At 40.2% G+C, this 144,179-nt stretch overlaps 3 protein-coding genes across 4 annotated transcripts; 2 read left to right on the top strand and 1 right to left on the bottom strand.

Moving 5' to 3' along the window:
• Positions 1-8,020: 8,020 nt before the first annotated feature.
• Positions 8,021-9,293, bottom strand: rprma (reprimo, TP53 dependent G2 arrest mediator candidate a). Its single transcript, XM_054787482.1, has one exon. It carries the CDS (start codon positions 9,104-9,106, stop codon positions 8,798-8,800), a length of 309 nt encoding a protein of 102 aa, XP_054643457.1. The 5' UTR covers positions 9,107-9,293; the 3' UTR covers positions 8,021-8,797.
• Positions 9,294-17,219: 7,926 nt separating this feature from the next.
• Positions 17,220-57,801, top strand: galnt13 (UDP-N-acetyl-alpha-D-galactosamine:polypeptide N-acetylgalactosaminyltransferase 13). Of its 2 annotated transcripts, XM_054787733.1 has the most exons (14): positions 17,220-17,310; positions 17,396-17,576; positions 19,383-19,687; positions 24,739-24,907; positions 29,076-29,242; positions 30,476-30,683; positions 30,946-31,116; positions 33,317-33,434; positions 34,159-34,339; positions 37,315-37,454; positions 38,343-38,441; positions 38,619-38,753; positions 45,077-45,297; positions 53,082-53,218. In XM_054787733.1, the coding sequence occupies exons 3-13, from the start codon at positions 19,546-19,548 to the stop codon at positions 45,260-45,262; spliced, it is 1,716 nt and encodes a 571-aa protein (XP_054643708.1). In that variant the 5' UTR covers positions 17,220-17,310; positions 17,396-17,576; positions 19,383-19,545; the 3' UTR covers positions 45,263-45,297; positions 53,082-53,218. The 2 variants fall into 2 exon arrangements, with proteins under 2 accessions (XP_054643708.1, XP_054643709.1); XM_054787734.1 differs by lacking the exon at positions 45,077-45,297 and having other exon boundaries at positions 17,226-17,576; positions 53,082-57,801.
• Positions 57,802-69,823: 12,022 nt separating this feature from the next.
• Positions 69,824-123,757, top strand: kcnj3a (potassium inwardly rectifying channel subfamily J member 3a). Its single transcript, XM_054786900.1, has 3 exons — positions 69,824-71,166; positions 73,102-73,318; positions 115,335-123,757. Exons 1-3 carry the CDS (start codon positions 70,486-70,488, stop codon positions 115,925-115,927), a joined length of 1,491 nt encoding a protein of 496 aa, XP_054642875.1. The 5' UTR covers positions 69,824-70,485; the 3' UTR covers positions 115,928-123,757.
• Positions 123,758-144,179: the final 20,422 nt, after the last annotated feature.

The raw sequence follows: 144,179 nt of genomic DNA, 5'->3' as shown, positions 1-144,179 counted from the left end.
GGAAATATGTAGCACTTTCCAGACCTAAAGATGTTACCATGATGACTCCCATTGGCAGGTTAGCAGATTTCCCCAGCATACACTGCAGCTGGAGGTCATAGCACGAGATAAAGCAAGTGTTGGGAGCGTGTAGCACCTGCAGACACAACCAGGCGTTAATGGAACCAGGCCTGAGGGAGAACAGGCTTCCAGCACGGTGAGAAGCAATTTGAGAAAGCTCAATAAGTCATGACCCTACAGAGGTTTTATCATACAGCGGCCCGGGGCTTACGTTCATGAGCTGTGACAGAACCAGGAGGTGCACCATTAGGCTTGAATTCTCAAGGTACACACTATCAGATCTGAAATTCAGAACACTTTGCTCAGCTGGCAAATCAGATTGGAGCTAATGCAGGCAGGATGCTGAGTGCAATCTGAGCTCCTGTGCTCCCTAGAGAGTACCGCCACACCCCTCTCAAACCTCCTAGTGTTGAGTACACAGGATCAAATATTATGATTCATACTTACTGATGAAAGAAAGGCATGCGATTAGGTGTGGTGATAAAGGATGGCTTGGCAAAAGCGCTTCATTACTGGCTCAGTAAGTGAGTGTATCTGACAGCTGGGGCAAGGCAGTGCGCCACAGAGGCAGGCAGGAAACTGCTACTTGGCAGGCAGGTCCAAAGTGTCACCACTGATTTCTACAGTCAAATCCTACTTCCTAGCAATGTATCCTTGCTCAGCCAAGACTGCTGCAGAGGAATTTAATGCTATTGCAAATCAATTCATTCAGGGTTTCACTGAGAAAGGTGATGAGAAAAATGCAGTCATTCCAAAATTCCGCCTAAGTGATGAAACATCTGAATGAGGTATCAAAACCCTATTATCAAGTCATGTTACAATAGATTTCAACTTTGCAAAGAACATTAAACATTGACTTTTTCTGGTCCCTGGTTTGTGCAGCTCCTTGTGGCCAGGCAGGTGGTTCTAGTGCTCTGTCATTATTACCTCATTAACCAAGGAGAAAGGCAAAGAGCACGAAAAGGATTATGTGCTTTATTACGTCACATGTTCATTTATATTACACATTATTTTGTAACTGGATCACTATTCTGTAATAAGTATAAAACTAGAGTAACATGAAGTGGAATATACATCATTTTTTCGGGAACATTTCTGTTTTAGAGTGCAGATGTTGCCAAAGTTAAACTGTTCACAACCAATGTCAAAAAAACATCCCGGCACTACCACATTGCAGCCGCTTCTGCAATCAGCAGCATGTATGCTGACAAGATTGAGGCAGTCGATGGCAAAGCAATGCATTTTTTATTGTGAACACAAAAGTGAGGCAGTACTAAAAACAAATTGTTAGCTTTTCGGGCAAAATAAAACAAGCAAGCCAAACACTACGACACATATAACCTGTGGTATGCATAGAGGATGATGAAAGTGTATCATTAGGGATGTCTGATAAGATTGGACGGCCAATGTTGTATCACATGGAACAGATTGCAACAAAAAGTAATCACAGTAATCCCTAATTTCTTGCGGTTAATTGGTTGCAGACCCAATCGTGAAAACTGGTCGTATTCTGAGCACAGAAAACCTGTTTATGACCTTCTAAATACATTTATTAACATATCAGAGCTCTCTAAACATGAAATTACACCCCTATAGCCACCTTTACACTCGTATTACCCAATCACAATCAGAGAAAATAAGCGTTTGAAGACATAAATGCTACGTGTGTCGCAATAAATGTGTTCCAGATATGTTGAGGACAGGAAGTGACTTTGGGAGTTCAGAGTTGGGTTTTAACTTGAAGTCACCGGCAGGGCTTTGGGGGGGCTGGGGGGGTGTGTAACCTAATGTTTTTGTTGTTATATTTCATGTCCTTTTGATTAACTTCAAAATGACATAGTCGCTGTCCCGTGGTGCCAAAGCTTGGAAGCCCCGCTGTTGCGGGCATGTGTAAATCAAATGATGTTGTCATGAGCTTTATTATTTGGATTTAAAGGGCCTGATTTGTTCCGCTAGTGCTTGGAGTGGATTACAGCCGTAACAGTAGGCCTTGTTATTATTATGATGATAATTATTATTATTCTGCTGTTTCTATTGTGCCCGTTGTGAGATAACTCAAACCCACAATAAATTGTGCCTGTCGTTCCGGTGTCAAATCTGGTGATTGCGTGCATCACCAAACAAAAAGTAAGGTAACATTAATTTAAATATGCATATTTTGTCTAATAATATTCAAACATGAAACAGCATGATTTATTAATTAATATATTTTTGCAAAACGGTGATAGAGTGAAGCCGCAAAATTTGAACTGCAATGTGGTGCGGGACAACTGTAAAAAACATCTCAATTAGACACATTTGATCCTGTCTGATTGCGTGTATTATTTGTATATGTTCAACTATTTACAGTGGAACAACACAACATTAACGCAACAAGATTACACAACCAAATAGAAATGAAAATGTGCAAAAAAAACCCAACAACAATAAAAAAAGACTAAGAAAAAAACTACGGCTTGTTCGGCTCCCGTCGTTTACTTCAAAGAGCCAGCAAACGATCCATCATTAAACTCAAGAAACACACTAAAACCACACTCCTCATACAGTAACGCAGGGGTCACCAACCCGTCCACCGCAAGCTACTTTGTCGGTCAATTGCGAGAATATTAGAATAAAAAATGTATTATTACATCAGTGCCCTCCACTCCCGGAGAGCAACCAACAGGCACGCATTTTGACCACTGAACACGGCCGTATGCCTCGCCGCCCTACAGGCACACAACCCACAAGCTCCAGCCGGGAGCTCAGTCCCCAAAACCCGATCGGAGGTATCAGCGCATGTACAGCGGATTGCCTCACAGCAAGGTTAAGCGAGGGAGAGAGAGTGAGTTACAGAGCTTGAGGGCCATCCGCGGCCCATGGCTCATTTGTCATAGCATCAATGCAGAAACAAAATAAAATGTAAAAAAACTGCATATATGATATATGTATATACAGTACCAGGGAGATCTTGGTCTCAAAAAGGTTGGTGACCACCGGAGTAAAGAAAACCAATTGAAGCACTTTGGCGACCGAGTCAAGGAAAACCTCCTCTGGGGAAGCAACCTTGAACAGAACTGATGAGGGCGTTGTAGTACAGCAATCCCTCGTTTGGTTAATTGGTTCCAGGCCTGATCGTGATAAGTGAATTTCCTTATTCATAAGTTAGAGTACAGAAAACCTGTTTATGACTTTCTAAATACGGGTTTTAACATGATTAGAGCCATCTAGACATGAAATAGCACCCCTATAGTCACCTTTATACTCATATTACCCAATATACAAGTAGTAGCCATAATAACAGAAAATAAGTCATTTAGATTCAAGAGTTTTATTGTCATTATTATTATTATTATTAGTAGTAGTAGTAGTAATAGTAGTAGTATTATTATTATTATTATTATTATTATTATTATTATTATTAAGACATAAATAAGCCATAACATTGACTCACACGTTAGCATTGGGAGAGTTCAATTTTGTTTTTTCTGTACAGGTTTGTCTCATCAATGTAACATTACACCGAGTGACCAGTGTAGAATATTACATATCACGTTTTTGAATGAGTCTTCTGAATGCCTTGTATTTGCATTTTCATCCATTTAGCCATTTTTATGCTTGAAAATGTTTCATTTAGACCAAGAATATGTAAAAAGTGCTGAAATATGCATTATTTTTATTTTTATTTTATTTTTTTATTTTTACGAAGAATAGGTGTAGTTAACCACGAAACAGTGATAATTTATTGTAGAGTGCAGCCGTGAAATTTGTGTTGCAAAAGACGACTGTAACACTTGGGGAGTATTGGATCAGCTTATCTTTGTCGTATCAGTCCTAATAACATGACCCCAATAGGCAGGAATAAAGTATAAATAGCAGGCAGGGTGAGGTGATGAGTGCTCTGATAAGCAGTCATGTAAATGATGCACATTTAATTCATAAGTGTAGTCAGCAATATGTTTCTGATGGTTAGTCAAAGTGGATTTATGATTTATGAAGTGAGCGCTAATGGCATCTTTTCTCAGGGGGGCTTAAACTGAAGGCTTCTGACCAGAGAGTGCTCTACATGAAAGGTAGTGTGGGCCAACCCTAAGCTGTGTAATATATGTATGCAGGCTGGCTTCTTCAGCCACGTATTTTACTGAGATAATAAATACCCAGCTAGTGTGCTGACTCTATTGGGACAAAGTGTGCAGACCCTATCTAACATTATTTATACCACCAATAATTTCTCGCAGTCTTCAGCGGGGAGCTAAATAGCCCTTGACCAAACTTTAGACAAGTGTCTTGAAGAGGCCATAACCTGGCTGCTAATGGTGGATGACGAAATCTTCCAGTAAATTCAAGCTTTAGTTTAATTTTGAGGAGGATGTTATCTCCATTGCTGCCAAAGAGCTGCCTGATTAGGGGGTCAATAAAATCAGACACATGCTCACCCAAAGACTGAAATAGATTTTGGGGGTCAATATCACATCATCACAGCCATTATTTTTAAAGGCTTCAACTGTTACAGAGTAACAGTGTGGGTGTCGCGTGATACCCGACTCAGGAGACGAGACGACGCACGGGATTGGGTCCAACAGAACGAGACGAGACGAAATTTGAGCATTAATTTTAACAAAAGTACAATGAAAAAAATATGACTGGACAAACAAACCTTTTTTGTTTGACCGAGTTGCAAAACAATGCAGGTGCGTTTTCAAATGTTTATTGTCCCACAAATTGACACTAAACCTTATTATTGTCTGCATTTTTTTAAAGCAAATAAACCACTATTGTTAGATAATAGATAATCATAATAATAATGTATAATAATATATCATAAGAATGCAATATTTTCCTTTAATATGTCATCTTTCACTCTGTAAAATTGTGAAATTGTCATTTGTGATGACTTTTCAAGTGTATTAAAGAAGCTGCCTTAGCGCAGACGCCAAATAGCTCAACTTCCCACAGTTGATGTCACGTTTTTTTAGACATCATATGAGACTGAATCAACATCACCTCCGATGCTTGCAGCCGAGTAGAGCACTCCATTTTGTCTCGACTGCTTCAAGAACCAATTAATCAACAACTGACGAAATTCTTCATATTATTATGTCCATCCTTTGTCCCAAGTCTTTTTTTGTCTTCATGAGCAGCAAGCAGCATATCATGCACTGTCATGACTAAAGAAGCTTACTTCCTTAACACTGACATCTACTCACACCAATCTACACATGTGATTATTTCATTCATTTATTCACTCATTTTGTTCCACTTATCCTGTTCAGGGTAATGGGTGGGCTGGAGCCTATCACAGTACTTTTGTACCAGTACACATGGCATGCATGCAAAAGTGCAAATTCAGTTTTGCATTAAATACGTTTCCACAAAGATAAATCCATAGTGGTAAGTTCAATGAAAACTAGGCAAGTCATAAATAATATACTGTATAAAAACGGTTCACCTGTTGCAAACTTGCAGATGGGAAAAAACCCCAGAAGAGGGAAACAATGAGAAAAAGGAGACGATGATTGTGTCTACTTTCCTGCTATTTGGAGCTTTTAGTCGCTATCCGGTTCATCGACTGCACCTCTGTGAGCCAGCCAATCAAATGCAGACCTGAAGCCTGTTTTAGCCCACAATCAACACCCTGCAGTTGCTGTGGCCGTGGAGCACAGCAGTGACTGGCATTCTGAGCTATAGAGAATACACCGAATCAGTTTATACTGGCATGTAACACTCGAAATGTGTGCATCCAGACGTTTGTGTGTGTGTGTGTGTGCCGGTTTGTACACATTCCTAACTATTCGCGGAGGGATCACATATCATATCGGTGTGTTGTGCAGGGGTGATGCTCCTGACTGCTGCCACTATCTCCTACTTGTATATCTCCCTGAGCCTTCGTGTGTCCGCTGTGTGAGGTTGGTGGTAGCAGAAAACCGCTGGGAAACGAGGAAAAGCGTCCACAAAAACATCCTAATCTTCACATTTTCCCCCATGACTCCAGAGAGAATAAAAGGATACACGGCACTTGTGATGGCGTTACAATTATTCCAATACAGAGAGATAATACTACTTTAAACAAATACAAATAAGTAAAGAGTAAAATAATGCATCATAAGTAAAAATAAAAATATTGCAAAAAAGATAGGCATTGGATAAAATGTCTTTATTCAACCGTGGGAAAATTAAAAATATTTTAAAGGGATGGGAGACTCTCTCTGAATGTTCTTAGCTCCTGCTTCCATGTGTTATCTTGAGCTACCCGGAGGCGTTGTACAAGAGCGGAGGTCCGTGCGAATGTACAGTAGCTCAGTGTTCCATAGCCGATGTTATGTTTTGATCTGTTTTGACAGAAAACTAGTTGAGCATGAATCAACAGCACCTCTACAGGTTGCAGCCAAGTACTGCGCTCCATTTTGCCTCATTTGGTTCAAGGCAATACTAGTCGTAAAAATATTCATTGTTTGTAAAACATATACGATAAATGAGATCCTCGGCAGCTGTTATTTACATCTATGCTGGCAATGTTACATTTTTGGACAGTTTTGTACTTAATTCTTGTAAAATGACAACTGTTGTTTCATCTTGTAAAATTGTGCCTTGATTTTTTTTTTTTGTGAAGATTTGTTCTTCTTGTAGTCAGACCCCAATAATGCTAACAATGTCACACTGAAAAGAACTCTTTTTTTACATCGTGAATGTGATAATACGATAAAGAAATACAAGATATTTTAGTATCAATTCAGTCACCTGGAGTTACTGTTTTCTTCAACTAAATCAAAAATATACCTTTGTTTGTGAATATTTGCTCGTCTTTCGACCAAAGTAAATGAGGGCGCTGCAGTCTGAAGTGGACAGATCTGATGCCACATGGAGATGCTATTTTTTTTTTATTTATTAGCGGCATACTTGTAACAGTATAAACGGTATAACAGTATAACAATATAAAGCCAAAATCATCATTAAGTGGACTCGCACAGCGGCGTTGTGATAGCTTCAGGTGATATCAGAGAGGATGACTCCGAGGTGAGAACGTGGGAACCCCCTGAATGTGATACGTAGAATATGCGAGGCATCAGATGGTAACATATTGCCCTGCGGCTGACAGGACGAGCCATCAAAGCCATCTCTGAGTCTGTTGCTATTCACCCCGGGAAGCTGGCTGCCAGGTGAGCTGGAGCATCACGAGCATCAATCATTTGAATATTATAACTATTTGCATTCTGTACACAAGTCAAATCTTATTCATCCTGAAGTACCATTAAAGCACCACTATGAAACTACACGTTAATGGGACATTTGCTTGTGATAAGTACAATAGCATGGCTGGTGTTGCCATGGCGACCTTAGATTCCTACTACCGTACGAGTGGACAGTACGACTGGTGTGTTGTGCTTTTTCTTCTTTGGCTTCTTTTTGCCACTTAATAAATGTCCATTACAGTTATTACATATTACATTCATCTAAAATGGGAGCCCCGGAGAAAAAAAACATTTTATTTATTTTTAAAAATTTCAACATAAAAATAATAATTAACTTTAAAAAAATAACTTTTAAAAAAATCAAATAAACACTTGGGAAATATATTATACTAATATATTATTATTAGAAATAACATGATAATAATTAAAAATGTTGAAAAACCTACTGGAATGCAAGATACTACTGGGGTTAAATTGTTGTATTACAATGATTATAATGCAACACATCTTGCATTAAAATTATATTATTTTACTTAAGTAAATTAATCAAAATTGAACAACACATTTTAATTATTGTGTTAATTGTACTTTATAAATTATTATTATTATTATTTGGGGCACTTCAGACAAGGTGAAATATTAATCTTGCTCAAAGCATACTCATCCTTGCCTACGTTGATGCACCTTTGGGACTATTGTTCCTTACGGTCCTTTAAAGCTAGCCCCTTCATCATTAAACTTAGCGGTTGTGTCCAATAAAAACCATGTATCTCCAAATTTTGTCCGTTATTTTATTCTTTAAATCCAACATACAAAGAAAATTACATTTTTGTTCTGTAAAAAAAGAAATAGAAATCAACAAATAAACAAATGAATACAAAAAAATAACCTCACACATTTCAGAGATACATGCTTTTCATTAGACCCTTGTCATTCGGAACGTGTATGATATTTGTAGCTATATTTCTGCAAAATACTCTTATTTCTGTTAAACCTAATGAAATGAAAACAAAGGAAGATAATATGAAGTATCGTACACGGAAGAATGTATTTTCATCGACAACTTTTAAGTGACAAAAAACCCCCACCTTTCTGAATGCAGAGTAAACCGATCCTATAATGTCCTGCACAAAATGAACTATGCAAGCAGATATACCAAATAAAAATGGCTTTAAGGGGGGAACTTTCTTTTCCTAAAAGCTGAATGAGCAGGCATGCTGATTCGATGTACAAAATTACACAATAAGAGGGGAATCTTTAATTACATGATTTATTCCAATTGTGCAAACCGTGTTGGCCTTCTACTGCCCAACATAGATGTGTGTACATTGTATGCAAAAACACATACAGTACATATTTATACGCCGTAACAGCTTTGCCACCGGCGTACCAAATGATGACCACAAGAACAAGTGACATTACAGCTGTGAATCAATACTGTGGAAACAAACAGGCCTCTTTAGGGAGTCTGTTGGCATTTTGAAAAAGAAAAAAGTCCTAGGAGTGAACCTGTTGTCTCCATCCTGGGTTAATCTCATTGACATCCAGTGATCCTGTAGTGTGTCAGCTCAGTAGGCGCCAACAATCACCGCCTCTGCCTCTTTGGACGGTCTCCTGTCGGTCACCAAGAAGTTGATCATGCCCTCAGACTTGATGAGGAGATTGCATCCCAAGAAGAAGATGCCGAACACCACGGTGAGGGACAGCACGCACATGACGGCGATCTGGACCACCCTCATGATGAAGAGGCTCCTCTCATCCGGAGATGCAGCCACGAAGCCTTCATCGGTCACCACCGACGACAAGTTGCAGCACAACATCCCCTCCGTCCTGTTGAACAAGGTCCCGTCCGTGTGGTTGAGCCCGGTGGTGTTCATGTCCACTTTTTTTTCTTTAATTTTTAATTTGAACGTCCCAAGCGCGCAGATTCATCAAGTGAGGATGAGGAGGATGAGGCAAAGAGTTGAAGAAGTTCACCCAGAAGGTCTTCTGCTCCGGCTTCGCATCTCGTTCTGTTCTCCTCGCAGTTTGGGAGCACAGTGGAGCACGGAGGGAGAAACCTACGTCCTACAGAAGCTGCCTGCCTTTAAATAAGCACTATAGTGTGTGCGCGTGTGCGTGTGTGTGTGTGTGTGTGGGGGGGACAACACTGCAACAGCGCTCCCATGTGGTCTGACGACAGCATGAACTCACATGTTGCCTTTTTGTCGACACTTTTAAATATAGCACCATGAATTATTTATTATAATAAACTAAATGCATCAACTGCTAAACTACATCTTGCTTTTATAGCTACAGAACACCTTTTAGTAGTCAAATACTGGAAACATCAGACGGAGACGTGTGTGTCTGCGTGGTAACTGTGGAAGTGGCAATAAAGCTTCTTGACTCTTGATGAGACAATGACAACACCCTGAAAACAGCACTGAAAAAACGGTACTTTTCAATCAAATCTTATATTTTTGACCTGAACAATCTTCGGCTTCTCATCTTAGGTGGCTGCCCCCTCGACCCGACCTCGGACAAGCGGAAGAAGATGGATGGATGGAAGATTTGTTGTGCATAGTCAAAGGCAAACACTATAATTCCACCTGGACTCACCAGATGGTTATACAGTATCTCACAAAAATGAGTGCACCATCCACATTTCAGCAATTTATCATGGTTGATTGGTTCCAGACAGAAGTGGACTGGGACACAAATTTGGACTTTTTGGTCCAGACTGGCCCGCTACAATCTGTGTGCATACACTGTGTGCCCACTCGCCCCGTTATAACTCCTTAATAACTCCTACTGAACAAAATCCCTTTAAATTCTGGCCCCTCGAGTGAATAAATGAGAGTGTAATGATTCATGGGTGGGCTCACTGGGCTGCTGCGGACTCCGGTGAGATCATGACCACAGGTAGAGGTTGCATTCTGGGCCTGGCGCCCATCAAAAATCTGGACATGAAAAGTAGAAGAATAGTGTGGAATAGGTTTGAACAAGATCAGTAAATCACAACTCTGACTAGTTAGCGAAAGTCTGACAAACAATAATATAACAATCAGAAAAATGGACAAACACAATTTGATTTTTGAACAGACAGTACAGCTCAATGTAATGTATGGATGGTAACAGTATTATTGTAACTAGCGTTTTACTCATTAAAATTGGAGATGTGCAATGTGGCATCCTTTGATGAAAGTAACGCTTATGTGCTTCATAAAAGCAGCTCATCAATGAATCCGTATAGTATGCTTATTGTTTTCCAATACGTTGAATAACTAGATGTAGTTGCAACGCACTACACCATGTTTGCTATTCACTATGCTCATAGACGGAATTTTGATTTCAGAGGTGGAGGGGACACAACTAGCTTGAGTTCCGGTGGGTTGGGGGACCAAACACAAGTACACACATACACACGCACGCATGCGCACACAGGAACAGATTTAAATGTTATTTAAATGAAACCTCCAATCCTGAAATCCATCTAATTTAACCTACTACTACTACTACTTAACCTACTCCAACTTACAGTTGCAGTTGAGCACGGACTCCGGCCAATTAATAAAACACTGGTGTGTAAGTCCAACCACTCATAGAGCGACAGCAGATCACACGTTAGAAAGATTCGGCAGAGCCAATTAATGAGCTTGTGGGCGGCCTAAAGGGAAACAGGCTTCAACTTGAGCGGCCATTTTCCACTTGGCCCTAGAGCTTAGCTTGTCTCAATTTCCATTTAATGTAGCGTATCATTGTAAGGGGCAAAAATAAATAAACTGTCGTCCATCGGCCCAATTTTGGTCACACCACCTGGAAGACTCCCAGGTACTACCGATGGCTAATCCGCCCCAGTTCCAGACCCGACCATGCTAAGTGAATTTCTGCGAAGTAGTAGGATTACTTATTTATGAATGGAATATTTTGGTAGTTAAAGCATAGAAAACCCGTTTTCGACCTTCTAAACACAGGTATTTAACATTATTAGAGCACTCGAGACATGAAATTACAACCCTTACAGTAGAGTCACCTTTACACTCGTAATATAACAAACACAATAAAAGAAAATAAGACATAAATAAGACTTGTGCGTGTGTGTGTTGCTATGAATTTGTTCTGGTGTTAGGGGAGGTGAGATGGGTGCGGGCAGGAAGTGACATGGGGGTTCAGAGTTGAGTTTTATCATGACTTGGGTTATGGCCGAAACTGTAACTCATGCTAGGGATTATCGTGCCTGTTGTGAGATAATTCAAACCTGCAATAAAAGCCTGTTCTCCCGGCCATCAAGTCTGGTGCTTGTGTGTCTCACTGAACGTTACAGTAACGTTACTGACACCTAGAGACCAGTGTAGAATACTACATAGCTTTACAACATCTTTGAGAGTGTCTTCTGAATGGTTATATTTGTATTTTAGTTCATTAAGCCATTTTTATGCTTAAAAAAGTGTTTGATTTAGGCGAAAATATGTAAAATTTGCTACATATGCAAATATATACAGTATATATATTTTTACTAATAATAGGTCGTATTCAACCACAAAAAATATCATGATTTATTCATTAATTAGCTTTCTGATGAAGCTGAAGGTGATGGAATTGTAGCGCTGGTGAATTTCACGCCCAAGAGGATTAAGGCAGTGTTAGATAACAGTGATGCTCACACTAAATATGGACAGAAAATTTGGACATGTCCACTATGAGGCATACTCACTTACAATATGTTGCCAGCTAGACAGTAACTACTGTGTGCTGAGTAATTACTTTCAGTGAATAGTAACTCTATTATACTCTACAGTATTGTCCCTTGAGAAAATATAATACAGCAGGAGTGTGTTCACTTGTGTGAGATACTGTGTACAATGGCTAAAAGGATGGATTAACACTGGATAAAACTGTCTACTGTATGACATTACAGACTCTGTATGCATATAGGACATTTTGGTTAAAATCATAGAGGTATAATTATTAAGGCATGCTGTAATAAAATTAATGAAAGCGTATGAAGGGCCAGAAGCTATAATGTCAAACAAATTACCAATTAATTTACCAAGCAAAAATATACTTTAATGTGGTGAGATGATGTCAAGGGTTGTAAAATAGGCCCATCGACAATCAAGACTCTCCTCTTGCATTCTAAAAAAAACTCTGAATGAGACTCATTTAAGTTATTGCGCTCCAGAATTTATTTTATCTTAACATTTGTGGCGTCAGTTTGTATAGCTGATGTATTTAAATAAAAGAAAACAGACCTTCAAATCATGTTAAAATATGTAGTGATATAGTCATGTAGATATGTGGTGAAACATATACAGTATGAATGTATTCAATTACTGTAGGTCAATGATTAGACTGCAGGCTAAACTGTTGTATGTTCCCCTACTGTATCAAGAAGGGTACAATAGGCAGTACTGTTTCTTTCTGCAACTTCAGGACATGGAGTGACTGATTGTTCTTATTCTATTTTCTTATTTGTCTTTTCTTATCTTGCCTGCCTTGCCTTGATTGATTATTATGACGATGACTATGATTGTTTATATTCGAGAGCTGCTCGAAACGTGAGTTTCTCTTGGAGATGAATAAAGTATCTATCATCATCCATAGATGGCAGCATTGTTCAACAAGAGCAATTAAACAAAGGCCAACTGTGGAGTTACATTTTGAACAAGAGCCATATCCGCAGCATCTTCTATTAATATGTTGATTTCATTTATTAAAGAAAATAATATGAGAAAACAAACATATTAGGAAGTTTTCAGTATGATGCCCAGCGTGCAGTTCTGCTCCACCGTTAACTACAACTGATAATACACAAACTGTCAAACTAATACCTTTGACAGTGACTGGAGCATTTGACACAGTGTCCCACTAGATCTCTTGTATCATTTATTATACAGTGGAACCTTGATTAGTGTACGCACAGACCCTGGTTAGTGTGTTTTTGTGTCAAATTGTATGTCTTGTTGTGTTATTAATACACCACGTGAGTCCAACTGAGCTCTTAATGTATTTTTATGATAAAATGTTCTTGTTGGCGGCCTATTAGCTTGCTAATACTGTAGATGGAAAGAGGAACTTGAAGACAGCTCCATCGCCTGTTTGTAATGTCATCAGTGGCTGACTCTGTAGTAACTAACACAGTTTTGCCACAAGTCTAAAAAATGTCAACACAATACATGATTTTATAGTTTTACAATCCGCAAACAATTCCAAATGCATATAACTGACAAATGAAAGAGAAAAATCAACATTTAAAGTGACTTTTTTCACCTTTTGCCATAGTCACCTTTACACTCGTATTACCCAATATACTGTAGTAGACATAAAAGACAGAAAATAAGCCATTTAAGACTTAAATAAGACATAATATAGACACACACATGTTAGTGTAGCATTAGGGGAATCACACCAAGTTCTTCCTGGAGAGGCTATTGTCTCATCAATGTAACATTAAAGACACCTATTAGAATGCTACATATCACAAACATGTATTTTGAAAGCGTCTTCTCAATTCCTTATATTTGTAATTATATTTTAGCAAATTTATCCGTTTTTATGCTTGAAAATGCTTGATAGACCTTTGTATTCCATTTTCTTCCGCTTATTGTGGACCGGGTCCGGGTCGCAGGAGCAGCAGTCTCAGTAGGGTAATCCAGGGAGGACACCAAGGCCAGCTGTGAGACATAATCCCTCCAGCGTGTCCAAGGTCTGCCCCGGGGCAGTCTCCCGGTTGGGCATGTCTGGAACACCTCACCAGAGAGGTGTCCTGGAGGCATCCGGACTAGATGCCCAAGTCACCTCAACTGGCTCGTCTCGATGCGAAGGAGCAGCGGCTCCACTCTGAGCCCCTCCTGGATGACCGAGCTCACCCTATCTCTTAGGATGAGGAGCTCGGTCGGTGAGATATTTTTATCAATATTTTATTAGTCCTATTATTCAAAACTATACATGTGTACTCTTTTTGTTTGTGTCCCATAAAAAATGTGGTCCTGGTAGTAAAAGTAAGAATCACTACTGTGTAGGCCTGAAAGCATACAGAGGCCTGGTGTGGGCTCCCACTTGAAGCAGGGCTCCAGTTCATTATGGCCATAATGGACGACAGGGATGACAGAAGGAAATGGCACGGAAAACCTGCCAAGTTCCTTCCTATCAATGTGAAGCAGAATTCACCAAGCGTTGGATTGTTCACCCACTAATAGGGAACGTGAGCTGGGATTAGACTCGTGAGACAGTTTAGTTTTACCCTACTGATGATGTGTTGCTGTGATAATAATCTTGCTGCCAATTTCTAAATTCAAGGACTTTGTTCTACCACTCAATTCTGTAGCCTCAGTATTCATCCATTCATCCATCCATTTTCTTCCGCTTATTTGGTCTTTGCAGTCCAGACTTCCTGCTTTCCGGCCACCTCTTACAGTTCCACTGCGGGGGACACAGAGGCATTCACAGGCCAGCTGTGAGACATAATCCCTCCAGCGTGTCCCAGGTCCGCCCCAGGGCCTCCTCCCGGCTGGGCGTGCCCAGAACACCTCACCAGGGAGGTGTCCAGGAGTCATTCGGACGAGATGCCCAAGCCACCTCAAATGAAAGAGCAGCGGCTCTATTCTGAGCTCCCCACAAGCTCCTCACCCTATGACTAGGGGTGTCACAAAAAACAACATATACATAGAGTACATTATACATACATATACATTGAAAGTCAAATCTTTGTGTTTTTATTGCTTATTAGTTATTATCAGCATTTTAGCTTTTTCTAGTTACATTATACCTTTTTGCTCTATTTTCCTCTTTTACTGGGTTTTTGTTGATTTTTTTCTGCAACGAGCCACAAATGGCCCCCGTGCCACACTTTGGACACCAATGCATATTTTGCCAGGAAGGCGTGGTGCAGCAAGGGGCGACGGAGGATTGTCATTGTGTCCAAGCTCTACCTTCTTGACTCTGTTGGTCAGGAGCTGAGTTGCATTTGTGTTTTTTTTTGTTTTTTTTTTACAGCTTTCAGACATGCATTGCACGGCATTATGACAATGGAGCTCACTCCCGCTCGCCTGGCCGGCGGATTCTTCACCTGTGTTGATAACTTTTATATGGTCTCTTGCATTTAATTACCGAATGCATGATGCAAAAAACACTTACATGCGGACCCTTACTCTCTAAATATGTGACAATGTGGCTAAAATGTCAACATGGATCTTTTCTACTGTGTGTATGAGTTGTGATATGAAACGTAATCGGTGGTCGCCGGTACTTGAAAGTTGACACCGAGCCAAATGCAATGAGCGTCAGTACAACTGCTCTGTGATTAATGGTGCAGACAAATTCGAACATCTACGTGGTTTGATCTGACAAATCTTTAAGTAAAGTTGATCAAATGTAGAATTACAACAGCTTCTGCTTGGACGTCAACCAGTAACAAGCAGGTACTTTAACTCCGATGGAAAAAACAGCCACACATCACTCACTGACATGCTAAGGTAGGTTGGATTGCCAGGGGTTCCTAAAGCACTTGATGTGCGCTTCCAGTAATGCCTTGCACACTGCCACGTCCATATTACTGTATTATCATTCATAGTAGTGAGGCCATAGTTCACAGTTTAGATTGGCTTCTGGCTGCCCTGTTTTCGCGATACAGCTTTTGTCCAAACGAGAAATCTCGTCACGTTTTGATCTTGTGAGATCTCGTTACACAAGCCACACACCCCTAGTCATGACCCAAAGCTCATGACCATAGGTGAAGGAGGGAAATTGAGAGCTTTGCCTTCGGCTGAGCACTTTTTTATTTTATGTGTCTATTATAGACTGGAAAAACAAGCAATTTTTGTGGGGACCATAACAACTTAGAATGAAAAGGCAACGTTATTGAAGAACCAAAGACGTGATTCTCTGAAGTCGCTGATATTATTTTTATCAGGGGTGCAAAATAACCCTCAGTGGAGTCAAATAAAGTTGCAAGTACCAGCATTTGGAAGCAGGTAGCCCCCCATGACCCTCATTTTCAGTTAATAATGTGAAATACACTGGAAAGAAATGTGTACTGAAATTCAAAATACAGACGGACAGTGCAAACATTCTGGTAAAACAGGCATATTCAGTTTGTTTGGGTTGAAATAAGCTATGAAATTACATGTTACAAAAATTTGTTACTTTCTGCCATTTAAATTTTTTAAAAGTAGCTCTCACAAAAAATAAAAAGGTTGGAGATCCCTGCTCTAAATTGTCCATATGCGTGAATATGGGTGTGAACGGTAGTCTGCTGCTGCTCTCCTCAAAGTCAGCTGGGATAAGCTCCAGCTCACCTGTGACCCAAATAAACATAATGCTCTTTCAAAAACAATGTATCATAGTTATAATGGTTTATAGTTGTTATATTGGAAATATTTACAATATATATAGTAATAATAATATAAAATTATATGTATAATATTGTCTGCATAACCAATCAGCAGTTTGTCTTGTGATCCGGGCACACCGATCGAGCCCAGAGGGGAATTGACCATCGGGAGTACAGGTGTGCATCCAAACACCTGTTGTTTTACCCGTGGGCCCACCAAAAATGGGCTGATTTTTATTTATTATTATTTGTTAATTGCTGTGCCTTTCAGTGTTATGCTACAGTCATGGAAAAAAATGATTAGACCACCTTTGTTTCTTCAGTTTCTTGTTCGTTATAATGCCTGGTACAACTAAAGGTACATTTGTTTGTTCAAATATAATGATGACAACAAAATAGCTCATAAGAGTTTAATTTATTGGCAGGATAATGCCATGATGTAAGAACTAATTGGTTATTATCACGAAAACCATGAAATGGGTAGATATCAGTTAATAAATTAAACTCTTATTACCTATTTTTTTATTATTAAAGACTTCCGTGTTTTGTGTACATCAATTGGTAAGGTACTAATTTTTGTCCCAGTCCAACCTTGGATCTCGCCACGAAACCAAGCCCCGCCTTTCCAAGATGATTTCTTGACTGACGTAGGTTTCGGCCAATCATAGACGGAGATAGGAGACTGTTAGCAGCAAAGCGAGTCGATGTGAGCTGTTGTTAGATTGCGCCGAATCTCCTTCGTCTTCTTGTCGCTTCCCCTGCTCACAGGTATCCTCCCCGATACGTCAAGTTGTGTTTATTTATAGTGTTTTTTGGAGGAAATATACGCATGAATAATACGCATGTTTATCAGTTTCCTGCGGCAACCACAGGGCGAGATTATTTTAAGGAGTCCACACAGGTACCATGAGCGACTACATCACACCGGTTTGTTTACTATCGTCTTCTGAGATGGACTCCAACTTGCCTTCGTCTTGAGGATTCATTCATTCATATTTGCTCACAGAGGGAAGACGTCTCCTTTGACAATTTGGGTAAATACCATCTCATTTTTGGTCACATGTACACCTTCATAGAGGAATTGCATGCTTCCACGTTGCAGCACGATTTAGTAAAATGTAGTACAGTGCATAGATTTATATTCATGTTGACATAATTACACTATGTTATCCATCAAATGTGTTTTTTGAGGGGTGTATGTACAGCAGAAGTCTATTTGCCTAATGGACTTAATGGGATCTACTCGGTAATCCCCTCCTCTTCCTGGCAGAGCTGGGAACACTTTGCTATTTTTTTTTATATTACTGCCAATATAATAATGCATTGCTTGGTAGAAGAAGTATGAGGAAATTAAATGTGCTTCCTCTACACGAGGAGTGTCCAAACCTTTTCCACCGAGGGCAAAATGAAAGGATGCGGGGCCATTTTAATATTTTTAATTTTATAAACGGGTCAACATAGCTATGCCTATACATTGGTGACAACGTGTATTTTCAACCTTTTCAATATTTCAACCTTTTGTCGTTACTTTCCACCTATTTGCTCTCCCACCACTGCAATTTTTGCTGTTAAAAAACAAAGTTTTATACTTTAAATTGTATTTTGTAATGTGCTGCGGGCCACTAAAAACGAGCTTTGGGACGCAAATGGCCCCCAGGCCTTACTTAGGGCACCCGTGCTCTGTAATACATGTGAAATGTCTCACTGCTGCTCTTTAAAGACAAGCAGACCGGGTCCAATTAGGATTCAGCCCAAGACAAGGGATCAGACGAAGGGGAAGGGCTAAGGGGTAGAATTGAGATTCAGCCTAAAGCTAGTTAACTTTCACTTATGGAGTTCAAAAAAATGTTTCTTTCCCTGATATTTTGACTTTTGGACTTTTTTGTATTTTTTGTAAATTTTTTTAGTATTAGGGCTACATTGAAAAGAAAAAAATGTACTGTAAAATAAATATTTATTTGTTATGTTAATAAAGTTGTAATTTTTCAAGCAGGAAAATCCCAATGTTACACAAATAAATTCAAAATAATACAATTAATGATGGGCCTAATAACTGATGAATCTGTTGTGAAGGAGTGAGTAAATTTTGTGTATTTCCTTGGATGAACTGTATCTTGTAGTGGTAAAGGCAAAATTGAGTGCACTATTTGGCTGCAACCTGCTCAATACTGCTCAATACACTGCATGCAAACAGGACTCTAGAGCCTCCCAATGAAAAATTATCAATGACCATATTGCCTATACAATATAATTCTCTATAAAAAAAATTTAAATAGACAGGTCGACTATTCGGGGTTAAGAGATGTATACATGCAAATCAACAATGAATTCTTTCTGTCACTCATGCACACACAACATTGACCTGGAAAGATATAGGTGCAACACAGCAAACTGATTAGAAAAAAAGTCTCTAAGATTGTTAACAAGTTAGCAAACACCAGAGGAGGAGTTATGATGCTATGTTATGATGTGACCTATGAAGCAAGTCATTGAACAACTGTGGAGAAATATAATATCCTTTTTTTTTTTTTTTTTTTTTACAATTGAAAACATGATTTGAAAAATATTTGTATTTTGTGTTTGATTTAATCTTAAAAAATACATTTCCAAAGCTATATTCAGCTCAACACAGTACTTTTTGATATTTGTAGCTCCTACGATGTTCTTTTTCCAAGAACACTGTTGAAACAGAAATGTTTTGTCGCACCACATAATAAACATATATGGATGCATTGACAAAACAGTCTTAAATAGTGAGTCCTTTTGAACTTGATAGAGAAAACCTGAAATATCCTAACATTCTGTCTTCTATCTTCTTTTATGTCTTGTTTTTACTCCAGCATGATACGTCCTGCTCAAACCGGCCTCGTCCCCTTCAGCCTTCCTCGCGCCACCTTCAGATCACAAACTTCTCAACAACGGACCGAGCTGTCTTGAGTGCTTGGGGTTTGACAAGCACTCCCCTCCCCTCACGCACCCGTTTGCTGGCATACTGGGAATTTGATGCGGCGGTTTGCCTACTGTAAGGTGGTCTTGTCCACCTCTTTAGTCTGGGTGCTGGTGGACGTCTTCTTGCTGCTCTACTTCAGCGAGTGCAACAAATGTGACGACAGGAAGGAACGCTCGCTGCTTCCTGCACTACGCGGTGAGTCGACACAGACTTGCAGAGAGCTTGATGGGGATTAAATAGGCAGTGAACTCTGTCATTTGTGCGCGACTTGGCCTTTACCATGGCTCCTTAAGGTTTGACATTAACTGGGCTGCATTTCACACTGTTAAATGAGCCCTTAATAGCTAATAGGTTTATAATGTTTGCATTTCAAGTCTTTACTACTCTATTGACTTGAATACAAGGAGACCCTGAATATAACACCCCTAGTCGCAACCCATGATGCGTTTAAGCACTCTTGATGTTGCTCTTAGTCATTCTGAATAGTATTTTCTACCAGTTTATCTGTACAAGGAAAACGTGCATGCATTCTTTTCCTTAACCATTTCAGCTGAAAGACAGGCAGAAGTTTTTCTGAGAAGATGTGCACCGGAAACTTAGCAGTAGACGTGAGAGGCGAGCAATGGAAAGTTCGCGTCAAGTCATTATCAGGTTTGATCATGTGAAACCTGCAGAGCACTGCTATTTTTCCACATATATTATTTTGTAAATTTCATGTCTAAAGCAACCTCAGTTCTGAAAAATAAGCCGGGGATGACCAGCCCCAGAGCAAAAAACAATGGATCACTGTAAAGTTGAGTTCGGAGCCGCTGGTAGTGTAGTGGTTCATCTAGCTGACTTTTATATAGCTGATGTTGGTTCAGTTGCCTTTTGATCTGCTTTCACAAAACTATAATATGATAATTCCATATGACTATGCAGTTTTCCCTAGCTGTACGGTGGTGGAAAAGCTTTTAAATTGAACTTGAAAGTGCTTTAAAATTGCTTGAATTTAACCTTAGAAAACGTGTCAATCCTGCTCGTGTGAGATTTATACCCACTTCTTGAGCATTGATGCTCATAACGCATATTCTCTCACATGCATTAGGATCGTATGGCGAGGCCAAAGTGAGCGGGTTTCAGTGGCTTGGTTATTTGGGCCTGTTAAATAGTTCATTTCCTCACATGCCCTCCTGTAAGCAGGATTCTAAGCAGCTTTCTAAGCTGCTTTTAAGGTTAGAATAAGGCGGAGCTGCCAGCTACTGACACTAATTATGATCCAAATGTCTAGAGACTACCATTAAGTTGTATTGCTTCTAAAATAGACCCATTAATTCTTATAATATGGAGCTATCGCCATGTTCAAGTTATGTCCTGAGTCATAATGGTTTCCCAGAACAGAGTAATTTTGATAAAAGCCGAGGCGCTTTCTATTCTAGCCAGGGACTGCAGCTAAAAAGGCAATCAGTGCATGTATGTAAAGGTTAATCACTATATTGTATCCCAATGAAAATTAGATTATGTTACAAATTAAGTAATTAAATTATTATTACAGTTTGGTAGAGATAACAGAAATATGCCTGATATATGAATTAGCCCTGTTTTCTATTATAGTGCATTACTTTCTATACAAACTTTTAATATTGTTTTAGGCTGCAGGCTACGTTTCTGTTCAGGTAAAAATGCTTAAAATTAAATAGTAATAATAATCCTGTTTTGTAATGAATGAAAACACATTAAAATCATATGTTTGTGGTACCTACAGACTAAGTCACAGACTTTAAGATATATACTGTAGTACGAACCTACTGTTGTATTTCATACTTGTATGAAATGCTCTTGGTCCTTGTCAACTGTCATTTAGCATTGAAAAAGACCTCGATAAATGATGTCATTTAATAGGGAGAAAGCATACAAAAGTAGAAAAAGCCTTAGTGATGCACAACAATGAAGAGCTTATTTTTCTTCGATTTAGAGAATTTCTAGAGGGTGTTCAGAGAACAATGTTTATGCAGTTGACAACCTGAATTTAACCTTGGCTGCTGCAGTTTTGATCAAAAAGGGCAGCTCAGCAAACAGAAGGCATTTAAAAAATTAAATTGTACAAAGATTATATGCAGAATTTCTTCACAGAACCTATCAGTGCACATTGCTGCAAATATCCCACCATGAGAGGCCAGATAAAGGGCAGACTGACACTGAACACATTCAGATGATTCCAATTTAGAGGTTCTAAGCCTATCCTGTTCATGTTCAAACCAAATCAAATTAAATACGGTGGTACCTCTTTTCGTTATGAATCCGTTCTAAAAGTCATTCACAAACAGAATAGTACGAAAATCAAATCGATTTTTTCACATGAGAAATGATGTAAATCCATTTAATCCCTTCCAGACACCTAGGCTTGTCACGATAACAAATTTTGCTGGACGATAATTGTCCTACAAATTATTGCTGATAAATGACATTATTGTCAAATGATATTGTTCTATTTTGAGACTATTTTTTCATTATTGTAATGATGAAATATGGCATAATAATTTGAGTAAACCGTATCAAAAGCAATAAACTTGAATTTAACATTGTAATTGGAATGGCAAGAGCTTTTAAATGAAATTAAACAAACAAACAAACAACATAATAAATTAAACAAACAAAAAAAGACAAAAAAAACCCAATAAAAAATAAAATGGACTGTCACTTTTCTGCAAAAATAGCACTTAACAGCACAATCATAACCAAAAACAGTAAAAAATAGACCCTATCTCTGTTAAGAAAAGACACAACAATAAAAACGATAAACAAAAGTAAATAAAAAGTATCAAGTCACTGTAAGCAAAATTGCACCTCAATGCAATTGAAGTGTTCTTCAATACGTTGTTAGTTAGCAAGAGTAACCCACCTCACCTTCCGCAGAAACATGATGTAAAACAAAAGTTCCCCAAAGTGTATTGATTGGAAAAAATAGATCAGTAGAAAACTGAAATGTGACGCCTATCATGGACACTACACCATATTTCCATTTTTGAATCAGTGTCACTTTTGTTATTGTCTGAATATTGAAAAATAAACCCATAGAAATAACCCATAAATACTCTGAAGTTCACATTGTTTGTCAATACAGACGTCGGCTCATTTGCATATACCAGGGGTCACCAACGTGGTGCCCGCGGGCACCAGGTAGCCCCCCATGACCACATGAGGTGCCCGCAAGCCTGCTTTTCATTCAGGTTTTCAGTTAATAATGAAAGAACAGTAGAAAGAAATGCATTCTGAAATACAAAATGTGAGTTGTGGACGCCAGCATTTTGTTAATGTTCTGGTAAAACAAGCATATTCGCTTTGTTTGGGTTTAAAATAAGCTCTGAAAATAAATGTTACAAAAATGAGTAGCTCTTGGCCATTTTCATTTTGTAAAAGTAGCTCTCACAAGGAAAAACGTTGGTGACCCCTGGCATATACGCTTCCTTGATTCACTAATTAGCAACATTGTGTGTGGAATAAGCTGTTTACGTTTAATGAGGTGTAATGAGTTTGGTCAAAGTACATGTGTTGAATGGAGCAGAATGCGTTTGGTGCACAATGAGGTGTTTATTGTTCGGAAATCTTGGGGACTGAAACGAAAATTTCACCGTTTTGTATTATTTATTGAATTTTCTTTGTCACAAAAATGACGACGCGCAAATGGGCTGAAATTGACATCAGATTGTGTTTTATCTGGTACCCCTTTCAGGAGAATCACCCATTTGTGTTTACTTGTTAGTTTGTTACTCTTCACGAGGCTCACGTGCACTCTGTGTGCACTCGCTAGCGCCCCCCCACTTGGACAAAGCGGCTGACTGACTGACAGGAGGGTTCACTCACTCAGTTCATTCCGCTACAGAACCAAAGTACCCAGGTGATGAGACAGATAGATGCACAGAGTGAATCCTCTTTTCATCCAGCCTGTTTGGTAGAGAGAGAGGAGGAAAACAAACATGCATGCCCATGTCAATATATAGAAGCCGGCAAAATGATCCAGTTAGTTTTTATTTATTATGCGATTAATTGATTTGTTGATTATCGTGACAAGCCTGTAGACACACAAATATATTATCAGTATTATCAAATATATTATCAAATATACAATCAGTTTAGATCAACAAGGTCTATTCAATTGGAAATTGTGCTAAATGTACGCCAACAATTGTGCGAACTGTACGCTACCTGTACTCAATCATTTGCAAAGATGGACTTAGACATTGAGACATGTACTAACACATTTGCAGTTTGATGAAATGAATGACAAATTCAGTTCTGATGTGAACAGGTTTGTCGATGTTACTTTTAGAAGGGCCTATCTGTTATTTTGTGACAGGCCTATCTAGATCAGATTATTAATTTAACAAATTATTGTCATTGCCTATGGGAGGAATAGTTTTCCAGTCCGAACAAATCAGAGGTCATCCAGCGTCGCAAAAACAACTGTGTTCTGCCTTTGGAGTTCCAATGTATTTCATGTACTTTATTTCAAAAGTTGCAATAAATAAAGTGGCCAGAGATTTTATATTTTGGTCATTCCAGATCTGTCAGCTCTCAATTTATGTCCATCAGTTTGAAGCTTGTGCACACATAAAGAAATTCACTTGAGGTTAACAATCAGTTGACACCCGCACATTTCATTAGTCGGAGGTTGAAGGGGATCCTCTTAACCTGCGGCCATGAAGCTAATGTGAGCTGCCTGTCCCCCTTTCATTGCAAACATTGCCTCTGCTTTAACAGATTATTAGAGAGAGAAGGAGTGAGGGCATCATCATAAATCCAAAGGATTTATTTATATTGGGCTAACGGTGCTAGCTCTAATGCTTTGTTGCCATTTGACCAAGAGTAACAGTAGGCAACAAAGAAGGCCTATGAGGGACTGTGAGTTGGTTTTTGATCTCAAGCCTTGTCCATTTGTATATTTGCACAAGTGTCTGTAGATTGAAGTGAAATTAAAACCAGAGAAGGCTACAGCTAACCTGGCAGGTATGCCCAATGAGATCCTATACAAGAAGAGTATACAAATTCTGTCTTGTGGTTACTTTATTTAACTACATGATAGGGGTAACTTTAAACATCAGCAGTATGTTAATCTCCGGAAGTGTCAATGGCTGAGCAAGATTGTCTTTGTAAGGCAGACTTTATGATACACTTCTTGTATTGGATCCTATTGGACTGCACGGGTGAATCTACTGTTATCAAAAGTCAGTTTGTGACGTTTGTGACACATTTATGCTGTGTTTCAGCTGTGATATCTCGTAACCGCAAGGGTCCTGGTGAGATGGGCAAGGCTGTGAACATACCCAAGGAGGACCATGAGAAGATGAAGGAGCTCTTTAAGATAAACCAGTTCAACCTAATGGCCAGCGATATGATTGCGCTCAACAGGAGTTTACCGGATGTCAGGTTGGATGGGTGCGTGACATGTTCATTGCTTCTTCATCTATTAGTAATACACATGAAGTAATGTGTTTGTATATAATCCATCTCAAGTAAACACTTTACATCGTCACATTAGGTTGTATTATACTTACTGTATAAATCGCTCTATCGGATCGCTGTCATTTGTGTCTAGATGCAAAGCCAGTGTGTTGAATTAGACAGTGTATAGTCCCCATCAAGTAATAAATCAAAACGTTGACACATACTGAAGAACAGCAATATGATCTTTCACCGAGGCTAACTGTCTTTGATTATGCATCTTTACTCATCCGAATCACAGGGAAAGCTTCAGAGCACACTTCTCTGTCTTCGGCCACCTCCTCTTTAGTAGTTCCAGTGTTGGTAAGCTAACTTCAGTTGCATGCCAGTTGCAGAGAGAGCAAACAGAGTCTACTTGAGAAGAAAACTCAACACAATATGCTGCAGAAAATCTGTTTTTTTTTACAGCCATGTTATGTTCTCAGAGGAGAGGTTCATTGTTCCACATTTTTTAAAACTCCTTCTTTAGTGTGTTCCTAAGGTCTCCTCCTGTTTGGACAAACCTGGAACAGACGTCCAGGAGCCCTATGAAATAGATACTCAAATCAACTGGCTTCTTTAATTCATCTGGGAAAGCAGAGGTTCCTCATCTTAAGGGTGAGCCCAGACACTCGGCAAAAAACCTCCTCCATCTGCGATCTTTTCCGCAACTGCCAAAACCGGTTCATTTACCAATGCAGCGGCTGTCACTGTGGAGGCCACAGAGATCCATTTGTTGATCTCACAACAAATTCTTTCCTATCTTGTCAACCATAGCTCTAGATAACTCGTCCCCCTGAGGCAGTAGTCCCAGTCTGGTGCATACATTCTACCCTTTTCTGACTGAGAACCATGGCCCCCGATGTTCTAATTCTCATTTCAGCAGTTTCAAACTGGTTAAGTCACCACAGCAGTTGGATACAGTGATTGCGGATGTTGCATCGATCTATCTATTGGGCTCACGATCCATCCTTTCCTCACTTATCAACCAGACGCCGAGACACTGCAAGTCCTTCATGTGCATTCCCAGTCTGGAGGGCACAATCTACCTTTCTCTGACTGAGAACCATGGCCATAGCAGCTGAAGAACGAAAGAAATTCTTTGTCACATGTACAATGTACAACAAAATGTTTCTTCTGCATTTAACACAGTGGAGCAGTGGACCAGTACAGTTTTTGGAGACTAGATTCGGGTCGTAGTTCAGCATCCATGTGGGTGGGTGAACTGTCGTGCCCAAGGACACAACAGCAGTGACAGGGACGTCGAGCCACCACCCTTCCGGTTACTGGACAACCTGCTGTACCTCCTGAGCCACTGCCGGCCCCACATCTTGATCATCTGCATATAGAAGAGACCCTCAAGCCTCAAACTGGACAGCCTCCACATCTTGGCTGCACCAAAATTTTGTCCATGAAAATGAATAGAAAGAGTGACAAATGGCAGCCTTGGTAGAACATGATGTGTTCTTCAACGAAAACAAGTTCAACTTACTGCTGGCAATGGGAACTAAGCTCTTGCTCTGACTTTGAAGTGGTATCAGGGCACATATTGACAAAAAAACATTCACACTCACATTCGCACCTATAGAAAATTGAGAGTCTTCAAAAAATCGGTGTCTTTTTTAGGATTCTTAAATGTCTGCTGTTGTCAGACATTTCAGCAAAACAACTGTCTTCCTTTTGTGAAGAATCTAATTCTTCATGACAATCAAAGGAGCGATTTGAGTGATTTGAATGTAAGCTCATCTCTTGCTGCTGAGATATTCCTTGTTTGGTGACATAATCATTGTGCAGTTCATGTTGAAATATTCCAACTGAACTTCCCCAGAGCAGCACTTTCATACACTTTTATCCGACATTGTATTGCTCTTAGGGCCTGTACCGATGAATTGCCGGCCCTGTAATTTTAAAATATAATAGAAATCACTTTGCGGACAGAGTGCAAAATGCGTTTACCGTTCCCGCGGTATAAATATTGCAGCAGCTTGTCATTTTTTTTCAGCAGCTGTGTGCTGAACATTTTCTGCAGCTCTGCAGGATTTCTGAATCGCTGACGCTGAATGGCAATAACGTTTTTATGCTGGAGGGCAACCTCCTGGCCTAGTTGTGTCAGTCAGTCTTGTCACTCTGAATAGATGGGACTAAAGCAGCAATGCTGTCTGTTCCGCTGGCCTATTTCACCCTCTGATTCCTCCCACTCCCACTCCTGGGTGCCTGTCCAGAGTCATTCTCTATTCAGCATCATTCACTAAGGTTCTGTTGTGTGTCAGTTGTCACCGCTGATGGACGTCCAATCAACCAATCAAGGACATGTTAGTACTGATGTTTTTATCTTCCTCTCTTTCTTAAAGAAACATCTTCATCCAGATATCTCAAGTGATGCTCCTTAAAGGTTAATTCAGAGAGTGCCCATCATTCTAAACAGAATTGTCCCATTGAGTTCAGTTATGTACAGGCAATATTTTAAGTAACTTTTCAACTTTCCTTACAGGCATAAAACCACCCTTAGTTTAAAAAGCTTGAAGTAATAAAACAGAAAGTCTTAATTGCATGAAGGAATGATAACGGATAATTTCCTTTGGCACACTTGATGGTCTCTCACAGCACACTAATGGGCCTCGGAAACGTGGTTGGGAATCACTGTGCTACTCCCCGAAAAGCTGATTTTATTGAGCATATTCTGTGGAGTTTTCTGCTCACCCAAGACTCTCACTATAGGAGCTAAAAAAACTAACCATTAATAACTGAAGTTGGCATCGCAGGCATAGCAGGCTGAAAGGGGTAGTTCCGATTTTCTCACATGCAGTTGTATGACATCCCCATCAGCATCATCGCCGAGTTCTGGTCGGATTTTGGTGATGAGGAACGTAGTTCCAGTTAGTTGGTGGAGCCACTTTAGTATAGTTTGGCTTCGCAAAACAATATGCATCCAAAAGAGTAATACATTTGCATCCCAAAAATGTGCCTTGAAAAAAATCTGACCTCACAATCGCTCGGCATTACTTTCTCTCACTGCAGGCTCTCCCTGTCCGTTGTTGTGTATTTGTTCCACAGTGTTTACATGCGCAAATGTAAACACGAGTCCCAGCGGTCTTCATTGTATTGCAGCTGTCTTCATCCACTGTGGATAAAGCATAGAGAACCTGTTTACAACCTTCTAAATATGGGTAACAATACGGGTTTTAACATTATTAGAGCCCTCTAGACATGAAATAACACCCCTATAATCACCTTTACAATCATATTACCCAATATAGTAGACATAATAACAGAAAATAAGCCATTTAAGACTTAAATAACACTTATGCTCTTGTGTGTTGCTATGAATGTGTTCCTTAGGGGAGCGGAGTGAAGGGCGGACAGCAAGTGACATCAGGGGTTGGTTACGGCCGCAACAGTAACCCATGTTTTTATTTAGGGTATTTATTAGGGATTATTGTGTCTGTTGTGAGAGAATTCGACCCTGCAATAAAAGCCTGTTGTTCCGACGATCAAGTCTGGTGGTTGCGTATCTCACCAAACATTACAGTAACATTACTGACGTTCAAATATGTTGATATGTAGTATTGTACCTAGTGACCAGTGTAGAATACTACATATCAATATCTTCAAATGCGTCTTTTGAATGATTTATATTTGTATTTTAGTTCATTCAGCTATTTTTATGTTTAAAAATGCTTAATGTAGGCAAAACGACGTAACACGTGCTAAAATGTGCTTGTGTTTTGACAATGATAGGCCGTACTCAACAATGAAACTGAATGCTTTATTAATATATTTATTATGACAGTGATAGATTGAAGCCGCAAAATTTTAAGCGTGAAGTGGCGAGGGACGACTCTCTCTATATTTTGTTGATTGGTCTGTTAAACACCTTTTATGGAACATGTAAACAGCTTGGGGATGTCTGGTGAGATACATTGTGGTCATCTCCAACAATGCCTTTCTGTTTCGTTTTTGACAACCAATCACAATTTCAAAGGACGAAACAAATCACAGACTGTTGCTGGAAACAAAATCACGATTGAAGATCATTTTAACAATATCCAAGTATTCTTATGTGCTGTTTGAGCATTTGATACTCATGTACCATTTTTTGGCTTATGTCTTTGTGTCTGAGTAGCTGTAAGACCAAGGTATACCCTGACAACTTGCCCAACACAAGCATAGTCATCGTGTTCCACAACGAGGCATGGAGCACGCTACTGCGGACAGTCCACAGTGTCATCACGCACTCTTCTAGGCACTTACTTGTGGAAATTGTCCTAGTGGATGACTTCAGCGACAGAGGTTGGTGAATTACCCTGTACTCAACCAGGTTCAAAGAGTGACAAAGCCCAGCTAACAAGACAAACTCAATCACTCTAAGGGTTTTACTTTAGTAGTAGTAGTAGTAGTAGTAGTAGTACTTTATTAAGGTAGCTTAATACCCCTAAAGCTGGGTAGCTTTAGGGGTATTATTCTCTCCAGGGAAGCAGTATTTACTCTTGTGCACATACTGTAGCTGCATAGTTAAAGGTCCCATATTGTGCAAAATTTACTTTTTAATGATGTTATAACAGTAATGTGTGTCTGTTTACCTAACTTGAGAAAAATTTATCATCTCCCTCAATTGTTGGCTCCACTTTTGAGAGGTGCTTAAACAGTCGTTTTTGAAATTTTGAGCTTTCATTACATCATGAAGGAAAAACAGCATACTTCCTCCTGATACCTCGAGAGGACAGCTTTGTAAAAAACTTTTAAAAAAGCAGGCTTCATTTTAAGATATGGAGTGACACCTGCTTTGCCAACTACCTGTCAGTCAGCTACAATTGTCGGAGCTGTAAGGTTGATTGTTTTGTTTGCTACCTCAATATACTTGACAGTTTAAAATAAATACAATACTTTGATGTTTTGTATGCTTTATGCTATGACCGATATACTACTTTTTAAACTTTACCAGGCACATTAGGTGTATTTACACAGAGTATTGGTATCGAATCAGTGTCGCCAATGCCAGCCAGAATTTTACTCAGTGGTATCGCTACTCGTTAGTGTTATGCTGTTGTATCTAATATATGGCATCTATTAAGTTAGACAAGTGAAGCGTTACGGTGTGTATGTAAAAGGGTGGATAAAGTGCACAACAGCGATTTGTAGACAAACACAGTTCATGAGCATTAGACCCAATATACTAGATGCTCTGAGACTTATTTAAAAATAGTAGGTTAATTGGCGACTCTAAATTGTCCATAGGTTTGAATGTGAGTGTGAATGGTTGTTTGTCTATATGTGCCCTGCCATTGGCTGGCGACCAGTCCAGGGTTTACCCGCCTGTCGCCCAAAGTCAGCTGGGATAGGCACCAGCATGCCCCCGCTGCCCTAAAGAGGAGAAGCGGTACAGAAAATGGATGGATGGATGGATTTATAATATGGGATCTTTAAGATGCGCAATACAATATGAAAGACATTCAAGGATTAGGCCATTATAGTTGGTTAGGGGATTCATTTGTTCATTTCTTAGTCCTGCTTGTTGTAATTCAGACTATTTAGGTAAAAAGTTGGAGGACTATGTGCAGAATCTGGAGGTGCCAGTAAAGATCCTGAGGATGGAGCAGCGTTCAGGTCTTATCCGAGCCAGATTGAGGGGGGCAGCTGCCACGAGAGGTCAGGTCATTACATTCTTGGACGCCCACTGTGAGTGTACTGTCGGGTGGTTGGAACCCCTGCTGGCCCGCGTCAAAGAGGACAGGTGGGAGCCATATTGACTTAAAAAAAAATGTTGATTCTATTGTCATTCTATTGATGTAAGCTTGACTTGTTATGATCAGTGAACTGCCTCTTTATCTCACACATTTGATTGTTTACACAAAGAACATATTTGACTTCAGTGACTGGCTGTTTGGGTTGAAGTTCTTTCTGAATGTTATATACTGTGTACATAAATGCACACTGTGATTATGTCTTATAGTTTTCTGACTCTCTCACTCTTACTGATGTTTGTTTTGTTTCAGGACAGCAGTAGTGTGTCCCATCATTGATGTCATCAGTGACGAGACCTTTGAATACATGGCCGGCTCAGATATGACCTATGGGGGATTTAACTGGAAGCTGAATTTTCGCTGGTACCCTGTTCCCCAGCGGGAGATGGATCGACGCAAGGGTGACAGAACACTTCCTGTCAGGTACGCGCAAGATTTCTCTTTCATCTGAAGCTTGGGAAAGTGTGATGGACTTCTCTTTTGGGAGAAATGGATTAACGAGAGACGGAGAGGAAATGAGATGACACAAAAAGAGTTTTGCCACAGTTTATTTCACCACGGTAACAGTCAGACGGATGAAAATAGATCACTAACTGTCACTAATGATGCAAGTCGAAATGACACTGTCATTTGTGCACTGTTATAATATGAGCACATCTATTTTAGCTCTATGTTAATTTACATAAGGTTTCATCTAACCAGTACCAGCATCAAACATAAATCCTAATTAGGCAGAATCATACCCATCAAAATTATAAAAGCAACACTTGGTGCGGCGTGTTAGTGTGACCACTATTTGCTTCACGTCAAGTCTCATAATTAGCATTTGCATAATTCGCATAACTGGCATTCGAATAGAGTTGATCAGGTTGGGTCTGTGGAATGCTCTGTGGAATGCTGGTCCACCCCTTCAATTACTGTTACCCCTTTCCCACTGCAGTGATTTTTGGTGCTGGTTAAAATTTAGTTCAGAGCTGGAGTTGAACCAGTGTTGTCTATGAACACACTAGATTCATTTTCAATTGTCCTGGGGAGCCGTGTCTTTACATCACAGGGGTTACGCCTCCGCAGCGTGTGTGTATGTTTTTCTCCACTTTCTCTACCAAACAGGCTGGGGGGAGGCGGGGCGCTAGTGTGTGCACACATAGAGTGCCGCAAGCGACCGCTGTGAAGAGTAACAAGCAAGTGAACGCAAATGGGTGATTCTCCTGAAAGTGGTACCAGCAACAGTGCATTTACTTTGAGGGTAATGACGCACAGATTACAGTGATATGAAGCCATAGCAATGTGAAAATAAACAGGGGAAACTGTGTTGAATAATTTCTTCATGCTTGTTGTGTATAAAACACGATCTGATGTCGATTTCATCCCATTTGCGCATCGTCATTTTGTGACATGAAAACATAAACTTAAATACATAATACAAAATGGTGGAACTTTCGTTTCAGCTGCCGTGATTCCCTAAGTATAACACCTCATTGTGTACCAAACGCATTTTGCTGCATCAAAAACATGTACATTAATTTGACCAAACTCCTACAAAACGTTACACCTCATTAAACGTAAACAGTGTATTCCACACCTAATGTTGCTAAAAATTAATTTACAATAATCATGTCTAATCAGCATCTTGCGAGGCCACACCTGTGATGTGGATTGATTATTTTGGCAAAGGAGAAATGATCACTAACACAGATTTAGACAAATTTGTCAACAATATTTGATAGAAATAGGCCTTTTGTGTACAGTAATTTCCGTTGTACGAGCTGCTACTCTGTTCTAACGCTTTGAACCCTGTGGCTAATACAGTGATGCAGCTAATTTATGGTCACTTTCTAATCTCGCAACATCTCGTATACTTCAGAACAGCTATTTTGCGCTTCATGCACACACCCTCAACATGGAAAACACACAAAGAAATGTGTGTGATGCAGCTTTCATGTTAAAGACGATCGATTTAGCAACTTCTGCTGAAGTCTCCCAGTGGTAAAAAAATGTAAAAACCACTATCAAAACCACTATCACCAACGGGTTTCGAAAGGCAGTGGAGGACAGCAGGACTGCCTCGAGACAAAAATGACACAGAGCGACAATGAAAGACAGAGAGAGATTGACAAACTGACAAAGGAATCATGAGGCTGTTAAGTTTTGACACTGAAGAAGACGAGGAAAATCAACACAACAGCGATGAATGACTTTTATGGTAGGCTACCATTTAACCAGCCGTGTTTTCCTGTTTGGAAAAAAACATTTATTTGATAAAAAAATTCAAAAAATCTTGCTTTGTAACATTGTTCTCTGCACTAAATATACTACGTTTGCAATGTGGACACCTGCGGCTCATAGACAGATGCGGCCTATATACTGTATGTACAAATCTTTAGTGGGTACGGCTTGTATTCCGGTGTGTGCAATAGTCCGAAATTTATGGTACATTGAAAAAGTTTTAGACCTTAGAGCTCAGCTCCTGAAAGATGGGAGCAAACACAAAAATGTTGCATTTATATTTTTGTTGTGTGTAATTACTTCTGTATCTAAGCCTTTTCCCCATCTTTGTTATTAAAATAAATTAGTAGATATATTGCTTGTTCTATTCTATTGTATATTCTGTTCTATTCTCCAGGACCCCCACCATGGCAGGAGGGCTGTTCTCTATAGACAAAACATACTTTGAAGAAATGGGAAGCTACGATCCAGGGATGGATATCTGGGGTGGGGAGAACCTGGAGATGTCTTTCAGAGTGAGTGACAACACGTTTTACCACACGTATCACTTAATACACACTTCATTTGACTCCAAATGCTAGTCAGTGCCAAGCCCAGGAGGCAGTGTTCAAAGACAGTGTTCTTGTTGTATTTTTTCTGCCGCAGTTGGGCCATTTCTTTAACCTGCTGACACTGAATGTAAATGAAAGCCCATCTTCTGCCTATTAAGCAGACTTTATCAAAATGCCATTTGTGCTTTGTCTTGCCTTTTTGTTACCGCAGTGTATTTCCGATCGATTTTAATAAACGGGTGAGGGGGTGAGGGGTGGTGGCGTGGACTTGGCAGAGCCTTCTTTGAATTTATGGGAAGTCGCCCATTACTGCTATGCTGATGATACACTGTTCTTGGATGTCTCTAATGAGAACCTCAATCACAAGGAGAAGGAGTTCCTCTCTTAGTGGCAGATTGGACTCTCAGAGACCTCTTCATCTCCATGGCAACTGTTGATCCGTGTTGTGGTGCTTCATGATAGATGAACTGTTCTTTTATTGACGAAATATTTTATGATAAGTTCCTTTTGGCAGGGATATGTCTGGCTACTTGTTGTATGTATGTGATAATAGGCAAACTAATTTTAACTCTTCTGTCAATGGTTTGATGCAAATACTACCATTTGTATAAATAATAAATATAGCATCGATTTTGGTGCATAATAGAAGCTTTTTTATTTAATCTACACTGTTTCTATGTCTGTGCAGATCTGGCAGTGTGGCGGCTCCTTGGAGATTGTCACATGTTCCCACGTTGGCCATGTTTTCCGGAAGGCTACTCCTTACAGTTTCCCTGGTGGAACCGGCCAAGTTATAAACAAGAACAACAGGCGGCTAGCAGAAGTTTGGATGGATGACTTCAAAGATTTTTTTTATGTCATATCACCAGGTGCAGACCGCTTAGCACTTCTTACTTTTCTGTCTTGATTGACACTGTCAGAGACTACTATAGTGGTTGTAGTTTGCAGTGGTGCACTACATAATACTAGGAGCTGTTTCTCCTATTTAGTTTAGCTTATTTAGCTGAGCCAAATGGAAATATCATAATTAAATGGCTTCTAATATGATGTAGTGCCGTTCTACAACACAAACTTCAGCAATAATAAAAATAATGTTAATTTATACCTCTTGGATGTTGCCAATAAAAACTGGGTTTTTTATTCATAAAGGCATACTATTTGATATATAGCTCTTGATTGGATCTCATTAGCTTGTGCAGGTGGTCGGCTTGCTTACATATCCTTTTGCATGTATTGCAGATTATTGTCACGTCACAAACAGGTAACATGAGGTCAGACGATTGGTGTAAAGTAAACAACCATATCTGGTAACAATGCCCGGGCACAGCAAAGCTCAGCCACTTGCAGACACACAAGACCAATTTTACCGTGCTGACTGTGAGAGGGGCACTGTCCACTTGGTAATGTGGTTAGGCTCCAGCTAGGCTCCACTGGAAATCTGTGGTTAAATATTTTAGATACCTGCCAACCTTCAAGGGATTATCTGTAATCTGTTGATTTTTACGGAACAAATTGTGACCTTCTGCTTCACCCTAGCAGGATGCTCCATGGGCAGGTTTAGATGGAGGTGCTGTGATGGATGAGCTTTTCTGTACAGCTTGGCCCACCTCAATCGCTAGCCTGTTATTGTGAGGCTTTAGGGAGAATAATATGGGAATACTGTGTGTGAGTTTGGGAGAGGCATCTGGTGATACTATTAAAGGTACATCTCCTTCCTTTCCCCTGCGCTGCGCTGGTGATTTCAAGATCAAAGAGGCTATTCATCATGTGCAACATGTGATGCTCAGAACAAACGCAGATAGAGGGAATGGGATTGGGGAGCCAAGAGGGAAAATGTGGCTTTTGTTGCTTTTATCTGACTTGAAAATTAATTTTCCCTGATTAAAGTGTCTGCCTCATAGACAGGTGTCTAGGTTTGAATGTCAGTTTTGCCAGAGTTTGCATTATTTCTGTTCTTGTGTAACTGTACATTGGCTACTCCGTTTTCCTCCTATCGTGCAAAAACATGGATTGTATGTTAGGTTAATCGGAGACTAAACTGTCCATAGGTGTACACTAATATCTTGTTTATTGCGGTTAATTGGTTCCAAACTCAGCTGCAGTAAGTGAATTTCTGCAAAGTAGGATTCCTTCTTTGTAAATGGAATATTTTCGTAATTATGGCATAGAAAACCTGTTTACAATCTTCTAAATACATTTTATGAACATTATTAGAGCCCTCTAGACATGAAGTGACGCCCATATAGCCACCTTTACATTCATATTACCCAATATGGTAGATATAATCAGAGAAATGAAGCCATTTAAGACAGTTTACCTTGTCGGGGAGCTGAATCGATGGCGGACAGGAAATGAGGTCGGGTGTTCGGTTGCGGTGGGCTATGGCCGCAACATTAACCCTTAACGACATTAGCCCCACATTAAAGGTATGTTGTTATTATGATTATGGTTATGATTATGTTATTATTGTGCCTGTTGTGGGCTAATTTAAACCTGCAATAAAAGCCGGTTGGTTAGGTCTGGTGCTTGGTGGTGGTCCCACCAAACAATTACTGACACCTAGTGACCAATGTACAATACTACATTCATAAGTTGTGGTCTTATGTCTTACATCAGGGGTCACCAACACAGTGCCCGCGGGCACCAGGTAACCCCCCCACGACCACATGAGGTGCCCAAAAGCCTGCTTTTCATTCAGTTTTTCAGTTAATAATGTGAGAACACTAGAGAGAAATGTATTCTGAAACATAAAATGCGAGTTGTGGATACCAGCATTTTGTGAATGTTTTGGTAAAACAAGCATATTTGATTTGTTTGGGTTGAAATAAGGTATGAAAATCATTTCTACAAAAATGAGTAGTTCGTGGCCATTTTCATTTTCTAAAAGTAGCCCTCGCAAGAAAAACGTTGGTGACCCCTGCCTTACATTGTATTTGTATTTTAGTTAATTTAGCAATTCAGCGTGAAAAAATATGTACAATTTGCTTAGATATGCATATTCTTGACTAATAAGGCTGTAGTCAACCACGAAACAGTGATCATTTGTTAATTCATTAATGTTTGAAAAAACGCGATAGAGTGAGTGAGCGACCACGATGTAACGAGGGGCGGCTGTAAATGTTTGTATGTTGTTTGTCTATATGTGTCCTGTTATTGACTGGCGACCACTATAGGATGTACCCCACCTTGCACCCAAAGTCAGCCGGGATAGGCTCCAGCTCACCTTTAACCATGGCATGGACAAAATATACTGAAATTTACATTTCATATACAGATTCATTTTGTTAATTTTGCTTAAAGACATTCTAGTCTATTCTATTTTATTTTTCAACCATGCTCTTTCGGGGTAATTACCCTCTTTGAATTAATCTACACTTGCTCATGAAGCTGAGAAACATTCAGCTTAATGTGTTTTTGAGTGTGTGTGTGTGTGTGTGTGTGCGTGTGTGGGTGTGCGCGTGCGAACTGCCTGAGGATCACGCCGGCTGATGCATCATGGGGTTTCCATTTGGCTAAAAGTGCACACATTTTCAACAATTGTTGCATTGTTAGAGAAATGAAGAAGATCATTCCTCATATGTCATGTAATAAAAATCAAACACTCGCAACCTCTAGACAAGCCAGCGCATGATATGAGAGCAGTATCAAAATTCTACCTTCAAAGATGCTTGACATTGATTGACATTGTCAGAGAGATATTTATTTATTATTGTGTGTTGAACTGACGTGATATATTTTGTTTTAGCGATGCATACTTTATATTTTACAAATAAAGCAAAAAGTCAATTTCAGTACCGTGTTTAGGCAATTACTGACTAATTATGTGTATGAACTGGGCCTGCAGGAGTGATGCGAGTGAACTATGGCGACGTCTCTTCCCGAAAAGCCCTCCGTGAAGCCTTGAAGTGCAAACCATTCTCCTGGTATCTGGAGAACATCTACCCAGACTCGCAGATCCCGAGAAGATATTACTCGCTCGGTGAAGTATGAGCTTTTTTGTACTTTGATCTCCCATGTGCCAGCAGATACAACCGCTTGCTTTAAATCACACATCTTTTTGCTTCAGGGTTGTGTAGTCTGAAGACTTTATTGCTTGGGGAAAAAAATGGCATTAGGAGGCGCTTAAAGAACTTGATGAGTTTCAACATCCCCTTGTGTTTGGATTGTACGTGTATGATAAACAAACAGTGGAGTGTTGGTGCAGCAGGTATTGCTCCAAGCACACGCTTACACAGAGCTGCTGTACATGGCAGGTTGGGTATATAAGGCTTGAGCAAAGACAGTACTCAGTCTTTACTCTAATGCTAAGAGGAAATGCACAAATACAGCAAATGACAAACTTAGTTATATATTTACACATCCGCCTTGAGTGTAACTCCTTATGAAATGACAGTCACATGGTACCAAGTATGCCATAAAATATCATTGATCTGAAAGGCTTCACAGTATTGATTGTTGTGGCAATGATGAAAATATGTTGAAGCTATGAGTTAAAGTGTCAATGTAATGATTTTGACATGACTATGTTTCCAAAGGCTGACTGCAGGATGGAACTAATTGTAAAACTAAATGTCAGCATCAGAAATTTGCCTTTTAATCGTCCGGGATTCCTATTGGTGTCATTACTTTTTTCCTACATTCTATTGAGCGTTGTTCTTAACGTCTCTGAACAGTGACAAGGGCGGTTATAAAAATGGCATACTTAAAATTAAATAAAATAACACATTTATCTGATACCGGTACATAATTATTTTGCTTGAGCGTTACTCGAGTAAAAATAATGCCTTCTTCTGTACTATCGATATTTAAATCTCATGTTTTAGTGAGTGCGGTGTAGTTGGTTAAACTTGTAATTGTGTTCCATATTGGTAGATCAGGAACGTTGAGACCAACCAGTGTTTAGACAACATGGGACGAAAGGAGAATGACAAAGTCGGCTTTTTCAACTGCCACGGCATAGGTGGAAACCAGGTGAGAAGAAGAATGCATGCATACATTAAATATCATTTCATGCTGGATTGTTAAACTCAGCCAATTCAAAAGTCTGCAGAAAGCTAGAATAACAGCAAGAATAAACTTGCATCTGGTAATGTAAATAATTGAGTTTAAAATAATGGACACGTTGACATTCCTTATGCTTGATTTCAGGTGTTCTCATACACGGCGGACAAAGAAATCCGGACAGATGACCTCTGTTTAGACGTTTCCCACCTCAATGGGCCTGTCCTCATGCTCAAGTGTCACCACATGAAGGGCAATCAGATGTTTGAGTACGACGCTGAGGTAAGACGGTGGATCATTTTCCTTTATTGTTAACTGGAGGGTAAAAATGTGTCTAAGGGTAGGTCCATTGCGAAGAGCAGTACCACTAGATGGGGCTGTTTGTCAGTTTTTAAAGCAGCCACTTGGGTTGCACAGTTCACTTGAGCAGCTGTGTTCTCTTGTTTCACCCAGTATGTTGGCAAATGGGAATATGATTTAGAAGTAAGCAGTAGGAGCCATTACTGCAGTTGCATTTCCTGTGTGTCCAAGTTTGGGCCTCGTACATAGTGAGATATTTATCCTTATACATTGTGTTTGGTCATTAGATTAAATCATTGAAATTGTGGTGTCTAATGTTGTAGTGCAATAGTGTCATTAAATAAATAAGACTTTAAAACCAAAACCGAAGTTAACATCAAAACATTGTGCAATTTCAATCTAAACTCTTAAGTAGGTAAGGAATTAAAATGAGAAATATGGTTGCTTATAGAACAAAAGACAAGATGACAGTAATCCCTTGTTTATTGTGGTTAAGTGGTGAACGTGAATGTTCGCATAGTAGGATTCCTTATTTATGAATACAGTGTTTTCATAGAGAATAAAAAACCTACTTATGACCTTCTAAATATGTTTTTAAAAGTATAAGAGCCCTCTAGCAACACAGTGGACCTAGTAAGAGTAAATAAGCCATTGAAGAGATAAAAAAAAAGTTATTGACATTAATAAATTTGTGTTTAAACATATTGTGTGTGTTTAAACATACTTGTAATTATATACAGTGGTGTGAAAAGGTGTTTGTATGTTTGTCACACTTAAGTGTTTTAGATCATCAAACAAGTTTAAATATGAGTCAATGACAACACAACTGAACACTAAACGCAGTTTTTAAATGAAACTGTTTATTATTAAGGGAGAAAAAAATCTAAACCTACATGGCCCTGTGTGAAAAAGTGATTGCCCCCTAAACCTAATAACTGGTTGGACCACCCTTAGCAGCAACAACTGCAATCAAGCGTTTGCGATAACTTGCAATGAGTCTCTTACAGCGCTGTGGAGGAATTTTGGCCCACTCATCTTTGCAGAATTGTTGTAATTCAGCCACATTGGAGGGTTTTTGAGCATTAACCACCTTTTTAAGGTCATGTCACAGCATCTAAAAAAAATCAGGTCAGGACTTTGACTAGGCCACTCCAAAGTCTTCATTTTGTTTTTCTTCAGCCATTCAGAGGTGGACTTGCTGGTGTGTTTTGGATCATTGTCCTGCTAAAGAACCCAGGTTGGTTTCAACTTGAGGTCATGAACAGATGGCCGGACATTCTCGTTCAGAATTTTTTGGTAGACAGCAGAATTCATGGTTCCATTTATCACAGCAAGTTTTTCAGGTCCTGAAGCAGCAAAACAGCCCCAGACCATCACACTACTACCACTATATTTTATTGTTGGTATGATGTTCTTTTTCTGAAATGCGGAGTTACTTTTACGTCAGATATAATGGGACACACACCTTCCTAAAAGTTCAACTTTTGTCTCATCAGACCACAGAGTATTTTTTCCAAAGATCTTGGGGATCATCAAGATGTTTCCTGGCAAAATTGAGACAAGCCTTAATGTTCTTTTTGTTCAGCAGTGTTTTTGCCGTTTTTGCCCAGTGTCTTTCTTATGGTGGAGTCATGAACACCGACCTTTACTGAGCCAAGTGAGGCCTGCAGTTCTTTGGATGTTGTTGTGAGGACTTTTGTGACCTCTTAGATGAGTCGTCGCTGCGCTCTTGGGGTAATTTTGGTTGGTCGGCCACTCCTGGGAAGGTTCACCACTGTTCCATGTTTTCGCCACTTCTGGATAATGGCTCTCACTGTGGTTCGCTGGAGTCCCAAAGCTTTGAATGGCCAAATGGCTTAAGAACAAATGCACATTTAAGCAAATGTTACACATTCCTGGCCTAAATAATGAGCTAAAACACAAATACAGGCAATATAAGACATTAATGAAATGTAGTCTACACTGGCCACTAGGGGTCACTAGTAACACACACCAGACTTGATTGCCAAATACAGGCTTGTATCATTTTGTAATTTATCTCACAACAGGCACAATAATAACATAATAATAATAATAGCCATCATCATCGTTATCACCATCATCATCATCATAATAAAACAGGCTACTATAGTGACTGTACTCCAGCTAAAACTGTACTTGGAATCCCCAATGTCACTTCCCAACCACACATCCAGCAGGCATTTGTTGAAACATTGATCATGAGTCTTATATACAGGTATGTCTTAAGTGGCTTATTTTCTCTGGTTATATCTGTCATATGGTGGTTAACATGAGTGTAAAGGTGACTAGAGGGGTGTTATTTCATGTCTACAGGGCTCTAATAATGGTTAAAAAAGTATTTAGAAAGTCATAAACAGGTTTTTTTATGTTCTAACTATGAAACCTTCCTTTTATTAATATTGAATCCTACTTTGCGGTCGGGTCGGGAACCAATGAACTGCGATAAATGAGGGATTACTGTACATCATTTGTTTACGGTACACACGCACAGTTCAACATGTCTGAAAAGGAGTAGGAAGAAGTAGAGCAGAGACTTCAGCGAAGGTCATAAACAAGTTGAGTCATCAGAGTGTCTGAAATATGATGCAGACATACAATAGAAATAAAACTAATGATATTTCGTACAGCGAAAATGACGCTGACTACATTGTGGTTGCTGAGTAATTGAGATGTATTTGCTGACATGAAGATACAATACTGGAAGGAATGGAGATCTTTCCGTCCAGTATTGAACAAGCCCTTGGAGAAATCAATTCATTACCCATTGTTCTCTGGGTGCATCCTTAATATAAAAACGAGAATAATTCATAAATGGAGAGGGCTGGTCTCTGTTGCATACAGCCACAGGGTTTCACCACAGTCAGTGACTACGTTTATTTTTAGCCCGCTTGTGAAAGACACTGGCTGAAGTCCTGAGCGGCTACATTAACCATTTACATTTCATTGGCTCATCACTTCGCGCAGCATCACCGGACTTTTCTGTATTGTCATTCATTATGTCTTTGCACCTGAAGTTTAAAATCATTTGGAATTTACCAGTCAGGTGCTTTATATTGTAGCAGGGAAGTTTACAGGGGGAGAAAAAAAATATTCCCACAAGAACTTTGATATTTTCCACACCACATGACCAGGGAAATATAATTCCCTGAAGGACTTTGATTGATCAGACCAGACATTCTTAGAGGAGCTTCAGCCCCGAAATGGCACAAGGTGGTAGTAAATGTTCCTTGGAGCATTGAATGCTGGTGTGCAGACTATTTTCAGAAGCATAATCCACAAGAGAACGTTGATATTTGTTGTGCAACTGGGAACGTCATTCCCATAAGAATGCTAATATTCCTTAAGCCTCGTTAACACTTTCACGCATTTTGTCCAAGCAGTGGGACGCAATTTTGCATACAAATGAGTAAATTGGTTGTAAAAAGGTGTGAAGTATGCGTAAACTGTGCACAGCTGCATGTCATTGCGCAAAGAAAAATTTGAAAGGTAAAAAATTAGGTAAAAAATTTGTGGCACAAACCACGAACACACCACAACCTGTGCCTAAACAAATGCTGATGATGCGTATCAAAGTGTGTCTCAGCGTGTCTCATGCATACCCATGTGGGTTTTCAACCTTTTCAGGCGTGCCATCTAAATGACAAGCATTGCCACGGGAAATTGCAGTACAATGCTGCGGCAAAATGCGTAAATGTGTAAATAGCAAATCTGCATAGGGGAGAAAGCATGGTTCCCATGAGAAGTTGGGTTGATCCAACCAGACAGCTCAAGAACTTCTTGACATGTGTGACTGAATGGGAGAATGTCTGTTTTGAACTCAGGTTTTGAGCAGAATAATGCTGCTTATTGAGGTTCCTCTGTTGATTGCAGCCAAGTACTGCACTCCATTTGTGTTAGTCCATGATGTTATTGATTATTATAGCCATCCCTGTTTTGTCGAGTGCATTGGTAAAACCTCTTCTTTGGTTTAATATCCTCAATACTGTGGGGATGGAGGGAAATAGAAAAAACATTTTGCTCTAGCTTTCCTCACACTAAGGAGTGAAGTTCCCATGAGCACGTTGACATTTCTCAGTGTGGTTCCTTCAAGAATGCTTAATCAACAAGATTACACGTCTGAAGAACACTTACATTTAAATTAGCACAAGAAGGTTCTTCATGTTAGAAAATGTTTAGCTTTTTACTGGTCTCTATATTTTATGTTTTAACCATTACAACGAATCTACTATCTGCATTATATCTCTATTCTGGACTGTGAAAGTGGGATGAAAGGTAGAGCCTCTGCAAGGAGAAAAGATAATGAGGAGGACCCTGATTGTGAGAATGCCCGAAAGCGTTCAGCCTCCTGCTGTCACTCAATCACCAGCAGACATATTACCTTCCAAATCTGGAATATCATGATGGTTCCGCTCCCCACCACTTGAATAACTTGGTAGACTAAGTGCTGCTAATGTCATCCAAACGGTTCCAGGCTCCAGCAGAAACGCTTTCAGCCATATCCAGGACTTAAAGCATTTGAGCTCTTGGTAATTGACAAACTTGGAGTGGATGTCTGCGTTAGGGCAGATGGAAAGGCTTGGATGTGACCCACTTGCAAGGGCAGATCAGACCGAGCTCCTTTTTGCAAGGGTTTACGAGTCAAGACATATGGATTTTAAATGTCATAATGCCTTGAATGCTCTCATTACCTAATGATTGGTTAATATCCCGGAGAATCTCCTATAAAGGGTCATAGTGTGCACCTATACAGTATCTCACATAGGTGAGCACACCCCTCACATTTTAGTAACCATTTTATTATTTCTTTTCTATATGATTGAAATGAAACTTGGATATACTTTAGAATAGTCAGTGTCAAGCTTGTACAGCAGTATATATTTACTATTCACTGAAAATAAGTCAACACATTGTTGGCAACACAGACAGCACAGTGAAACATATCCAAATTGTGTCCTTGGTGTCAATATTTAGTGTCAGCATCACTGCCTTAATCCTCTTGAGCATTATATTTACCAGAGCTGCACTTGTTGCTACTGGAATCCTCTTCCACTCCTCCATGATGACATCATTGGTGGAGCTGGTGGATGTTAGACACCTTGTGTTGCTCCACCTTTTCTCCACTTGAGGATACCACACAGTTACAGTTACTAATTGGGTTGAGGTCTGGAGACATATTTAGCCAATCCATCACCTTCACCTTCAGCTTCCTCAGCAAGGTCATCTTGGAGGTGTGCTTGGGCTCCTTATCATGTTGCCAACGGCCATGCGGCCCAGTTTCCCTTGGGAGGGTATCATGCTCTGCTTCACAATGTCACAGTACATGTTGGGATGTTTCTCTCGATAAACTGCAGCTTCATGCTTGACTGTGTGCAAGACACAATTATCTTGGTACTCACTTGTATTACGATCCATTTAGACATTAATGGTTGTGTGTTAAAATTATTTACAGTGTATCATAAATCTATACTACTGTACAAGTTGTACACTGACTACTTTGAAAGTATCCAAATTTCACATCTATTGTATTGTCCCCATATACTGTAATAAACATGGTTGCTGAAATGTAAGGGGTACAGTCACTTCTGTGAGATACTGTACTAGTTCTACTGTAGGAATGAATAAAACAAGTACAGAGAAGAAACGGGTAAAGGAGGGATGGTATTTTTGATAGTATATTAGTGCTCGAGCACATGAGCAGTCGTTGACACGGACGAGCTAAATGCCACAAAACAGCTTCCTGCCCCTCTGTCTCTTTCTTTACCATCAATGATGTCTAAGAATATAACCCAAGTAAGAAGGCATCAAGTGATTTCCCCCGGAGCCGCTCGTTTATATGAAGGTGGCATTGCCTCATTCCTTGAGGTCAGTGGTTTCTAAAGAGCATCCACAGCTAATGCAAGAATTTCATCTACCAGTTCAGTGCATACAATAATTTCCAAATATCATTGCAGGTGACACACCAATCTTTTCAATTAACCCCCTAAAGAGTGTAGCGCGCCATAACATTAACATCCGAGTGTGACATTTGTGTTCTTTACCTAGAAAGCTATTAAAACACTGAATTTTTGGTTGATTAGTGAGGTTTTATGGTGATTTGCATGTCTATATAAGAAAGTAGGGTGTTTTTAACAAAACTAATTACCAATTGAAAAAATACCCATTTTCTGTTTAAATTGCTGAGATAGGAATAACCCCAAGGCTCATTGCTGAAAAATATTAATGTATTATTTAGTGTGAAATTTTCCCAACCATAACACTCTTCCCTTCCCTATTACTCGCCGCAGAAGCACACCTTTATCCACATTATCACCCAGTCATGTCTGACCATCAGCCGTCTCGAGGACGGCACCTTCGGCCCCACTTTGGAGAACTGCAACAACAGTCCCGTTCAGGCCTGGATCCTCCACAACTACACAAGGGTGGAGGTTGCTAGGCGCCTCTACTACAGCCCCACTGACTATTTCCTTTAAGAAGCAGTCTGGTCTGGAGGCCTCTTGAGCCTGAGGTGAGCAGTGTTGTAGAAATCAGACATAGTAGAGTAGAAGCAGTAGTGTTTTGTCTTTAGACTGTTTAGTAATTAGAGTAGAAGTTTGGGTTACGTACTAGTACCAACCTACAGTGGACACTTCGAAGTGCAACACAGTGGTTTTGAAATTAATCCGTGTGAATGAGGACAAGCGGTATAGAAATGGACGTTTGTGGGGGACACTTTGACCAATAAAGCTACTAAAACCAATCCAATGGAGGTCAGTATATTCTACTGTATTTTAAGCTATGTAAACTTAATGTTCTAGGTGGCAAAGGAAATTGCTGTAATATCTAATAATATGTATCATTAATCATGAATTTTATTTTTTAGAATACGCTGAATGACAATAAATAACAGCTGTGGCCCCAACCCTAACCCTAACCCTACAGCATTTCATAGTAGGAAAGTGCAACGGTGCAGACAAGTGCAACAGTAACAGTTTGAACGGGATTGTGGAGGTGCATTTCACTGCAAATGTATAATGTGTGCCTTGCGGGAAATTGGTAGACCGCTGTCCCGAGCCAAAGGTTCCGTACCGAAAGAAACGATTACCAATACATGTACTACACCGCGAGTTATAATGGTTTAGTTATTTATTTAATTGACGTTTTATATTCACAATGAGCTCTGCCGTCTCATCTTGGTGAACATACACCAAATTCCAAAGTAAGGAAGCCCAAATTCAAGAGTGACTTTTTCCGAGTGCAAGGTTGAAAATGTCCAACATCCTGTTTTTCTCTAACACAGCATTAAACATGTACAGTTACTTTTGTTAATCATAAAACATGTAGCAATCCTTATGGGCCGTGTTGAGTTCTTCTCTCTGTGTTTCTTTTGCATTGCTCTTGTTGTGACTACTTCTTAGGTCCAATGATATGCTTGTGAAAGGGTAAACTTCCACTTTGTCTCGTCTCCATTTTTTATTAGTGTCCTGGACCATGTTTACCTCGGTGCCATGTCCAAATCGGAATTGTTCAACCAATTTGAATCTCCAGGCTCCATTGCAGTTAGTTGTGTTTTTTGTGCTCACTTTAGTTTTTTGTTTATCGTGAAAAGAGAGGCCTTTACTATGAAGCAGGATTGATTCTTATCCAGGATAAGTTTGAGGATTAAGTCTGGATATGCTGTACTACAAAGCGGTTCACTTCTTAGCTGGATACAACGCCACGGTTACTTATGCGGTGGAACTAACCTGGTCGGGAGCAGGTTATGTCCGTGTATGCAAGATCAGAGCCAATAATAGTACCGCCCACTGACCAATAGGAGATCAGAGCCTGTAACGGCGCTGCCCACTGACCAATCAATCTCTGAAAGTGACGTCACAGTTCACTGAATATGTAGATCTTCAGTGTTCCCTCCTACGATTACCAGGTGTTTCCTTTAGGAAGTACAATATCCTCATATTCTTTGTACTGACTATAACTGGTTTTCCGAAGTGAAGTAAGTTGCTGTGCTGCTGGTATATTCTTTATGTTTGGAGTTGGCAGTGATCAGGGGAGGGACGGAGGCTCATCATGAAAAATAAAAAAAAAATGAACATAGCATAAAATAAATATTAATATTTGTCAATTGAACTGTATTATAAATGTATTGTCTGTATGATTTCAAATCTTTTTAACACACAACTTAAGTAAAAATCACATTTCCTTATCACATATAGGGCAGAAACGTTGGATGAGGCACCCACAGGCATTTCTTCTCGGCTTAGTGAGTGCACTGAGTTGCATCATGATGTGTGCCAGTTTCTGTGTGTCAGCATACCACCAATGATATGTTGCAGAAATGTTTGTTATCCACCATGAATTTCTACAGCCTGTGTGATGTCTTTAATGTAAGTGTGAAATATTTATTCTTGCTAATCAGACAATAAAATACAGAAAATGTCATACTCTGCGTATGAGAGGACCTGCAGTACTCCTCATCTTGTACGGGCATGATCTGGAAGTTTCTGCTGTCCTTCCATAGAGAGGAAAAGTGTTTTTTTGTGGTTGTTTTTTGCTTGTTTTTTGGAGAGCAGCAAGTCAAGTGCATTAAAGATGTTTTTATGCACTGCTGAACGAATGAATGAATTTGTCTGTCTAGATGGAGGCTTAAATATCGAAGCTCACAAGAAGGTGATAAGAGTTTTACAACAAAGTATCACAGTGTCACTGGTGGTTGGTCATCTGTTGCTCACCCCGCCCCTTTTATGTGAACGTGCTGAGGACAAGATTAGAAAATCCTGACTTGACTAATCAAGTTGTCACCCAGTTTTGTAGTACCACATACAGTATCTTCAATGGTAAACAAACAAGATATCCTGGATAATTTAAACCTGCGTGATAGTGCAGACCTCAGATGAATGCAGAGCCGGTTGTGTTGCTGTTGATCTTGGTGAACTGGTCAGAATGAATGGTTTTAGGAAGCCTTAAGTAGCCTTTACTGATGACCTTTCAGGAGGAAGGTATTAAAACAGGGACAGGGGCCAATCAAGCTATGACAGATGTCCCATTGAGATGGTTCAGCTTGTACAACGCTATATATAAAACCTTTTGTTGGTCTTCATGCTAAATTAGATCTCATTTGACATTTGTTTTCCATCATAAATATTTAACGTTGAAAATTCACTTGCTGTCCCCTGGACTGCCTGGGAGTGATGCCTGCAATGGAGGAGGACGTGTTTATTTTTAGCTCATTATTGTGTGTGTGTGTGTGTGTGTGTGTGTGTGTGTGCAGGGCTGATTGAAACGAGCTTGCCATTGTTTACAAGTTCTTTTGAAGTGATCCTTCATTTTGAACCATGCCTTTTGTGGACCTGGCCCTCCAGGACACTCCTCTATTAGCCTACAGCAGCTGTGTACACTGTACGCCATGCACATGTTATAAAACCGATGAATCCCAATTATCAGCACCATTCCGACTGCTCATTTACATGCAGCGTTTGCCTGCTTTTTTTGTGTGTTTCCAGCCAGGTGTCTATCCAGTTCTGTTTACCCACTACTGTTTTGCAGGGAGTGTGAATCATGTTTTGTTGTGCTGTTTAAAAAAAAAATGATGATGGAAAGAGCAATTTTGCTTCCTGGGTTTTGTGTCCAGGCTGGGTAAATTGGGTAAGAAGCTCCCATGGCTGCTAGTGTGTGTCAGAGTTGCAGTTGTGAAGTGACCTGCTGTTAGATGGCCTGAATTGCTTTTCACTCCGAGTTCCTTGTAGCATAGCCAGCACAAGCGGGAGAGCTTGTACACGGGATCAGGGAACCATTAGAACAAATGAGGCTGTTGGTCGACGCCGCCAAGAGACAAAGAAGCTACTGGTCGTTTTTGTATCCCCCTCAAAGCAGTGCGGCTCTTTCTAAAGTCGACACAAGCACAACGTTACACAGGAAGCCTTTTCAGCAAGTCCTGTTAGCTGCCGGGTGACGGAGGATATTGTTTTGTCAGCCGGGGCTTACGGTCAGAACCCGTCCTCATTTAATTAGAGGGTCTCAGCTGTGCACACGCTTGGCGGCTTGCTCCAAAGACACTGTTTGGTTTCATGGGAAGGCTGAGATGAGAGTTTTATCTTCCCAAGAGAAGACATAAAATAATTATGAGCAAAGGATAGGACCTCCATATTTCTCATATTTCGATTTTCTTTTTCTACGAAACCCAGAATCTTTTTTTCAATCCCCTGCTGCTAGATTCCTTTACAGTCTCCACCCATAGGATACTCGCGATTATTACACAAAACCGTGCAGATCAGGGGTGTCCAAAGTGTGGCTGGGGGGCTATTTTGCAGCCTCAAGCTCATTTTTTATTAGCCCACTCCACAGTTAAATAGTATTTAAAAGTTTTAATGTTACTAATAAAATGTTGAAAAAGCTGAAGATACTTGCTTTGCTTGTTTTGCTTTGCCAACTATGACACAAAGCTCGATGTAGGCATTCTTTTCATTCAATATATTTACCTTCTTTGCATATTCTGACCAAATTGGACACATGTTGAAACCCAAGTATGTTGAAAACAGCAGAAAATCATTGCATCTACTGCCTCGGTCTTGTCAGAGCACATGCTTCTGATTGCAGAAACTAATTACCTCAACGTGTTAACACTTCAACCTTGATGGAGGTCTTTTGCACTACTGAGCACTTGCCTTCTTTTTATTTTTTATTTTTTGGGAGGGGGGGGGTTATAAGTCAGATGTGTGATGTTGTACAGCACCTGCTCTCTTTGTTGTTCCTCTGTTTGAACATAGATGTTTTGTAGAGAGCGCTGTAATGTCAATTTCACGATGAAGGGTGTGTCTGGTTGTGTGCATATGTGTGTATACACATTCGTCTTTGTACCCCGGCAGAGAATGTTAGGCTTTCTTGTTTTATAACCTACTGTAAGCGCAAACACAGCTAAAGCACAAGTTTGTACATTTTTGTGCCACATCTTTGCATGCAGGACCGAATGAATCGACCCTGTGTGGTAAACACAAGGGATGTGTTGCCAGCTGTTCTAGTCACTCAAATGTTCCAGTGCTATTTACACCAATCTACAGATTCAAAATACCAAATCAGGAAGAAAAAAATGCACAAGGTGCAGTCATGCAAGTATACCAAAGCAACCGTGATGTGCAAATAGCATGCTTAGTTGCAGTTTCATGTTGAGCTGTTATTTATTTTTTGCTTTTTTGGGCCGAGGCACTGCCTGTGATTCCTTCAAGTAAATCTACACCAGTGAGGACTGAAATTGTGGAGGCATATTGGGCGAACTCGCTTAAATACTCCCCTCTGCTTGTTTGTGGCCCCTGAGCTCAGGCGACGTGATGGACATTCTCATGCTGCGCTTAACTCATCACGAGTTCAACTCATCACATCGCATCAGGTCTGTGTTTTTCGTCTGGACATCTTAAAAGGATTTGTTCTCTCCTCCTGTTGATGCGAGCGAAGTGAGAGCAGAAAAAGAGAGAGGACGGGTAAGGACAATGTATGGAGGAGGGGGCACTTGAATTTGTCAATTTGTCAATTTGCCGTGAGGATAGATGGATAGATACTTTATTAATCTCGACGAGAAATTCACATTTCCAGCAGCTCTGCAAAAATGTCATGATAAACTTAATCACTTCATCACAAAAGAAAACAACCAAGGCAAGAATGGAGCGATAAGAAAAGAAAGAATAAGAATAAATAAATAGAAGACATGAGAGATACTTGTAGATAGATATGACACTCGGGTTGGAAAAGTACAAGTTCTCCGATTATATTTCATTTATTTTATAGTTATTTACACTTCTTTCTTTTTTCTTTTCCTATCATATCAAATTAAAACATATTTTTTACATTGTTCAATCACCGCCACATAAGAAATATGTAAAAAGATAACTACAATGTTAAATTTATTTAAAAATAGTGGCAAATAAAACCGCGCACCCACTGAAATACAGTCCCTCGCCACTTTGCGGGTCGAAGTTTGTGGCTTCACTCTATCATGGTTTTTAAAAAATATATTAATTAATAAAGCATGCTGTATTTGGGATAAATACGATGTAATATTGAGAGGAGCCAGATGAGGTGGCTTGGGTATCTGGTCAGGATGCCTCCCGGACGCCTCCCTGGGGAGGTGTTCAGGGCAGGTCCGACCGGTAGAAGGCCTCGGGGAAGACCCAGGACACGTTGGAGAGACTATGTTTCCCAACTGGCCTGAGAACGCCTCGGGATCCGCTGGGAGGAGCTGGACGAAGTGGCCGGGGAGAGGAAAATCTGGGCCTCCTTGCTTAGGCTGTCGCCCCCGTGACCCGATCTCGGATAAGTGGTAGAAGATGGATGGATGGATGGACAACGTAATATTACAAAAAAAAATTGCTTATTGAAGCAAATTTTACATATTAAGCATTTTCAACAATAAAAGTGGCAAAATGAACGACATGAAATACAAATATAAGGCATTCAAAGATGCATTCAGACACTGTGAGACACACAAATGCCAGACTTGACCGCCGGAACAACAAGCTTTTATTATATTATTTTAAATATCTCACAGCAGGCACAAGAATCCCTAATGGAAATCCCAAATAAAAACACGGTCTACTGTCGCTGCAGTAACCCACACCAAGCTAAAACTCAACTCTGAACCCCTGAAGTCACTTCCTGTCCGCCCACCATTTGGCTCCCTTAGGGAACACATTTATAGCAACATGATCATGAGTCTTCAATGGCATATGTACTCTTATTATGTCTACTATATTGGGTAATACAATTGTAAAGTAAATAAAAGTAAAATAGAAATAAAAGTATTAGTCCATGTCTAGAGGGCTTTAATAATGTTAAAAAAAACATATTTAGAATGTCGTAAACAGGTTTTCTATACTCTTAACTACAAAAATATTAAAATTATAAATAAGGAATGGTACTTCGTGGAAATTCACTTATCACGGTCGGGCTTGAACCAGTTAACCACGATAAATGAGGGATTGCTGTATGTCATTGATAACAGTGGTGATGATTTGGACACCACAGAAGTCGATTGAGGCGCTTCCTATGCTAATTACATACAAGGCAACAATTGTTACTGGATTTCCTAAGTTCTTGTACTCTGTGAATATTATCTGCAGAGAAGAAATTGTGCACGTATTTTGCAAACAGCACATCAACAAAGGCTTCCACTGCAAATTATTTTACAGGATGGAATTATAGTTAATATCAGATACATTCAATAAAACCATGATATTCCTTTCAGGTTTTTGTGCCCCTTTTTTTCCCAATATCCAGAATTAAATAATCAATCAAGAAAAGACCAAACGTTATCCAAGATTCATTTTATCGTCGCAATACCTGAATAATTCGCAATTACAACCATGGAATTTCCATTTTACGCACGACTAATCATGTCAAAATATTCAAATTTTAATGAATATATCCTTGTACGGATCTGTGGGAATGTGTCATATACAGTATTCTAAAATGAATACATGTCAAGACAAATGTGCAAGTTAACCCTTTAGGTATTTTTCTCCTATATTTTGGGCTGTTTCCAAATTGTATAACTGTTGGGAGCTTTGAATGTTGAGGTCCACCATAACTAATTGCTTAAACAATTGAGCTGAGCTTCTTTTGTGCCATTTCTGTCTATCATGATAACTTAAAATCATGTTTGTGCTTTAGTGATACACTTCGGGTGCATTTCAAAGGAAGGGTGTCAAAAAAGGAAAGCGAGTGAATCAGTTTTAACAAAGGAAAGACTGTGTATGGATCTGAACTCAACTGGCCTGGTCTGCATTCAACAGAAAACGAATTAAGCGTAACAATAACCACATCTCTGCCAGTGAGGTCTTCATTTGTGGGAGCGCTCGCACATGCTGTATTTTTTTGCCGTTTCTTCGACCAGACCATCCTGCTCCCCTGTTGTTGTTGTTGTTTTTTTTTTTTTTATTCGCTCCAGCTACTGAGCAATAACAAGCTCGGGCCAGACACTGACTTGAATGTATGTAGTGTGTTGGGAAATGTGGGAAATCAATAATTTGAAGTTAGCAGTCTTATGGATTCAGCTGTACAGAGCAGAGTTTAGGTGCAGTTGATAAGGCAGGCTAAGGAAAAGTAGCAATGTGTTACGAATATACGAATGAAGACTCTTAAATTGTACATAGATGTGAACGTGAGTGTGAATGCTTGTTTGTGTCCTGTGATTCCCTGGCGACCAGTCCAGGGTGTACCCGGCCTCTTGCCCACAGTCAGCTGGGATAGGCTCCAGCTCCCCATGACCCTGAAGAGGTAGAAAACGACTGGCTGGATAGATGACTGGCTGTTTTTCTGTTTCTCCAGAGGCTTACTTTGCTGCACGTGAACACCAACCAGTGTTTGGACATGGCTTTGGAAGAGGACAAGATGGTCCCCACCAAGAGGGGCTGCAACGGGAGCCGCTCCCAGCAGTGGCTGCTGCGCAACATGACCCTAAGTGTCTGATCCCCTGATCCTGGTTCTTCATCAGGTGGCTCCAATCACCACATCACCTACACCATCATACAAAGGGAACCTTGTAGCACCTGGATATTGTTCACTTTTACACTTGGAAGCGTGTCCCTTTACAGCTCATTTCAGGTTCAAGAGAAGATGCCCTTCAGGCTACATAATGAGCTGCAGCACTGGCAATTAAATCTTGTTCCTCACACTGTGCTGGCCAGCTGCGAGCTGTACAACACCGTGCTACAAAGACCACCCTCTTTAGCTGCCGGACAAGCGACAAAGCAAAGGTGCATCTATGAGGCAATAAGTCTACTGGTGTTCTGGTACCATCCTCCCTTTCATATACTGGAAGTGATTTACAGTTACAGTAAGTGATACTGTTAATAGTACAGGGATCTTATTGATATTGAAGGCAGATGCCAATGTCAATATTTGACTAAGAAATCTGCTAATGAGATATCAGCTGAAAAATGTTTATTTAATAATTTTTTTTTCATATAAAGATACAGTGAATCCCTGCATATTTGCGAGTCAGCATTTGCGACCGGGCAAATTCGCAGATTCTTCGAATGCGATCAACATCAACAGTCCTGGAACTTTCCTGTCGCATCTCATATATAGGGCTAAAACCTGAATTGTGCTTCTATGCATTTAGCTTGTCAGCTTGCCTCGTAGCAAGCGAACAATCGCAATTGAAGAAAGACGAGGAGGGTTCTGATGCCAAATCTAATCTAATAATCATAACCGTCACTTTTATTGCAAATGTTGATCCGAAATTGGAGGAGAACATCAACGTCAAACTAGCAGGAGGGTTCTGGATGGGGGAGAGCAAGCTGACATGCAGCAGCATCATCCAGGCTTTATTAGTGTCAAAAATAGACATTTTTATGGGCATCTCAATGACTTGATTATTTGCTATTTGCGGATGGTCTTTGAATGTATCCCCCGTGAATAGCGGGGATCTACTGTAAACTGTACACATATTTTAGGCTTTGGTTTTAAAGTCTGCCCTGTGAATTGGCTGGCGACCAGTCCAGAGTGTACCCTGCCCCAAGGTCAGCTGGGATAGGCTCCAGCATACTACCTTGACCCTAGTGAGGACAAACGGCATAGAAAATGGATGGATGGTTTTAAAGTCACTGGGTGAGGATTTCCTTTTGCAACCGATGACTGACATTTAAAGCTAGTTGTTGCTAGGAGATTCACTGTAAACCCTTTTGGAACATATCGTGGAGCTGAGTCTTACAAGCTCCCCCGAAGACCAGACTTTAATTAAAAAGTCAACATTCTGTCAGCTACCCACAACCTTGAACATTTGCAACAGCAAAGTAGCTGCCTGCCAATGGACTACCTGTCTGCTTTTAATTATTTTGAGGGCCCCCCGCCCACACAAATGTAATAATTACACCTACAGCTTCAATCATGGAGATGAAAAAAATCTTGAAAAGCATGTCAGCCTGATAACTGACATGAATACGGATGCATACTTCTGGTGTGGTGTACAGGATAATCAATCTTTTTGCATACAATATACATTGGCGACGTGCTGAGAAAGAGAAACAGGCACGCCCCACACAACCCAGTTTGTGAAGCACAACTCGCTGCTGCCTCACCTCTAGTTTCTGCCCGGTATTTGACTGCAAATGCGACAATTCTGCGATTTATACTTAAGAAAATGTTAGAAATTACTTGAACCATACAGGAAACATAGTTATAACGCATATCAGTGGGCAAATAATATTCATTTTATGTTATCCTTAGTTATTTGTTTTTTTCCCTAACCGCACGTCACTGATACTATAGAGATGGTCCTTGGACGTGCGAGTTTTGTACGTAACGCTTAAGACCAAAAGTGCGGCCGTTATAAGTGGGTGTTTATCCTGTCTCGGGAGCTTTTTATGATGTTCATTTCCACTTTCATGGTGATGGCTTTTCTTTTCCTTGACGCACTTCCAACAGAAGAGCCTGCCTTACGTTCAGGAGACATAATAAAGTGCAAGAAGTTAAGCAGCATGCGATATTATCCACTCCGTATAGCTTCGACTGAGGCACACAATGTGTTGATCTGCAGTGCGTGAGATGAGGCATACAGCGCATCCTTGCAGCGTGCAGCTGGTAGTCATCTGCAGCACGTGCTATAACTACTTCTCGAGTGAGTTTAGTCTGTACTGACCAAAATGAAGTTTAATTAATTTCATAACCACGAACCGGATCCCCGTAACTCGAGGACCACCTGTATAAAATGTAACGTTCAGCCCGATTTTAAGACAATTGACCATATTTCCTCAGATAGTGGCTTCATCTCATACAAATGCTGTATATCAATTAATTGCCGGCATTAGAAGCATGTGGAAACTCATGACTTCAGTTCACAGGCTATTGTTCACACATGGACATAAGCAAGTTGACTGCTGAGCCGATGTAAACTCTTTTGCTGACCAAAACAGCAGCTCTGATGAGGGAGAAGTCTTGTTGTTTTCTGCAAAGTTTTAAGATGGAGAGAAAGCGCTTTTCCAGTTGTCTGCATGCATTTTTATGTTTTGAGGAGCTATGCACCTTCAGCTTAGTTGAGCCCATTCAGCCTCTGCCTAGGTTCTCCTCATGCAGCTGTCCCTCGCTACATCGCAGCTTTTCAAAAATTAATCCATAAATGATGGCTGTTTCGTGGTTAACTCCGGCCTATTATTAATCATATATTTAGACATTTGTAGTATTGTGGTCACTAGGCATCAGTAATGTTACATTGAAGAGACATTACCTTAGATTACATTACCTTAACACTGCATGGATTTAGCCTTTGGCATGTCTGACATGACAGAGTGAAAAAAAGTTATCCTCCCATTCCGTGTGGAAGTAGTTTTTAGCTTCTTACGTTGTCCTTCTTCCCCACTTGGTTTGAAACATTTTCTTAAGATTACAACAAATAAATTGGAGGGTAACGAGTTAGCTCGGTATATATACATATATACAGTATATATGTGCTATGAGCGGCGGCCGTCTCTTATGTCTCTGCAGTGATCCCTTAGCCTGTGCATTATTGTTGCACAATGTGGTGCAAACAAGGAATAATAGCAGTGTAAAGGTGACTATAGGGGTGTTATTTCATGTCTACAGGGCTCTAATAATGGTAAAACTCATAAACAGGTTTTCTATGCTCTAACTACGGAAATATTCAGTTTACTAATACCGAATCCTACTTCATGGAAATTCACATATCACAATCTGGTCTGGAGGGACGACTGTATATCATGATTGTCTTTACAATAGTTCTTCTGTTTGTATTAAACTACAGTTTTACTTACAAATATTGTGATACATATTTTATGTATCATTTATTTGTGAAAGAAAATTTAAAGAAATATATTTAATGAGATTCTAAAAACGTGTTTGCACAAATAAAGGCCTTACCTCTAATGAATGCCTGGTTCCCCTGGCCACTATATGTGGAAATATGGTTGGTCTGTGTTGGTCACAAGCGTTGAGATGACAATACCCGACTGTAACGACTCGCCATCACCTCTTGTGGACAAAAGGTCACATTACAGCAGAAAATTTCAGTGTTTACTCATCCGGGTGAAAAATCACCCGTTATAAATGACACACTTTAATGAAACAAAGTACAGCTCTAATAGAAATATGTGATTATTATCATTTAATGATTTTCTACATAACTTGTAATTGTTTTAGCTAAGACTTTCACACATTTTGGGAAATCAGGCCCTGAATAGTAGCTGTGAATAGCTGTGCCTTCTATCATATTTTGTTTTTAGATAAGTTTGTTGTTGAAAAAGTAACGATAAGAGAATCCATATCACAAAATAGTGAGCTATTATCAATGCTGCTTAAAGATGGAGTCCCTGCAAAGTGCCTGCTTGGCATTCAGACCATTTCAGTCACTGTTTGTTGTCAAACCACTCACCATTTTATTGTTTGTTTTTTTATGCGCTTATAAGCATGGTGTAATAATTGGAATGTAACGTTTGAGTGTTCTGGTCTCAATGCGATGCTGCCTGTTTGTACAGTCTGCCTTTTTAGAGAAAAATAAAGCTTTCTTTAAGAACAAAGTGACAAATATTTGTGAAGATTGTCGCTGGTTACGTAATATTTAATATATAACCATTTTTTATTTGTTTTTTTTTTTACATTCAAAGACGCAAAGTTTGACCTTTCACCAGTCTCTTTGTTAAAATCTTAAAGTGTCAAATATGAGGGCAGAAGGTCAAAACAAACAGTGGCGATGACAGGTAACAACCTCTTCAACTTTTTGCTTCACAGACACAAAAGGGAAAATATATTTACCCTATATCAAACTTATTTCGGTGTTGAATATTTACAGGTTTTAAAAATGTGGGGTCATTTTCATATCCAGGCCAATATAGTAGTTGTTGGATACGACATTACTTTCGACACAACAGTGGTGTGAAAATTAAGGAAGAGGAGTTTTTCATGACTTAAAATACGACAGCGTAAAGCATGCTGCTGCAAAGTAGCAATGCTGTGGAGGTATTAATAGATGTTGCAGAGCTGACAGCATATCATCAGTGCCTCACCGCACTCTCTGCAGGATCTCTGCTGGGACTCGGTGTGGTTTCAAACGGCATCACACCTGTAGCAAAGCAAAACCCAGGCTGTTTAACTAGGCCTGTGAGGATAAGATATAGCAGGTCTGTGGCTGGACCATGGGAGTCCATTAAGGGTGCGATGCTCTGAAATAATAGCCCTAATGGAGGCCTTATCTGTGACTTTCTGTGGCTCACTGGGGCTCTCAAAGGTGGAGCATGATCACAGGGTCTCACTATGGTAACTGTAAGGTTCTCGGTTATATAAAGCGTGAGCTCATATTCATAGGAATGGTGTACTGTATACCTTTGGTCTTAAAATTCTCTTTCTATTATGCCGTCTTAAAGAGTCTTTTGAACCAAGTGACCATGCGTGTAAGTGGCGCACGACGCAAGAAATCCAAGTAAAGCTCAATTTGAACATCACCGTCAATGTAAATGTTAAATTAAACAATGATAGTGTGATACAGTGGTAGTGATAGTAGATCACCACTTCATTTCAAGATGAAAAAATTCTCTAATTTTAACAGCCAGGGTTGGCGCATTAACAGCTATTGATCGGCCACCGTCATTGATGGATGCCACCTTATTGCAGCTCGGTCGATTTCAGTCAACAAAGCCAATATCAGCCAATAATACTGTCGTTGATTAACAGGGTTATCAAAACAAAGCCGCTGTGCACAGTGCTTGTGCTGTCTGGTTTAGTCGTACAAGAACAAAGTAAACAGGACTGTGCAGACGTCTTACGCCAAGCCACCGCTTGGCTTTATGGCTTTAATTGGCTTTTTCACAGCATTTTGTCATGGGAACCCAGTGAATAGTAATACAGATCCAGGTGATAGCAATGGCCATTCTGTTTAGGCTTAATGGACTGCAAGGGGAGACAAGGAGAGGTTACACAAAATACCATATATGCTCCAATTAACTGCTTATCGAGTCAATTAAGAGTCTCCTATAGTTACCTGGTGCCTTGTTACTTGTTAACAGTGGCTGCTCTGGCTTGAATGATGCCCGGGGCGGACCTCCCCCACCCAAATTCACACACCGATTTGTTTACAATGACATTTTTTTAAAATTAAAGACTATGTTACATTAAACATTGCCACAAAAAATAAAAATATAATAGTAAATAAACAAAATAAACAACATTTTTTATTAAATTTCAAGTTAAAATCATATTTTTTTGGCTGTGAACAAGTCCTTCAACTCTTAATTAGCTAGCCCTGACGTTAGCTGTCTCGTTAGACTCAAGCGGCGCCAGTGTGACAAGACGTGGGCCCTCAGAGTTTTGCGTCCCGTAGCGAGTGGATTTAGAGTGTATTTTACATGGCTTTGCAGCTGTCGAGCTAATGTGTAAGCAACTAACTCTGTGCGGTGTTAGCTTCAGCTTAGCTAGTTTTCATCCGTACCTTCCTCGCCTTTGCTTACATTGTCGACGCCGCTGGCTGGGTGGTGTGTGTAGAATACAAAATACAAAATATCCAAAAGCACTTGTCGATTGTAAGATGCTAAACCAGACCCAATGAGAGCAATATAAAACAAACAAAAACTGCAAATCTGGAAAAGATGCTGGGCTTCGCTGTGTGTAAGCGCCGCCATCTTGTGTAAGCACACGTCGTCCGTTAAAAACGCAGGTCAGTTTAAATATTGGTTAATACAAATGAGGCTGAATTTGTATCAAAATAGGCTATTTATAACAAAAACACAGACATTCTATGTCAAAATGTAAGCTCAGCAGCAGCCGTGAACCCCAGTGTAGTCACAATGGTACAATCATTCGACGATGAGATTGACAGTCGAATCAGACTCCTCCGAATCGAATTGTCGAATAGTCGACTATTGTAAGACACCCCAACATTTAAAACATGTTAAATTATATATATATTTTTTATTTATTAGTCACACAAACTATGAAAAACGTAACTGAGAGTCAGGAAAATATGTCAATGTTTTGTAATGTCCAACAACTGCCGTAACATCTACACATGGAATGCGGCCATTGGGGAAGCACAGTGGTGCCTGCGGTTGTTGGTTTGAATCTGGCTTGGACCTTTTTGTGTGGAATTTGCAACTTCTTCGCATGCTCGCGTGGATTTTTTCCAGATACCTCCCACAGTCCGCAAACATGCGTGTTAAGTCAATTGGAGTATTAACTTGAGAATCAGTGTGATTGTGATATGTGATGTGTGTTACAAGCCAATAAAATCACTTTTGTATTGAGACGCAAACAGTCCAGCACCTGAAAACAGAGCTGCGCAATTTTTATTCCCACCTTTAATTGTGATAGAGACTGATAACGTTTTTTCCGATGCTCCTAACCAGGGCAACGTTGAAGGCACAGCAGCATCAATTGAAGCTCTCCCTCTCTCATACTGCAGTCGTCTCTCTAAACTGTTTCCATTAGACTATTGTGACGACCGGCTTTAAATACTTTTCGTGCCTGGACTTCAAAACCCCTTGTGGAACATTTTGTGTCCAATCTTAGCCAAGTGTATGTGATGTGCTTGATTGTATGCCGTTCAGCCTGTGCCTCCCTGTTCAATAGAAGGGGTTCCATCAACTAAGTGAATCCAATCATGGCTAGAGGCAGATGGGGAGGGGGAGGATAATCAAACACTCTGTGCCTTTTTCTTCTCGCTCCAGCGCAGACATCTTGTTGCTAATTGTGTTGGAGATCCAAAGGAGCTGCATTAAAAATAAGCTGAAACACTGCGAAGTGCCTGCTTGGCATTCGCACCAAAATTTGCTGAAATGCCTCACACTCACTTTAGGTTTTTCCCAACTTTAAATGCGTTGTTTTCTAATCACCGCAAAAGGGCACCAGTGACATCAAAGAGGAAAAGTGTGATGATGACCACAGGACCGGAAATGGCACGTATTGTCACGTTGCCTTTATTTATTTTATAGTAGTTGACTTATTGTTGCACTTCTATGACTGTTATGCATGTTAAAACTTTCAAGCATTGCCGGTACAGTTAATAAATGTTATATGATGGTGACTGATAATACGGACGTGGATGTCGACTGGCACTCCTGTATTAACTCTAAACTCCTTGGTTGACATGCCCACTCATGCTGCTACAGAGAGCTTCCATTATCAACAGAACAAACTTGACCGGAACCGACCAAAGAGATCATGGAAAACTTACCTACCGCTTGCAGTTCACGCAAGACACGGTTTTACTGACAGATCCTCCACACGCAAAGTTGTGTGCTGCAGTGAAATGCGTCACCCCGAAGCCCCGCTACTGTCTGGAACAGATGAATTTTGTTCCCATTGTTTCCTATTGGGAGCAGTGCTTCAACCAGTCAACCGTGGTCATTGAATGAATTGTGTTCAACGATGTCATTACTTAAAGGCATTAACCGTAGCATTTCTTTGGTAAAACCTTGTGTATCTCGTTTCTGTACCTTCACTATGTTCTTTGTTTAAACATTGAAACTAGGGAAAGTAGACTATTTTTCCAAATCTGAGATGCCAAACAAAGGGGGACAGAAGGTCAGAAGCGACTATGAACAACCTCTTAAAGGTGTCGTCTGTCATGGTTACATACTGCAGTGGAGGCGCTAGTGTTCAAACGCCCTCTTCTGTTCAGCCACGTCTGCTCATTGTCAATTGCTTCTCTGAGACTGCGTGTATGTGTCTGCACGCACAGTACGGGCATGTGCCTGTGCACAAGCCGCGAATAAGTGATTCATGCCACTCCCCTTTTTTGGGCCGAACGACAAATCTCATTCAGTTTATCTTGTAATTGTGAAACATATACTGTAGACAGACAATCTGTTCTCTGAAACCACTAATGGTAAAAAATGCTAGCTGGTGGTGATGTAATTTGGAGCCAAGGAGGGATAGCATCTTCAATTTTTGCTTTCTGGACACTCGAGTGTTATAATTAACACACACACACACACACACACACACAATGCACACAGGGTCTTCCTTGTGTCCAACAACAGCATGTTTGGTATGTGACTGACTATTGATTTGAAGGCTGGAAGTGGCCCTTACAAGCATCTTCAATGTGATAATGTCCATTTAGAGACAAAAGCAGTGATTCGGGGGAGGGGCCTTGCTGCTTTCAGCAGTAATTGTCTTATAATCAATCATCGCTCCCCTGGAGCTTTGCCGCAAAAAAACAAAACAAAAAAAAACTCCTGTGTGAATGTTGTTTTTTTGACATCTAATAGGATTTCACTTCAGCTGAGGACGGATAACTGCTATGCTGGCATAATATTTATTTATTACACGTGTCCCCATTTATGGCTGCATCTGGAATATTTGATCAGTGTGACTACAAGACATTATTACGCTCCACTTTTTGACTACACCAAGGGATCAAATCGTGGTCGGACACCCCCTGTGAAAACTTCCAAACATCCTTTGATGAAACTCATGTTCAAGGCTCCTCCAAGGCTATGTTTTTGCGTACCCCACATGGGTTCACATTACAAGCCGATAATAGCGGAGAGCATACCAGTTAGTGGTTCCGTATCCTACGAATCATGTTAAAACTTCATCTTTGCAGGGAGCCGTTCAGGACACGAGGGGAAGATGGCTCGTTTCAAAATCAATAGCAAAACCAAATAAGGCAGACGTTAAGTGGAAATTCACAAACGGCTGTTGTGTGTCTGATGGTGAAAGATTAATATCGGAAGATGGAAAAATGAGAGAAGATTGTCTGAAACGATTGGCTGGGAATGACCTCCAGCGATGGCTGATTGTGAGACGAGGACAAGTGCATCTCATGTCCTACATTGCTCTGATTGGATTAATAAATCAATCCCATCCGCCCATCAGGGGCTCACTTGGGCTATTTTTATGAAATGGGTTACAGAAGACCAGCAAAGTATTTGTCAGTATTGACTGAAAAATACTTTGACTTTGGGCTGATGGGGCTGCTTCAAGAGCACACGTAACTCCAGTGTAGAACTGTAGACAGTGACAGCGAAAACAAGAACCTGGGGTATCAAAAGTACCACATGACAACATTACCAAGGAGTTTAAAATAAGGATAAAACTTTACGTGGTGTGTAAAAGTTGAAATGTTGAATGTTTTTTTCCTCGTAATTATGACTTAGTCAATAGTTCATATTTTGACTTTGTTCTCATAACATAACTTTTCTCCAACCTAATTTTCCCAAAATTGCAACTTCATTTTGTTTTGTGTTTTTCTCTTAATATTACTACTTTGAAAAATTACATATTTTTCCTTTAATATGTAAAGTCTTTGCTATCGAAATGACATCATTTTCCCCCATATTATGAGTTAGTTTTTTCTTGTTAAAAGTTAGAATATGACTTTTTTTCATAATATTTTCACTTTATCCTCGCAAAATTACAGCTGATTTTTCTTTTTCTGCTGTCGTTAGGTTATGTTTTTGGCGGCGTTTGTTTGTTTGCGTTCAAAATAACTTGAAAAGTTCTAAATGGATTTGGATGAACTTTTCGGGAATTGTCGGAAATGGGATATGGAAGAACTGATTAAATTTTGGGGGCGATACAGATCACCTTCTGGATTCAGGGATTTTTTTTAGAAAGGATTCTGTAACATTGCGAGATAGGACCATTTTTGGCATTTGTGCATATAACTCCACAAAAAATGGTCAGCGCACTTGGGAAAAAATACAGTTTCCAACAGGTTCTCCAAAATATCAAAAACTGATCCAGAAATTGTGTGAATCACAATATCGGGGGCACTACGGCAATGGCGGAAGTCTGCGCTCTCCAGGTGCTTTCTAGTTTTTTTTTAATTTTCCAACTATTTCAACTTTCGTCTTGTAAATTTGCTTCTCCTCATATTATGACTTTATAATATATAATATTTTTACTTTATTCTTGTAACATTATAATTTTTTCCCCAACCAAATTTTCCAAAAATTGCAACTTTATTTGTTGTTTTATTTGTTTTTTCACAATTTTATGACTTTAAAAACCCCCAACATTTTTCTGTAATATTTCAACTTTATGCGATTAACCCACAAACTGTTCCAATTCCTCCCCTCCAGCAGGCGATACAGAGCACTGTTCTCCAAAACAGCCAGACACAAAAACAGTTTCTTGCCCTTAGCTGTCAAACTACTGAATTCTTAACGTAAGTATGTATGCGCTACCTTATTATGTATGCACATTTACAGTATATTACCAACCACTGCTATTTTGCACCCACAAGCATTTGCACTACCTACTGTCGTGAAGTGTAAACTGTCGTAACATTGTAAATACCAAAATTATAATTATTCTATAATATTCAGTGTAAATATGTATAGCAGTATTCTCCTTCCTCTCCTTATATGTGAACTTACTTAGTGTTCTTGTACCTTGGAACAGAGCAATGGTGTGTAATTCCTAGTGTGGTAACACACACGACCAATCAAGCTGATGCTGATTCTGACAAGGCACACCTGTGAAGTGAAAACCATTTCAGGTGACTCCCTCGTGAAGCTCATTGAGAGAACATTGAGAGACTGTATCCTCACATTTTGCTCACCACAATGTAATAATAATAAAAATGAATCATCTCTTGTTACGAGCAGCTCCACAAAGTTATGGTATGTAGCAGCTGATATTGTGTGCTGGCTAATGACATCGTACCATTTGCATTCCAGTGCCGATAAAATCAATTCCTCAATCCACATTTGCACCAAAATGTAAGGGCGTCTTGTTACGCACGTGTAGATTTGGCATTACAATGCTAACTACACTGAAATACCTGAAATCAAAGTCCAAAATATTTTTTTTGCCAAACACTCTTTTAGATCAATTTGCATAATTTAAGGAAACTGAGCACCGAAAATTTGAGAATTTCTACCAAAGGCATACCAAGAACATTTGACGTGACTTTGACAAGGATTTTGTCCCATTTTCTTCTTCTGTTGACACGTCTTTTAACTTGACAAGGCCGAGTCCTATTTACTGCTCATGATAGCACAATTGCTTGCAGTTGCTAGTTTCTCTTTGGCAGCGTAAAATAATAATTAGTTTGCCAGACCTCATTCGATCGACCAATATTGCCGTATTTTCCGGGGTATAAGTCGCACCATCCAAAAAGGCACAATAAAGAACAAAAAAAACATAAGTTGCACTGGACTATACAGTTATTTTATAAAATCAGAGACCAAGAGCAGACATTTTATCTTGAAAAGCAAGTTATAATAATAACAATAAAATGGAGAACTACAGGCTAAATAGGCATCTGTTAGCGTAATGTGAATAGGTGGCATGTTAACAAAACATATTAACAGTTATTCAAATAACTATAGCTATAACTATATGATTTTCTTTTTGGGGCATTTGTTTTCCGTCTTTCTCTTTATAAGATGGTTTACAGTGGTACAGGAGTGATAGGAGTAGCAGGTACTGGCACACAAGCCTAGAGCGCCCTCTTGTGGCTGTCAGTGTGAAAAAAAAACATATATAAGTCGCTCTGGAGTATAAGTCACAGGACCAGCCAAACCATGAAAAAAGCGTGACTTATAGTCCGGAAAATACGGTAGTCTCGTCTTGTTTAATTTGTGTAATACAGTATATCTCAGATGTAATGAATGATTAGTGAAGACAATAAAAGTGGTCTCACAGTGTACAACTAACATCTTGTTTATGAATGATAAACATTATTACCTTAAAAAAGATTATTATTAACCAACAACTGGGTGAAAAGAATAGCTCTCACCATGACGGAGGTAATAATAGAGGATGGTGTTTTCGTAATTGCCTTCATTTATAAAAATGTACCTCCAACAACTAATCTGCATGGAGTCCATTTTAGGGCACCATGTTTCACATCAGCTGCCTCCTGGTGTGTGACAAGAACAAGCCCCGACATGAACCTCCTTCTTGTATTCAGCTGTAACAGACACGGCCTGTGTGAGTTGAATAAAAGCTGGGTTCAAAAGGCTTTACTCATTAGAACTACAAGAAAAGCAAGGCTGTTTTATACTGTAGTTTTCAATCTATACATTACATTTATTATACACAAAATTTGACACATTTAATCCATCAAAGTGAACAAACACACAGAATCCATTCCACACTGTATTTTGCTGTTTCTACATTGACATTATATATAAATTAATATGTATATGTGTACAAATATATATACTGTATATACTGTACATACACTGTATATCATATTATGCATTTGCATTGTATTGAGCGCTAATATTTATACAGTATACACAGTATATATCTGTGAATATTCAGGTCATGTACCTTCAGGGCATTCAGTGGATTGTACCTGGACTGTTCAGGTTCTCTGGGGAAAGCAATAATCAGTTCATGCTCAATACTCATGCTCAGCACGAGAGCACTCCAGTTGCAATATATCCAATGCCCTGAGGGTACAATATATACTTGTGTATATATATATGTGTGTGTGTGTGTGTGTGTGTGTTGGGCGTTTGGGTGTTTTTTGAGGGACATGTTCTGTGCTGCTCTGTGATTGGTCCATGTTTTAGGGAAAGGTTCATTCTTTTGCAAAGGTTAATTCTGGATAAGGTCCAAGTGGGGTAGTGAGCTGTGGGATCCACAGATGCTGCTGCGGTGGAAGAGAAGCCTCTGCATTGTCTTTACTTTCACATTTTCCTGTGTGGATCCTTACCTTTTCAAATGTGTCCAAGTGATAGTGATTTTATGTTCATTGGGAACGGATATGATGACAGATGCTGATGCAAGTACATGTCTGCATACACATGTACTCATCTCGGCATGAATGTCACTTCATGATTGATATGAACCTCCTGATACTTTCGTCAGGATGCAATGATGGTAGCGAGAGCTCCTGTAATTAAGACAATTTGTGTCCTGTTCAAGACATTTTTAATGAGTAGATCATTGGAGTGGAGTCTTGCTGAAAGTGCAGGCTGCCTGTTTGTTGGCCAGTCCAAACTAATAGGCTGTGGTGCACTCTGCAAATATGTGAATAGCCTTATCCTCCTAACGAGGGCCACAATGCTTTTGCTGGATGACCCTCTTCCGCTATCCCACACTCATTAAAAAAGTTGTGCACAGCTGCAATGTTCACCTAGCAATTAAGATGACCCGGTGTTCTCAAGGAGAAGAATGAAACTCTTTGGAGACAGCACATCAATGTTTCTCCTGCCGCGCCATCATTCATTTGGATGCCACGTTCAACAAACTATGAGTCACACTTTTTCATAGTTTGGCTAGTCCTGTGACTTATAGTCACGTGCGACTTACCGAATAGATCAAAAAGCGGCGTTTAACCTTGCACACGTTTTGCCTCCGCATTGTCCCGCGATTTGCCCCGCGAATACGTGTCATTTATTTATTTATTTATGGCACGCCTGAAAAGCACGGAGACTAGTTTGAGCGCTATTTGCCTTCTGTTTAAGCATCAATTACGCGCTTGGCACGCAATTCTTGAGCGAAAACGGTGTGCATTGGCACGAAGTGACCACGCTCCCGCACAACTTATTTACGCCTTGTCAAGTGCTGTTTGCATCGAGTGCAACACAATAGTACACGCAACAAACATTGTTCCCGTATGGGTATGCGTTGTCGCCACCACTTCCGGCATCCGTGAAGCAGTCGTGGGATTATTTGGTTTTCGTCCAGCAGCAGCAGCAACAGCAGGCATCAGCCCATAGCGCCTCAGGTGGTAGAGTCCTGGACTCAGCCTGAACACTGACAATGTGTCGTGGATTGTGCATCCAGCAGGACAATGACCCAGAAAGATACCGCCAAAGCAACGAAGGAGTGCTCAAAAACAAGCACTCATGGAGTGGCCTTCATTGAAAATCTGTGAAACCTTCAGGATTTGGAGACCGGCTCATTGATCGCAAGACAACTGATCCACAAAGTGCTTAAAAATAGCAAGAACCCACTGAGGTTGACATTTAACAAAATGGGTGATTGATGAGTGTGTATTGTATTATTTGTCCATGTTTGAGTAAATGAATGGATGTTTTATAGTTTGCTGATTTATTAATCTAATGAAGTTGAAACTGCTGCTTCATTACTCATGTTTTTCCATCAATCATCAAGAGCAATACCGCCACGGCGCCCTGCCTGCTTCAAGGAAAGACACAACATCATGGTCATGTGGAGCTGTTGATCTCGACAGTGACTAGGTCGGGTAACTATGGTGTCATATGGCGTTTTCCTTTGTGGCCAGTGCATTCAGCACTTTGTCTCCTGAGATCTCATCCAGTTTTGTTGTGTGAGTGTCAGCGGCCTTCCGCCACATCGCTCTGCTCTGCCGGGACCTTTCTGTGAAGACTTAATGGAATAATGCAGGTGCACGCTCTCATGGGATGCAGTAAGAGTGGGTCATTGGAGGTGATTTTGTACACGAGACCTAAAAGTGGCTGTAAACACGCTACATATGGAACCACAAATGGCAAGATGGCTTCAATGCAGAAACAAACAATAATCTAGTAAAAACAAGAATGTTTTTCTGTACGTTCTTGAAAAGCTTCAAGTAGAAACGACAGTGTTGTAAAAATAGTGCTGTTTTCACACAGACATGCACAAAACAACTGAAAATGCTGTAATATGCATGCCAGGCCAGCAGTTGGCGTTGTCACATTGTAAAGAAACGCTGTGGAAAACGATGAAAAGGATCACTCTCCTGTATATTGCAAATGATGTGCAGAATGGATGATTTGGAGCAGTCAACGCACATGAACAATGTGATTGTGACTGGGCTTCACATAACACGCGAGACAACGAAGGAGGACGAGAGGATTTTGCTTCAACAGAGCAACAGGTGGCCAACTATCTGCAATCAAAGGGGGTGGGTGTGGATGTCAGCAACATCAGTACATGTATTCCAATGTATGGTAGGAATAACAATACTACACCATTACGTCATTATCATAAAGTACACCAACATAAAAAACAAGGTGTCATTGCCGAGGCAGGCGTCTAAATCAATGAGCATCATCAAAACGCAACGCAGACATCTCCAAGAAGTATTGTAAATAGTCACAGACGGCAGCAGAGCTGTATTAATAATTCATCTGAAGCTCCAAAAAAGTTCTAACCACATGTATTAAAGCAAGATTTCAGCAATCATGATACATCGTGTACAGTAATTCCTCGTTTATCTTAGTTAATTGGTTCCAGACCTGACCGTGATTAGTGAATTTCCGCAAAGTAGGATTCCCTCTTTATAAGTTGAATATTTTTGTAGTTATGGCAAAGAAAACCAGCTTGCGATCTTCTAAATATGTTTTTGACATTATTAGAGCCCTCTAGATATGAAATAACACCCCTATAGTCACCTTTACATTCAATGTAGTAGGCTTAATCAGAAAAAATAAGCCATTTAAGACATAAATCAAACTCCTGCTTGCGTGTGTCGCAGTTAATGTGTTCCGTGTGGAGGACAAGAAGTGTCGTCGGGGGTTCAGAATTCCGTTCACTTATCGCGATCGGGTCTAGAACCAATTCACTGTGCTAAACGAGGGACGACTGTATTTGTATTTTAGTTCATGTATTAGTAAAATATGCTTCAATATGCATATTTTTGACTGACATTCCTTTTCAACCACAAAATCGCATGATTTATTAATTAATATATTTTTGAAAACCGTGATCAAGTGAAGCCCTGACATTTTGTGGTTGTCTGCCATGCACTTATAATTTACCTACGCAGGTGCATCTCAACAAATGAGAATATTGAGCAAAAGTAACTTGCTTTCAGAAGTTGAAGAGAACAAATAAAGGCTCAGGAAGATTTTGCAGTTCATTTTTTGATTAAAGCGTGAACCAAAAATGTACAATATTTGCAATATCCATGCAATTTTTAAACATTTTTTCACATTTTATGAGATACTGAATTGGGTGTTTTTAATATAATCATCCAACTTTTAAAAAAAATAAGAAATACATACATGAATATATGCAAAATGAGAGTGTGTCAATAAAAAGTGGGCATTGTCAATGTTTTCTATTGGATGTACGATACACTCTTTTAATAATAGTTTCATTCCTTTAGCCTATGATCACATTGTGTGAGTGTGATTTTAAACCGTTCCTCCCACCGCTTAGCGGTGTGTCACATTGTAGCGCCAACAGAAGACAGTGAACGCATCATTGGAAACGAGGAGTGCGCAGGAGCGAGCGAGCAGCTGAGAAGTCAGATGGAAAGAAGGAGGCAGCAACCACGGATATCATGACAGTACAGTCGACGTTTGCCTAAAAGAAGAAGGCGAAAGCAAACACCTTCCAGTGGAACATTGAATGTTTCTTTTCGGCTGCGTGGATGCATGTCTACACCACTCCAAGGCGGGACTACAAAGAGAAGCTCCTCCAAGCCTGCAACGAGTGCGCACAGTGGTTCTTCATGCAGGAAAGCCACCTCATTACGCGGAGATATTTCCTATGATATGGGCTGCATTGATGGAATTTGAACGTGTACGCTTCAACTTCCTTGTGATGAGGAACCCAGGAGAAGTGGCCGTCATAGCTGCTTAGTGCGTAATCGTTCTTCTCGTATGGCTTCTCTCCCCGGGCTTTTTAAACTACACGCACACTGGTGACTGTTTCATGGCTGTGGGGTGCAGCCGGAAGAGTCGTGCGTGGAGAAAGAGGACGGTGTAAGCAGAAGCCAGCGCACTTTTGGTCGCCTTCTTTTGCGCACGGAGGAGGTGGTGGATGCAACTCTCCTCAGAATCAGACTTTTCTTCTCCTCCTCCTCCTCATTATTATTTTCCTCACTGCATCTTGTTTCTTTCGTAGTATGTCTGCACTCCGAAAGAAATTCGGGGACGATTATCAGGTAGTGACCACCTCATCCAGCGGCTCTGGCTTCAACAACCAGGCGCCCCCGGAGAAGAAGCGCAAGAGGCAGCGCTTCGTGGACAAGAACGGCCGCTGCAACGTCCAGCATGGCAACCTGGGGGGCGAGACGAGCAGATACCTCTCCGACTTGTTCACCACGCTGGTGGACCTGAAATGGCGCTGGAACCTGTTCATCTTCATCCTCACCTACACGGTGGCGTGGCTCTTCATGGCGTCCATGTGGTGGTTCATCGCCTACATCCGCGGGGACCTCAACAAAGCCCACAACGAGAAGTACACGCCGTGTGTGGCCAACGTCTACAACTTTCCCTCCGCTTTCCTCTTCTTCATCGAGACGGAGGCCACCATAGGCTACGGCTATAGGTACATTACGGACAAATGCCCCGAGGGGATCATCCTCTTCCTCTTCCAGTCCATCCTGGGCTCCATCGTCGATGCCTTCCTCATCGGCTGCATGTTCATCAAGATGTCTCAGCCCAAGAAGAGGGCCGAGACGCTCATGTTCAGCGAGCATGCTGCCATCTCCATGCGAGACGGAAAACTCACGCTCATGTTCCGAGTGGGCAACCTGCGCAACAGCCATATGGTTTCTGCGCAGATCCGCTGCAAATTGCTCAAAGTAAGTTGGGAGGAAGGACTCATGCATGCATCGCTCTCACGCTCTCGTACTGTAGGTCTCACTCCTAATTGGGCATGTGCAATTAAACCCCCCCAATACTTAACCCACTTGATCTGTGTAACATCATAGAAATTACAATATATCATTTTAAAAACAACCAAGCAAATTTGAAGATTGCATAACAAAAGTTGGAAAAATACGATTTAATAAATATTTTATAATACAAATAATAATTAAAAATAATAAACAATAATAAAATCCTATAGTAATGTACATAATAATATATAATAAAATAATAATAGTATTTAGTGCTATTTAGTGCTAGTGCAAGTAAATTTCCCCGCTGTGGGATCAATAAAGTACATACAATAGTGCTATTTACATCCAAATAATAATAATTGAAGAATAATACAAGAATAATAATTGTCAGTTAAAAATGTTTGTAGGATTAAAAAAAAAAATTTTGCTCCACTTCTCCAGTTTTTAAAAGCATCAACTCAATCTGAACACACCCTAAAAAATATTTATTATTTTATGACTTGCATCACCAACCTGAAAACAATCAACCACATTGGAACCTTACCTAAACGTTTTAAAATGTTTATTATTATTATTATTAATATGAATCATTTCTAAAAAAAAATAAAATAAAAAGCTAAAAGTGACCAATGAAGGAACCTTTTTTAAATAACATATAATTTTACTGCGTTTCACTTCCGTTTTTGAAGAGTTTATAAAAGGACAGATGCCTTCAAAATGCACTTAGTAAGATCTACTTGCTCCATCTAATGAGATGCAATGCAAGAACTGCACAAAATTTTGGCTTTCCAATTATTCAAGATGACCATAAATAGGTGTTTATTTTCCAAAATATGTTTTTTGTTGTTGTCAAAGTAACATTTGGCTAAATAAGGTAAACAAAATATTAGAACCAGCTCTGAGTGTTATGCAGTGCCGTACTGTTTAGTGCACACCACTGCAAGCTACAACCACAATAATCTTTCAATTGATTGTTATTGTCTTTGAATACGAGTCTTGTATTGGATTAGATTGTGCAGGTGTACCTAATGTAGTGTCTGTTGAGTGTTTATACTGAAGGAGTGAGGGTACTGTTGTGCTGAAAGTACAGTACTTCTACCTACACGGATGGCTAGAACTATTTAGGTAGTAGTTCTGATTCTGCATTAGAAAAGATTTGAAATAAAACAGTTAATATTCCATTTAAGTGTGGAGTTTATGCTTTGGTTTAAGAGCTTTATGCTTTAGTTTAAATGCCATTTACCATTTCTAAAAGTGTGACCGTTTTATGCAGAATACCTTCATTTTCATGATGCTCATTTATGTAACCATCATTTGTCATTGGTGTCCCCGCACGGCTGGGCCGCACGGTGGCCAAGTGTTGTTGGCCACACAGTCAGGAGACTGTGGGTTCCAATCTCCATTGGGCATGTCTGTGTGGCGTTTGCATGTTCTCCCCGTGCGTGGGTTTCCTCCCACATTCCAAAAATATGCATGTTAGGTTAAATGGAGACACTAAAATAGTCCATAGGTATGAATGTGAGTAAATGTGCCCTGTGATTGGCTGGCGACCAGTCAAGGTGTCTGCTGGGATAGGCTCCAGCATACCCTCGCGACCCTAGTGAGGATAGAAAATGGATGGATGGGTGACTGCGTGGCTGCCTGTCTATGTGAAAAGCATCTTGGCGTGTGTTTAGGCCGCTGTCTCGGGCAATCAAGATGTTTCCGTTTTTTTGTCTTCAAAAAGTGTGGCGTTGCTTTCACCGTGTGTTGTCCATGTATTATCCATCAGTTTAGCAGCTTTATGCTGAATGAGCAAAGAGTACATTCCATGGGCATGATGCCGTAACCTTCTCCATGTTCGACACGTGATGTGGTATGCTTCTGTCTAATGTGTCTGTCCGTACGCTCCCTCAGTCTCGGCAGACCCCCGAGGGCGAGTTCCTTCCGCTGGACCAGTTGGAGCTGGATGTAGGTTTCAGCACGGGAGCGGATCAGCTCTTCCTGGTGTCGCCGCTCACCATCTGCCACGTGATCGACACCAAAAGCCCCTTCTACGACCTCTCACAGAGGTCCATGCAAACGGAGCAGTTTGAAATAGTGGTGATACTGGAGGGCATCGTGGAGACCACAGGTGAGGAACCTCTAAGTCGTACACCACAGCATGTGCTGAGTGCGCCGAAGTGAAACCCGACTGCGATCACCGGGATGCCGTGGCATCTATTTCAGGCTGTTATGAATAGTATTGATCTTTTTCATCTGTTAACAGCTGACAGCCAAATGGGCTCGTTATTGAACCCTTGATTGCGTTTCATCGATCGGCGCGTCTGCGGCAAACATAGCTTGTAATAGTAGCAGTTAGCATTTATACATCACGGCTGATTGATTTTGGTGTGGAGTGACATCATTTGCAAGCCGTGCATTTCAACACCAGTGTGTGATGAAATGGAGTTGAGTGTCAGTGTACACTTGGGGAAACGCAGCTACGTATAACGCAGCGTCATATTGTTACCAGAATGAAGCAGTGCTGATGTAAAACCATGTTGTTTTTCTCACGACTGTGCAACTTCATTCATGTAAAATTGATTTCTGACAGCGTTTTACTCGGTCACGACTTACTTACGTCTACGGTAATCCCTCCGTGGCTTCACTCTATCACGGTTTTTCCAAAATATGTTAATTAAAGAATCATGCTGTTTTGTGGTTGAATACAGCCTATTAGTAAAACAAATGTGCATATTTAGGCACATTTTACTTTTTTATTTTTTTATTTTCAAGCATAAAACTTTCTAAATGATCTAAAATGGTGCATTCAGGAGATGCACTGAAAGACGTTTTGACTTGTAGTGATCTACGTTGGTCACTAGGTGTCAGTAATGTTACTGTAATGTTCAGTGAGACACACAAGCACCAGACTTGATTGCTGGAACAACAGGCTTTTATTGCAGGTTTGAATTCTCTCACAACAACAACAATCATCCCTAATAAAAACACAGGCTGTCGTGTTTACCCGTTCGGGTAAACACAGAGTATTTTCCCAAATGTCGTGGGGATCAACAAGATGTTTTCTGGCAAAATTGAGACGAGCTTTAATGCTCTTCTTGTTCAGCAGTGGTTTTTGCCTTGGAACTCTGCCATGCAGGCCGTTTTTGCCCAGTGTCTTTCTTATGGTGGAGTCATGAACACTGACCTTAACTGAGGCAAGTGAGGCCTGCAGTTCTTTGGATGTTGTTGTGGGGTCTTTTGTGACCTCTTGGATGAGTCGTCGCTGCGCTCTTGAGGTCATTTTGGTTGGCCGCCCACTGTTCCATGTTTTCACCATTTGTGGAAAATGGCTGTCACTGTTGTTCGCTGGAGTCCCAAAGCTTTACAAATGACTTTATAACCTTTTCCAATTCATTAGTTTTCAAATAATCTCAGTTAAGTTAGATTTTAACAGGGGGGGCAATCACTTTTTCACACAGGGCCATGTTAGTCTTTTTTCTCCTTGAATAATAAAACGTTTCATTTAAAAAAATCATTAAAAAATATTCTATTTATAAATCGGGAATCCTATAATTTGCGGAAATTCGCTTATCACGGTCAGGTGTTGAACTAATTAACTGTGATAATTGAGGGATTACTGTACTTGGACATTGCCTACTTTGAGAAAAATCGTTTTTGGCTAACAATCTTAATTCCGTCCATTTATGTTGGTAAGTTGCATCGTTAACACCCGTGGTTCATTATCGACATACCAACAGCCATATAAAGTTGTACAAATACAAGAAACACTAAATTGGACACTTGTCTTACTTGTTTTATACAATTTTAAAGAGTTTTTTTTCTTGTACCATTGGTCCTTTATTTTATGATAAGTTTTTCTCTCTGTAAATTATGACGTTGTTCCAGTAATATTAAGATGTTTTTATTTTTCACTGTTGTCCTACTGAAAAATAAGTGTGGTCTCTTGTATACTTTTTCCATAGCCCACTTGGAGAAGACAAATCATCTTATAAATGAATTTGCTTTTTTTCTCCTCTCCTGTAAAGCCAAATCTTCCACGATAGTATATACTGTATGACTCGATACTAAATATATGGTGGTAAATCCAAGTATTCACGCCTTTTAAAACGAATTGTAATTGGACAAATTCACATATTTCATTAATTTCATTTCATTTATTTGCTTAATTTGCAAGGTCTTACTCTAAACCTGCCGTAGACCTGCCGCTCCTGCCCTGTTGTGTTGAAAGTAATTGCTGTTGTCTGAAAAGACTATTAATCGAAATTATAAGACAAGCTTGAAGATAAGAAGAACCTTCTTTTTCAAGACATGTTTTCGAGCGAGTCGCTATCGTGACTGCATAGCTGCAGGTCACTGGATGTGTGTGACAGGAAGAAAAACTCTTGACATGCCTGGGGAGACATTTTTTGGCGTCACCTGTTGGTATGCATGTATAAATATCTTGATCCGTATTTTTTCGAAAGAAAAAAAATACTGTCTTATATTTGGTCATTAGAGTGCATCCTCGCAAATTTGCCATTCAGCTTTCATGGATGGATGGATTTTTTTCTGAAAATGACAATTTTCTCCGCAGAAAACACATCTCATTCACCATGAGTTGGTAATCATTTGCAAATACGCGACCATACGGGTAAAATGTGGATTTTTTCGCACTTAGTTTGGGTTTAGTTTGTCCTTGAACGCACCGTAGATGTGTGCTGTGAGGGCTAGCACCAGCTCCGACAGTCATTCCAGCCTCAAAACTTGCAGCGAGGTGAACACAAATGAATCACCGATCATAAGTCGTCACTGGAATGCCAGCACTCAAGCAGTGCTTGCATGTATTCCATCTATTCACTGATCATCTTACATTACCTTTCATTAGTGATTCACAGTGATGAGAGAAGGGGAGCATTCTAATAATGACATCAGTCACTTTTATCGCAAATGTTGTTATGAATTTGGGGGAGAACATAGCAAGCAGGAGGGTTGGGGGTGAGCCGTGTGAGAAAGAAACACAATACACACAGGGATCTGCTGTGCTGTCAGTCCGCATTGTCAGGGAGAGTGATTGGAAAAATACACATATCAGGATATATAGGACGGTTATCGGTCACAGTGGAGTGTAAACATGTGATCACTGCTTTCAACGGGTTGCCTGTTTTCAGCTTTTTATGCTCACTTGAAACACATCGACCAGGTTGGATACCTCATAGTGGCTATCCTTACTGGGGGATAATAATTGACTTTCTAAGGTCCCTTTGGAATAGGGGGTTTCCATTTCTACGAGATGAGTAATGCCTGAAGTGAATTTCTCTGCTATGGTTCCGTGAAATTCACCGTGTGCTGCTAGAGTGTAAGGGAACACTCTTAATGCAATAGGGTGATGATGAGGAGATGGGACAAGAAGGCTTTCTGGCAGACTTTTTAAATGGAAATTAGCCATTCAATTCCTAATGGAATGTTTTCATAGTAAGTTAATGCACTTTCATTAGCACCCGAGGCAGCTTACGTTACGTTTTATTTGCACCTTTTACGCCACTATACGTGTGTGTGCGCGTGCGTGTGCGCGTGTGTGTGTGTGTGAGAGAGATTGTGAAATAGGTGGTCCTCGAGACACCCCCGGTAATGAGAACCGTGACACGGGGATGTAATATGTCTGGCTGTGGACAGACTTGCAGTCCACGTGCTGGTTCGAAACTGTAACTAAAATAATGATATACTGCACACTTCCAGGACACTTCGCAATCTAAACATTGTGTGACCTTATTGTGGTTGTCGAAAAGGGACGACACCTGCTGGACACTTGTTCTCGCAGGTGGCTTAACTGTAATACAACCTAATTCCAAATCAACAGATTATAAAAGGTGATTATACGACTACGCCGACTTTCAAATGAACTTTTGTACTTCTGTTTGACTCAACCAAAAGTGACAGTTGTTGCGAAAACAATTGGCCACAGAGTGAAATGAACGGCATATTCCACTTTCAGACCGCTAGCTCGTTTGGCTATCAAAAATAATGCATTAGCAACGGTAACTAATTTATACTAACTCATTTATGTCATTGATTACGTTGAAATTATGTTGCATAATGAACACACGCGTGACGTGAACGTGAACATATAAACAGCAGTGCAATTCCAACACCCTATACATGTATGTATCTCCAACTCACAAACACGCCTCCAGTCCGCTCGTCTTCGGAACGACGCTTCCTCTTTGTCACTAGACACCCGCGAGCTGCATTCACGGACACTCCCAATATCACAACAACATTATTATGCGTGTATGTGTTCCGTTTAAAGACAGAAAGACAAAAACCCCTCAAAATCAACTCTTAATTTGTTGTACGTAAGTGTGCTCGGAAATCCCAGAATTCAAATTCATTCAATTCATTCAAAATGGGAATTCAACTTCAATTTTAAATGCAACCCCTCATTGCTCATAATAGCACAAAAGTGTGATTCAAATGTTGTGCCACTATTAAAGAGACTACTGTTAGGCAAATGGATCTTCAGACATGTGTGCTATCTTTTATTGTTTTATCTTCAGTTTATTTGGAGCTGTTGATATATACAAATATATATAATACACACAAATACATGTAATCATGTCTTGTCATTTATCTTTCTGTACATAAAATACAGTAAAAATTGGCATTTTTCAGACATAGTTCCAAATGGTGATTAATCTTGATGAATTAATTTGAAAACTGATTAATCTGATTGAAATGATTGATAATTTGACAGCCCTATTTATTAAGAGAATAAAATAATTTTACAGGCAAAAAAATGTCTTGAAATTTCTCACAAATAATGTCATCATATTAGTAGTGGTTGGAAGTCATAATATGAGCAGAATATTTCCCCTAAAACAGTTATATAAATATTATATGAATAGTCTTGATATCATGAAAAAAAATGTTACTGTTACAAGAAAAAAGTTACAATATGAAAGGAAAAATAAAATTTTTAAACAATACAACAATAATACATTAATACATAAAAAAATTCACACATAAAACAGAATGAAATAGAAATGTAGCATTCATAAAATCATATTACTAATACAATAAACTCATAATTGTTAACTTGATTCTTGTAAAAAAAATTACAATTTTTTTCCTTCCCTATAAAATTCTAACTGAAAAGGTTTTGTTGTAAAACTAAAAAAAAGTTAGAATATGAACAGAATAAAGTACTTTTTAAACAAAATATAAAATTAATTAATAAATGACAGAACATGAAATAGAAATGTAGCATGAATAAAATCACATTGCTAATACAGTAAACTCATAATATTTTAACTTTATTCTAATAAAAACGTTGTACTTTTAATTCCCCATAAAATTCAGACTGAACATGTTTTATTGTAAAACTATGTCTTCATAATACTCTACTGTCCTAATACTCCATCATCTATACTTTGCCATAGCCTACTTCCCACTTCCTACTTTTTGCTTCAATGTTTACTGAAGGATTGCTTTTTGTTCTGCATCAATGATTGACATCCACACACACATCAAGTAACATCACAACCAATCAAGTGTGCTCTTTTTGATTGACATGCAGACTGCCCAGTGACTGCCTAAACACTGGCTGACAGTGTTACCAATGGCAGTACAGAGACGTTGCAGGGACAAAACGAGTACAGTAATGAAATTCGGATGTTGAAGTCCTGTCAGGGCCCAGTGGTAAAATGCCAGTGTGTAAGTGTGCGGACAGATAGTCACTGTGATGGTGTCATTACAGGGCAAGGAGCCGACATTAAACTTTACAGGCACAATCAATATCAAGACTCAGCTAAAGGACGGGTCAAAGTGTGCAAATGAACATTTACACCGGTGGGTCCATCATAACATAGCCTCTTACACCGTAGCCGCATACAGTAGCTTCTTCCTTCATATACATTTCAGTTATGCACTGAATGGTTTGATGATCATGGAACTGCTGGTACTAACGTGCTAGAGCATTTTTTAAATACTGTATGTCTATTTTTGTGTCATTTGATGTTGAAGTGTTGCCACTGTTGTCGTCCATAAGTGAAAATAGCGCTAAATAGAAATGTTTGGATAGATTTTCTTTTGGACACACTTTGTCATACAAGGTAGTGTGTCTAAACGTTTGGCTGGTAGTGTATATATATAAAACATATTTGCTTATGTGCACGCCTGATCAAGATTTTAAGGAGCTTCTAAGTAGAGCTTCAGAATGCAAAAAGAAGAAATGTGAGAAAAGTGAGACAACACATTTTTCGAGTAAGTCATTTATTGCAAACAAGCATTAAACTGAATTTGGCTGTTCATCAAGACCATAGCTCAAAAAACCTCTAACCCCCCTTAAAATAGAAATAACATTTTCAAAAAAGGACTGACTAATAAGTACTGCAGCTGTGCCATTCTTGTTAATCAGCTGAAAAACCGGTCTGGGCATGCTTGGTGCCAGTGTTTCCAGGAGGCTGGTGGGAATGTTGCTCCAGGTGGTGAAGATGGCTTCACGGAGGGCATCTACCCCGTCTGGAGCTGGTGTCCATTTGTGTAAACTTTCCTTGCCATCCAACCTTAAATGTTCTCAATTGGATTTAGATCAGGGGAACACTCAGGATGGTCCAAAAAAGTAAGGTTATCCCTCTGGAAGAAGTCCTTCGTTAGGCAAGCATTGTGAACTGCAGCGTTGTCCTGTTCAAAAAAACAGTCATTACCACACAGACGAGGGCCTTCAGTCATGGTGGATGCCCCCTGCAACATCTCCACATAGCTATCTGCCGTTTGACACCCCTGCACAACCTAAAGCTCCATTGTTCCATTGAAGGAAAACGCACCCCAGATCATTGTGTGCCCCCTCCACTGTGCCGTGTGGAAAACCTCTCAGGAGGGATCTCCTTGTCATGCCACTCACGTTGGAAGCCATCAGGACCGTCAAGCTTACATTTTTTCTCATCAGAGAATAAAACTTTCTTCCACCTTTCAATGTCCCATTTTTTGGTGCTCGTGCAAATTCAAAACGTGCAATTTGGTGGCGTTGAAGGAGGGCTTTGAAGATGTTTTTTGTTCTTAAAACTACACCGGTCATTAGGTGTCAGTAATGTTACATTGATGAGACAATAGTCACCGCAGGAAGCACGCAGTCCAGACATAAAACAACAAAGAACTCTGCCTATGCTAACGTGTGAGTCTGTTATGTCTTATTTATGTCTAATGTGTCTTTTTTACGTTGTTATTATTAGGGCTGTCAAAAATCATGTGTTAAAACAAATTCATTTAATTGATTATGTAAGTATTTTTTGTGTAATTAACGCATGCGCACCAGAGCAGTGCACCGTCCCCGCACAGTCACGCCGTCTGACGCGCTTTCATAACTTCATTCCGACCTATTCTCTTCTTTTTCTTGTTATCCTCGTAACGAGCAACCCGCATTCACATCTAAACTTTCAAAGGAGTCAGTGCCTCACCGGCCATGAACCTCTCGCTTGTTTACCTCCCAGACATTTCTGCACTAGTTGTGCCCGTGCGACGTCGGCGGAGAGGCAAAGGGCGGAGGGGGCTGATGTAGAAACAATCTACAGTTAAAAATTGATGTATAGTGAAAGCCTAAATCCTCAGACGCTTTCATTCCTGGCCAATGCAACTCTGTTTCCATGGCAACCTCTCCTTGAGTATGCAGGCTTGCAGCAGTGCACCTAAACTTAGGTTGTTTTATTCCGATCATATGAGGATGATAACAGGGTTTGTGTAATAAAACAGATGTTGCAATGAAATTGCTTTGTTAACACAGCGACATGACAACACCGTCTCCAGTGAAATAGGAAAAGCACCCAAAGGGATGGAATAAGACGTAATATTTATGTGAAGTATGGTGTTTATTAGTGAAGATGCTGATCTGTGTTGTTCTTTTTTCTTTTCTAGCAATCACACTCTGCTAGACAAAAACACACACAAATAGATTCCCTTTTACACAGTGAACTGTTGTGTCTTTACAAAATATCTTATGCTGATGTGCCCACACGAAAAGACAAGCGAAGAATGTGTAGGATTGTTCTATTTTGCTCTGACAACCTCTGCACTGTATAAAAATCACCACCAGCTATTCCTCCTTCTTTTTCAATAGCAGCCGGAGGTGTTTTGATCATGCACACTCCAAATGAGACGTGTAGGTTTTGGGATATTTGCTTCTGGAATAACGCCAGGAGTGGCTTTGTTGTATTTTTTTTTCCTTTTAGTTGTTTTGTTTCCATGCAGCTGCAAGATGATGAATGTTTTGGGTTTGTGCTACTCAGGATGTATTGGTTTTTACATCGCATTGCAATTAATAGACTGTGACGAGTGTCTATGCTAAGGAACGCACTTGCAGCAAAACTTCTCTGATATTAAAAGTTGTGGCGGACTTAGCAGGACTATATGACTAAATAAAAAACAAAAAACACGACGGAGCGTGTTGCTTTCGAGTGGATCTCCAGCAAAAAAGAGTGTCTGTATGTGAGGCCGCAACATTAGGTACACATGCACAATGTGCTGCAGTGGTTATCAATTATTTTTTTCTGTCGTTGCCCCCTCTCTCTGGCTTCCTCTTCTCTTGTGAATTGAATGGTGTTAAGATAGGCGCCATGACACTCCACAGAGACTGCCGGTCTGGTACCGAAACACAGTATCTGTTCATTTTATGCGAATCGATCGGCACTACCGACGAAATTCGGTCGGTGCCTATAAAAGTACTGTTTTCGGTAGCCGTCCTTATTTGAGAGCACGTGTCGCTTTACTCAACGAGCATCGAGTGCTGCTGTGGGCCCCTCCCACATCCCAAAGCGCACACAGGTGGCTCCGTCTTGTTTGTGACATTAAAAAAAAGACAGGACAACGTTAATTTCTAGTTCTAAACATATTTGTTGTGCTTTTCATGTTTTTTACTCACATTTTGTCTTCCGCGTTCTTCTTCTTCTTTCCTTTGAAAATGTGTCGCTGGCAATTCTGCAAATTAGACCAGCACATCAGTAGGCCTCCCCCCCACCCAACACAGCAACACATAGATGGGAGTCCGGTGGGAAACACAGAAGCATCTTGCCCAACTTGCCCAATCTTTGACATGTTTTTTCCGTGAGTGACAGGGGGAAAAGCTCTGACTTGCTTGGAGAGAAGTTAAATCCCTGGACTCCAAATGTAAAACGACATTTCCCTGGCGGAAAAAAATACCGTATGGCATACAAATGAACAAAGAACTTGCATTTAATGTAAACAAATGTCAACACATTTACTAAATAAGACGTATCTTAACACACAGTAGCGCATGTTGCTAAATAGTATGGATTAGCTGGTCAGGGCGTTGCTGGCATTAACAAATCAACGCAGTGCAAAGTTAAGCATGCAAATAAATAAACATCCCTCCCTCATTTGCCACATTAGCAGAAAATAGAGCTTTTATGATCAATTTTAATATATAGTGTATATGATATAAACGTGTTTGTGTAGGAAATGAGGAAGAACGTGGCAACTGCACGCACACAAATAATGCATACATTTAAATAAAATCTGACATTTCACTTATAACTGTGCAACATAATTAAATGCTATTTTTGACTCGCTGTCTGCGAGCCACCAGTTGAGAACCACTGATTCAATCATATATTATGTTGTGGTTGGGTGAGTGAATATGAAAAGCTAAAATATTTCCTGTGTATGAAATCACATTTTCAACAACATGTACTCGATGTTTTAAGGGATTACTGATGCAAATAAAATGAAGCCAGTTGAGCAGTAAACTTAATTAGACTTAATAAGGATCTGCAATGCGGTTGCATTGACTCCTTTATGATTTGCTGAGTGCGCCAAAGAAAGGCAGCATTTTCCTTCGGAATTGATGGTAATAACACATTTACCTGCAACAGTAACTCCAGTTTACATGCAACCAATTTAGAGTAAATGACGCAAACTGTGACCCGTATGTATGCGGATTGGGAATAAGATTACTATGCTTTACTCTTGATTAGTACAATAGTGATTCAACGGGTTACTGATACTGAAAAATGAAAGGATGCAATGGCCACTTTGATATTTTCTAAACTAACATATGTGGATATGCTAAGAAATTATCTATTTTTATAGAAAAATACTGCATCTCAGCTTTGTGATACAGGTGAAAAAGCGTGTTACTAGTATGAACTTTGGTCTTTGCTACTTTTTCCCCCAGATTTCTTAGCTCCTTAAATTTTCTTCTTTAATCCTGTAATATTTGGACTTTATTCCCGTAATATTATAACTTTTTCCACAACTTAGGTTTTCCAAAAATGACATATTATGTTCCTCATAATATTACAACTTATTACAACCTATCCCAGTTGTCTTGGGGCGAGGGCGGGGTACACCTTGGACAGGTATCCGTTCAATTGCAGGCCACAATTACATATTTTTTCTTAAACGTTTCAACTCTATGCTACTAAAACATTATTATTAAACATTATTTTCCCTCATAATATTACAAGTTTATTATCGTAAAATGACGACCTTTTTTCTTGTTAGAATATGACTTTTTTTTAATTTTTACTTTATTCTCTTTCTTCTTTTATTACATTTTTTAGTACTTTTAGTACATTTTAGTACATTTTATTCTCATATTATTATTACTTTACTCCCATAATATTTTGATTAACAGTTTCCCCTACCTAAAAACGTAAAACGCAAAAAAAAAGTGTCTCTTTAATATTTTAACTTTACGCTACCAAACTGACGTTATTCTCGTGAAGTTACGACTTTTTTCTCTTAACATTTTTACTTTATTTTTTGTAAAATTACTGCAGATTTTTCCATTTTTGCTGTAGTTGCTTTTTAAAGAAATGTTCTTGTTAAATTATGTGTGGTATGTGCCGCATGGCAATAAAAAAACAGCCGCGGGCCGCAGATGGCCCCTGGGCTGCACTTTGGACACCCCTGATGCAGCGGAAGTGAGTACCGTAGTCAAAGCTGACATTTGTGTCAAAAACAAACGATGGAAGCGTTGAGGTTGCAGAATTCTTTTCATTGCGGGCAGAGAGATAGCCATCTTTAGATGTGCCCCTGACATAGAAGTGTGTTTGGCTTATGTGAACGTACTGTAAGATCCCTGGCAGGCAGCTGCGTGTGTGATTAATGATCTTATTACGGCTCATAAAAGAAACTGGCTTTTTTTTTTCTGAAACATGGCCGCATGTGAGCAGCAGTGCAGTCAGTGTTACTGTGAGTCACTGCCCCCTTTGAGTCTCTCGACGTGCTTACAACACAAAGAAAAGAAGGTGGAGGAGTCTTGCATGAACTGTTATATATGCTGACACTTGTGAGGAGCTGTTTGTAGATGGAAATGAATTGGTGTCATTGGATAAGAGCCTGAAGACCAAAGAAGCCAAACATTGATGACTGGACTTCGGATTTGATGTGAACATAAGACGACTCTGAATATAAGACGACCCCCGTCTGTTTCATGACTTTAAAACACAATTTGTATGACAAAATGAAGCTTTCTGGTCTGGTAGATTGACCTGACCTAGACTTGACTCTGTCTACTTAGCACCTAGCTCCCGGAATAACAAACATACAGTTTCTTCACCGCCTTTGGTACATCGCCCTGCTCAAATCAGGCTGGTCTATGCTGGTCAGTGCTGGTCTATGCTGGTGGACCATGCTGGTCTATGCTGGTCAGTGCTGGTCTATGCTGGTGGACGAAAATACAACATATGCTGGTCATGCTGGTAGCTGGTCTATGCTGGTTTTTCCAGAAGGGTGGTCTCCCCTCTAATGTAACAGTTGCGTGGAATTGGGCTGTCTTTGGACAGGATTTTTATTTTGGCCATACTCAATGTTGTTTTTTCTGTTTGTTTTTTTTAGAGCACTAGCACAAGAGCACAAGATGAACCAAACCGAAACACGGTAACTTTCAGCAAAGTATGCATATCACACATCAGCAAAGTGCGCATAAAATGGTTACAAGATGGCTTGAAAAGTAAACTCTCAGTTAGAAGCCTAATTTATTGGATTAAAATCCCCAGGCGGGATATAAAATTAAATTGGAGCCACAGAGACGTCATGGTGGTTGTTGTCGTGCTGTCGTGCGATATGTAAGAAGCTGCTGCTGACATAAGATGAACTTTACTTTCTTGGGGTCATCTTTAACCTTTTCAAAATACTTTTTTTTTTAGTAGCCATTATGAGCCAGTAAGTCTGTCGACGTTGACGGTTGTCCTAGCGCTCACCTCAGCCCCTTTGGATCGTGCAACAGCAGCGGGTAGCAAGTACAGTCGTCCCTCGCTACATCACGGTTCGAAATGTATTAATTAATACATGATTTGCTGTTTCGTGGTTGACTATGGACTATCATTAGTCAAAAAATATTGAAAGACAAGTCCTATGTAGTATTCTGGTCACTAGGTGCCAATAATGACACAACATTGATGAGACATGACGTTACATTACATTACCTTAACGCTGCATGTAGTTAGCCATGGCATGTTTGACATGATAGAGTGAGAAAAAGTTCTCCTCCCATTCTGTGTGGAAGTGGTACGTTTTTGGCTTCTTACTTTGTCCTTCTTTCCCACACCATTTTAAACCCCTTCATAAGTTTAGAGCAACTAAATTGGAGCCTAACTAGTTACCTCGCTAGCATGCTATGCTTAAAGCTGTGGCCGTCTCGTGTCCCTGCAGTGATCCTGTAGCCTGGGCATTAGCAATGTGATGAATAGAAATAATAATATGAGTGTAAAGGTGTTATTTATAGGGGTGTTCTTTCATGTCTATAAGGCTCTAATAATGGTAAAACGTATTCAGAAAGTCATAAACAGGTGTTCTATGCTCTAACTATGAAAATATTTCATGTATTAATAATGAAATGTACTTATCACGGTCGGGTCTGGAACCAAACGAGGGGCGACGATATAGGTCTTCTGTTTAAGCTTACACACACGCGCCATTTTCAATTCTTTATTAACACAAATTAGATTCACTGTAAAAATGTATGCTCAGCAACAGCGTTGGGCTCCCCTATGTAATCAGAATGATACAGTCTTGATCACATGATCACATTTTTATACGATTCAACTGTGAGGTTGATAGTCGATAGTATTAATAATGTAATAGTACAGTAGACGCCCCTACAATGTAAATAATCTGTTCCGAGAACGTTTACGTTATAGGGTTTTTACGTTTATACGAAGCGTAAAATACATGTAAATAGCCTAATCCGTTCCAAGATCTTCCCAAACTCACCCCTTTGGCCCTTCAAAATATTCAAGAAGCAATTTCAATGCGTGCGAACTGGTATAAGGGCGACTACGATGAGGAAGGGAGGTTGAAGGGAGAAGCCCGTCTCTCACACAAACTCACGTACGCACTGTATAAGTCAGCCAATGAGATGAGAGCGTAGGCGGTGCCCCGATAATCAGCCAATGAGAGCGTGAAGCGTCAGAAGGCGTCACCAAGTGTACTCTGTTAGTCATGGAAAATGTTTCCTTCTCTCTGTCGCGCGAGCTATTCAAATGGAATTTCTGAACTTGCACCGACTTGACGCCTTACGTTATATGGAATGTCTTACGTAATACGATGCAAAAACTTTACATAAATTCTTTCCGTTCAGTGGAATTTACGTAAAAGGAGGTTTACGTTATGCGAGGTAATACTGTAATATTATAATAGTAATAGTACGTATGTATTTTTGCCTCTGAGGCAATTAATTAAATAAGGACGGTAAATTACTGTAAATCTTATTTTTAATGGTATGATTCTGTACCGTTGTATTGATCGGTATAATAGTGGAAATGAACCTCCCATAGCTACTGTATGTCATTTCTGTCTTCTTTAGACAGCAAACTAGTTGACGCTCAATCAACAGCGCCTCTGCTGGTTGCAGGAAGTACTGCACCCTATTTTGACTCAATTGCTTTCTTAATCACAACCCAATTCCAGGATAGATGCAATGTTGCGCTTCCTTTCACGATGACATGATCTCCATATTGCTACTCGTAAATCCGAGCCTGTTTGAAACAAGAAAAAAAAAAACAATATTCATGAGTACAAAACTGCCTCTTCACTTAAAACCTTTTGTGATTTAATGCATGCAAATTCCCCCCGACTGAACATTAGACCTGGACGTGCAGTGAAATCTAAGAAAGACGTTAAGTAAGTCATATTTAGAAGTCATAATAAAGGAGTCATGAGGTGTTTACTTGATGATAAACACATTTGTGTTCATCCTGGGAGGTTTCACTGATGGCTGTAATTCACTGTTCTGCTGAGACAGCAAATAGCATGCAAACGCTGTGATAATTCCTACGTTGGTGATGTTCTGCTCACATGAAAAGACCGCATTAGACCACACTCCGTCTTGGTCGGCTTTTCCACCGTTTACGAGGCAACTGGTGGCCAAAAGATCAAAAAGAGGCATTGTCTTTCTCTCCAGATTCCACGTTATTATTGTTGTCAGCCCCCTCTTTCTCATACTGCTACACCGCTTCCCTGTGAATCAGAGCTAGAAAGAGAAAAATAGAATATGTGCTCATTTGAAAGAGAGTGGGGGTGGCAAGCAATATAGACTGGATCAACTAGTCATGTTTATTCATAAGAGACAGCAGCTTTAAATGATGATGCTATACATACTCTTAATTATACATCGTGAAAGGGTCCATTGCTTGAGATGCATTTGTGGGATTTATGGTACAGTACCTCATGAACGCAGTCATTTAAAGGCATGTTTGAGCCATGCTGGTAAAAAAAAAAAAAAAAAAAAAAAGAAGGAAAAGGAAAATTAGAAGAAAAAGTTGAAAAAGTTAGGCAAATTTTACAAGAATAAAGGGATCATATTATAAGAGAAACATATTGTTAATAAAGTGTGAGAAAAAAGTTGTATTGTTCCAAGAAAAATGTGATATTATGAGGAAAAAATCTGTTACAGTAATAAAGTTGTAATATTATCACAAAAAATGGTAACAATATGAGAAAAACTAATATTATGAGAAAGAAAGCGGTAACCATAAGAGAAAAAGTCATCATTTTATGATAAATAATAATAAAAAAATAGTAGTACAGTCATCCCTCGCCACTTTATCACTCTTCACTCTATCACGGTTTTTCAAAATATAATTATTAATAAATCATTGCTGTTTCGTGGATGAATACGCTCTAAACGTGACCTACTTTTTGCTTAAATTAAGCATTTTCAAGCATAAAAATGGGTAAATACACTAAAATACAAATATAAGGCATTCAGAAGACTCATTCAAAGACGTGACATGTACTATTCTGTAGCTGTCAGTAATGTTATTGTAATCTGCGAGACACACAAGCGCCAGACAACCGGCATTTTTGGCAGGTTTGAATTATGCCAACAGGCACAATAATCCCTAATAAAAACAGGGGCTAATGTTGTGGCGGTAACTCAAGACAAGCTGAAACTCAACTCTGAACTCCCATCGTCACTTCCTGTTCGTCCATCACTCAGCTGCTGTAGAACTGGTCTTATTGATGTCTTAAATGGCTTATTTACTCTTATTATGCCGACTATGTTGTGTAATACGAGTGTAAAGGTGACTATAGGGGTGTTATTTCATCTCTCTCTCTCTTTCCAAGAAAAATGATGAAGTGATTATATTACGAGAGAGAACAAACTTGATAAAAATAAGTCATGATTTTTCAAGAAAAGGAAGGAAAGAGTCATGTTACCTTAGAGATTGTAGTTTTTGTCAAGAAAATAACGTAATCTTAAAAGAATAAAGTCGTAATATTACAAGAAAAAAGGTATTCATTATTTTTCCCAAGAAAATGTTGAGGATTTGAATAAAGTTGTAATATGTACAGAAAGACACTTAGAATATTACAAAAATACGTCATAATTTTTCAAGAAAATAAGTCAAGTGAAGAAAATGAAGTATTATTATGAAAAACAAATTGTAATATGAGAAAAAAAAATCAAAGAAAAAAGTTTTAATATTCAGAGAAGAAAAGGCAGAACATTATTGTTGTTCTGTAATATTTTATCTTAATGTTACAACTTTATCCAAGTAGTATAGTTTGTTTTCCGTTTGCTGGTATTAAAGTGCTTCTGCTATTAAGATGAGATGAAAATGAATGACCTGTCTGGTGTCGGAGAGAAATAACGTGTCCTTCTAATGATGGCATCCTACCTTTGCTTGTTACTGATGTTGTGCAAATGCTGAGTTAAACATGAAACCAAGACTAATTGCTGCAATGCAGATTTGTATTTTTTTGGTCAGGAATAAAAATCAGCCAGTATAATTAATTAGAAACATTTATTGCAGTTGATTAGCAGAGCAGCCAATGTCATAGCCTGATCCACGCTTTTATTATCAGCACTCTTAATTGAAATTCAAATGGAGAGGTTTCCATTGTGCACAAGGCTTAATGGTTTCAATTAGGACTAAGAGCTGCTATCCTAGAATGCAAAGGCTTTCCTGATGTCTGAACTTGCCACAATTGGACTTTGGATATGAGCCGACTGCGACTGTCTGGACAACGTGACCTATAATTTATTGCGGGTCAGCACGCAGAGAGCTCTCTGTGTCACATCTCCTCATCTCGGGGGGCCTAAAGCGGGTTCAGAGGGGAAGTAATAACTGCAGATCAGGAGTGCGGCGTCGAATCAGATGTGCTCGGGGTGACGACTCAGGAGAGCAGAGGCTGTACACGGTGAACTTAAAATGGGTATCCACGTGCACCAAGTTGTTATTAAAAGAGATAACAGCAGCTCCTGCAGGATCTCTGACGAGTATCTGTAGTAGGACCTTAAAAGCATTAGAGCGCTCCTGCCACAGAGAGGATCTTTGACTTGCGCTTTTCCGTTCATTCACGTTCCCGAATACAACAGAGCGGTCCTGTCATATCGAGAGTCTTTCATGTTTAATGCTGTAGGCCCTTAAAATCTGTCGAGTGCTCCTGCATCCTAATAGCGTGCTGGTTCTCGAATGGGGGTAAAAGGCACTCAAGGGGGTACTTAAGATTTAAAAGATATGTACAGTACATACAGTAGGGAAATACGTATGCTGATTTAGTAAGTTTGGCCCTTTGCAAAGATATGAACAGTACAGAAATTTTATGTAACATTTACTGTAACTGCGAAATTGTAAAAACATATGACTTTTTGTATTTGTATTTCACAACACTTTTTTATTATAATCGGGAAAGAGGGCATTTTTGATCATTTTTTAAATGTTAATTATTTGTTCAAAATTACAATACAATAAAATTACAATTATAAAAACGTAGTTTCCCAAACGGGGGGGTATTTAGTGGGTTAGCGAGCTGTGTTGACCGGAAAGCCGGACTTGCCTGTTGGGCAAAGGTAGCTGTCTTTTAAAGCGGCTGCATCACTATGCTTACTTAGGCTAAACTCATGAACTCGTCCCGACCAGGTTAAATCCAGGCTTTCAGCTTCAAATCGGCTATGAAAGTGCCACTCTTTCACTGTTTAGCTGATTCGGAGATGGCGTCACCATTTATTTACAACCTATGTAGCCCCCAAAGGGACATGGATAAAAAAATAAAAATAAAAAAATTATCCATCTATAAGCAACATTGGGAATACGCTAGATATGCTCACACAAGCACCAGGAATGAAATGCACAATGAAATATTAATAATTAGGTCAATGTTAGCAGACGTAAATGTCACAGCAGTCCTTGCGTGAGTACTCAGCCTGTTAGTCTTCTTCTTTTACAATATTTGTTGGAGGAATAAGCACTCGGAGGCATCGAGGCCACCTGAGGCCACCAAGAAAACAAGTGTTTATAATAAGGAAAAAAATGTAAGAAACAAATAAAAACAAAGGTCGCCACAAAACACATCAACACTGCCATCTAGTGGTCACAATGAGATGCAACAGGAAGACATATTTCAAAGATTAAAAAACGACAATTGTTGCTCCAATTTCCATCCATCCACTTTCTATGCCGCTTATCCTCATCAGGGTCGCGGGGGTATGCTGGAGCCTATCCCAGCTGCTCCAATTTATTTGTCTTTTCAAATGGATAAGTTAAAATGTCAAAGTTGTGCAATGTTGAGGGTTAATAAGTGAAAAGACGAGTAATCAGTATTATTTGTCGAAAATATTGAAAGACAAAAAGGTATACTGTATACTTTATATAGTATTCTGGCCACATGGCATGAGATTACCGTCACACTGCACGGAGTCAGCAATGGCATAACCAACATGATAGCGTGAAAAGAAGTTATCCTCCCATTTTGTGTCGAAGTGGCTTCTTTGTCTTTCTTTCCCACTCCGCTTTAAACCCTTTCTTACGTTTAGAATACCGTAAATAAATTGAGGGCAAACTAGTTAGCTCGCTAGCTTGCTAATGGTTAAAGCCACGGTCGTCTCTTGTGTCCCTGCAGTGATTCCATAGCCTGCGCATTACATTACATGTATTACAATTGAACCCTACTTTGCGGAAATTCACTTATCACAGTCGGGTCTGGAACCAATGAACTGCGATAAACAAGGGATGACTGTACAAACTAGTACATCCGGTTCCTTTGTGTTTGAACTCATTTAACTTGCTGTTCCGTCCAGTCGGTGAAAAAGAGATGCAGGGGGCAGATGTTCGGCATATGGTACCTTCAACCATGAAATGAATTGGAATGCTCTGGAATTCATGAATGTCAAGGTTTTTTCACAGGATAAATGCAGAAATCAAGGGTTTTTGGAGGGGAAAAAGAACATTTGTGCATTCATGTTTAAGACTGTGCTCAGTGTAAGCGCTTTAGCATGTTGGCAAAACGCCTTTTCGCTTTAACTCTTTATTTTTGACAAAAACCAGCAAATCATCAGGATGATATTTCATGTTTTGTTCAGGAGAGCTGTATCGTTCTTTCAGTGTGATCATTACGCTGTCGTGTGCGTGTGTTGCTGATGTGTCGGAGTGACTTTCACATGATGGTCATAGCAGTGGCACACCAGACATCCTGGATTCATTATCCCTTTTGGATGCACTGCACTGGCTTCCCAAGGGGGGGGACACGTTAATTGTGTCTTTAGGGATTTGTCAACCCCCCACCGGATGGCAATAAATCACAGATAGAGGAGCTGTGAGGGCAGACCCGGGATGAACCTGTGCGATGAAACCGCCAGAGATCCATTCCGCACCGATGTCTTTCTCTTCAGGCTAGCAAGACATGATGTACAAGGCATCAGCGAAACAAACATGAGGCGGCACGGAGGTTGCCATTATGGACGACCGGCACTCGGGGCAAAGTGCTACATGTTGTGTGACTGTGATAATATTGGCAGCTTAGCTTGTTTGAGAGCTTATGCGCTTGCAGTGTTGGCCACAGGCCACATTGATTGGTGGAGCTGCCACCGTCGCTGAAGTGCCGGTGAATCAATGGTGCAGCCTAAACACAAAGCTACATGAATATGTCGTTCTTAAGGCAAGAGCCTCCTCTGGGATTTCCCCTTTCTATTCTTGTCGCTCAGATAAGCTTGCAGTGGATGCACTTACTTGCTTTGCGCGGTTCCAGCTTGAAAAACAATCGATTCCTTTTCTGTGATACCGCTCAAGGCTTAAAACATCAAACTCTCCTCCATGCCAATACATGTACAGTAATCCCTCGTTTACCGCGGCTAATTGGTTCCAGACCCGACCGTCATGAGTGAATTTCTGCAGAGTAGGATGTTTTATTTATGAATGCAATACTGTATTTTTATAGAGCATAGGAAACTTGTTTATGACCTTCTTAACACGGTTTTTAACATTATTAGAGCATCTGGACATGCAATAACATGCCTCTCGCCACCTTTACACTCATACTACCCAATATGGTAGACATCATCAGAGAAAATAAGCCATTTAAGGCATAAGTAGGACTCGTGTGTGTTGCAATCGATGTGTTCCAGACGTGTGGAGGACAGGACGTGACGTCGGGGTTAAGAGTTGAGTTTTATTTTGGAGTGGATCATGACCGCAGCAGTAGCCTGTGTTATTATTAGGACTTTTATGTTGTTATTATTTTGCCTGTTGTGAGATCATTCAAACCCGCCACAGAAGCCTGTTGTTCCGGCAATCAAGTCTGGTGCTTGTGTGTCTCACCGAACATTAAAGTAACATTACTGAGACCTAGTGACCAGTGTAGAATACTACAAATCACGTCTTCTGAATGCCTTATATTTGTATTTTAGTTCGTTGAGCCATTTTTATGATTGAAAATGTTTAATATTGCCAAAAAATATATCAAATTTGCTGCAATATGCATTTTTGTGCTAATAATAGGCCGTATTCAACAACAAAACTGCATGATTTATTAAAAAAAAACATGACAGAATGAAGAAAACAGTAGCCTGTTTTGTTTTTGCGATAGAGATTGTTGATCGTTATTCTTACAATGCCCGGGTAGACGTTACAATACCATCTGTATCCTTCATGATAGTCGCGGCAGTCAAGAAATTGAGACAAGTGCGGCCAATATCGACCACATAGTGTGTTGTTCCGCCGCACACCACACTGTAACTAGTTCTGGAGCGAGTCTCGTGTTTTCGGCCCAAAATTCTGTTTTTTATTAATTTAAGGGAGCACATACGTGACCGCAAAACGGCATAAAACAAGGACCACCTGTACTTGCGATTGAAATGGAAAACCCGGCGGCCTAAACCAAGTGGAAACGTTTCATGAGTTGCCCATCAATTTAAAGTTCTTCATGATTGGACTGACTTTGGCGTGGAGGAACTTGGGGGCCCTGACCTCAATCCCAACCAACAAACACCTATGGAATGAACTCGAAAAGAGATATGGGGCCAACATTAGTGGCAACATTAGCCAACACTCCAGCCGACACGCTACAAATATGATCTTATATTAAGTATATGTTCATGCTGTATCTGCTCAGGTCGTGAGTTTATTCCTTATGACCAGTGGTGGTTTGGAGGAGATCCATGCAGTGTTCTACAGTAACCCGTTGCCTTCATGGCAGCGTTGGGCGCTGACTCCACTTCCACTCTCTTTCCTGTGTTAATAGCCGTCAGCCATATGCTCCTCGTCGCCCTGCCCGGCTCCCCACCTTGCGTGGAGATGGCTGGCAGCCCCCGCTCACATTCCCTTCCGTTCTTTTCCGACAGCATCCCCGCTCGAGCCTCGGCATCCGGGCTCTCCCCTCCCCCACAAAGCAGTGCACTTCCCCTGCCTTTTTTTTTTTCCCTCCCATCATCCTCCTCCTCCTTCTTCTCGCAGCTAAGCCGTCAGCGTGCAGGAACACTAAAAGCTACGTGCTGCCAACAACTGTAAGCCACTTTTGCAAACAGATCGCACACTTGGGCACAATTTCAACAACACAAGGGACTTTTTTCCCATTTTGGAAAAGTCAAAGTAAAGGAAATAAGCAGTGGAATGTTTCCGGATATGCTGCCTTTTCCTGTGTGGTCACCATAGAAACAGCTGGTCTGACTGGTGTACTGAGCAATAAAGGCTTTACAGTATATCAGATCTGACTTTTAAATATGATGTAATCATCTCACCATCATTACAACGTTGTCTCAGTGATGGCTCAGCATTCTTACACACGTCTTCACGTTATTTTAAAATGCTTTCTCAGTAGCTCCTATTAGGAGTCAATTAGCACCCTTTGTGTTTTACACAACAGAGCATGAAATACAGTGGATTCTTTCCTTACATGACTTATGAATAATATGCTAGAGTCAGCATCATGAAGCCTTCCTTATTAACTGTACAGTTTATATGTCGAGCAGCACTCGTGGTTAACATGTTGGCCGCACAGTCAGGAGATTGAGGCGTCCAATCGCCGTTTGTGTGGAGTTTGCATGTTCTCCCCGTGCGTGGGTTTTCTACGGGTACTCTGGCTTCCTCCCACCTTCTAAAAATATACATGTTAGGTTACCTGGAGACTCTAAATTGCCCATGAGTGTGAATGTGAGTCTGGATGCTGGTTTGTCGATATGATTGGCTGGCGACCAGTCGAAAGTGTACCCGACCTCTCGCTGGTAACATTTTTTTAAGTAAAAATTGGTGAATTGCACATTTCCTGGTCAAATACAGGGAAGGAACCAAAGGTGAGGCTGGCGTGAATGTCTCTTTTCGGTTTAGCGCTCAGGCCCTGAGTGCACCGAGTTGGATCATGGCGCATGCCATTTCTGTTTGTTAGCATGTTGCCAATATTAGAATGTTTATTGTACACCGTGGCTTTCTACAGCCTGTGTCACGTCTTTCATGGAAGTGTGACATCATTATTCTTGCTAATCTGACAATGAAATACATAGAAATGTCATAGAGGAGGCACTACGTGTGAAATATGCCCATGTTTACTGTACTTTATGAACAGAAAGCTAAATGACAAGACATGAAATGTAGGCCTTAACATTTCAATCAAACTCAAAGACACGACACGTCTAAAAATGTATTTGCCCAACACTGGTCTCACACGTTAGCCGTGTTATTATGAGCAATGTGGGGCTGCTTTCAAAGACCCCATGCGATTTGTAAAGCGCAAGTGTGCTGTGCATGTACAGTATGCTCTGGGATGCCCAAGCATGCAGCAAATTGCAATTTAGTAAGACTCACGTCAGCGAGTGATCAGAATATCCACTTATTTTTCTTTGTCTTTATGTTTATTTAGACCACAATATAGACGTTGTTGTGTCGTGTGTCCTTGAATACACATCACAGTCGTTTAGTGACAACGAGGAAGCGTCGTTCCGAGGCTGAACAGGCTAGCAACAGACTAGCGTGAGTTGGCGATACATGTACGGCCTTGGAGATGCACTGCTGATGTGTTCACGTCAGAATAACGTTATAATGGAGCGTCAGCCTATGTGTGCCTCCGTCTGCCGTCATAACAGACGTGTGGCTTTCCATGATTCGTAACGTAATTCACGAAATAAATTAGTTAACGCGCTACATTTCAAAACAGACTACAAAAGCCCCCATTTGGCTGCCGACATGTAAATGTGTCAAACTCATGGCCCGAGGGCCAGATCTGGCCCGCCACATTATTTTATGCGGCCTGCGAAAGCCTGGAAATGTGTGCGTTAATCTAATTTTAATAATCGAATCCAATCCTAATCTTTCTGGCTAAATGTCACAGAAAAGTTGTACTGCATGCAACTGCATATCTTCTAAACTGTAATATTACTACAAGCATGTTTTTGCTATCAGAATTAAACACTGGAATATGTGCTTGTCACCTTGACATATGAAATCAAAGCAAGTTATCTATCGATTTGTTCAAGAAAAAATAAAATAGTTGTGAAGCAATTATCTGTTTATATTCATTTACGGTAGATTCACTGTTACAAGCAGCCCCCTGAGAGCCGCCACAGCTGTGATGTGGCCCTCAATGAAAATGAGTTTGACACCCCTGCTCTAGAATCTTATCAATCTATTTGCTAATTTCCTGTTCATAGCTAGCTACTCTTCGCTGTAACGCACTTCCAGCCGGGCTTCTGTTAATGTGTACTAAGCACGTATTCTTCTGTTTTCACTACTTTACATGAGCTAGTTAGCGTAGTGATTAGCATGGCCTCCCTGTCTTAGCTCAGCAGTTCCTCCTCCTCCTCCAGTGATATTCATATCTATCTAAGAAATGCAGTTTATTTGCCGCCATGGAGGTGAGGATTAGTAACTTAGACGAACGGCTTTGCGCTCTGGAGGGACGTACTTTAGTCGTGCCAGCAAGCAGATAGCCAGCAGGGGTACCACCTGGATGGGGTTTCTCAGAAAGTGGTATTGGCTAATTTCGATATGCGAATTACGACGTTATTGATACTGGATGAGAGTGGCCCCATCCCCATACCACTTCTTGGGGTTGTGGGACTTTGAGTCCATCAGTGGCATGGCTCGTTCAAAAGACCTTTGTTCAAATTGACCCTTGTGCCATTTGGGTTTGTCCAAATTGTCCAACTGACGTAGGTTCAAATCTAAATAATTCTGTGGGAAATGGTGTCAGAAGTGCAATGGTTTCCCTTGAGTCCACCTTACAGTCAGTTCGAAGGACCTTTGGCACAGTTGATCCTTGTGTGATTTGGACGGCGCCCATGTTTTTTTTTATTAATTTAATGGAACCCAATTGAAATCTAGATTGTGGGTACTTGAAAGTCTTTTGGGACATACGATTCCTGTGTTTTGGTCAATGAACAAAGTTATGTTGGAAGTGAGATGTGAAGATGTGCTTCCATCAGTGGCATGCCCAGTTTGGGTGACAGATGTTCCTCATTGCTTTCTTTTTTTTTGCATTTCTCTTTATACATAACACTTAATCCTTTTCCAGCCCTGAAAGCTTGTCAGGGGACTCTGTTGACAGCACTGCACTCGTGAGTGAGTGTGCTTGTGTGTGATTACGTGTGTGTGTGTGTGTGTGTGTGTGTGTGTGTGTGGAAGAGAGAAGCAGATAGAAAGAGACAAGGGGATAGGGATGAAGAAAGTACTTTGTGAGCTCTTCCCTAAATAGAATAAAGAACTCTCAGATGCCGGAATCCTTTTAAGAAACCATTTTCACAAACAAACCAATTTCACTATTGCTTTTGATGAATGAGGGTAATGTCGCCAAGACTGACACCAGATTGTCTCCAGAGTGCTCTCAGGTCTGTGTTGTTGATTTGTCGCTGAGAATATGAGTGAACCAAATGAATGTCATCCTCCACATTCCACAACCCTGGATGAGATACATCAGGACGGGCCAACAAGTCGGTGAAAACCACTCATGTTTTGTTTTTTTTCCAACTACTATCAAGGCTGGCTGAGTCCACAGTGCTTTTCTATTCCGGCCCACCCCCCCCCAAAAAAAACCCCAACCCATTTCATCTTTGCTGTCACTGTGCTGACTCTGCGGCCGCCTCACTCTATTAGACCACAGAAGCTGTGTGAAGAAAAAGTTCATGTGTTGAGGGACAGCGTGAGGTCATGTGAATTCAAAGTTTGTAGTTGACACTTCTTGTCTCTTTGCTTTCTGTTCTGTCAGTAATTGAATCAGGTGAAGGAAAACCCAAAACAAATGCAGCTCAGACACCTGGATTGTGCAGGTGTGGCCTTCACTCTAATGGCGTGTTGTCCACTTGAACAAATAAGCGCCTCTCCACAAACAGATGCCTCCTTTTTCCACTCAGAAGAAAAAGGTGTAGCCGCAGGAGCCGCTATTTGTTGACACGTTTTCACGCAGTTAGCTGTTGAGCTCATCTGAACCTTCCCAAGTGGCTGCTGTTTTTGTTGGGCTGCCAAAACTGTAGGGGTGGTGGTGTTCTGGCAAGTCACGTGAGGCGTGAGGGTTTGGGAGCGGAGGAGCGAGCCGGCGTCTCCTGTGCTGATGCCTTGACACAGAAACATAGACCAAGCTTAATTTTGTTGCTAACCAAAAACAGCAGTACCCACTGACAAAAAGCTAAATTAAAAAGTGTGGCTTTGGATGTTATACTTGTAGATTATGCTAGATCAGGGGTCACCAAGGTCAAACCCAAACAAATCAAATATGCTTGTTTTACCAGAACATGAACAAAATGCTGGTGTTTTGTATTTCAGAAAGCATTTCTTTCTACTGTTCTTTCATTATTAAGTGAAAACATGAATGAAAAGCAGGCTTGCGGGCTCCTCGTGTGGTCGTGGGGGGCTACCTGGTGCCCGCGGGCACCACGTTGGTGACCCCTGTGCTAGATGTTACCAGGAACCTTTAAAATGGTGCAAAAGATTGCTCAAAATAGTCAGGGATGTATTTTTCAAGATTAAAAAAAACAAAAAAATGAAAATGATAAATACAGTCCTTCCTTTTTTATCGTGGTTTATGAATTTCTGCAAAGTAAGATTCTTATTTATACACGAAATCTTTTCATAGTTAGCATAGAAAACCTGTTTAAGACCTTCTAAATGTGGTTTTTAACATTATTAGAGCCTTGCAGACATGAAATAACAAAACTAAAGTCACCTTTACTCTCGTATTACCCAATATAGTAGACCTAATAACAGAAAATGTTGTTTAAAACATAAATAAAACTCATACTCGCGCGTGTTACTATAAATATGTTCCAGTGTTGGACAGGAAGTGATGTCGGGGCTTCAGAGTTGAGTTTTAGTTTGTTGTGGGTTACGGTCGCAACAGTAGCGCGTTATTTTTATGATTATGATGATGATGAGGATTATTATGTTATTATTATTATGCCTGTTGTGAGGTCATTCAAACCTGCAATAAAAGCCTGTTGTTGCGGTGATCCAGTCTGGTGCTCGTATGTCTCAGCAAACACAGGAACACTGCGGACACCAAGTGACCAGTGTAAATTACTATCATCATATCATTGCAGTGCTCCTGAATGCCTTAAATAACTAATAACAAATATATATCTGTATTTTAGTTCATTCAGCCATTTTTAGGCTTGATTGATTGATGCTTGGGGATGCTTTAGGGAAAAATTACATAAAATGTGCTTAAATATGCGTTTTCTTTACCAATAATGGGCGTTGTTCAACCATAAAACAGATTTATTCACTGATATACAGTATATATTTTTTAATGTCATAGCGTGAAGCCACAAAATTTGAACCGCGAAGTGGCGAGGGACAGCTGTATTTTTCATTAATACCTTCCAACACAATTCTTAGTTTTTTTCATTGTTATTATTTTTATTTATTTTTTCATCATTTCGTCATTTCCAGTCAAAAGATATACATTTACCAAATAAAAATCCCTATCACATCAACCCAAAGTTGGGCCACAATGTCATCCATTTTGGGCTTAACAAATATGATAATAGTTATTATTTATTTGTGAAAACATGGAAGACAACAATATTTTCATGTTCAAACAAAAAACACCTTGCCATGACCAGACATAAATGTAGTGAGTCAAGAACCGCCTCCAGCCATAAAAGGAGGAAATCCGCTATTAGCAATTTTCTCATGCTCCAGAAAATTATCTCTGAAAAGTGACCTTTTTTTCAAATGTGAACTCAGCACAGGATTATTTTAATGGTGTTAGTGCTGTCACATGCATAATCCAAATGAGCGCAGTAAACTGCCGAGTGAACCTCATCTTTGACAGACCTCTGAAGGCTTTTCACACTTTTGCTATGTTATTAGCATAAACTGCAAGCCGGAAAAGAGCCATGAGACTCCTCAATCCTTTAAATGACCGGAAAGCCTGAACATCTCCATTACTGGAGAAAGACTCGTTTTTTTTTTTTTTTTTAATGACATCGAAATCATGGTGGAGGAAAAAAATATAATCATTTTATGGGCAGATACAGTATGAAGAAGCGTTTTCATTCATTTCAGATTCAGCGGGTAAAAATGGGATTGACACGGCGAAACCTCACTTAATGTGACTGTAACCAATCAACAATGGAGAGCAACATCCATTTGTTGTTTCATCTGGTGGACAAAATGCATCAAGTGAAGCTGCTCCACTGACCACTGGTGTTAGGAGTACCGTAGTTCCAATACAAATGGTCTGTTTTTCGCTCGTGCAGCTGCCAGGCCCTCCACACCAAGACAACAACAAACCACACACCGTTGTGCAAAATAAGCCTAATAAGTTATATAAATATGTGGCTCTAAAAGTGGAAATGTGAACATCGTTACAGTAAAGTCATGTATTGATGTGTGTTTGGAGGGTACGGCATGTTTGGATTACATTTCATCCTGACTAGCTATGTGTCTGACAGACGCAAGTTAAAAGCCAAGTCGGGGGTACTCCTCCTCAGAGTGGGTGTCAGAAGTGAGATCGCTCCAGTTCAAGCAAATTCAACCAATCTTCATGGATTATACGCAAACTCACAGCTTCGTCCAATCCCTGCAATGTCCCCGCACATTTTGGCCAATCATCGTATTGTGTCCAATCGAATTTGTCCCTGAGCAGCGGTCAAACGCGCAAGTCAACTGTCTAATCCAGGGGTCGGTAACCTTTGTGGCTAAGAGAGCCATGAAAGACATATTTTAAAATGTATTTCTGTGAGAGCCATATCATATTTTTGAACATCGAAGATGCGTGCATTTTTAAGCAAGACCAACCATTCTCTGATTGCATCCTTTTTAGTAACATTTTACTGAAGCTAACCAATGATAAATGAAATACTTCGACCATGAATGCGACTTCTGGTGCTCCATGGGTTTGCACCGTACTCAGTATGTTCTTTCTTTTCTTTTCTTCCACCTTCTTCATCAAAAGGGTTTGCTCAGCAGAATTAGCTAGTTGACTATTTGAATAAATGAAAGAAGTTTACTTCTTCACCTCTCAATGACCCAGGTAGGCTACTACATTAGAAAATACCTGTATAGGAAGGACAGCTGGCATTGGCTGGCTTATTTATGATGATTGCTACTGGCCAGGGGCCCCGTATAGGGGGAAAAAGTTAGAAGACAATTCCAAGGTCCCATGACAGGGGGTCCACTTCAAATGCTGTATTAAATTCAAGCTTTTTAACGTGCTAACCCAGCGAGACATTTTTTGTGGCATGTGTTGCAGGATGCAAACTTGACATCACTTTTACAAATGGCATATAAGTTCCACACGGTAAACGTTGTTTTGGTTTGGAGCCACACACCTGTGTGAAGGAAAGGGGGAGGGAGACACTACCCAAGACACTACGCTGCACACAGGGATCGCTACAGGCTGCAATAGTAAAAGCCACAGGTGATAGGCTTTTGTAATCAACGCTGAAAGACATTTATCTCGTGCTTTTCCACGGAAATTGGCCGATAATGATCGGTGGCCGATTGATCGGAGCATTCTTACTCTCAACGGTTACCCAATGTGAAAACGGGGGCAAACTGTGTGCTATATGTTGAAACATATACAAACGTTTACGATCGACAAGCACTGTTCAACCACAAAACATACACGGAGAATGTGTGCCACTTGTGCACGACAGAGGGAGTCTGTTGGTTTTTGTTTTCCAAAACTACGCACTTGGTCACATGCGTAAAAATGGCAATACATTTCGCACTGTGTGTGCGCGCGCAGGTGCCTGTCCAGGCTAGTGAAAAGCACTCCGATGTACTGGCAATGTCCCATTTCTCACACTTCACATATTTGAAGTGAAGGACAACCTGCCTTAGAGCGGACAAAAAGCCGAAGCATTGAAGCTTAGAGCATAGGCGACAACGGCCCCGCCTGTCTGTGCGCGGACAAAGATGAGCGCATAAGATGAAAGCAGCGTGCCGCCATTGTTCAGTAGAGATGAAAACCGTGCTGCACGCTGCAACTATCAACCCTGCACTTCAGGTAAGGAACTTTCCAAAAAATGAAGTAATCATCACCCTGTTCAAACTATTACTGTTGCTCTTGCACCTTCCTAAAAAGAAACACTGAAAACCAGCTGGCCAGGGGCTGTTTTTGGTCCACAACTTGTATTTTCTAATGAGATATGCTGTTCGATATTACACTAATATGCTTTGTCATCTGTAACACAAAGCTTGTATAGCCTATAGTACAACATACTAGACTACATTGGATGTAGTTTTAACATGTTTAAGGTACACGTCAAAGTCCTTGAGTTTTTCTGTATGCTATATCAATGTTTATATTTTTTTATTTGATGATTTTATTTATTTGAGAATTACCTGCCAGTCCAAGCTCTGTTTTAAAAACCATTTCACAGGCTGCTGAACAGGACAGGTTACAAAAAAAGAGAATTTCATAATAATTCTAAATAAGAATTTGAAATAACAATGTCAAAAAACATACCAAAACCGCGGCCCAAAGACCGAAGTAGGGACCGTACTGTGGGTTACTTCTACTTTTGCACACCTTGTTGAGTTCATCTGTCCCTAGTGTGCTTTCACCTGTTGACATCTTTCTAAACCAGAATCAATAAAGTGGAGGCATTTGCTCTTGTTAAGATTGGCGAGGTTGAGCACTGAGCCTCAGGATCACTTTCTATCGTTTTTTTAATTTCTTAAATGAGGCACTTACTGTTTAATTGCTTGGAGGATACTTCTTTATTGTTTAATTATTTTTTATGAAATAAATACAAAAAAAATATGACTTGAATAAAAATGTAGCAGTAATTTATAGGGATGTTGGCCAATGTAGGGACAACAACTAGATATCAGTCCATATCGGTATCGTTTTTCTGCCAAAAATGATACCTGCGCATGGGTGATGACGTCATGCTCCACACAGCAACAACCTTGCTAGCTCGGCATGTCCGCGGTCTGGAATGCAAATATGCAAATCTGCAAAAAATGTAACTCAAAGCAGAGTAAGGATTCTTTCTTTAAAATTTTAATTGGGGGTGTCCCGATACAACTTTTTCACTTCCAATCGGATATCAATATTGCAGCCTTCAATATCGGCTGATAATCATCCGATATCAACACGAATCATACCTACTTTTATTATTATTTTCCAGTGTGGGATATTAGAAAAGCACAAATCATACATACTTTTACGACATATTTTTGTGTGTAATGCTAGAAAAAGCTTGATCAAGTGATATTACTCAAACAGAGAAAAATAGTCAGCAACAGTAAGTATGAGAAAACTCACCCATTCACTTCTTTATACGTGTGGGGTATAGTTTTATCCACAATGTAGAGGCAGCGAGGCATAATATAGCGAGGTTCGAGAGGCTCCATGAAAGGGTTAAACCCGACACTACTCATCACCATCAACAGGGGCTTGCTCTTTTTTGTTATCACTAATGACTTTGCCATCCCGTGGGAGTTCCCCGTGTGATGCCGGTTCACATGCGCGATGAGTTTTGTTGTATTAAACTTCCCAGTTCTGTGCCACCATGGGAAACTTGTGCGAGGCGAGTTTTGCATTCAGCTGCAAGGTCTTTTTATGCCGCACAACCGACATTACTCCTGCTCCTTGCTATTTTGTTAGCACACTAGCAGACACTGTTGTTGTGATCACATGGGCTGTATCCGGTCGCTGCTGAATAAATGCAGTGGGGCGGAGTCTGGAATCGACTGCTTGTATCGGAGATGCAGGCCGTATAATCCGATATTGTTTTTTTTGCTGACATTGGCCCGATATCTGATATTAATATCGGATTGGGACATCCCTATTTTTGATCTAGGAATAATCACTCTGCGTCACACGCAGTTAGCGTGCCTGCAACAAGCGGTGCTGAATTAACCCAGTTCACAATTTCACGAGTCAAGAGTTTCATATTTTACATTTTATTTTGCTCTTATACGAGAACTTTGTGCCACGTAGAAAAGTAAATAAAATAAATTATATCATTACCGGCGTTATTTCACTGGATTCTTATTTGTGGATTTATGAAGATGACCGTCTTGCTTGGTGCTGGTAGGAGAACATTATTTTAGTTAACTATCGGTCATGTTTTTTTAAATGACTTTTCATGAGGCAAAATGTTTAAAATAACTATAGCAGTTTTTTTATAACTTACATTGCATATTGCAGTATTTGTCTCATGTTTTCACAGTGTTTGACTTTCTGAATACATTTTTTAACAGTATTACAGTCCATTACTGACACCTAGTGAACAGAATACTACATATAACTTATCTTTCAGTCAATCACGAAACTGAAATTGAGGATGAATACCATTATTACTAAAGCACCAACTCCAAACCTCTACACGACATCACCTGGAGCAGTTGAAAATCAATATTTATCTAATAACATGACAAAACATTAAAAAATAAATATATCACACTCACCACTCACACCCAATACTGGTCTGGCATTCCAGTGGAAGTGGGCTGGCTTATGGACAAAATATAAATAGAAACTCACTTATTTGTCCATATAACTCAAGGGAACGATGAACAACACCGTGTGTGTCTCCTTTCTTCGTGTCGGAACAGGATCAAACCAGTGCAGCGCATGTGATGAGGCGTTCAAGTGCGCTGCATAACTTTGGGCATAGGTTTTCAGACATCAACCATCCAGAGGATGGAAAAATGCCGACGTTACTGTACACCTCCTAGCGGGCCCTGTGAAGCAAATCTGAAATACGTTGAAAGAAACAGCCCCATTATCCATTAAGTGACATGGGCCAGCATTCCTGATTCTGAAGGCTCTGGGCAGCACATAGAAGCTGAAATCTCATTGGACAAAAAAGAAATCTAACATACACATGCATACATTCTCTGGAAGCAGTAAATGGAAAGTAAATATAATATACTGCGGTGGAACAACATAGATTTTGTGGAACAAACACTACAATTAAGTTGTAAATGTAGGCCAGTGTTTCTTTTAATTTTTAAGGCCAGCAGAGAAGGCTTTGCAGGCCCAGACCGCCTGCCACTGTCCTGTACAGTGTATTAGGTCGCAAACGTCAGTACAATCCACAGTGCCAGGTATATATTTCCTGCTCATTTTAGTGTCTGACATCTTGGTGGGTGAACACGGCGGATTTGTGTGACAGAGCCTAACGGTGAAATAAGCAAGGAGGATCTCTCATTATGCGGCTCTTGTTTGAGATGGGCCACCCCGTTGAGGATTGAAATGTAATGGTATTGTCTTATACGTAGTAGTCACAGAGGCGAACACATTACCATTTACTGAAAGAAGAAGTGTAATGGATCCACGGTTACACAATTCTCACCTCACGGGCTGAATGAAGAATGGCTCAGCCGGAGAATCCAATGATGTTTTCCTCCCCACAGGTTTCCTCAAACACCTTTTCTCCGGCATTGTAATTTCCTTGTGTTTATGAGTTGAGCAATGAAAGCGCCTGCGTGCGGATTCGCTTTTATTGCCTGGAATATGAGTAGGGTAATTATGACTCTTACGTCTATGAAATGTCAGAAAATAGTAAAAAATAAATAAATAAATAAAAGCACCATAGTTGTCTTTGAGCCCCAGTTGATATATTCCGCTTGCTTTTTACCACCCACCTTCTATTTAGACTCAAACGTATTTAATTTGTTGTCATCGTGGGAAAGGCTGCAAATCATCACATTTTAAAGGCTTACACAAGCTAAATGTAGCACGTCGGTGTTTGTAATAATTAGTCAAATCATTTGTGCCAGTTTCCCTCCAATGCTGTGCGAGATGTGAGATGACTATGAATATAAGATGAACATATGAAAAAATCTATTTTTGGTTTGATGTTTTTTAAAAACAAATTATGGGAGAAATAACAGTGCGATTGCAACAAAAACATCTAACGTCATATTTCTTCACTGCTCTAAGCCAACTTTCAAGACACTTCTTTTTCTAGAGTGATGGGTGTGAGTGACCAGAAGAAAAGCTTTGACTTGTTCGTGGAGAAGTCGTTTGGCACCAACTGTTGGTTTGCGTGTATAAATCCCAAGAAGTATAACACAACCCATCTTTCTGAGATTTTTTCTGTGGAAAAATGATATATTATAGTCAAGTTAATGTGGTACTCATTTTTCTATATGTACAATGTATGCCCCTCTAGCTATCAATAGAAAAACAACAACTAATGGTTATAATGTATGCTCCGCTTTTTAATAGGCTCTGGACATGCAGGGGTGTCCAAAGTGCGGCCATTAGCAGCCTGTGCTGTTTTTTTTTTTTTATTGCCCGTGTCACATTGTAAAAATATAATTTAACGAGAAAACTAAAAAAAAAAAAAAACAAAAATGGAAAAATCAGCAGTCATTTTGCAAGCATAAAATCAAAATGTTAAGAGAAAAATGTTGTAACCTAACAAGAAAAACTGAAATATGAGGAAAAATAGAATCACTTTTGGAGCATAAAGTTGAAATATTAAAGAAAGACTTATTTTTGTAAGTCGTAATAAACAAAACAAGTAATAAAGTTGCAATTTTTGGAAAATTAGGTTGTGGAAAAAGTGACAATAAAGTCAGATTATTATGGGAATAAAGTCATAATTAAGAGAAGAAAATGTACTAGAAGAAAGTTAGTTGGAATATAAAAAAAAAACAGAAAAAATGAAAAAAACAGCTGTAATTTGAAGACAATGAAGACAAAATATTGAAAGGGGAAAAAGTCATATTCTAAGGAGAAAAAAAGTTGCAGTTTTACGAGAATAAACTTGTAATATTATGAGGAAAAAATGTAATATTGATAGTGTAGAGTTTTAATGAAAAATGTGTTGTTTTCCTAATTTTCCTAAAATTTGTAATATGATAGACAAACAAAACAAGTTTTAATTTTGGTTTTAAAATTGGTTGTGGAAAAATGTATAATGTTATGGTAATAAAGTCAAAAGGTTATGGGAATAAAGTCATATTACGAGAAGAAATTTATGAACCAAGTTGAAAATTAAATTTAAAAAAATTATTTTAAAAAAAAACAGCAAAAATGTGAAAAAAACAGCAATGACCAAAGTTCATACTAATAATACGCTTTTTCACCCAAATCACGGATGCAGTTTTTTCTTGGAGTATAATAACTTTTTTGCATATTTACATGTGTTGCTTTACAAAATATCAAAGTGGCCCTTGCATCCTTTCATTTTCAGTATGTGGCCCTCGTTGGAAAAAGTTTGTACACCCCTGCGCAAATGAATACTCCCAGCACCTTGAACCAGCTAGCACTAGCCATAGTGCATAAGATACAAACAATATGGACAAAAAGTATTCGGACATTACACTTACAGGAAACACAAATACACAAAAAAAGGTTGGTACCCTATTTTGCTGCTATACCAGCTCCCACTCATGTGGAAAGACTTTCTACAAGAGTCTGTGGGAATTGATGTCTGTTTATGGGGGCTTGCTGGCTCACCATCTCTGTTCCAGCTCATCCCGAAGGTGTTTGATGAGCTTCTTCCACAGTAAACCCATCCAAGCATGCTTTTATAGATGTTGCTCTGTGCACTGGGGTACAGTCATGCTGGAACAGCCTGCTCTCCAACTGTTCCCTCAAAATAAGCATACACACGTCAATTTGTTGGGATCTGGCGGTGCCCCTGCTGTTCTTCCGTGCACAAAGGAACAGATAGGGGTCCTTCTGCAAAGTTGTAGCTCTCATGTGGCCTGGTGTAGCCCTCCTGTAGCTCTTCCATGCTCCAGAAAATCTGTGAAAACTTGCTTTTTGTCATTAATCCATTCCAAAAGGTTAGATGAAAATCAAAACATGAAGTCTTTTCGAACACGAAATAATGTAAATCCAATTAATCAGTTCCAGACATGCCAAAATATTACCAGAAAACTCATGATAGACAATTACAGTTTTACATGCAGAAAATACATACATACTTGAATTTTATTGTAGAATTTTATTGTAGACTTCAGCAGCCGGTACACTCATCTTTACATACACTGGCCTGCATCATCTGTTATGTGTCTTCCTTAAACTGTTCCCCATGCAACCTTTACGTTCCCATCCTATTGTATCAGATGCTACTTTTGTACTTTGCTGTGACTTGTTTCTTGACTTCAATAGTTTTTCTCACCTTCTTTTCAAAGTTCTGGAACTTGCAACTTTTTTGCAACTCACCTAAGTAAAACGGCACAGATTCCTTTTTCATGCCGCAGTGTGTTTGAATGCCTCATCAGAGTATGGCGCAGCGCTTGGAAGGAGGAAGGCAGGAGATAGACACAGAGTTGTTCATTGTTCTGTGTGCAGTCTATGAACAAATAAACCATCCACACACACATAATAAAGATGATGAAAGGATTCCCTGGATGGAATCTGTCTCTAGTTCTAAAATAACTACTGTCCATTCTTCACAGAGACAGTCACCAATGTGTGAATGTTTTGTTTGGATACTCAGCTACTTTGTTAGGTGCACTGTTTGGCCATACAAAAGCTGAGATATATTTGTGGTGAGAACTGATCAAATGCTGAATCCTACGAAAACCTGCAAGCACAAAAACCGACGTGCCATTGTACAATGATTATGTATTTATTCATGTTCGCAAATTGTGTTCTTTGCAGAATTACCTACAGCAGTTTTTTAAAACCTATGTTACGTACCGAGCTGTGATTATGGCGAACAGCGACACGCCTAAGAAACCCTACATTGTGTTTCTGTCTGAATCTATGCGATACACAATGAGAGTGAACATCAGCAAACTGCAAGCCACCTTTTGTCATTTCAGCTTTTGCTTTTGCTGATGGTCAAAGTGGAAAAAAAGAAAAGAAATGTTTGACTCTTGGAGCCTTACAAATGCTTCGACCTTGCTTTTGCAAAGAAATCAATTTTCAAAAGACAGCCCTGACTTTTTGTTGTGGAATGTCACTGCTACTTTGGAACAAGCAGTGAGAAGGCTGATGACTCGAGAGTACACAGATTCCTATAGTTGGTTTCCATAGAAACACAGAGTCTCAGGCAAGCGTGTCTTGGAGTTACATAAGGTGTTGCCAATAATATGAAATACACACAGATGTGGGCTTTGTCTTTTGTCTGAATTCCTATTTTTGGCATTGAGAGACAGTAAAACATAGCAGTCTTTTACTGGAACAATTTGGGCTTTTGAAACTGCTTTTGTGTTATAATGTTGCCCTGTGTATCTGACGTTGTGCATAATGTACAGATCTCTCACAAATCTAACTGCTCCGTGTGTCTGTGTGTGTGTGTGATGCAAGGCAGCTGCTCTTTAGCTTCGGATTTAAACATACAGTAGGTGACACGGTGCCTCTTGAATGATGCCACGGCCTCGGTGTCAATCCTTGAACAACAGCAATTTAAAAACTATATGTTAGCGTTGATAAAGTGTTGTAGCATTGTCCCCTTCGAACATGATTAGACAATATTACTGAGATTTGTGGGGGTTTTTTGAGTGGCTGCTGACTCAAGGAACATACAAAGCGTGGGTTGCCAGACCCTGGGGTGATTGAGATACACACCTGATCAAAATTGCTAGAATTTGCATTTTGCACATTTGGATCTTAATGAGGTTTTAAGTAGAGCTACAATATGCGAAAGCAAGAAGGGGGAGTGAGGCAAAACATTTGGAACTTGTCATTTAAAAAAAAAACAAAACAAAGAACTGAAATAAGTTGTGCAACAGCTCTGGTGGGGTCCTGCTGTCAGCAGGCCAATTGCACGCTCCCTCAACACGTCAGCATTGTGGCATTGTGTTGTGTGATCAAACTGCATATTTTGGAGTGGCCTTTTATTGTTGTGGCCAGCCTGAGGCACACCTGTGCATTGATCATGCTGTCTAATCAGCACCTTGATATGCCCCCCCTTGAGGCGGATGCATTATCTCGGCAAAGAACAAGCGCTCATGAACACAGATTACACAGATTTGTGAATAATATTTGAGAGAAAACTTTTGTGTACATAGAAAAAGTTTTAGATCTTTAAGTTCAGCTCATTAAAGAAGGGAGCAAAAACAAAAGTGTTTATATTTTTGTTGAGTATACTTGACTCTGCTGGTTATTGTAGTAAACTTCTGCCTTGGGCACACATTAGTTTTAGCTGTTTGGACTCATTTTTCCCCAAGCAAACTGCATTTTTGATCTTATGGGTGTGCTTTGGTAGTCCATAACGATGCAGCATTGATTCGAATATTCAACAAAGCCGACTTGAGGTGATGAACAGATCCTACACAGTTTTACAGGCTCACAGTGCCTCCCAGTTTCCAATCATTCTTAACTCCCAATCGCCCCGGCCCTTATTTCTTATTAGTTTTGCCCATTAGATTGACTGCAGCACACTTCCATATACCCAAAGGCCTTGGGACTCAGATGCTGTAATACTGTGAATAGCCCAAATGCTCTGAATGTTCCGTCTCATACACATCTGTGCTTGTGTACAGAGCTGCTGTCGCTGAATTCATTCATGACCTTGGGAATGAGGCACAGATGCCTCCATCCTTTCAATCATGACATCTCAGCACCATTGTCCCACTTTGGACTGTGGCTGCTATCACAGGCATTAAGATGGTAATTAAAATGTATGATAATAACCCACTGCAGTCACCAATTTCCTAATGGATTTCAACGAACTTTGACATAAGTGTCCCGCGGCTTAACACTAAAGAAGAGGGCTCCTTGGACTGATAAAACCTATTTTGTCGTTTGTTTTACAGGCAAACTCAATTACAGATTATTTGAAAGCCCACTCAAATAAATGGGTTTAGGATACTCTGCAAGCAAAGTGGTATGATGTAATGTGAGGGGTTATTATGGCAGCTACTCAAGAATGGTGATGAGCTGTCACCGCTTAGCAGTCGGTAGCATTTTGCCGATACGGTGTCATTCTATTCCCGATCTAACATTTGCGGAAAAATTATGAGAGGGACAAACACAAATGTGAGATATTTTTGTTGAATATGAGCTGAGAAATGACCATGCATGTGGTTCAATTTCACAAGAAAAGCATCTCTGTCGTTGCCATGACGACCCCGGATCACCTCCTTCAGTGGTCTGTAGTATCAGTGGACAAGCGCTGGCAGTAATGTTGATATCTAGAGTTCTGCAAAGTACTTGTACAGCCCAAAATGTACAAACATTAAGATTAACACATCCTCTGTGTAAAAGTGCTGCGGATTGACTTATAAGAGTTCCTTTTTGTCCCATTAAGCACCACCATCACTACCATCAAAAGAGATCTCGACATCCTGAAGGGTTTTCGCCTGCAGCCAATTCTCTTGTGTTCTGCTCCTCCAGCAATGAACTAATCCTTTATCTTCAGTAGCTCAGAGGACCTGGGTTTTGTTCGAAAAGTCACTTTTCCTTTTCCTCACAAATTTCTGACCATTTTTGTTTCTGTCTATGTACTGTATTTCCTCAAAATTGTCCTACCTCTGTTGTAAATGACATTTATGTTTCATTTTCAATACATAGTGACCTGTAATATTAGTTATGTTGAACTATTTAAATGTGTTTGATTCGCTGGTGTGTTGCGAACGACTGCACTTGGCCTGTCTTGAATATACAGTGGAACGTTATTTAGCGTACGCCTCGGGTAGCGTGTTTTCCAGTTTACATCGAAAATGTGCAAAATTTGGCCTCAGCGTGTGTAGTTTTTCCGGTTGGCGTGCGTCTTGTGATGGTATTAAAACACTCCGTGACTGCAACTGTGTTCTTAAAGGGTCCCTGACATGATTCATCAGCTTGGTTTTAATATATTATATATTGTTTGTAATGATGTTCTACATTGTTCAATTTGTTGGAAGCAAACGGTAAATTCACAAAAATGACATTTGTAGTTCATGGCGCCAGCCATGGCGAAGTAGTTCTAGTTCTTGCAGCACCGTCTCATTTCCGGATGTGACGTAATCAGGATAACACCACTCAGCTAAAGCAGACTCAACAAACGCTTCTCAGAGGTCAAACATTGACTTTGTTCAGTATATTTGTCATCAAAATAGTAGTCATGCCAAAACATTGTGTTACTGCCAGATGTTCACAGTATCCGAGTGACACTGTAAGTTTGTTTTCTTTTCCAAAAGACAAAGGTTTAAGACAACAATGGATGAAGCAAGTGCAGAGAACAAGAGACAGATGGATGCCCACTTCGAGTTCTATCCTTTGCAGTGATCATTTCACTGATGACTGCTTTGAAGGAACACCTTTACAAAGAAGCATTTGGCTTGAAAGTATGGTATAAACACATTTTGAAAAAGGATGCTATTCTGCCGGTACACGGGAAAAATCATCAAAATAACGAAGCTCAACCACTGCGTCAAAATTGCCACAGAACAGAGTAACTCATGTCTTGCTTACATAATGTCTTCTAAACACTACCCCACAATAGTGACAAAGCTGCAAAGCATTATACATGTTATGTAAACATCTTTTGACAGCGATATGTATACTGTGGGGGGGTGGCGATCATTCATCGTTGATGTGAGGCCACATGTACATTAAAACAGAAGCCGATTTAAAACAATAATTGAAGGATAAGTAACCCCAGCGTAACTTACCGTTCTGTGTTTTGAAGGTGACCAATCTCCAACTCCATGTCTTAAGGCTTAAGTCCACGTTCTGCAACTCTCTATTTCATTTCCAAATGTTTTTTCCTCCTCAAAAACTATTAACACGCTCAAATCTTCACTATCCTCACTAATCACCGTACGACACATCCTGTGTCTCGTACACGTAGCTGAGCGGTATTACCCCGATGACGTCACATTCGGAAATGAGGCTGAGCTGCGAGAACTAGTTCGTCATTGTTGACGCCATGAACTACAAAAGTAACTTTTGTAAATTTACCTTTTGCTTTCAACAAAGCAAAACACGTGGAACATAACTACAAACAATCTATAATATATTTCTGCAATTGGTTGGCGACCAGTCCAGGTTCTCTCGCCCAAAGTCAGCTGGGATAGGCTCCAGCATACCCCAGCGACCTTAGTGAGGATAAGCGGCATAGAAAATAGATGGATGGTTATAATACTGTATATCTAAGCAAAGTTGATTAATCATGTCAGGGGTCCTTTGATGTATTTTTATCACAAAATTTCCTCATTAGCAGTGTTCTAATAGATGGAAGCAAAAACCGGAAGTCAGCTCCATCTTCTGTCTATGACAGCGTTTCCCAAATGTTTTTGTCTTGTGTAACCTCAAAGAGGTCATACCATGTCATACCATGAGTGCCCCCTCACTCATATGTGTTGATAATTCTCTAAAAGCACAATGGGAACACAGCTGTTATGGTTTTGGAACAGCTGTGCCACAGGTTATTGTCTCCCTGGGGAAAGTACGGTAGTTGTAGCGCACATGTTCCATTTTAATGTTTGTCTAAATATGAAATAATTGAGAATATTTACTTATCATCTTGAAAATTAAATGTGTAGTGGTCTCGTGGTTAGCACGTTGGCCAACACAGTAAGTCTGGAGATCAGGAAGTTTGCATGTTCTCCCCGTGTGTGCGTGGGTTTTCTCCGGGTACTCCGGTTTCTTCCCACATCCAAAAACATGTTAAAACGTTAATTGGCGACTTTAAATTGTCCATAGGTATGAATGTGTGTGTGAATGGTTGTTTGTCTAAATGTGCCCTGCCATTGGCTGGCGACCAGTCCAGGGTGTACCCCGCCTGTCGCCCAAAGTCAGCTGGGATAGGCTCCAGCATGCCCCCGCGACCCGAATGAGGAGAAGCGGTATAGAAAATGGATGGACTTACCCTCTGCAATTTACTTGTGTAAACATACATTTTTGTCTTTCTGGAACGGATTCATTGCATTTGTATGATTTCATACTGTATGGGAAAAAGTGATTCAGTTAGCACACGTTTTGGTTAAAGTCGGACCTTCTGGAACGGGTTCATGACACTCTACTCAATTAATGGTTCACCCGGAATAAACACCACAAGTTTCCCCCCACACAGAAATAATAATGTAACAGTTTGTTGGCATGATACCACAATGTGCCACGATAGACGTGATTACCAAAACACACATAACCTGCGGAGAAGACATGACATCTGTAAAGCTGACGGATACGGTGGTGCCCTTTTATGCGGTGTGGTACATTCTGGAGCAAAAGCTGCTAAACTTCTCGATAACTAAATGACACCTATTTAGAGCTGTAAATTTGTTCATTTGAACTGTATTGTAAACTTCTTCATGAGGTACAATCATCATTACAAACACTGGTCCTGCTCACTATCTATTATGCGTCTTCCTTAAACCATTCCCCTGCAACCAGTGTTAACTAAGGAACCTTCACACTACAAACCTACCACATGCTAGACGCTGGCAAAAAATATTTCTGTCAAAGTGAAAGTTGAAATGTATCTTTTCACAAAAAGCTGGTTTTCTCCCTTTTCTAGTCGGGAACTGATATTTCCTGAATCTTACCTATGTTCTACTGCTGATTACTAAAGAACGAACAAAGGTAGAAACAACCTTATTTTTTCTGACGAAAGACGGGAGTCTAGTCTTTCTTTTGGTTTATATATGTTTATATATCCATAGAACACAATATTCTGTGTGCCTTGACAAAATGGTCTAAAATGGCTGGTACTGAAGCGGTTGTCTTTTGAGAAATGGCTGGGGTTGAATGAGTTAATGGACCATCCACCCCTTGTCTCAACTAAATCCAAATAACCTTGCACTAATTTTTGGGATCATTTGTACTTTTTATGGGTCACCCTGCAGTAGCTCGTAAACATTAGTTTAAAAAGTGGAAATTAATGACAGGCTTTCATTTTGGAAGCTGATGTCATCCATCGAGTTGTTTTGCTCTGTGAAAAAGACAATGCTGCTACAAAACTAAAGAGTTGATTCTAATGGAGAAGTGCCAAGCCTATGATTAAAGTACCACAGCGTTTAATCATCTCTAAACATTAGGCTCTGCAGTGGCAACACAATGGCGGGTAATTTGCTGTAATTGTTGAAGTCCTAGAGTTAATTTATTGAGGTAATGTGACATTTCAGCTTGTGTTTTTTGCTGCTCCACAGGGATGACCTGCCAAGCGAGGACGTCTTACACTGAGGACGAAGTTCTGTGGGGACATCGCTTCTTCCCGGTTATCTCCTTGGAGGAAGGGTTCTTCAAGGTGGACTACTCTCAGTTCCACGCCACCTTCGAAGTGCCTACCCCTCCCTACAGCGTAAAGGAACAGGAGGAGGCTCTGCTCCTCTCCTCGCCCGTCATGGCGCCGTCGTTGTGCAACAGTGGGGAGAAGAACAGCTCCTTGGACTGCTTGGAGACCCTGGAGGACAATGACAGCACCACCAAGCTGCCCACCAAGCTCCAGAAGATCACAGGGCGGGACGGCCTGCCCAAAAAGCTTCTAAGGATGAGCTCCACCACCTCAGAGATGACTTACAGTTTTGGAGACCTGCCCATGAAGCTGCAGCGAATCAGCTCCGTTCCTGGTGTTTCCGATGATAAGCAGGGCGGTAAGGCCTCCAAAATAAGCACAGAGCCCATGAGTAAGTCGGTGGCGGACTTACCTCCCAAGCTGCAGCGACTGGCTGGGGGAGGGGGCAGGATGGACGGACACCTACCACCTAAACTTAGAAAGATGAATTCAGATCGCTTCACATAAAGCAACGCCCCCCTCATTTTAAGTCCTTACCTTTGTCCTGAATTTATGAGTGGACAATATTCTTCTTACTGTATCTCAACCGAAATGTAGACTGTGTACAAATACCTTATATCAAGTAGGGTGACGCAATTGAGCACATTGGTCTTGGATGTAAGTGTACATGCAATGATGAAAGACTATTTTTGGGACAATGTACAATTAGCACAATCGGGCATGTAAGAAGAAAACAGCGCATGTAGAACCAATCTCAATAATTCCTGGCATGACATTTACCAATGTTTATATAAAAATGAATTTCATTCACGAATCTAAAGTTCCAGTGAGTGAAAAATTGCACAAAGCCATACGATTTCAAACCGACATGATTCTAATTTGTGGCGACGGGCGTCACACACATTTGTTTTCAGTTTCTTGCTTTTGTTGTTTAATGTAAAGTTGTGGCAATGTTACGTTGACTGCATGCTCCTCTTATTGACTATACAAAGGTAATAGACAAATATGTTTAGCCTTAACTATATTACCTTGTTTCCATTTTCATGTTTGTTTTTTGCCCTTTCAGCGACATGTGCAATTTAATGACTTTGTTTCATTGAGCAAACACTGAATATTTTGTTAAATGATGCATTTTTCGCCGCACCTTTTGTCCAAGCTGAAACGGACACACAGCTACGCATTTTCCACTTGTTTATTAAAGTCAAATTTCATTTAAAAGGGTCAGTCCCTGTACTTGATAAGCACAATGCAGTTACTGTATAAGAATCTCTCATATTTGTGAGCATTTATGGGCATTTTCTTAGAAATGACCTGTTTGGGGCAGTAGGGCAGTACTGTACAAAAAAATCTAGATAAGCTATAGTAGATGATCATCAAAGACACTGCCTGGTTAGAATTAGAAGGTGGGCATGCATTCTCCTCTCCGCAATGAAAGCAATAATATGAAGTGCATAATCTTTATAAAGCCACAGCTTCTACAACAGCCCCATCTTCATTGTTTACTGAATCCATCCCACCACTTTTGGTTCTCTCTTAATGCATTAAAATATTGTATGTTACCGTTCAGGAATAAAGATCTAACAACAGTGTTTAGCGCTCTTTGGCTACATTGTATATGCACGCTCTACCTCTTCCGATCAAGTACACGCAGAATACACAAAAACGACGACAGTCGACAGTTGGCCACTGGCCGTCATTCTGAGCGCTGGTTACCCCGGTAACACACGGCCATTCTCTCTGGCCCATTTTATTAATCTGTCAATCATGGGTGTTCTCTGGTCCCCGCAATGGTCATCCGTGTTTTGTTGTTTAAAACCATTTACAGTGGAAACTTGGTTTTTGCCATTAATCCATTCCACAAGGTCAGACAAAAAATAAAACGTATGAAAACCAAATACATTTTTCCAATTAATCCATTCCAGACACCAAAAAATGTTAACACATAATAGGATGAATAAACCTTTAAGGACAGAAGTGCTCACTTGAACTTTATTGTAAACTTCAGCTACTGGTACAATTATCATTATACACACTGGCCCAGCTCACTACCTACAATGTGTCTCGCTCAAACAGCTCCCACTGCAACTGTGTGAACTCGGAACCTTCACAACATTGTGCATCGTTCTGTGTGTGTTCTTAGAACAAATAAACCACCCACACATATAGTACATAATAAAGATGATGAAAGGATTCCTTCGCCAGAATCTGTCTATGGTGTCCCAAGTCTAAAAGAACCCCTATCCATTCTTCACGGGCACTTGATTCCACGGACTAGTTTGTCAGGCGCACTATTTGGCTGTACAATAACCGAGACATATTTATTGCAATAATTTTCGTCGAAAACCCATCCATCCATCCATTTTTTACGGTGCTTATTCTCACTCGTGTCGCTTGTATGCTGGAGCCTATCCCAGCTGACTTTGGGCGAGAGGCGGGGTACAACCTGGACTGGTCGCCAGTCAATCACAGTGTACATACTGTATAGACAAACAACCAATCACACTCACATTCATACCTACGGACAATTTACAATCGCCAATTAACCTAACATGCATGTTTTTGGAATGTGGGAGGAAACCGGAGAAAAGCCACGCACGCAAACATGCAAACTCCACACAGGGATGCCCAACGGAAATTTGAACCCAGATCTTCCCGATCTCCTGACTGTGTGGCCAACATGCTAACCGCTAGGTCACCGTGCGGCCTTCGTCGAAAACCAAATCATACAAAAACCGTAACATAGGAAAACCAAGGTTCCACTGTAGTTCCATGCTTGCCCACTTTGCATTCTAGCTAGTCATATCATCGCATTGACTTTTGACAGATTGATTCAAAAGATGCATTATCTAAGTGTTAATGACTTGTTTTTGATGGATGAGTTCTCTGTTGTAACTATGCTTTGTGCCAGTATTTGGTGTGAGCGGCGACCTGGTGGGCGGAGTAGTTTTTTTTACTGCCTAGCGCATTGCCCCCCCCCCAATCACACACACACATCATTCCCTACCTTCCAGGCACTACTTCACTCATGACTGGGCATGGGAAAGAGGCTCAGGCTTGATCTCCCTGTAGTTGGCCGCCTTTGATGAGGGTGTCTAGTGTTGAAAGCTCCGAAACACCCACTGATTCAAAGGTACACTACTGATGATGTGTCCCAAAATTTACATCCTTTACGCCACTCTCAACATTCACGCCTCATGTGATTACCATCTAGGAAATTTCCATCAAGTCTGTGTATTTGCAAACTCTTCTCAGTGGACAATATGATGGAAATGAAACATCACTTTACTTCTATTGGACAGTATCAATATTGTGTGAATGGGTTTACAGTGGTCCGTCACCACTTTGCCATTTGAATTTTGCAGCTTCACTCCATCACGGTTTTTCAAAAATATATTCATGAATAAATCATGCTGCTTCGTGGTTGAATACGGCCTATTACACCCATGCCCCTGCAAAGTCTTTTTGCTTGATGGCAGTCAGGTTTTTCAACCGATCTTATTAAAATTTTACACGCATGCTGGTCAGTCCCCTAAAGGTGTGGACCAAACATGGTGATTTGGCTAAACACCCAAAAGTTACAGTGGGTGTTTTGTAGCGTCCTGTGTGAGAAATGTCAAGTCAATCTGACTTATGAGGTGAAATTGTTTAATAACAGCGCCACCAGAGTCCACTCCACACTGATCCTGAACATGTGTCCTAGCAGATAACAAAAATACAACCTCCTGTCAGAAATCTCAGGGACAGACATACACTGAAAAAATCTCATCAATCGACCACTCATGCTATATTCTTCTGTGTTTTTGCCTCATTGTTACATACGCAAAATGCTGCAAATGTATGCGATCTATTTGTAAATCAGGGCCCAAGGAGTGTCAGATAAGGGCTTCTGCGCCAGCACAGAGGCGGTGTCACTGCCAGAAAAATGTTCCTCTGGCATTTTCATTGTTTTGTGAAATCAGTGCTGCTGTTCTTAATTCACAATGCAGTCTTTCTCTCTGCCACACATTGGGTGTAAATAATAGGATTTTTTAAAAAAGAGAGACCTTGAAGGGCTTAAGGCGATAAAATCAGTGTTGTGAAAGAAGAACCAACAGCTCAGTCAATTTGTGTCTTTAACCTGTTGTAGCCTTTTTGTGTGGTTCTTACAAACCCAATCAGAATAGCAAAACTGGTGGTACCACAAAGTGGGGCGTCCGTCCCTTCATGCCCAAACTGAATCAACACTTGCTGTGCCAGAATACACTGTCCCTTTATCATATCATCGAGGACATCTCTGCTCACTCTTATTCCTTTGTCACACAGGCAGTGACATGTCTATGTAGAAAAAGGACTTCAATGTTAAAGTAATAGACGCAAATGTTCATTCGAAATGGGAACAATATGGCCATCTCTGAAATTGTGGGAGATGATCGGAGATTGAGAGATGTTCTGGTAGGCTAAGTCTTATTGGCAGGTTTCTTGATAAGTAACATCTGGCACAGATTAGAAGTGGAAATAGAAACAAGGCTTGCTGTCAATGAGTTTGTGTTTCCTCGGTTCTAATCCAATGTACAGTACATATAGAACAGACCTTTGAGATCATTGCAGAAAAAATACACACAAACGTAAAACACAATACTGTACAATGGATTGTGCTATCGTTTATGTTGAAAGTGTGCCAAGAAAAATAGTGTATGGCATGTCAGATGGTCCACGGGGGTTAGAAGGGACGTGTAAGATGGGGTCAGATAGCTCAGAAGGTGTGTTAGATGACCCAGAAGAAGGTTAGGTAGTCAGTAGTAATTAACACATGGTAAAGTAACGGTGCTGATATTCGATGAAACGTAGCAAGAATAATATCATAAAATAGATAGACGCTTATCCGAGTCAGCTATGCTGAAGACTGGGGAGTGTAGAACCCTTAAGGGAGGACTCATAGAGGAGTCATTGAGTAGGAAGTTTCCATACTTTCTAACAGGAGTGATCCTTAATTTGTCCACTAGATGTAGTCAAAGAGGGCACACTAGCTAGGGGCAAAGAGATGTAGACTAATAGCACCCTCTCTGGACCCCCTTTCAGGAAAATCACCTTAATATTCTGTACCATAGACATGCATTGTTTGCAGTATATAATAGATTCCCACTAATCGCGGGGGTTACTTTCCGAGACAACCCACAAGTAACTGAGACGCCTGTGAAAATGTGTATTTTTGACATACGGCTCGCTCCTTCCCCTCCAAACCCTCCTCTTTTGGCCTAAATTAAGCATTTTCAAGCATAAAAATGGCTAAATGAACTAAACTACAAATATAAAACACTCAGAAGAGGCAGTCAAAGACGTGATTTGTTGTAGTATTTTACACTCGTCGCTCAGTGTCAGTAATGTTACTGTAATGTTTGGAGAGCATCAGACCTGATAGCTGGAACAACAGGCTTTTATTGCAGGTCCTAAATTATCTCACAAGAGGCACGATAATCCTTTACATGAGCTACTGTTGCGGCTGTAACCCACGCCAAACCAAAACTCAGCTCTGAACTCCCGACATCACTGCCTGTCCATGCCCCAAATAGCACAACTAGCACTGGAAAACATTTACAGCAACACACAAGTATTATTTATGTCTCTTATTATGATTAGTATATTGGGTAATACGATTGTAAAGGTGACAATAGGGGTGTTATTTCATGTCCAGAGGGCTCTAATAATATTAAAAACTGTATTTAAAAGGTCATAAACAGGTTTTCTATGCTCTAAGTATGAAAATATTTCATTTATAAATAAGGTATCCTACTTTGCGGAAATTCACTTCGGGTCTGGAACCATTTAACCGTGATAAACGAGGGATGACTGTGTACTTTTTTAAGAAAAGTTGGGGAAGGTTAATCACCTACAGTATTTGGTATTGTTCGATCATTGCTAACAAATATTACATGATATTACATTATTAATTAAAATCCAAATTGTAAGACCAGTTGAAAAATTGCAAGAATTTACATTTTGCACTGTTGAATCTTAAGGAGGTTCTAAGTAGAGTTTCAAAATTCAAAATGTTTTTTGAGTAAGCAATCGCAAACAACCACTAAACTGAAATAGTTTGTTCATCAGCTGATCAAAAGTTAAAGTCCATAGCTAAAAAACCCTCAACCCCCCCCCAAAACAAAAAAAGACTCAGCAATGAGTAGCTGCGCCATTCTTGTTAATCACCTGAAAATCTCCATATAGCCAGCTGCCATTGGACGCCCCTGCACAACCTGAAACTCCATTGTTTCGTCATGATGGCGCCCCCTCCGCTGTGCTGTGTGGAAAACATCTCAGCTGGGATCTCCTTGTCATGCATGTAACATTGGAAGACATCAGGTCCGTCAAGGTTACATTTTTTTCTCATCAGAGATTCTCATCTTTGCATGTCCCATGTTTCCACATGGGAAGGAGGTTGAAGGTTGAAAGTTTTTTGTTCTTTTGTTCTCTCTCGCAGTAGCTGTCTGATGCCTATTGGACGGCACTTGGCACCAATAACAACCTTCATTTTGGGTCGAGGATCCTCCTGTGTCTTCATGGGCAGCCAATCGAATCCTCTGGTTCAGGGCGGGTGAATTTTTTTGGTGGGTCTACCACTTGACTTTTTTGTTCCATAACTCTCAGGATCTTTTAAGAAGTTTAAAATGACTGTCTGACTGCGACCAACCTCAGCAGCAATGGTGCGCTGCGAGAGACCTTGCTTATGCAGCTCAACAATCCGAGCGTGTTCAAAGAGAGAAAGCTTTTGGTCTCACTCCCATTTCTTCTTTTTGCATTTCGAAGCTCTACTTAGAACAGGGGTTCTTAACCTTCTTGACCTCGGGGACCAACTTTTTCTGTATGCTGTGGAATGAATCAAATCCACTTGCAATTAAAAAGCTAAACCCTTGTCAGCCTTGTATGTCTGAGGCCATGTCCACGATTTGATGACTCACAGTGTCGTTTGAAAGTGTCAGCAGCTTCTTTGCAGCGGCTTCTTCGATCATCTCACAGCACATATGAACTGCGGCTGACAGAACCAACTCCTCCCCTGTAGTGAATGGCTTCTTGCTGTGTTCTATACGTCTGGCAACCAGATAGCTGGCTTTCAAAGCACATTTGGAGGTGCTAACCATTGTCACAACAGACCTTTTTTTGATCTGAAATCCATTTTCTTTTTGTCTGAAGAATTCCACCAGCTTTCCTACGAGCATCGCATGTTTGGTCTTGAGATGCCGCTTTAGCTTAGACAGCTTCAGAGCTTCTTTGGACAGCATTAAGCCGCATTTGACACACTGCACTCTGGGCTCTATCTCGGTGCCTCCATTCACAAAGCCGTACTTTATAAAGTCAGGATTGTATTTCTGGAAAAAAATTGTCTTTTGAGGGAGTTCGTCCTTAGTTTCATCTTTATTTTTTCTTTTTAAAAACTTCTCCCTCACTTAGCTGCTAGTTGAGTGTCTTCTGTGGCTAATGTATTACTGTGACTGTGACTGATGTATTACTGCCACAAGTGGTGGGAGGCTTTATTGCAACTGATTGTCTCACAGATAACAGCCCTTACATTTGTGCGGCCCTCCAGGTGGCGCTGGCAGCCCAAGCATTAAGAATCTCTGACTTAGAATCACCTTAAGATCCAACAGTGCAAAATGTAAATTCTTGCAATTTTTCAACTGGTCTTAAAATTTTCATCAGAACCCCTGTTTTAATGTATTGCATAAACGTTTGTGTCCATTACTGAGAAATAACGAACCAAAATGTATTTAAACAAATATTGAATGATATTACATGATATTACTACTAGGGATGTCCCGATCTGATCTTCAGGATCGGGATCGGCTATCGATCCACTGTATTTTGAAGATTGGATAAAGTTGGCGTCTGCCACGAGATCGGTTGCTGTATAATGTTCGAAACACTGCGCCACACTCCAACATTCTAGGTGTGGTAATGGGCCTCACAGCTGGTTGTCACTCGACTCCCGCCACCTGCAAGAAGAAGAAAACGCAACACCACCATGCAGACATGTCTGCGGTGTGCCGTAGTGAAGTTAGTTTTACGTTGGACGTTGGATATTCTGCTCCGTAGCTACAGCGGTAGCTCCCCCTCACTGTGCCCGGACTGCTGTGTCTTGGTGCGAGGAGCTCGCATGGGAAGTGCCGCTCTAACCGCTGGTTGTTTATACTAGGGACTAGGGATCAATTACTATTTTAATATAAGAGAATTTGTTTAAAAAAAAGTCATATATTCTAAATCACACCACAAATTGATCTATAACAATGTCAAATGATTAGTCCTACCCTAAAAGTATTTTGCACGGCCATTTTTATTGGATGGACTTTTATTGGATCTTTTATTGAATTAGAGGCCAGACTCACAGAAGTGTGTTACAAAAGCCAAACAATGTTGTTGGGTATCCTGTGTAATAAAAAAGTAAATTCAGCAATATTTTGTTTGCATTATTGTTCTGCATCGGATCGGTAAGACTATAAAAATAAATCGGATCAGATCGGAAGCCAAAAAATGTTGATTGGGACATGCCTAATTAATATATGACGACCCTGAATATAAGATGAACTCTTTTTCAAGACATGTTTTTGGGAAAATATGTTTTTAAGACAAATGAAAGACAAACAGAATGTTTCTTTGAAGCCATGGTTCCAATATCTGGGAAATAACTGGTAGATTGCAATAAAATGTACAGTATAATCATATTTCATGTAGTTTGATGGCTGCTCCATTGAGCAGTGAGCACCATTACCATAAAATTAGCACCATATCACTTGTATTGTTGTCTGACTTGCCCAACCTATGAGACACTTTATTTGAGCAGGTCGCTGTATCTTTCCAGGTCACAGATGTGCGTGAGTGATAGGAAGAAAAGCTCTGACTCACTTGGAGAGAAGTTGTTTTGCGCCGCGTGTTGGTTTGCATGTATAAATCCCTCAACCCAGAAAACTTTTCAGATTTTTGGCCAAAAATAGTCTTATAAATAAGTCTTATAAAAATCTTATATTCGGCTCAACAGGGTATATATTGCAGAAATGACTATTGCTAGTAATATTGCACATGAAATTTCGTAAAATTTCACCACTCTTTCCCACCTAGGTTTTCTAACACTCCTTTGTACAATTCTAAACTTCTACAGGGAAGTGTATAAAAGAAAAAATGTCATTATATTTTCAACCACATTTCCAGAAACTGATGTAAGCATAAAACCGACCACTTTGTCCTTGAGTGCTTGTGCTTGTTAAAAGAATCTGAAGTGGTAAAAATATGTCATCCAAGCTATTGCTTATAATCTATCCAGTAATCAGCGTGAGTGGGCCTATTCATGACTACAGTACATTTACAATGATGATGCATCAGTATTCTACTCAGTGAAGTGGATATCTTCTTTTGTCTTTTAGTTGATGTTAAATCCTGTGTTAGTGGTTCTCGGTCAAGTGTTTGACAAACTAATGATTGGAATATTCACCTTTGCCATTATAAATTGAAAAGACATCACATTTGTCTGTTATCGACCATTATGCATGGGACAGGATATTACTTTTTTTCATGAGAAGAAACTTTCTCTAATATCGTAATCTTGAACTCATCCGAGTGTTGTTCATTAGAACAGGAACAAAGGTCAATTAAAAAAACGGTGTTCTATCGCGTCATCAAAAGCCAGTAGATCTGTATCGTTCAGTCATTGGTCTGCTTTTGAATATCAATGAGAGTGAGTAAAGTTGATTATGGGAAGGACTAGCGCTAAGGGGCAGATTAAAATGCTTGAGAGAGTATAAAAGTGAACACCAGAGGCGAGCGGATAATGTTCTTATCAGATTCTGTCATGACTTGTTTTACATCCAAGCACCATATCCTAACATCTCTGAACTCCTTCTCCTGTCACAGCTGATTATCTGTGCTTTGTTCCCAAAGATCTACATTACTCTGTCAGGATAAAGCCTGTTACATACGGTATCATTGGTCACTTGCTGATCAAAGGGAACGTGTGTTTTAAATTGGTGGAATCACTGTTTTACAGCTTCTGGAAGTTTCATGCGGTTATAACCTGAAAGTAGTTGGATGATGAATTCTCTGTGGATACTTCAAGGGATTTTTTGCACCATAAGACTAATATGACAGATTCAGACTTAACAGAATCGGCCGATATCATCGAATGCCCCTAATTTTTAGGTATAATCTGCTAAATCTACTCTACCTTTACATTGAATCATTATTAGAATTACTTTTCAATACAGTGAGGCAGTGTACATTTGGACTAAAGTTTAACTTACTAAAAATGATTTTGTATTAATTTTTTTGGACATATCCTGCATTTGCCTCCAGTGAAAGAGCGAAAGGGATAAAAAACAGACAGGGGGATGAGATGCACTACGGACCGTAGAGGAGGGCACAAGATGAATAATCTATCTGTCACAGTCCTGTAAGTTTGCAAAATGACAGTGATCAAAGTTGTGTCAGGAAAGGCTGGTATTAAGGGGGGAGGTTAAAACGGCTGAGTGAGCGTAAAAGCAAACACCACAGGAGGAAAGAGGATATTTCTGTCCCTTGACAGATTCTGTCATAACTTGTTTTACATTTACACTTCCCCTCATCATCCCCTGGCACCAATCCTGCCATTTTAAACAGCTTTGATAATTCGGTTTGGAAACAGCCACCACAACCTGATATAGCTGCTATGGAGAAAGCATAGCACTTCACTGACGGATCCTCCTCTTTTGTTGTATGCTAGAAGCTTAAAAAAAGCATCATCTGTTTGTCTTTGCATAGTGGCTACAAACACACACAAACATAAACACACGCAAACACACAGACACAACAGATGCCTCGTCTCTGGCGTATTGTATTTGTAAGATAACTGGTGTGGGCGTCTGCAAAACAGTTCATTTTGCACCTGAGTCAAAATCCATCGCCAGCAGCAATGAGGAAAAGGAGGCTGAGAAGGACACATCACACTAAAGCCACTCTATGTAGAATGCTGAGGCTGTGAGCGCCATGCTCATGTTATCTGCCGCCTTCCATTTTATGTTCACCATTAAGATCAATGAGCGACTGTCAACCTCCTTTTCCAGAGATATTGCTTGGAACAGGCGACAGATGAGCCGCAGTTTTTCCTGATGTTATACATTTGCCAATATGATCCTCAGCAGATAATCACAAAAGACTTCGCAGTATTTAATTAATACCATCTGTGCGTGGTGTGTAATTGTTTTTGCTTTTACATGAGACACTTCAGAGTCTTCCAATTTGGTGCCGATATCAGATTTTTTTCAATGTTTATTTTCTCTCTGATCTCACTGTATTTACCGTAATTTCCGGATACGGCCCACCGGGTGTGTAAGCCGCACCCACAAAATTTAAAGACAAAAAAACATTTGTACATTGGCCGCACTGGTCAATGGTCTATAAGGTGTTTATAGGTGTCAATTTTGTACAGTCATAGTAGATGTTACACAGAAAGACTTTAAACTTCTGATTAAATAAATGCTTTTTTCCAAACAGCTCCGACCAGTGTGTATTAAATGGCTAGTTAAACAGTAGCCTACCATAAAAGTCATTCATCACCATCTTCACCCTCCTTCTGGGAACTAAAACCACTAAAGTCGTCTTCTTCAGTGTCACAATTGAACAGCCACATAGTTCCTTCGTCACACACTTTGTCAGTCTCTCTTTTGTTGTCGCTCTCAGTGTCACTTTCATCTTGAGGCAAATAGCCCTTATCTTGAGCTGCGCTCTTCATCATCATGCAGTAGCTCAGCCTTTTAAAACCCTTTGGTGATAGTGGATTTTTTTACTATAAAGAAAGACACACTGTAAACCTTGCAATCCTACCTCTACTTGATTCTCCTAGCGTCACTCGTTAGCTCCGATGATAAGACGTGAGGTGAGTTCAACATCTGTCTCAGTCCAGTCTAAAACAGAAGCTATAGTAATTCTACAACTGATCAAACTTACTTAAAGTTTGTCAGATGGGAAACATGATCGCTGCATGAGATTTCAAAATGTAATATTAGCATCCACGTCACTCGCCCAATGCACTACTTCCTGAAGCTGCACTCTGGCTATCTGTTAGCCATAAATTAGCCGCATCACTGAATAAGTCGCAGGGTTCAAAGTGTGTGAAAAAAGTAGCAGCTTATATAGGGTACGGTAGGGTTTTTTAGGGTTGTTTTTGGAATGTGGGAGGAAACCGGAGTACTCGGAGACGCCCAAGCAGAGATTCGAACCCAGGTCTTCCCGATCTCCTGACTGCGTTGCCAACATGCTAACCACTCGGCCACCGTGCAGCTTTGTAGGATTAGATTTTCTATGAAAATTGTTGCAAAAAATGTCCCGTTTTTTGTACACGGCCTTTGGCCTTCGTATGGCCAAACAAAGCACCCATGAGTTGGTGACTCAGTCACTGTGAAACATGAGTTGGGACACTATAGACAAATTCCAGCCAGGGAATCCGTTCATCATTTTTATTATGTGTGTGTGTGTGGTGTATTTGTTCATAGAACGCATGCAGAGTGATGAACAACTTATTTTCTGTCTCCTTTCTTCCTCCAAATAAGCACAGTGCACCCTCTGCTAATGACGCACTGCGTATTTCTGAGTGTTCTATGTGCTGGTTTTGTTACAGCTGCAAAATAATCCACCATGACACCAAACAAAGTTGCAAATGCCAGAACCTTGCGAAACAAGGTGAGAAACACGAATGAAGAACAAAGACAGTGTCTGTTATCAGGACTGTCATGCAAAGGTTCCTTAGTTAACAAAGGTTGCAAAGGGGAACGGTCTATGGAAGACGTATAACAGATAGTGAGTTGGGCCGGTGTGTGTAGTGATGATTGCACCTGCTGCTGAAGCTTACAATAAAGTTCAAGTGAGTGAGTATAATACGGCTCTGACCAGCCACTCTCTAAAGTTAAGTTTGTAACGAACGAGTATGAAACAGCGTACACTGTGTGAGTCCAACTGTGTTCATAAAGTCTTTTTTTCATCACAAAACATTGCTGTTAACCGCATGTTAGCATGTAAACGGGAACCAGAAGTCATTGTCCCCCAGCTCCGCCCCTTATGTCTGACTTCATAGCGTGTTATTAATGCACTTCGTGAGTCCAACTGTGTTCCTAATGTGTCTTTATTACAAAACATGTCTGTTAGCCTGAACAAAACTTTGCAGCTGTGGAATGGGCGGACTACATGTTTCCCAGCATGCTTTGCTGAAGTTAAGTCTTATGCCTCTATAAGGTGTTATTGTGTACCAGATAGGTGTATCAAGTGGTGTTGTTTCTAGTCGTGTACAGTTAAATTATTGTTACTTTTAGTCTGAATCTGTAGTGTTGTGACGTTCACGAACAAACCTGTTCCTTTGAACGGCTCGTTAACATGAATGGTGGGAACCGAGTCGCTGCTGGGAACCGTTCTTTTTTTCCTTTTTTTTCCCAGTTCCATGGGGAAGAGCGCAGCCCGGCTGCGTGGTGCTTATTAGATATGCAAATAGCATCACGCCACGTTGTGCAAGCTGCCTTCACGTGTGTGCGCCAAAAAAAAAAAAAAAACGACACAGAAACATGTGAATGCCCCCTGCCTCGGAGAGCAGCAGCAGCAGCGAGCGGTCTAAATGAGGAGGAGGAGAGTCATTCTGTCGTTGTCGACAAAATGAGCCAATTAAGGATACGATACAGCATTTGGATGCACTTTTCTCTAGTGGCAGACAGTAAGGCTGAATGCAGTATTTGTCAAAAAAATATTTCTTTTAAGTCAGGCTCCACAAATGATGTGCACAGACACCTGAAAACTCAACATCCAACAGTGAAGGTGGCAGAGGTGAGAATAGAGCCAGATGACTCAGATAATAGTGACAATGAAGTCTCTGAAAATGCCAGTGCTTCTTCTGCCTCCACATCAGGTAGTGCTAGACGTCACACCAGTCCTACTATCACTCTCGCCACAGCTACAGCAACAGCTACAGCTACAGCAGCCTCTGATACCACTGGGCCCACATCTTTACCTGACCGGGCACCTGCTGCTGCCACAAAAACAAAGCAGACTTCTCTTAGTCAGTACTTTACAGCTACTATCTTGACCCCATTGAGACAGGGGAAGGTACTGTATGAAGAGCTGGCGAAGATGACAGCCAGCAACTTCCAGCCATTTCAAATTGTGGAAGACAGAGGATTCAAAAACTTCTGCTATGCTCTCAACCCCTCCTATATTCCTCCATGTAGGAGGGTACCAACCCAGAGAGTGTCTGAAATGCATGAAAGAGAAGTCGCATCACTTAGAAGGGTGTCCAAAGTGTCAGCAGTGTGCCTAACAATGGATTGTTGGACGTCAAGGGTTACTACCTCATTCTTGTCTGTAACATGCCACTTTACTGAGGATTTTGCCTGGCCTGGGCTGTTGAATTCAATGAGCGGCACACAGCAGGCAGAAAAGCTTCATAGTGTTACAGCAGAGTGGGGAATTTGATATGAAAGTGGTGTGCTGCAAACATTACTAAGGCTATTCAAATAACAGGATGGAGCCACCTTCCATGCCTGGCACATACCAAATCCATTCCTCCCAGCGATTATTACCAAGTTGAAACGAGTTAAGGTCAGGCTGGCTTCTTAAAACTTAATGAATGTTAAAATGAGCCAAATGAGCCAATTTTTGAACGACTCCCCTCAAAGAGCCATAAATCCCATCTCTATGACTCTGGTAGCCGTAGTAACAATGGTTGTGTGGTTCCAGTTTTGCATGAGGAATTATTGAAATTGAAAGGTTTACGTAACGGTGCAGCTCATCGTCAGCACTTTGTTTGTTGAGTTCAACAACTGTTTCCAAACAGTTCCGCAGGCCGGATGAAATTGTAGGAAGGAGTTTGACACACATGCTATAGGGTTTCTCAACATTTTTGACCTCGAGGACCAACTTTACCTGCACAATGTGGCCTGGGGCCCATTCAAATATGAACACATTGATATTGTTCTTGGTTTGATTTCTGTTGAACAACTTAATCACTTGTAATTAACAAGCTAAAACCTTGTTAATTGCGAATTGGTGACTGGCAGTGTCGTTTGAATGTGGGATGGTCAGCAGCTTCTTTGCAGCGGCCTCTCCGATCATATCACGGCACATAACCAACTCCTCTGCTTTGTGAATGGCTTCTTGCTCTGTCCCACATGTCAGGCTACCAGGCATCTGGCATTCAAAGCACGTGTGGAGTTGCTAACCATTCTCACAACAGACCTTTTTTGCATCTGTAGTCCATTTTCTTTTCTAATGAAGAATTCCACCGGCTTTCCTACGAGCGTCGGTTGTTTGGTCTGGAGATGCCGCTTTAGCTTGGCTTTGTTGGACAGCGTTAAGCGCTGCGCTCTGGGCTCTGCCTCGGTGCCTCCATTCACAAAGCCGTACTTGATAAAGTCTCAATTGTATTTCCGGAAAAATGTTGTCTTTTGAGGAGGTTCTTCCTTAGTTTCATCTTTATATATATTTTTTAAAAACTCTCCTTCACTTAGCTGCTAGTTGAGTGCCGTCTTCTGCCCTCAAGTGTCCCTAACAAGTGACTGATGTATTACCACCAGTGGTGGGAGGTGGTATTGCAACTGACTGTCTCACAGGTAACAGCCCTTGATCTAGTCTGGTAACAGCATGTAGCCCTTGAGGCCCACAGGTGCAAAACTGAAAGTTTTTTGCGGCCCTCAAGGTGGCGCTGGCAGCCCAAGAGTGGGCCACGGCGCTATGGTTAAGAATCTCTGTTCTGTGCTATCACTGGTTGACTTTGATGTTCTTTGCTAACAGTTACGCCACAAGTCTCTGCTTTTCTTATTGATCAGCTGCAAAATAAACCACAATGGAACAAGAGAGTTGCAAGTGCCAGCATTTTGATAAATAACGTGAGAAAGACAATTGAATTTAAAAAAAACTTGTCAAACCTCGGATTTTGAATGCTCCAATTTTCGTATGATTGGTTGTCAATTGAAATTTTGCCAGTTTTCGTACAATATCATAATTAGTCAGTATGCCCTGTAGTGTATTATTCCGCAGAATCAAGTGCTTGATCAAAGCACCCCAGCATTGATCATTCACTGTTCGTGCATTTTTTATTGAGGGAGACTGCTAAATAACTTGCCAAGGGGCAAAGTTCGAAGTCGCCAACCTCTTCTCTCCTACATCACCGCTCCTCGCTGTTTTCACCAACAAGTGTCTCCTATAAAATGTAAAAGTGATGTTAAATGTTTATCCATTCCAGTCGTCATTCATTATTATTTTACATTGTTTTCCGCATTTAAAACTACAGGTGTTTTTCGGGTTGCATATGAGTTCTGTTCCTCGACTGTGATGGAAGTTGAGTTCTTATCTTAAGTCAGATCTTATCCCTAAATGATACCTAAATGAAATTCTAAGTCACTCGCACTGTACACAGAACACATGAAGGACATAACATGCATTAATGTAACACAAAATGCAAAAATGTAATGGAAGAGTAATAAAATATAAAATAAAAAATGATAAAAGCCAAAGCAGTAGCAACCTTTCCATCTCAATAAGACCACCACACTGCTGCTGCTGCTGACATTTGCCTGTTTTGTTTTTGCGATAAAGAGATTTTTGATTTGTGAACGTCCAGGTAGATGTATGCATCTATCTATTTTCTATACCGCTTGTTCTCAGCACTGGTGAGCAGGAACCTATCCCAGCTAACTTTGGACAAAAGGCTCGTCCCCAGTCAATGAATTTCCAATAAACCTAAATTAACCCGGAGAAAACCCACAAAAGCACGAAGAGCACAGCGGAGATTTGAACCCGATCTGCTGACTTCCAAATATAATTAATCACAATGGGAAAATTTGTTTTGAAATCTGAGTAAATCAGAACTGAATGGATTGTTTTCGACTTTGGAGGTTCCACTGTACAGAACATCTCACCATAAAGATATCAACGAGTGACAGCATGCTGAAAGCTGTCATTTCTGTTTTGAGGTTCCCCTCATTTTTTCTGGGAAAATGAACCAAAAAGCCTGCCTATTAAAACAAAAGGAAAAAAATGCAGCCACGAGGAATGTTTCAGTGTGCGATCCCTCATAAATCATCGCAGCTTTGTTTATCCATGTGCTGGCTGTATGCTTTGAGGAAAATGACTTCACTGGGGCATCGAAGGGGCATCAAATAATTGTGGTGCTCCAGGCAGAGCCGTGAGGACTGAAATAAAACAAGTGCTCTCTCGGCTAAAAATAAGCCTGTTCAGATGCGGATGGTGGAATGTCGGCCGCATCCTCTGCTCGGCTGTGGAGGCGACTGTTTGATGAGTGTGGCATAAAGAGAGAGGGGATGTACATAACTGTGCACCATAACTGTGCACCGCTTTTGTCTGCCAACATGACACATGGACCGGGACTTTTTTTTCCATCTCGCTTACAAAACAGTTTATATACCTTCATTGCCTTAAAAAAGTATATATCATTGAGGTATACAAGCATTACTAATGCACATTATTGAAAAATATGCACACGGGCTATGTGCATACTTGCATTTCAGTTACATTTTCAAATATTCCCCCTTGCCTATTAGCAATTAATGACACTTTTTAAATACTTCATAATGAGGATATCCCCATGAAGCCCTTGTTACCTAGCAACTGCAACTAGAACACACCGCATCTGGATGTTGCAGAGACGTGTCTTAATGTAAATGTAGAAATATTATGCAGTAAGTACAGTATATATTCTATAGGAGGAGCAGTTTAATTCATACAGTAATTACATTCTCCAGTTGGCTGAAAGTCATTTTCCCTTGTCAGTCTTCTTTACTGTAGTCTTTCGTTTCATGAGAGTTGTTAATGTGTTCCATTTGTTACCTTGGTTGTAAACAGTCTTGCACTCTTCCCCAGGTAGCCGGGTGTTCCAATGCTGCCAAAAAACTGTTCATGGGACACAAACACACTAAGTAAAATGAATTATACCTAACGCTAGCATCGTTTGTTGGCATTTTGACGTGGGTTTTTTTGCCAGCTCACTTGAAATGATCATCATATCGCAGTAAACGTACATTTATACAGCGACTACATGAATAGATGTTAGCATGCACTTGAAAATAGGAATTGTAATTCTGTCATAATTTGATGGAGGAGGAAAAATGCAGCTGCCAATTTAAAGTGCCAAATAAGGAAATAGAGTAGGACAAACGTTTTCCCCGGGGAGGCACCAGAAGACTTCAGGGGAGGAGCAGCAACTTGAGAAAAATAAGGAAAAACATTTTTAAAAACGTACGCTGACTTCAGTTATGTTTCAAGACAAAACGTATTGATTTTTAGATCCCACAGTGATAGAGTAAACAATAGAGGTGAAACTCTACAAAACATCTTCCCGAGTCATATTATATTTTCTGAGGGGAGGTTAAGTGTACCACACTTTGAAAAACTCTGGAACAGGATGAACTTTATAATCCCTGTCCTTCAAGTGAAAGAGATGATAGATTATTGTTAGAATATCATTAAAAAGTCCACTTTTGATGGTGGACCTTCAGTGACGCGCAGGGGACCAGTGAGGCTATCATGGAAAACTAAAAAACCCAATAGCATAAAATAAATCTAAATATAATATATATATGAATATTTGCTCATTGACCTGTGTCATAAATGTATTTTACAACCATTTGTAACATTTTACATAACAAGTCAAATTGCTGAGTCTGACTACACTTTACTGAGTGCACCGGAGGGTCAATGACACGTGTTTCTGTTTGTCAGCATATGGCCAATGATATTATGTAGTTATATAAAGTTACAGAAACATTTATTATACACCATGGCTTTCTGCAGCCTGTGTAATGTCTTCGTTCTTGCTAATTGGACAATAAAATAGAAAAGTGTCATACGCTCCACCTTCCCTTGAAGAGGCATGAGCTGGAAGGTGCTTGTTGCTGTCATCCTTCCATAGAGAGGAAAAGCCAGCGGAGCTAGGTAGATTTAGTGACAAGCCAAATCCATTAAAGATAAAGAAATGATTAAATTGTTAAAAAAAAAAGATAAAAATATATATTTTTATCCTCTGCTGAATGAATGTGACTGTCATGATGGAGGGTTGTACATCCAAGCACAACAGAAGTCACATGTACTTCATTTATAAATAAAAGCTAACACTACAAATGGTTTTCCGTTGTTCAAATAAATAAATGGGGCTGGGAAGTATTATAACGAAAGTGGATTATTCTCTTCTTTTACTTGTTATCCTCTTAATGAGGAACGTGTGTTAACATAAGAAAATCTCCAAAGAAGTCAGTGCCTCACCAGCCATGAAACTCACCACATGTCACTGGGGACCTTTTAAAAAGACACAAAACATGTCAAGGGGCGCTGCCAAGGTGATACTTGAATTCTTTAGAATAGATGGTAGAATATTATGAAATATATAGACGCAAAAAAACAATCAAGTTGTAAACAAATATGGTAAATTTATGTATAATTATTTATAATTGAGTAAACCAGATTTATCTATCCCTCTGCGGTATATGCCTCAACCACATACATTTGTTAAACAGTCCTCAACATGTAATTCATAATGCACTCCCCACACATCCATTTTTGATGATATAGAAAAATAGAACAGCCTTACAGCCTCCACTTTACTTCACCACAAGAGTCAAGCCTCCCGTCGGCATACACCCTCCGAGAGCTGATTGGGCTAAATGTAGCAGAACACTGTTTTCATTCCATCTCTGTCTTCCTTTTCCTTTTCTGTCGGGGTCATGTAAGCGCGGAAGAGTTTAATTATATTCCCCCGCTGGTATTCTGAAGAAGCGGTGAGATCAATAGGGGACAAGAGCAAGAAAATGAGCTGAAGACACTGTAGGAACTTTTGACAGTTTTTCCCCCTCCACTAAGGTGAAGTTCATTAAAAAGGAAATTTGTCTGGAATAATTTGTCAGTGTTCGTTATCTAAGTGCTAATCTTAAATACTGTTGTAGCACTTAAGCACATCAATAGATTCTAAATGGAGTTAATTGTAGCCTTTTCCGATGCAGGAAAAGTGAGTAGAGTTAAAGCCTTTTAGAGAAGAGCAAAATAACTATTTCTCTGTCTAGACATTTAATGAAGCCTATTAGAAATAGACGTACACGAGCGGTGTAACTGTGCAAACATAGCAGTTAATTATTGTTAGCTCAAACTTACTTCTTTACTTTTTCCCCCGTGTTGGCGTATCTCATTATCATACCGACAGCAATAACAAGAAAACATCTTAAACTGGGATAGAATGGAAAGTAGGCGTCTTTGTGGCAGCAAACTTTTCAAGGTTTCAAGGCTACATTCAATTAGGTACTGTTTGTCAGGTGGAATAAATCATGCAGTGACTGTAATTCAGAATACACTCAAACATAACTTTGACTGCCAAAAATGTTTGAAAAAGATACTGTACCTTCCTTGTCTCCCGCCTCCAAATAGGCAGGAAAAGAGCTCACTCTGTGCATTGTTTTCAGCACCTTGGCGCGTTTGGTGCATGAATGAACGGCGTGAGCCTTTTTGTCAGTCATACAGTATTTTTGTCTCGGTGGGTGGTGGCGGGGCCGGTAGCATAAACACAGAGTGCAGAAGAGTGTACTGTAATAGAAATTCAATTGGTAGACTGCAATATATTGGGGTTTTAATGTAATGTTAACATCTCGTCTCATCTCATTCTTGTAGACCCAAGCTCATGCACCCTCTCGTTTCGTGAGTCGAGTGTCTTGTGACACCTCTACCACGCATTGTAATATTGTGTTTTGTATATTATTGATGGTGTATAATTGTGGCTTGATAGTGTTAATTTTATACCTATTTTATACTTAAAATCGCTACTAGACACTTGTTTTAGTTGGGATGTTCTGTTGTACCTGTCGTCTTTTCCGTCCGCTTGGGAGTTTGCACACGCCGCATGCGCCATGTCTTCTTCTAGGACTATACGTACTATGCTCCGATCATCCATGAGTGAGATCGGACGATACCGATCACAAAGATTAACAGTACATTTTTCAATTTATTTATAATGAGTGGTATCGGCGAGGGGCGTCGTTATACATTTGGGCAGATTGCTTTTTTGTGTGTTTTTTTTTTGTCTTTATTTGCGTGAAACAATTTTTGTGTTATTTGACACAAACCTGAATTTAATTTGGTGCTTGTTTTGGAGTAATACAAATACATGAATAAAAACATAAACTATTCAATAATTATTTTTTAGTTCAAGATAACAAAATTGAGAGCTTTACGACTGGCAGCATTTAAATTCTACACTACCTTATTTACCAAGCAATCTCCACTCAAACGTCTTTATGCTATTTTGTGCTCATTTGTCATTCCATAAAGGCATAAAGTCTGAATTCAACAGTTACAACAAAAAAAATACTAAGAGTTGAAGCAAATATTCGTTGAGCCTTTGTGAGCGACTCAAAATGAGCTGGTGAGATAAGAAACTCCGTCATATTATCACCATCATAAGGCTGGACACACTTTGTGTTTATGTTCATTAAACAACCACACACAAATAGTGTTTTGATGACAACGCATAATTTGTGTAATGACAACAAGAGAGTAAAGTTGAAAATCTTAGTACATACCCCATGAACGTGTTATCCACTTGTGGCTTCCCCGTGGGCCACAGACGAGCTCTGAACTAATTGTATTGCTTGTTTGGTTTGAAAACAAAATGTCACTCTGGGAAAAAGTCACCTTTGGAATCCGAAGACCCGAAGCGAGGCAGATAACTCCAGCTAACTGCTAGCTAGCTGCCGCCAATGCAAAGTATAGCCAGTGACAGCTAGGCAAAGCGTTTAACAAAGATGCAAGAATAGTCGAACTGAAATAGATTTGGTAAGGGAGTGATCAAACAAGCTGGCATCGATTGGCGTCGCCTGTGTAAAGCTCAATATGAGAAGCGCCATTTTGTTGGCAACCTTACGTTACACAGTAGACATGTAGGATTTGCCGCCGCATGCGATCGTGTTTTTATGATGGGCTTTGAAAAGCATTTATGAGCATACACCGATCACATGTTTTTTATAGAAATTGGCCGATATTGATCGTGGCCAATAGGGTTGTGAATGATAAACCGATGCGATCGGATATCCGGTTTGACGAGAAAACAATTTGGCTGCGCCGGTAGGAGCCTCGATAAGAATCAGCCAGAAACCTTGAGATGAATCCATTGTGGAGACATGCAAAGGGTATCGCGAGAGAAGCAATCGGTTGACAGAGTGTCTTATAAACAACGCAAGAGCCTGGCCTGCCGGTGAAAGGCATGTCGCACATGAGCCATTGCTTGCCATGGCTGAAGACCAGAATGGATGTAACTAGTAGCAAGGGGCTCTAGGTAGCCCGCCTTCCGGCTTGTCACCGCCTAGATTTTCAACACATCACCAAAAAAAAACAACCTATAGTTTGGAACGTCTTTGGGTTTTACAAGAAGGGCAGCCAGACCAACAGAGGAGAGTATGGTAACTTTTTTCCTTTGTAACTTGTTTACTTTGAAATGTTGCACCTTTGTTACCTACCTAGAGTGAAAACACTTTGCTCAGTCTGAATTGTTGCACGCTTACTATTGTTATGACATTTTGAGCGTGGGATTGTTTACTTTTCCAAGGTAACACAGCATTTTCATTGCGCCCGCGTGACAAATACTTATCTGTGCTTAGAAGAGATTTGTCATTATTGAAGGGGCTTCACACTATTTATTTATTCTGTATTATTGATTGGACTGAAGGCTAAGGCTTCTGTTTTTTTAATTGTTACATATTATGTAGATAGATGGATGGATGGATGGATGGATGGATGGATGGATGGATGGATGGATGGATAGATGGATGTTTATTGTCATTGCACACAGAATACAACAAAAACTAGTTTGGTGGCTCAACTTCCATTTCTAGCAACATTAGGACATGTTAAAACTTAAATGTTCCAAATGTAACAGGTATAAAAATATACACATATAAGATATAAAACATTAAACGTAGAATCAAATCGAATCGAATCGTTCTGTTTTTAAAATATATCATTTTTTAAAAATCGTATCATGACCTATGTATCTAGATTCAGATCCAATCATCTCACTAAGAGATTTACATCCTTAGTGGCCGATCGATCAGAGCATCCCTCCTCCACACAGACTGCGCCATGTCCCGCATTGTTTTGAGGTCTTACTGTTTCATGGGACCAAAGGCTGCTCAGTGAAGAACATAAGCACAAAATAAGGATTCGATTTTGTGACATAACTTAAATAATCCGACCAAAATGCCATCCGTTAGGTTGAATACGTTGGATATTTTTATATTCTGCTATATTTACCAGCTTAGATTTCAGAGAGGCGTCTAAAATATACTTTTAAAGAGCACCGTTGTCACAAACACAGAGGGGGAGAGCAGAGCAGAAAGACGGCACTTCCAAAGCATTTCTCTTCCATATTTGTCATTTCTGCATGCTTTTTGCTATCTTTGGTCGGTGTAGCGTTCACTTATAAACCTAAGTGAATTAAACCGTACCAGAATTCACTTGCAAGCAGACGGCGGCACACCTCCGAAGTGGTCTCGATCACACCACGTTTCGTATAATGCTGTTGACACTTGACCAAATGAACCAAGAGCAAACTCACCAGAGTTTGTTTTAACCAAACCAAACAGGCAAGTGTGAGCGCACCTGTAGAGCGAGTTACATCTGATGCTTGTCGCTGTTGGGACAAACAAAGGTAAACTCTGTCACACCATGAATGTAAGGCAGACAACAGTATGATGCTGTGTCACAATCAACAAGTGACAACTGTGTGACTCACTGCAAAGAAAAAACAATCTATATGGCTATGCTGCTTGAGAGATGGGGTCATATCCTGAGTGCTTCCAGGAAATGTACCGTAAAATGCTCTGCCACCTCACATTTGCACTGACGTATAGGTCTGAGGGCAACTGTCCCCTCAAGGACAAGTATATTATATCAGAACCTGGAAAGATGCTGTAAAAACAGATTTTCATGCACTTATGGGCACAGTTGTGTTGCTGTACTGCATTTCCTAACACTAACTCACTATCTCAACATAATGATCAATGTAAAAACCAAGTCTCAACCCTAACAAAAAGAAATTTACACTAACATATATACACTATTTTAGGAAGTGAGAAAATGTACTCAATAAAAATAAAAGTGCTTTTGTTTTTGCTCGAACCTTTCATGACCTGAACTCAAGGATCAAAAACTCTACATACACAAAAGGTCTATTTCTCTCAAATATTGTTCACAGATCTATATAAATCTCCTTCATCTTCAGAGATAATCCATCCACCTCACAGGTGTGGCATATCAACATGCTGTGGCATCATGGTCATTGCATTGGTGTGCCTTAGGCTGGCAGCAATAAAAGGCCACTGCAAAATGTGTGGAATGCTGGTGCACTCCTCTTCAATGACTGCGTGAAGAGCCTGGATATTGGCAGGAACAGAAACACGCTGTTGTATACGTCGATCCAGAGCATTCCAAACATGCTCAATGGGTGGCATATCCAGTGAGTATGCTGGCCATGCGAAAACTGGGATGTTTGCCGCTTCCAGGAATTGTGTACAGATCCTTGCAACATGGGGTTGTGCATTATCATGCTGCAACATGAGGTGATGGTTGCGGATGAATGGCACAACAATGGGCCTCAAGTGCTTGGCATGGTATCTCTGTGCATTCAAAATGCCATCAATAAAATGCACCTGTGTTCAGTGTCCATAACATACACCTGCTCATACGATAACCTCATCCCCACCATGGGCCACTCGATCCACAACGCTGACATCAGCAAACAGTTCACCCACACAACGCCATATATACTGTGTGCCATCTGCCTTGTACAGTGAAAACCGAGATTGATCCATGAAGAGAACCTCTCCAAAGTGCCAGTGCCGTCATACACTCCGGGTCAAAATTATAAGACCAGTTAAAACAATGCAACATTTTCATTTTGCACTGGTGGATCTTAAGGAGGTTCTAAGTAGAGCTTCAAAATGCACAATGAAGAAATGCGAGTTAGACAAACAAAAAATTGCAATTTATTGCAAACAGTCATTAAACTCAAGTAGGCTGTTCATCAGCTGATCAAAAGTTTAAGACCATAGCTCAAAACCCCCCAAAATTTTCCAAAAAGTACTCAGCAATGAGTAGCTGCATCACTCTTGTTAATCACTAAAATCATTACTCTTATTAATCATTAAAAATGTCGTTTCTGCATGCCTGATGCCAGTGTTTCTGTAGCCGAAGTATTTTCCAAAGAACCGATTTGGTCCTTAAACGGGGAGAAAAGTTTGGGGGAGTTGCAGGCAGAGCCGTGCGCAGGTGGAGGGATCGTGATATTGCAGACGACCTGAGGGATTTCTGATCTCCACTTTCTCATACCGCAAGAATGGTATGACGAAACATTTTTGTGATTTTGAAACCGTAACTTTTTCATTCCATCACACCTTGAAATCGGTAACCGCCCGTGCCTGTAGTAAAAAGTGAAACACGTTAAGTGTGCAACTGTACTGTCCACATCTGACGTTAGTGTATCAATAACTGTAAAACTGCAAATGCTCTAATTAATTTCTAATATAACAACTTAATTTTTAATTTTATTAATTGTGATGATGAATGTTATTTATTAATAACTGGACACTGGACAACACAGTAAGGAACATAACCAAAGTTGTAATAACTGCTCAGCCAGCATTAATACCGCTGGTGAGTTCATTGCAAACCACAGCACGGCAATTGTACCAAACCACGCCTGAGTTTCACACCTACAGCTGAGTAGCACAACTAACATTTTAAAGCACATGCAGAGGCAGACAAAGCTGCTCTATGCTGACCACTAATCATACTTCAAATGCAGCTACTGCCATCTTGACATTGGAGGTTGGCTACAGCCACAGCTGTTGAAGCCAATGTTTTGTGCTAATTAGAGACCCCAGCGGTTATTTGACTTGTGTAGACCACGCCCCTGCCTTCGGTTAACTGAATAGAGGCATTATTCAGAGCATTTACGGTATCAGACCATATCCATCCATTCATCCATACATCTTCTTCCGCTTATCCGAGGAGGGGTCACGGGGGCAGCAGCCTAAGAAGGGAGGCCCTGACTTCCCTCTCCCCAGCTCCTCCCGGCGGATCCCGAGGCGCTCCCAGGCTAGTTGAGGGACATAGTCTCTCCGTGTCCTGGGTCTTCCTCGAGGCCCCCTACAGGTTGGATGTGCCCTGAACACCAGTCCCAGGGAGGTGTCCAGGAGGCATCCTGACCAGATGCCCGAGCCACCTCATCTGGCTCCTCTCAATGCGGAGGAGCAGCAGTTCTAATCCGAGTTCCTCCCGGATGACAGTGCTTCTCACTCTATCTGTAGACCACATTTAAACTCTAAATGCCACTCACATGCACTGAGAGTTTAAGAGTGTGTTTTAGTGGAAAAACATCCTGAAATGCTCCGGTGACATCCCAAAGACTTGTACTGCTTGCTAGTTGAAGGTTTTCATAGCTGTTACAGGCTATGCTGTGTCATCATGGAGGGAATTAATCACTCTGGCTCAGCTCAAAATATGCTTACCATCTGTTTCATTTTATTCCAGCGCCCAGCTCATGGCTCATGTTTAATGTATCTGTGCTAATGGCACCATCTATGTGCGGGACAATGGCAGTCTGTGCATGCAGGGAAACAGTGAAAGCAATGAGGAAGGAGGGAGACCTTGGTTGTTTGAATGCTTTCAAAACATCATGGAATCATTTGCTCCACTGCATCTCAAATTGACAGTTACCACGAGTAACAGCGCTAAAATATGCTACATCATTTGACATTGCAATCTCACCTCTTTGTCATTAGGGCGGCACAGTTGGTAATTTGATCATATTAGAACAGTATTTATGATCTATTAAAATCTTATGCAAGGAGGTCAAGAATGACTCACTCTAATGTGATTATCCCCTTGAGTAATATATGAGGGACATATGGACTCGGAGTATGTAATCAGCCTTTAAGGCACATTTGCTCTTACGTATGCCTATATAATATGAATATCCTATAAAACATGCACATCAACATGTACACCCACGCGTGCACAATGTGCCGGATGCACATCGAATGTACGTGTTCGCATAAAAATTTCATGATCCCAAACCAAGCACTGACCAGAATTTGACAAACAAGCTGCGTATAAGCACAAAACGAATGAATGATCTCCATAGGATAAAAAATAAAACTTTTACAGTAATCCCTCGTTTATCGCAGTTGATCGGCTCCAGACCCCAGCGTGATAAATTAATTCAAGTAGGAGTCCTTATTTATAAATTTCATATTTTCATAGTTGGAGCGTAGAGCAGTACGACCTTCTAAATACGGTTTTTAACAGTATTAACAGTATTACAGACCTCTTGTAATGAAATAACAACCCATAGTCACCTTTACACTAGTATTCCCCCATATAGAAGACATAATAAGAGAAAATAAGACATATTAGATATAAACAGATTAGATAGATTTTAATATAATAGATTACATAATAAAATAACACATAATTCCTTGTTTTTTTCTGGACAGCGTACTTATTTTTAAAAAAATTTTTTTATTTTCATCATGACAAGTAAGGCTCTGCCTCACCTGCCTCTCCTGACCGCGTCACTACTCAGAATTACATAATACACTCGTCGCCACAGTAACATTACTGACACCTAGTGGCCAGTGTAGGGTACTACATACCTTCATGTCATTAAATGTGTCTTCTGAATGCTTTATGTTTGTATTTTGATTGAGTTTCCACTTTTATGCTTGAAAATGCTCAATTTAATTAGTAGGTTAATTTAGCTACGCACCTTAAATTACCTACCTTAAAACCTTACTTTTTTAGTACGTATAATATGCTTAAATATGTATATATTTTTTATGTAGGCTGTATTCAACCACGAAGCAGCGCAAATTTATTAATTTATTTCGAAAAACCATGATAGAGTGAAGCCATGAAATTCAAACTGCGAAGTCGTGAGGGACGAATTTGTTCTTGGCTTTTGAGGTGGTAGACCCCAGAAGAGCACATTCAACATCACTCTATCAACCACTAAAAAAAAACAAAACTTAAAACCTAGTATGCAATCAAGCCAATGTACCCCAAACTGAAAGTATCACAAACAGATGTGACGGGCTTTTAATTTTGCACATTTTGCACGAAGAGCTGTAAAGTCCATATTACACTTTACCAACTTTGGAAAGGGGGTGAAGTACAATATAGTGAAAATGTAAAGTAAATAAGTAAAGTAATCTCAGCTTTAAGCTCATCTTTAGGTAACTACTCACCCAAACGGCTTTCTTGCTACTAGTGGTTGTCCCATTGCGACCATCCCATTTGCCTCTTGGGCCTTGGGTTTTATGGTTGTGAAATGGATATCAACGTTGTAGTTTTTGTCTAATCATGCTCACTAACTAACACACAAAACAACCAATAGAAAGCCTCTCACTGTTTGGTGGGAATAATCCTAACGACTAGACACGCACTAATCAAGCTATTATTACTATTTCCTTTATTGGTGATAATATCCAAGAAAAATTAACCAGATGGACACAAACAACATAATAAGTACAATAAGTACAATAAGTAAGTACAATAAGTAAGTACATAAGTACAATACTATTATGGTTTCTGCTCTCATTTACAATGGCAACAATTAAACGTAATCTATGCTGCCAAAGCTTCAAAATCTTTCAAAAGCTGACTAAATCCAAACATAACCATAAGCCACACTAGTGTATAAGCCGCACCAACTAAATTTAGAGGAAAAAACAGATTT

This window comes from Dunckerocampus dactyliophorus, chromosome 9 (genome assembly GCF_027744805.1).
Source record: "Dunckerocampus dactyliophorus isolate RoL2022-P2 chromosome 9, RoL_Ddac_1.1, whole genome shotgun sequence".
Lineage (NCBI taxonomy): Eukaryota > Metazoa > Chordata > Actinopteri > Syngnathiformes > Syngnathidae > Dunckerocampus > Dunckerocampus dactyliophorus.
This window is presented reverse-complemented; position numbering and strand designations above follow the sequence as displayed.

What these genes read in the sequence shown, in the direction of transcription:
- rprma (XM_054787482.1), bottom strand. Translation starts at nt 9,106, where the DNA reads ATGAACACCACCGGGCTCAACCACACGGACGGGACCTTGTTCAACAGG.
- galnt13 (XM_054787733.1), top strand. Translation starts at nt 19,546, where the DNA reads ATGCGGCGGTTTGCCTACTGTAAGGTGGTCTTGTCCACCTCTTTAGTC. An exon ending in GGATGACTTCAGCGACAGAG is followed by an intron (nt 29,243 to 30,475) that starts GTTGGTGAATTA and finishes GTTGTAATTCAG; the next exon opens with ACTATTTAGGTAAAAAGTTG. An exon ending in TGTTTGAGTACGACGCTGAG is followed by an intron (nt 38,754 to 45,076) that starts GTAAGACGGTGG and finishes TACTCGCCGCAG; the next exon opens with AAGCACACCTTTATCCACAT.
- kcnj3a (XM_054786900.1), top strand. Translation starts at nt 70,486, where the DNA reads ATGTCTGCACTCCGAAAGAAATTCGGGGACGATTATCAGGTAGTGACC. An exon ending in TCCGCTGCAAATTGCTCAAA is followed by an intron (nt 71,167 to 73,101) that starts GTAAGTTGGGAG and finishes ACGCTCCCTCAG; the next exon opens with TCTCGGCAGACCCCCGAGGG. An exon ending in GGGCATCGTGGAGACCACAG is followed by an intron (nt 73,319 to 115,334) that starts GTGAGGAACCTC and finishes GCTGCTCCACAG; the next exon opens with GGATGACCTGCCAAGCGAGG.